Source organism: Convolutriloba macropyga, chromosome 2 (assembly GCF_964194025.1).
Source record: "Convolutriloba macropyga chromosome 2, txConMacr16.3, whole genome shotgun sequence".
In the NCBI taxonomy this organism is placed as follows: Eukaryota; Metazoa; Xenacoelomorpha; order Acoela; family Convolutidae; genus Convolutriloba; species Convolutriloba macropyga.
This window is the reverse complement of record NC_134469.1, coordinates 60,491,708-60,635,886: the sequence shown is the minus strand read 5'-3', so window position 1 is coordinate 60,635,886 and position 144,179 is coordinate 60,491,708. Positions and strand designations below refer to the sequence as shown.

Below are 144,179 nucleotides of genomic sequence, written 5' to 3'. Positions count from 1 at the left end.
CTTAGAAAATTTACAAGAAGAATATATAAATGAAGAGATGGGAGTTTTGAATAGAAAAGGAGGAAAGTTTTTAACCAGACTATATGGAAATAATGAAGAATTTAGAGAAGAGATTATAAATTTTGTTAGAGATAAAAATGAAATTAGACCTTGAATTGATTTTAGATAAGAGATGTAAAACTAATACACTCAATACGTTAGAAAATAAATATATAGCAGAGTGTATCACATCTAAAGATAATACTAAAGATTTAATTGAAATCATATTAAATATTATCTGCGAAGCAGTTTGGTAAACCACGAACGAAGTTCGTTCACTGATCTGCGAAATGATTAGGTAAATATTATAGTTTACCCTATTATAAATGCTTTTAAAATGTTTAGAGTGTAACTTTAAGTATGGAAACATTGCTTGTTTAAAATATCATTATGAATCATGTCATAAAGATAAAACTGATAAATGTATGTGTTGTAATATAATACTAAGTGGTATTTGTGCTAAAAATTTCTCTCCATGGGGTTGTTCTTTAAAAAATGAATCTAGTTCTAGTTCTAGTTCTAGTTCTAGTTCTAGCTCTAGTTCTAGTTCTGGTTATGGTTCTAGTGCTATCTATGACTCTAACTCTAACTCAGACCCTAACCCTAACCCTAACTCCAACCCCAACTTTAATCCTAACCCTAACCCTAACCCTAACCCTAACCCTAACCCTAACCTTAACCTTAACCTTAACTTTAGCCCAGAAGTCTTAATTAGAAGTTGTAATAAATGTAATTATATAAAACCACTAACTGATTTTGATGAGAGTAAGTATACATGTAGAAGTGGTAATTCATCTAAAGTTTATTGTCCATATTGTGCTTCTGTTGTGAGATATGATGGGATAAGGGCTCATATAAAGAAACAACATCCAGATGAAGATATACTTGAAGGGTTTAGTAGAAATTTGAGTGAGAAAACAAGTAATCCTAGTTGCCAAAGCAAGACTGTAAGTCCTTTAGTTATTAGGCAAACTGAGGAAAGTTGTTCGTGTAAATATTATAATTTTGTATCATTTCTTTTTAATAATGGGTTAATTATAGAAAAAGTAAAAGAAAATATAAATTTATTGAAGAGTATAGATAATTTGGAATAAAAGTATAAAAAAAAGTATCAAAAAAAGAGGGAATCATTCTTTAAGAGCGGAAAAGAGTGATCTTTCTACTGGGGGATCACCCCGAATAAGAGTGAATCGATCTTAAAGAGTGAAATGTAAATTTTGCTTTGATTTTTTTGATTTTTTGTTTTATTTTGATTTTAATTGATTTCTGATTGATTTTTGATCGAATATAGAGAGAATGTATAGTAGTGGATAAAACAAGGAAATCAACAAGTAGTAAAATTTGGCCCTATTCGACATGTGCGATTAGCGTTTGGAGAACAGGCCAAATTTTGCTGGTGGTTGATTTCCTTGTTTTATCCACTACTAGCTGCAAGGCCGAAAAGCTTCTTTGTCAGTAGGAGGAATCCACGGATCGGAAGATGTCAAGAAGAAAATAGTGCCGATAGCGTTTTCAGCGCACGGGAAGTCTCGACTATTGACGACAGTGCAATTCTATGTTCACAAGAAACTGAAGTTGGGTGACCAGATTGTAGATATGCAGGGGTTGAAAGATCGCTACCCGAATCTGAAGAACTTGCCAAATCAGAGCTACAATCTAAATGAAGTTCAAGTAATTATTGGACAAGACTGCTACGAGATCCATCACCCATTAGAATTCAAGAAGTCAGAAGACAAAGCTTTACCATGGGCATTGAAATCAAAGATTGGCTGGGCCGTAAATGGTCCGCTACCAGCGAAACAGGCAGCAAATCTTGCTACAACAGCAACCTCAGTATCAGAGGACAAGTTAGCAAAACAGTTGAGTAAAATGTGGGACATCGAATCCTACGCCTCAAACTGTGATGTCACCGGTCATCGAATGACGAACAGAGAGCAATCAAAACATTGGAGCAAACAACTCGATTCACCGGTGAAAGATACGAAGTTGGACTTCTAAGGCGAGAAGAGGAAGTGAAGTTATCAAATAACTTCTACTGTGCTATGGGGCAACTCAAGACCCTAGAATGAAGCCTACAGAAAATGATATGTTGCAAAAGCGTTAGCAGGAAACCATTGACACTGACGTCAAAGCTGGTTATGTCCGCAAAGTCCAACAAGTTGAACTGAACGAAACCAGAGACAAGCGTCAATGGTACCTGCCACATCATCCTGTCATCAACCCTCACAAACCCGAGAAGTTCAGAAGAATTTGCAACGTGGCAGCAAAGTAACATTACCATGGTGTAGTTCTAAATGACAAACTTCTATCTGGACCAGACCTGTTGCAGAGTCCGATCGGAAATATTTTTCGCTTCCGAGAACACTAAATAGCACTTTCAGCCGACATAGAACTGATACTTCTTCAAGTTGCTTTCCCAAGCGATGACAGCCGATGCTTATGATTTCTCTGGCGAGAAGATCCAGAGGATTGAAATCGACGATTATACACGACACATTTTTGGGGCAAAGAGCTGGCCGAGTTGTGCAAATTAGGCTTTGCATTAAGTGGCGAAAGATGACGCGAAAGATGAGGAAAATCTTGTCAAAGCTGTCCAGCGAAACTTCTACATGAACGACTTCCTCAAGTCAGTCGGAACAACCTAAGAAGCGATTGAAATCTACCAGAAAGTCAGAGAAATCCTAAGCAAAGGTGGATTCAATTTGACGAAATGGATAGCAAGTGACGAAGAAGTCAAATCACAAATCCCAAAGGCAGACAGCTCAACGAAAGTTGTGAAAACTTTTGCGGTCGAAACACAATCATCATCAATCTTTGAACTGAACTGAAAGGTAGACACAGATAGTCTCAGAGTCTGTCGTGGAAATGAGCAAGAAGTTCCAGCAAAAATAACTCTTTTGGGCAGCAATGGGACAAGCATGGGACGAAGAGTTGTCAGCAGAACACTCAAAACTATTCAGTGATTGGTGCTCTGAGTTGAGAGAAATAATGACGATGTCAATAAACCGAATTTACTTCGAAAATGAATGTCTAAGCTTTAGACTCCACATTTTTACAGACGCGTCCGAAGAAGCAATGTGAATTGTGGCATATCTGCAAGACGAGGCAACGTTGAAACTCACCTATGTGATAGGAAAATGCCGCGTGGCACCTATCAGACAGACGCCGATTCCGAAGGTAGAATTTCAAGCCGCAGTCTACGGAGTTCATTTCACGAGGCAGATTTTGAGGGAACATGATGTCAGAACTGACGAAATTTATCATTGGACCGATTCAGTGGTTACAGTCAGCTCAAAAGAAACAGCAAGTGTTTGTTGCCAACAGGGCAGCAGAAATAATGGAAACTCGTCCATGGATCAATGGAGACATTTCAAATGCATCGAAAACCCTGCAGATATTGGCACAAGAGGGATGTCCATCGAAGGTCTCAAGGATTCCGGGTTGTTAAAGGGGCCGGCATGGCTCCAGACGGATGAAGAAAAGTGGCCAAACTCGTGGTGCTAGACTGAAACTGAAGTAGACGAACTATACTGGAGACGATACATTACCTTCAACAGAATTGGAAACTTCATTGCCTAATGCATGAGGTTCAAGACGAAGCAGAAGGGACCACCAAAGAAGACGAAATTCATCAAGCAGAACAAATACTGTTTCGATTTGTTCAAACCGAAAGCTTCCCGATTGTTTCAAAGTCGATAGCAAAGAGTAAAGAAATCTCTAAAACATTAAAAATTGCCAAACTGTCACCCTTCATAGAGCAAGATGGAACAATTAGAGTGAAAGGCCGACTGAAGCATTCAAACCTTGATTACAATGCAAAACACGCAATATTAGTGACAGCAAAACATCAAGCCGTACAAATTCTGTTGGAGAAAGCACACGTGACAACCTACATGAGGGCACAGAATATGTGAGAAAAATGCTCCAACAGGAGTACTGGACCATTGGATTGAGAAATGCTTTAAGGAAAATCAAGTCGAGATGTATCAAATGCCGACACAGAAACGCGAACCCAATCCAACCACCGGTGGCAGACCTACCCCGAGAACGACTTGATGAACGTTGTGTTCCCATTATTTCATACCGATGTAGACTACTTCGGATCTCTTGAAGTGAAGTTCCTACGACGTACCTTGAAAAGGCTGTGCTGCCTCTTTACTTGCCTGACAACGAGAGCAGTACACATCGAAGTCGCACAGTCATGTGACACCGAGTCATGTCTAACTGCTGAGACAAGATTCATTGCAAGACGTGGCTACCCAAGTACCATCATCAGTGACAACGGAACGAACTTCGTTGGAGCAGCCAACGAGCTGAAAGCTTTCATGAACGAGTGGGACAAAGCTAAGATAGAAAGTGACTTAGCACAGAAAAAGATTGTTTGGAAATTCAATCATCCCGGAGCTCTTCACTTTGGTGGAATCTGGGAAAGACTGGTTCAAAAATGCAAAAAGGTCATGATTGCAATCTAGGACAACCGAAGCCGCACCGACAAGGTACTCAGCACCACAGTGTGTCTTGTGGAACAAACACTCAACGCAACACCCCTGACATTAGTAAGTGACGACCCTGAAGATTTGACAGCACCCACACATAATCATTCTTTGCTAGGACAAGAGAACGCGAGTGCACCATTCGTGCCATCCAATGAACGAACGCTACATTGACTTGACAAAATCATTCAAAACGGCTCAAGCGTATGCCGAAATGATCTGGTAAAGATGGACTCGCGAATACCTTACACAATGGAACCAAAGATCGAAGTGGTCAAAAGAACATGTGCGAAACCTGAAAGAAGGCGAGTTAGTGTGGCTAGAAGATGACTCTGTAAAACGCTGTGAGCACAAATTGGGACAAATAATTGAGATCTTCACTGGAAACGACCGTGTTGCGAGATCAGCGAGAGTCAAAATGGCACATGCAGAGCCAAACCGGCCAGTCGTGAAGTTAGCGCCAGTATTCTACGATGGTGTTTCCGAGATTGAAAACAGGGCCAGCGATGTTGGCGACACTTGAAATCAGCTACAAAAGCCATTAGACAGCAGGAAAAACCTTTGGAGCTAATAAAACTTGAAATTCGTCAAGACTAAAACTGAAAACTTTGAAAAGTTGGGACCGAAATTTTGTACAACCCCCCGATTTTTGGAAGGGAAAACCCGAGCCCTCCGAGGTTATTGCAAACGGTTAGGGTTACCTCTAAGCTACTCATGGACCCAACGAACGTTATCGCACCAGACCCACAAGTGTGGCTATTAGCACTTATAATGTGCAAATATGGCATTTTTCGATATTTTTCGTATTTTTTTTAAATCTCTCAAATTGTTTAATTTATGATATTTTAGGTGATCATTAAAGATCACATACCGTATTTTCGAGGCATTTAGAACTACGTAATAAGTTGGCTCTCAGATCGACTAAAATTTGATTCTTTAACAGCTTTAGTCTTTTTGCTAAGTTTTGCGAGATCTTAAGATCTTGCGAGTTTTAAGTTAGTTGAGCTTACTTGACGAGAAGGTAGCAACATCACTAACACTGGCTGAAGGCTTACAAACTTCAGCACGAGATTGAACACAGACTATCACTAAGGATTTTCTTAACTTCAATCAACTAATTATTTCGACGAGATCGTTAGTCAATCGAACCCTGGTCAATCGAAGAACAAGGCCAGCGTAAAACTCGAGAACCAGACTGTGATATATCGGTTCCGCTGAGATTCTTGAGCAGCCGCAACAGAAACTATCTATCATTTCAGGAAAAACTTTTTTGATATTTGGAAGCTAACATTGCACTTAAATAGTTGTTATTTCCAGCTAAAAACTAAGCAGTGTTCAACCATATCCAATTTGCTCAAATTTTGTGGCTAACTCTTATTAAGGCTCGATTAAAGAAACTTTATTGTAGCGGAAATTACATTTCCGGAGCATAAATCCTAATTGATTAAAATACAATTGAGTGCAACTGTGAAAATTTGCTCCTGAAGTAAGCCATCAGAACAAGAGAAGACAGCGTATGTGATTTACCTGCTACTACGTTATCGGGCAACCAGAAAAACTAGGAAATCCATTCTTATATCAAAAACAACGGTGGCTGGAAAAGTCAAACAATTCTTGAAACTTTTTCGATACAAACGAGGGAAGCATAGGTTGCTGTTCTTTCTAAGGCCGAAATAAGAACGTTGGTTATACTTTTTATCAACGATTTAGACGAGGTGGGGTTTAAAGAGGAAGAAAAGGATAAAGTTACTAAAACTAAAGAAGAAAAAGAGAGAAGAGGTTGTTGTCGTTTGCTGATGTCCTTTGAATGCATTTTTTGGGTACAATTTTTTGTTTTAAGATTTGATTTAAACAAAGCAGCGATAACTTTGTCGCGTTGGATTGCAGAAGAAAAAGTTGTTGAAAAATCAAGTATCAAAAATTACCCTATCGTGATATTTGCGCCATTTATGGAGCTTGGTGAAACATGATTTATTTGGCGAAGCATTCGGGCGATTAAATGATAAGTTTTGTTTAAAAAAGGGGAAACTCACTGCTACCAAAAATATCAGAGAAAGAAACTACTTCAGACAATTTCGGGCAATAATGGAAAGAACTATTTAAAAATGATGGAGGTTGCAGAAGGAAAAATAAAAGAACTAGGTTCCTGTACACTTTTAGCAAACTAAAACATAAAATAGCGTCTGGATTTTAGAAGAATATAATGAATATCTATAATTGTTTTTATAAATAGTCGTATAACAGTTTTGTTCCTTTTGTTTAACATTTCTTTTTTCTCCATGACGATGATTCATCAACCCTTAGGAGCAGACGACAAAGAATGCGGAAAAATCCTGCTCAGTGTGACTGGTGCTGGTCTCTGATCTACTCCTGAAGCTGCCTTGATGTCAAAAATTTTGGCTGTGTTGTTAGAACCTCTGTGAGGTCTTACAATTTTTCTGAGAAGCCGGTTGCTTCATGGATTAAAAACCTTCAGCGCCCACACATTGTCGTCTTGAGCCAGCTTATATTTTGAGCGATGCCATTTCCGTGTTTTAGAGAGGCCTGGGAGTTTTTAGCAGTCGGCAGCAGTAGTGCAGAATCAGTTTGAAGTCTTTGGTGGAGAACCGCTGATGTGCGCTTAAAGTTAGCTTTCGACAAGCATTCAATTTTCTTGAGTGCCATCAAGGTGACGTAATGAGACCGGCTCTTCATCTGACTACACGTGCATTAAAAGCCTGTAATTGAGGATCAACTCCGTCTCGGGAGAGTAGTGTCTGGAAATGTGATGACGTGAGTTTTCACTTCCTGAGCACAATCAGAAAGCTTATCATTGCTGTCTACAGAAAGCCACCACAGAATCCTCCAATCTGTGGTGCGAAGTTCAAGCTAAAAAATTAAGTTTTGTTTGTGAGCCCAAAATAATCCAATTTCTCACTGTACATTTTTGCATCGTTTTCAATGACTTGATAACATAGTTTTGGCTGAGAAGGGCTGAATTGAAGTTGAAAAAATAATTTTCAGTTTTCCAGCCAAAAATAGTACAATTTTTATTTGGTTCAGTTTTTGCGTTGCGTGTTTTCTTCTACTTGATAAAATAGATTAGGAGACGTATTTAATTTCTTTTATTTCTAGTTTATTAGCAATTCATTATTGAAACGCAATTTTGAATACGGAAATTGATACTGATTTTGACAATTTGTTTCCATTTTTTTTGTTTTTTCCAGCTGTTGACCTACTGAGGCAATTGATTTTTAGGAACTAAATAATGAATACCCGTTGGCTTCTAGAGGGAACGAAACGGTCTCAAAGATATTACCAACAAAAATCTTCTCAGTTTTCGTGACTCTATTCACAATTTCGGTTTTTTCTATTGTCAGGGGCCAGAAAAGCTCAGGTGTTTGATAACAATTTACTGTATCTTCATAGCTGCAATGGGATGGTTTTCAAGATATTAGCATTACGAGATTTAGCCACTTCTGAATAAAATTTGCAGGTTTTTTTGTCTTTTGTAAAATTTTGGTAATTGTTTTGGGTTTCTCGAACTTTAGGGGCCCGTAAAATTTTTAGAGGTTCCACGATAGAATACTGGTTGGTTTTTAAGATGAACAAAACGGTTCTTAAGATAACGAAATTCAGAAATTAGCACAACTTTTGCATGTAAAAAGAACATTTTTCGAAGTTTTTCGAGAGGTTTTTTTTGAAAGCTTGCGTTTGGATTGATGCCTAAATAATGGTGGCATACTGTGATACATATGATTACCTATATATATATATATATATATATATATATATATATATATATATATATATATATATATATATATATATATATCGAAATTTGTATGTGTACTTAATTATCAATCTATCCTTTATCTTATATAAAAATCATAAATATATCATAACTAAGGTTATGACTTTTTATTATTCACGTATAAATATATTCCCGCTAGTCTACTAAATTATTTCAGAATTTGTTCATAGAATTTTATTATAAGTAATCATAATCTCGTTTATCATTCTGAATTCAAGTTGCTCTACAAACGCTTCTACTTTACGCTCGTCAAAGTCTAGCTTGGATTTGCTCCGCAATTCCACTAAGTAAATTTAGTCAAGCTCACTAATTTTCGTATTCGCTTTGCAATTCCAATATAATTTTGAGATCACTAACGCCACACTATTACCATTCTATCCGCTAAACTAACTTATAACATGGCGCAGTCAGCACTAAAAGACAGTGGCAAATCTCCACTCGGAATACAGCCTTTCTGGGAAAAGGCAACCCTTGAGCCTCCACTTCGATGGGAACATTGGAGGACACAGCTCAAACTTGCAATCCTTGCTCGTGAAGGAATTGAAGTGGATCTACTATCAGCTGATCCCCCCGAAAACGTAATTCTACCTCTTGACCCAGCCTATGAGGACGCAGCACAATCGGAGCGAGATCGACGCACCCGTAATGAACAGGCAAAAACAGCATGGAAAAATAATTGTCAACGCATTATAGCGGTAGGCATATTATGCGGAGACAAACCGTGGAAACTCTGCGATCGAAAAGCATCGTCGTTGATGTACTTGAGCCTGGGAACAGAAGGGCGGAGAATATTCAATTCAAAAAACTCGACTGTTGATCTGGATGAAATTTCGACAAGAAATCTCTGGGATGTTTTGAACACAACTTTCATTCGAATTCACAACATCACCTTCGATCGATATCTCTTTCTTACACGAAAACAGCAAAAGGGAGAGCCAATTGAGAAATTTTATGGTCATCTCAAAGAACTTTCGGAAAATTGCGATTTAGGAGAAAAAGGAGATACGATCATCAGAGATGTTTTTATCGCAAACATGCAGAATGAAGATATCCAAAAGGAACTTCTTAAAGAAACGGTAGAACCTGACAAAGCATTGGCAATAGCAATTAACATCGAAATGGATACCCTCAACCAGCTCAAAATGAATGCAAATAAGAATGAACTCAACTCAACCGTCAATCAAGTGCAGCGGATGCGCATCGCAAATGCTACTCCCTTTTCTACCATGAACACTACGGCACGGAAAAAGCCCACAACCTGTCATTTCTGTGGAATGAATTGGACTCCTGAGCATCGTAATAGATGTCCCGCTCGAGGAAAGAAATGCAATAATTGCGGTATTGATAATAATTTCGCAAAAGTCTGTCGGAAACCAAAAAACCCTAATTCGTACCCAAAACCCAGGCCACGGGTTAATAATGTCGAAAAAGATGATCAAGCTGAAGCCGTCAATCAAATTTCGATTGATTTTGATCCTGATTTGGAATCGAATTATTCATCAGATGAAGATAATTGCGTGGCTACAGTATCTTCGACGGAATTCACAACTTCAGTGGAAGCAATCAATCTCCCCGTAACAATCGGAAAAACAGCAACGAATGTTTTGGTGGATTCGGGCAGCGTGTGCACAATAGTAAACGAATCATTGGCAACTTCAATTGTTTCTCAAGACCCAAATTCAAAATGGATACGCGAGGCGAATACCAAACAATTGAAAACTTTCTCTAACGAACCAATTCATACGCTAGGCACTCTTCAAACTTCAATTAAAAGTAACAATTGGTACGCGAATCCAATAGAAATTCAAGTCGTGACGGATGGCCACCGCCCACTGTTAGGTAGAGATTTGCTTCCTGTACTCGGACTCTCAATCCAACAATCAGATAAACAAACGACAATTAATCAGGTAGAACAAGAATACTGTCCAATCAAGACACAAATTGCAACTGATTTTCCTGATTTAATCTGCAGAATCGGTAAGTCCAAAGTACATATTGTTCGTTCAAAATTTCATAAAAATTACACCCCATTACACCAAAAAGGCCGTCGCGTTCCCATAAATCTGTTGGACAAAGTATCTGACGAATTGAAAAAACTCTCTCATCAAGGACATATTGAAAAGTTACAAGAATGTTCTGATAAAAATTTTATTTCCCCTATCGTAATCACAGTCAGGAAGGACAAATCTGTAAAGTTAGCTCTCGATTCAAAAACTTTAAACAAATCAATACATAAAAATAAATACCAAATGCCAAACATAGACAGTCTTATCGATTCAATTTCACAGCACATTAACGATTCTAATCAGGGCGAAAACGTTTATTTCTCAACGATCGACTTAAAGTACGCATATGGTCAATTAAATTTGCATCCAGATACCGCACGTCATTGTAATTTCAATATCATTTGTGGTGATGCAACAGGTACATATCGTTTTAAAACGGGATTTTATGGTCTTACAGATATGCCAGCGGAGTTTCAAAAGGCGATGGACTACACATTGGTTGGTTTGTCCAACACATATTGTTTTCTTGACGACATAATTGTAGCTAGCAAAGGTAGTAAGGAATCGCACCTCAAATACGTTTACGATTGTTTGAGAAATTTTGAGGCCGATAATCTCAGAATTAACTTAAGCAAATGTCACTTTGCAAAACATCAGATAAATTGGCTTGGTTTCACATTTTCACAAAGCGGTGTTAAACCCATAGAATCTAAAACAGCAGCAATTGCGGAAATCAAAGCTCCAAAAACACTGAAACAATTACGGTCATTTTTGGGTAGTGTCCATCACCTAAGTAAATTTATTCCTAATCTTGCTAAAATACGTCATCCCCTTCGGTCATTATTAAAGAAAAACGAAAAATTTATTTGGAACGAAAATCATCAAACACATTTTGAGCATATAAAAACCGTTATTGCGAATGCTACAGAAAACACTCATTTTAACCCGACAGTGGAAACGCGAATCAAATGCGACGCATCCCGTCAAGGTTTAGGCGCTGCACTTGAGCAATTAGATTGTGAAGGGTGGAAAACGGTAGCTTTTGCGTCCCGATTTCTTAATAGCAATGAAGAACGCTATAGTATAAAAGAACTGGAATTACTTGGGGTGGTTTGGGCTATTGAATATTTCAAATAATATTCTTTTGGGAAGAATTTTACTGTCTTGACAGACCACAGAGCACTTCTTTCAGTCTTAAAATATCTCCGTTCCAATAAATCTTACAATAGTAGATTAACTCGATGGATCGATCGCCTGTCACCTTTCGATTTTAATATTGAACATATTCCTGGCACTAGAATGGGTTTAGGTGATTATGTTTTGCGCCAACCAAATCAAAAAGCAAAAAGTGTCACTCAATATGATGAGGAATTTATGGTAGCAACAATTTCCCGTACTCGCGACGCAATTACATGTTTATTTAGTCACTCAAATAAAATTCTTTTCCATAGGTGGCACATAAACAATAAATACAAATCACAAGTACAAAAGACTCGCGTCCACTCTTGCAAACCTTCTAAATGTAGCACGCATAATTCAAATGCCTCAAATAATTCATTCACTACTCAAGCTCAAGTAAATAATTACAATCGAAAATTCAGTTCTAGCTTTAATTGCCACGCAAATCACTTGCTCAACTGTTGACTGCTCACTGAGACTACACTCGCATCGCGAATCCAGTCGCAAAAATTCTAATTGCCATTTAATAGCTAATCCCACACAGCAAATACTCCATATCAAAATGTCAGCAAAAGAGGCATCACAAAGTAATCCACCCATTTCACCACAAACCCCGAGAGTGACGTTCCGCACCCAATCTACCCCCATTTCATCTACAAGAGCCAGACCCAGTAACGTTCAAGCATCATCATCACCCGAGGAATACGACATCGAGCTATCCCGGGAGGAGATCTTTGAGAATAACCTCAACCAGCTCTTCACTAAATCTTCCCTGGCGATCCTCACTAGTAAGGACGCGGTGTTAAAAGAGATCCGCGACTGTGTCTTACAGGATGATGAGGCCCGTTGCAAAGAAGTGGGCACGTACATTCACTCCTTCTGGAAGGATCTACACGTAAAATCTGGGTGTCTGTGTGTAGATCAACGCGTGGCCATCCCGAATTCTATTAAGGAGGCGGTGCTCGAATCCATCCACATGAAGCACCCTGGTAGGGGGATGATCTCTCTCTCCCAATATGCATGGTGGCCCTATATGCATAGGGAAATTTTAGCAAAAACATCAGATTGCGTCCCATGTACAGATATTGGTAAGAAATTAAAACCTATCATACCAAAATCTATATGGCATCCACACAAAGCTTGTCAAGAACCAAACGAAGAAATACAGATTGATTTTGGGGGTCCGATAATTAACGATAAAGATAAAGATTTTTATTTCTTAACATGTATTGATCGCTATTCTAATTATTCGACAGTTAGAATATTCGACAATGCTAATGGGGTAAATGTATTTGCTTTGCAATTCCAATATAATTTTGAGATAGTGTTTACGCCACACTATTACCATTCTATCCGCTAAACTAACTTATAACATGGCGCAGTCAGCACTAAAGGACAGTGGCAAATCTCCACTCGGAATACAGCCTTTCTGGGAAAAGGCAACCCTTGAGCCTCCACTTCGATGGGAATATTGGAGGACACAGCTCAAACTTGCAATCCTTGCTCGTGAAGGAATTGAAGTGGATCTACTATTAGCTGATCCCCCTGAAAACGTAATTCTACCTCTTGAACCAGCCTATGAGGACGCAGTTGAAAATCCGACAGCACAATCGGAGCGAGATCGACGCACCCGTAATGAACAGGCAAAAACAGCATGGAAAAATAATTGTCAACGCATTAAAGCGGTAGGCATATTATGCGGAGACAAACCGTGGAAACTCTGCGATCGAAAAGCATCGTCGTTGATGTACCTGAGTCTGGGAACAGAAGGGCGGAGAATATTCAGTTCAAAAAACTCGACTGTTGATCTGGATGAAATTTCGACAAGAAACCTCTGGGATGTTTTGAACACAACTTTCATTCGAATTCACAACATCACCTTCGATTGATATCTCTTTCTTACACGAAAACAGCAAAAAGGAGAGCCAATTGAGAAATTTTATGGTCATCTCAAAGAACTTTCGGAAAATTGCGATTTAGGAGAAAAAGGAGATACGATCATCAGAGATGTTTTTATCGCAAACATGCAGAATGAAGATATCCGAAAGGAACTCCTTAAAGAAACGGTAGAACCTGACAAAGCATTGGCAATAGCAATTAACATCGAAATGGATACCCTCAACCAGCTCAAAATGATTGCAAATAAGAATGAACTCAACTCAACCGTCAATCAAGTGCAGCGGATGCGCATCGCAAATGCTACTCCCTTTTCTACCATGAACACTACGGCACGGAAAAAGCCCACAACCTGTCATTTCTGTGGAATGAATTGGACTCCTGAGCATCGTAATAGATGTCCCGCTCGAGGAAAGAAATGCAATAATTGCGGTATTGATAATAATTTCGCAAAAGTCTGTCGGAAACCAAAAAACCCTAATTCGTACCCAAAACCCAGGCCACGGGTTAATAATGTCGAAAAAGATGATCAAGCTGAAGACGTCAATCAAATTTCGATTGATTTTGATCCTGATTTGGAATCGAATTATTCATCAGATGAAGATAATTGCGTGGCTACAGTATCTTCGACGGAATTCACAACATCAGTGAAAGCAATCAATCTCCCCGTAACGATCGGAAATACAGCAACGAATGTTTTGATGGATTCGGGCAGCGTGTGCACAATAGTAAACGAATCAATGGCAACTTCAATTGTTTCTCAAGACCCAAATTCAAAGTGGATACGCGAGGCGAATACCAAACAATTGAAAACTTTCTCTAACGAACCAATTCATACGCTAGGCACTCTTCAAACTTCAATTAAAAGTAACAATTGGTACGCGAATCCAATAGAAATTCAAGTCGTGACGGATGGCCACCGCCCACTGTTAGGTAGAGAATTGCTTCCTGTACTCGGACTCTCAATCCAACAATCAGATAAACAAACGACAATTAATCAGGTAGAACAAGAATACTGTCCAATCAAGACACAAATTGCAACTGATTTTCCTGATTTAATCTCCAGAATCGGTAAGTCCAAAGTACATATTGTTCGTTCAAAATTTCATAAAAATTACACCCCATTACACCATAAAGGCCGTCGCGTTCCCATAAATCTGTTGGACAAAGTATCTGACGAATTGAAAAAACTCTCTCAACAAGGACATATTGAAAAGTTACAAGAATGTTCTGATAAAAATTTTATTTCCCCTATCGTAATCACAGTCAAGAAGGACAAATCTGTAAAGTTAGCTCTCGATTCAAAAATTTTAAACAAATCAATACATAAAAATAAATACCAAATGCCAAACATAGACAGTCTTATCGATTCAATTTCACAGCACATTAACGATTCTAATCAGGGCGAAAACGTTTATTTCTCAACGATCGACTTAAAATACGCATATGGTCAATTAAACTTGCATCCAGATACCGCACGTCATTGCAATTTCAATATCATTTGTGGTGATGCAACAGGTACATATCGTTTTAAAACGGGATTTTATGGTCTTACAGATATGCCAGCGGAGTTTCAAAAGGCGATGGACTACACATTGGTTGGTTTGTCCAACACATATTGTTTTCTTGACGACATAATTGTAGTTAGCAAAGGTAGTAAGGAATCGCACCTCAAATACGTTTACGATTGTTTGAGAAAACTTGAGGCCGATAATCTCAGAATTAACTTAAGCAAATGTCACTTTGCAAAACAGCAAAACATCAGATAAATTGGCTTGGTTTCACATTTTCACAAAGCGGTGTTAAACCCATAGAATCTAAAACAGCAGCAATTGCGGAAATCAAAGCTCCAAAAACACTGAAACAATTACGGTCATTTTTGGGTAGTGTCCATCACCTAAGTAAATTTATTCCTAATCTTGCTAAAATATGTCATCCCCTTCGGCCATTATTAAAAAAAACGAAAAATTTATTTGGAACGAAAATCATCAAACACATTTTGAGCATATAAAAACCGTTATTGCGAATGCTACAGAAAACACTTATTTTAACCCGACACTGGAAACGCGAATCAAATGCGACGCATCCCGTCAAGGTTTAGGCGCTGCACTTGAGCAATTAGATTGTGAAGGGTGGAAAACGGTAGCTTTTGCGTCCCGATTTCTTAATAGCAATGAAGAACGCTATAGTATAAATGAACTGGAATTACTTGGGGTGGTTTGGGCTATTGAATATTTCAAATAATATTCTTTTGGGAAGAATTTTACTGTCTTGACAGACCACAGAGCACTTCTTTCAGTCTTAAAATCTCTCCGTTCCAATAAATCTTACAATAGTAGATTAACCCGATGGATCGATCGCCTGTTACCTTTCGATTTTAATATTGAACATATTCCTGGCACTAGAATGGGTTTAGGTGATTATATTTCGCGCCAACCAAATCAAAAAGCAAAAAGTGTCACTCAATATGATGAGGAATTTATGGTAGCAACAATTTCCCGTACTCGCGACGCAATTACATCTTTATTTAGTCACTCAAATAAAATTCCTTTCCATAGGTGGCACATAAACAATAAATACAAATCACAAGTACAAAAGACGCGCGTCCACTCTTGCAAACCTTCTAAATGTAGCACGCATAATTCAAATGCCTCAAATAGTTCATTCACTACTCAAGCTCAAGTAAATAATTACAATCGAAAATTCATTTCTAGCTTTAATTGCCACGCAAATCACTTGCTCAAATCTGACACTACACTCGCATCGCGAATCCAGTCGCAAAAATTCTAATTGCCATTTAATAGCTAATCCTACACAGCAAATACTCCATATCAAAATGTCAGCAAAAGAGGCATCACAAAGTAATCCACCCATTTCACCACAAACCCCGAGAGTGACATTCCGCACCCAATCAACCCCCATTTCATCTACAAGAGCCAGACCCAGTAACGTTCAAGCATCATCATCACCCGAGGAATACGACATCGAGCTATCCCGGGAGGAGATCTTTGAGAATAACCTCAACCAGCTCTTCACTAAATCTTCCCTGGCGGTCCTCACTAGTAAGGACGCGGTGTTAAAAGAGATCCGCGACTGTGTCTTACAGGATGATGAGGCCCGTTGCAAAAAAGTGGGCACGTACATTCACTCCTTCTGGAAGGATCTACATGTAAAATCTGGGTGTCTGTGTGTAGATCAACGCGTGGCCATCCCGAATTCTATTAAGGAGGCGGTGCTCAAATCCATCCACATGACGCACCCTGGTAGGGGGATGATCTCTCTCTCCCAATATGCATGGTGGCCCTATATGCATAGGGAAATTTTAGCAAAAATATCAGATTGCGTCCCATGTACAGATATTGGTAAGAAATTAAAACCTATCATACCAAAATCTATATGGCATCCACACAAAGCTTGTCAAGAACCAAACGAAGAAATACAGATTGATTTTGGGGGTCCGATAATTAACGATAAAGATAAAGATTTTTATTTCTTAACATGTATTGATCGCTATTCTAATTATTCGACAGTCAGAATATTCGACAATGCTAATGGGGTAAATGTAGTGAAATTTCTTTGTGATTATGCATATACTCATGGAATCCCGCAAACGATACGTTTAGACCGAGCAACTTGTCTTGTAGGTAAACAAGTTACAAACTACTGTAACCAAAATAATATGAACATTCTCGACGCTCCGGTCGGTGATCATAGAGCTATTGGATTGGTGGCGCGAATGATCCAAACAATTAAAAGACGTTTATCCTGTATGAAAGCTGAAAATAAAGATACGTTTTCAACATCTAAAGCGATTAAACAAATAATTTCTGATTTACGACTAACGAAACAGAAAACAACAAAGATAACGCCTTTTGAAGCTCATTTCGGCCGCCCTGCAAAAACTCCTTTAAGGAATATTAGCACACTTCCATCAAGTTTAAATCTAACTTATGAAAAAATCGTTAATCACTATTTAGATGCTGAAACGGTTCCTGCGGAAGACTTTCTGGATGAAGCTGGGTGGATCAGTGCTAACAGAAGCGATATCGAAATTGAACAGATGTGCCAGGCCTCTTTAGATGCAGGTCAACGCTACCGGGAATCGGTCAACAAAGTGTCTCGCTTCATAACGCACCCGCAAATTACGGATCCCATACCGAGAACGGAACAGTCTCTTAAAGTCAAGCTGGCACGAAAACTCCCAAACAAAAAACGAGCAAAAAGACAGTTGGCAGGTCTGTATGAAGTCCTTAAGCCTGGATCTTTTGTTACGAAGTCGTCACCCACGACAACGATCATCAACGAGCCTGGCAGATCCCCAGTGAAGGTTCGAGATAGTGATCTAGCCAAATTTAAGACAAAAGCTGAAAGATCCACAAATTTGTGGGTATATGCCCAACGACGCCCTGCTCCTTACGAGAAAACAAAGGAATTTAAAATTGCAAAACACACTAATGACCTTAAAAAACAAAAGAGGGGCGAGATAAAAATCAGACACCGTCAACGAGATACTACATCGGTAGTTTTGTCCATAAACTCAAATGTATCGCGTGCACTGATGGTACGAAAACCGACAAAGCCATAGCTCAAAAGACGTCATAATACTATCTCTGATGAGTTTCATGAAAATGTGCCAGCTCCAGATCAACCAATGGTTTTGATTGTACCGGCTCTACCTGTACCCGCTTCACAAGTCCCACAATCATCACTTATACCCCCCGAACAGGACGATCAAACAAAAAGCCGCAAGCGCAACCGACCTCAATTTTATTGATTCACGGATGCGGACATATCCCCAACAAGTTCTTTGGCTTCATCAAGTTCAGCTAAACCAAAGAAGCGAAAAAATAAAAAAGACAAGAAAGCCTCAAAACCAGAAAATTCGGTAGTAGCCCTTATTCAAAACGCCGAACAGTCAAGAATCCCGTCACCACCTCGACCTGATCTACAATTGGGGCAAGTTTCACCATCGGACCCCGGAATTAGATATTTTGAGTATGAGCAAGAACGGGAAATGTCGGTGTGGGAAGCAGAGAATGAAATATAATAAAAAAAATTCAAACTTTGAAAACTAAAACAAACTACAATTTCGTTATTCAATTATGTATTTGCTCTGTATTCCCAATTTTCAATTTAATTTATTCAATTTGTTGTTCTATTCCAATTTAATTCAATTCATGTACTCGCCCTTCGAATCCACTCATATTCGTATGTGTAATTTATTCGAATTTTCCAATTCAATGTGCTGTAATGGTCATTCTTATTTCTCATTTCAATAAATCTTTACATATGCTTTGCATATACACAAGTTCACTCTTATTGTCAGTTAAATTGAGCATTTGCGACGTAATTCCAACCTATTTTGAGTTCTGTTCACTTCTTGATCCTTGGTGTTGTCCATTTTAAAATTGTAAATACATTTCAATTTTTGTCACGGGGGAAATGTGATACATATGATTACCTATATATATGTATATATATATATATATATATATATATATATATATATATATATTTATATATATATCGAAATTTGTATGTGTACTTAATTATCAATCTATCCTTTATCTTATATAAAAATCATAAATATATCATAACTAAGGTTATGACTTTTTATTATTCACGTATAAATATATTCCCGCTAGTCTACTAAATTATTTCATAATTTGTTCATAGAATTTTATTATAAGTAATCATAAGCTCGTTTATCATTCTGAATTCAAGTTGCTCTACAAACGCTTCTACTTTACGCTCGTCAAAGTCTAGCTTGGATTTGCTCCGCAATTCCACTAAGTAAATTTAGTCACGCTCACTAATTTTCGTATTCGCTTTGCGATTCCAATATAATTTTGAGATAGTGTTTTCGCCACACTATTACCATTCTATCCGCTAAACTAACTTATAACACATTCATTGGGTATTGTGAAAAATAGTTTCAAGACCATTTGTGTTCTAGATTACTGTTAAGAAGAAACGCGTTCGAGACAAAACTGTGCAGAATTGAACAGATTCAATAAAATCCTTTTTAAATGTTTCCGATATTTTTGAATTTTTTGTACATTGTCCTGAGCTGGTCGTAAATAAATCCTTTTGTAAAATCTTTGCTGAATTAAATCAAAATTTTGAACAGTTTAGTTCTGATTATGACGCTATCTTTGTTCTTTTGCCAATATCTAGTACTTTTATTCTATTTGCTGTTTGGTCTGTCTCTGATAGAGAGCTCGTTTTTTGTACCTGTCGTCAAATCGTCTGTTGTATTTTTATATTTGTTGACGATGATCCTAAAATTTAGCACGCTGATCCTAAAAAGTATTTTTCTTATGAATTCCTTTTGTTCAACATTTCTCTCAGCTAAGTGTGTTCCTCTGTTTGGCTGGCATTGTTCAATTGGTCTGCTGATCAAGAACCGTAGTGTTATGTTTCTCAGTTTTTTTGAATTTATTTCAGGACTTGTACTGCTTTTTTTAAGCTCTGTTTGTACGCTTTCCTAACTTCTGAAGTTGTATTGTAATAGTGATTTTGTTCACGCCGAACAGCAAGTGGAGCGGAAAACTGATTGGTTTTCCGCGCGAAATTTTGAGTTTTTGTCACTCAAATTTAAAGCGAAGTAAGAAAATGGTTCTGGTCAAAACTGCAGTTTAGTTTCCATTAATAGTCCAGTCTAAAGTGATTTTTTGTTTAGCCAATGAAAACCTATGAATTGCATGTCAGGACTTATTTTGCTATGCGTTTTTTGAGAGCATCTTGTTTTGAGAGCAATGAAGATTATTGCTGCTCATAATATAGTTAGCTTATTCGGAAGTTCAGCGAATAATGGGTTTATCAAGCTGTACTTTATATCAATTTCTCACAAAAACTTAAATTAAGTTATCTGCACCATGAAAACTGATCAGAGTTTTAATGTCGCAATTTGTTTAAAGTCAGCTTCAAAAGTAAGTTGCTCCTCAGTCTCCCGGAAATAAAAGTCACGGAATCTATTTCGCCATGTCCAAGCATAATATGCGGCCCTTAATACGAGCTCCGTCTTATTGTATCGTAATAATTTTATATAAATTATAATCAAAATTTTTGTCGCAAACATTATGGGTGGTTCCCTTTATCTGTAACCTATTATACCCAGGTTGAGGTACCAGATTCGAGTTTTTTATGTTCAGACAGCCCCAAACGGAGATTGCCTATGTCCAGACACTCCCAGACTGGAAGTAGGTATGTCCAGACTATAGTACGTTCAAAATTTTGTGGCTTTCAGACAATCCTAGACCAAAAGCGTATATGTCCAGACTTTCTTGTGTTCTTGTCAAGACCTTTGTAAGCTTCAGAACAAATTCGTGCATTCCAACACCAAAGTGTTAGTTTGTTCATGTCCAGTCTGTCGTTTGTTCATGTCCAGACTTTCATGCGTTCACCAAACCCAAAAAACAAATATAGTTATGTTCAAAGTGCCTATATCCAACCTGTCAAGAATTTGCGAGAACCAAGTAAAACTAGTACTTAAAGCCATAGAATTTAGGTTATTTCAAAGAGATCGAGAAAATTAGTTCAGGCGTGTCCAGAAATAAGTTCGAATTTTTTAAATTGGCTGATTTATATTTTTCTGCAAAAATAACTTTTCCAATCAATTGTTCAATAAGGAGTTGTTCAAAATACAAAAATGAGTGTTTCTCCAGTCATGTAGGTTCTTAAATAAATGTGATGTTAGATCTGGTTTGTGTAGAAGAAAGTTTAAATTTTTCGACCTTCTTTCACGCTTATAGTCGAATTGTATATTCGGCAAAAATGTTTCTCAATCGCATCAAGAAGTTTCTCAAATCAAAATAACATTGGACGCACCATTATATCCCCTGTGAACTATAGCTACTGATTTCATTTTTTTCAAACAATACTGTTGCACATGCTTTCAAACACTATTGTGGCGTTTCGTATAATTCCACCACAACAATGAGGCCGAATGACGATATGTTATGGTTTCGTAGTTAAGCTTATTGTTTAATAATTTTTAAACCTTGCCACTAATTTTTCTTATTTCTCTGAATTATTGTCGTAGTCTCAGAATAAACATGTGGAAATTCTTTTCTTGTGAGTAAAAATTTATTGTCTGGAACGGTTTTGTTTTTAACTAATGGATTCTTGGTTTTCATACTACGAGTTTTCAATTTTTTTTTATTTTTGAGTTTTTATAATTTCATTCTGTTTCCTTGTCAAATTATCACATTATTCACAGTCCACAGGAAGGAAAGCATAATCGGGAAAATGCACAGCCTTGAAAAGGGTATATCATAATACGTTTATTGTTTTTTTTAATAGTTTGTGCTTTTGGGCTGAGACACAGTTCTCTCTCAAAATTTATTGGATCGTTTTTTTGCACATGTTTGTCCTTCTTTTTGTTGTTGAAAGACATAAAGCTGAAACCGATAGGTCTAAATTACTTCCCCGAGAAGTATAAGTACCTATTTAAAGATTTTTGTTCACAGCTATTTGTTTTAATGACCTTCAAATTAACTTTTTAAAAACAAAAAGATTCTGTATATAAAAGTTTGTGTAGTAGAAAGTTTAAATTTTTCTACCTTCTTTCACGCTTATAGTCGATTTGTATATTTGGCAAAAAATGTTTCTCAATCGGATCAAGGAGTTTCTCAAATCAAAATAACATTGGACGCACCCTTATATCCCCTGTGAACTATAGCTACTGATCTCATTTTTTCTCAAATAGTATTGTTGCACATGCATTCAAACAGTATTGTGGCATTACGTGTAATTCCACCACAACAATGGCCTTAGAGCACACACACTACTTGCGGTGAATTTTGATACAGTCCTACTGGACAAAAGTGCGCGCATTTAAAATTTCACCATCATTTCAATGCCAAGATGGAAGTCAAAATATAAGGAATGGCCTCATGATCTATTGTGATTCCAAATTAATGATAATATCATAGCTCCACAAATACTCATTTAATATAACCATAATCTAATTTTCACTTATTTTTCTAGAATTTTACACTTAACAGACAGTAGTTACGAGTTGTGTTATATTAATCGGGAGACTATTAAGAGAAAGACCTCTGGACCTCTGGTTTTATTTTTGCATAAAATTGTAACTCTGTGTTCCTACACAGTAAGTTGTTATCATAATATCAATAACAAGCTTACTATGTAATAATGTGTATTTGTAAAACTGTGTTTCAGATCTCACTAGCTTTGCATTAAATAAATCTTAGAAGAAACTTCTGTTATATGTTTGAGTTTTCCGAGATTTCCACAAGTTCATCGAGTGAAGCATGTTCTCTCTCCTTTGGTCGGATGTTTTTGTTCACATCATTAGACATAACAAGTGCAGCTGCCAGTCCGATCAGCAGCACTGCCATGGTCAATGACGTCACATAATTCTGAGAATGCTTAGCAAGTGTGGTGGTCAATAAGGCGTACAGAGCCAGTGGTGCAGTTCGCATAGAGTTACTCACCCCAATTATTGTTCCCCTAACATCAGAAGGAATCATCAATTCCACTAACGCATGGACTGCTGCAAGCGTTGATATCTGAGCGCATATTCGCACAACAGACAGCAAAACAAAAGCAGCCGCTGAATTCGGGCACAAATACAACCCAGAAACTAAAGGGATGCTAAGTGCGAAGCAAGAAAGAGCTCTGATCTTTGCGCTGATTCCAGCTCGCATAATAGGGTAGGCTATCAAGAAGGTTACGACGCTCACAAGCTGGGCTAATAGCAAGGCAGTGTAGTCTGATTTTGTAAGGTAGTATGTCTTCGTTTCTGACCCCTTGCAGTAGTAACCACTTTCACCCTTTGCGTACAACAGTTCTGCTAAGGTGAAGTTCATGCCATCGTTCAAGGAGCGACTCATGCCAGCTATCAAAACAATACATATCCAGTTTTTTGTAAAATGAAGATGGCTGTAAACATCTCTTATTTTTCTCAAGTGAATAGCGTTAAATGTGGATGTTTGATTGAGTTTGGGAGCCAAGAGTTTGATGTTATCGGGAATCTGTTTGCCATTTTGGGCAGCCCATTTTTGCAGAACTTTCTTAGCTTTGGTTTCGTTTCCTTTGGCTAAATAAAACTGAGGCGTTTCTTCCAGAAAGAACAGAGCCAGAATCAAGAATAGAACCATAGGGGTAGACATTGCGATAAGGTAGAATTGCCAGCTGTAGGCATTGTCGGCCAAGAGGAAGTACCCGACCAAAACTACCAGTCCATCTCCAAGGGTGCTCCCGGCGACCAGACTCCCAATCAATGGCCCCATATAAAGATACTTTGCAGGCAAAATCTCGGCGTAGTAAAGAGACCCGACCGTCACTGAGCCTGTAACATAAAATATAACCGTATTTATTGTTTTTAATAATAGACTGCAAATGTTGAACGCAACTGACAATGAGAGGAATTTCGACACCAATTGCTTTAAAAAATCTAATCTGTTTTGTGTAGGCACTCAATTTGAATGGGTCCCCCCCCCCCCCCCCAGTTACAGAGCACGTGCCATTACATAGTTAATCATTATGTAAAACAATGGCACGTGCGACTGGAGGGTGCAAATAATATGCGCCCACTAAGCTGGGGGGGGGGGGGCACAAACGGAAAAGATCCGTTTCTCCTCATGGGAATTGGATTCAACTGCTTGGGTCAAAATTGCTACTGTTCAATTTTCTTTGAAATTGTTTGCATAACTTTAATGCTTTCTTAAAAACAGTTTTGTTTTTGAACATATTAATTAAATTTAGGTCTTAAATCCAAGACTGTTACTTCATGGATTTTTATCTAACCCATTTCTTTTATCTAACCCATCTCCAGCCCATATCTAACCCAATGATAGATTATTACTCGTCTAATATTTTCACTTTATTGTGATAAAAACTAGATAAGCCAAACAGCCCGGTATAACAAAATGAAAAAGTTTTTGTCTTTGGAGTCGGAAATCATGAATCTTTTTGAAAATATTTTAAAATAGATTCTACTTTCTTTCTCTGATTATACCAGTGAATGTTTTGGTCATTAAGATACAGCAGAAATTAATCAGTAATTGGTTCAATTTAAATTCATATTTTTCAGTCATTTACGGAGTATTCCATCTATGACTTGTGCTTAACATTCTGTCGTTCATTTTTGTTATCTTAAAAAGAAGCAGTTGCGTTCTCATTTTGTGCCTATCAATTACCTCTTCTCCCCGTTGTTATGATATTGACGTTCCGATGTACACTTGAAGTTGACTTCTAAGCTGAACTGTCTAGCTAATTGTTTTCATTATATTTGGGGAACATTACTTTTTAAATGACTTCTGCCAATGATAAGAGGGTATGTAGTTGTTTCAGGCAAACAATTTGAAAAAAAAACGTCAAAATTACCGGCCGGAGCATTTATCGACATTAACCCACTTCCTCTACTTCAGATCATTAAAAATTTGACAGAGCAAGCCATATCCCAACCCTAAGATCTGATTTTATCCTTCAGTAACATAAGGAAACAAGCAGGAGCAAATTTTCAACAGATTTAAATGCAGTACATGAAACATTTTCTTTTTTAATTCAATAATGTCATAATAATTGTTCAAAAAAGCCAAATCGACTTTTCGTTTGACCTGTTTTCTTTGCTTTTCAAATCAAAACAGAGGCAAACAAACGAACCCCAAAAAAGCATTGGAACAAAATTTTATAGGAACTGTTTGGTTTAATTGTCGTTAAGAAGAGGCACAAATTTGCAACAACTTTAACAAATTAACAAAAATTACAAAAATTCTGAAAAAAATTGAATTAAAGCCCCAATAAGCCCCAATTGAAGCATGTTCGCTCAGAGAATCACAGACTATTGGAACTATAAAACTATTAAAGAAGAACGCAGGTTCTGTTAACCATTCGGAACAATGGAAGGATACAAAAGCAGAAAAAATTGTAGGAGAAATACAAACTAAACGATTCATGCAAAGTTTAGTGAAAAACAAAAGATTTGTTTTTGGTTTTAACTTTGTAGAACTAGCAATACATTTGAATTAATGACTCGTAACTGAAATTTGTATTAAAAGTTTCGAAATTTCTCTGATTTGCTTGGGTGGAAAACCAAGATTCGCATTAAAAAATTCACACTTATGGAGAACTTTATGAACAACGAAAAGATAGTGTTACCCAGATTTGAATTAATTATTTGCATTTAGAAGATTGAGGTTAAACCAAAACTTCTACTGGTTTGTCGAATGCCAGAATTTTTGAATCAGATGAGGTCAGTTTTTTTCTTATAGCAAACTAAGAATCTGTTGTCCAAACGAATCGGTCTTTAAATTGTTTCCAATAACTTGAAATTGCAGTAAAATTGATCAAACTTGCTGTTAGGCATTTTCTCCACAAGACAACTAATAACCGTAATTGGCAAATAAATCCAAAGAGACCAATTATATCGAAGAGTGTCAAAAACGTCAAGACCTTGTGTGAAATTGCCAAAAATGTGGTTGTACCTCTGAAATCAGCTAATATAAAACTAAAGAAAATTTGATCCGATTAGTAAAATCAAAACATCCATCTTGCCATAACAGGGACGCATCAGTTAGTCGGTACAAAAATATGAAAACTGATTAAAACTATTTGCCGGAATTGTGCATCAAGAGAAATTACGGATCTTTTCCGCTAGTACCCCCCCCCCCCAGTAAATTAGGCACCCCCATTTTTTTAGGTTTAAACATTGTATGCATTTGAGTATATTACGTTTGTATTTCGAATGAATAGGCATTTAGAAAATACTATTAGAGCGAAAGTTTGAAAATAATATGTGCATAGCAATGAGTCACTGCAAATAATGTAAACATCAACCAAAAACCTGTTCTTGTTGCATTTATAGTAGTTACGAGTTTTGTAAAGGGGTGTAATGCTATAATTTCTTTTGAAAATTGTTACATATATGGTTGTTGATGTATTATACCAGGAACGATATTAAAAAAACAAATAACCTTTTCAGAAGGAGCAAAACATTCATTTTTGGGGGTGCTTTAATTTCGGCTATATAGTACTGGGGGGCGCTAGCGGAAAAGATCCGAAATTATTTTTTTGTTATAACCATATTTTATTGTCAAAATTCGATTTGAAGCCAAAAAATTTGTTTATGATTCGGATATGATTATCAGGAGTGATTAATTGTTCTCTCAATGAAATTACAATTCAGTTTTTATGAAGAAAAAGCATCATTGTTGTGATTTTCAAAAATAAAACCCGGACGGACTTTTTCTATTGCGAAGTTCAATGCTAAATAAAATAATATAAGACTGCATTATAAGACTGCATTATTGATTTCATCTGAAGGCAGATTACACCTATAAAAGTTGATTTATGAGAAACAAATAAAAGTTTTGTTGGCATATAACATCAAAATAACGTTACAAACAAGTTTAAAATCCAAACTTATTTTTTTAACGCGCGTAAAGAGTCAAGCAGTAGACTGCATATATAATGATATATTTAAAGCAAGTTCTCTTGGACTATATTATACGCGAGTTTGTGACGCAAGCAATGTTTTATGTGTCTTATATGACATTCTACGATTGCCATGAAATTCAACTTCTCAAAAAGAGAAAACTATACAACTTTTTTTGTATGATTGCTGTATGATTTCCAGGAATTCATACACAATCTTTGCTTGGCAACAGGGAAACCATACAAAACATATATGATCTGATATGATGACTGAATATCATATATGACCTTTTTGTTGAATTCAAGGGAAGTTGTTTGATGGGTGACCCGGAAAGTTAAATTAAGATCTTCTGGAAAATTCTTCGACAGGGAAGTTTACACTATTGCTCTAAAAGTATGAACTAACAAACTTTAGATGAGAAAACATCCTCTGATAGCTCAGATATCATTAGTAACATGTTATTCTTTGTTATAAACAATCTTTTTGACCCTCTGAAGACAACGCCAAAATGATGATTCTTATTGAAAAGGTTTGAACATGAGGCTGAGCTAGATGGTTACAAAGTTTCTATCTATCATGATCCCCTCTCCCTCATTATTTTTTATTACCCCCACTTACAAACTATGTTTTGTTGTATAGCAGGTTGCTCTGTAAAAAAATTAGCACTTTCGCCTAGTGGTGTAAAAGTTATTTGCCGACAAAGCTGAGAAGGGGGCAGATAAGATCCCAGGTTGAGGTCCCAGACGGAAAGTCGATATGTCCAGACCCAGATGAACGGACGACGGGGGTGTCATGCGTTCTGGAAACAAGAAAAAACGCACGAAAGTCTTGACATGAACGCATGAAAGGTCTGGTGAACGCACGAAAGTCTGATCATGAACGCACGAAAGTCTGGTGAACGCAAGAAAGTCTGGACATGAACGCACGAAAGGTCTGATGAACGCACGAAAGTCTCATCATGAACGCACGAATAGTCTGGTGAACGCACGACTGGACATAGGCACTTTCCATCTGGGACGGTCTGGACATACCGACTTTCCATCTGGGACGGTCTGGACATACCAACTTTCCGCCTGGGACTTCAACCTGGGATTCTAAATATTTGGACCCTTGTATTTTTGCCCTCTTGCCTTCAGGCACCCATTCATTTATTTCGTACAATTTTAGGCAGACAGGTGCATTTTTACATGGTAACGTATCATTACATAATTGTAAAACATAGTATAAAAAGCACTGAAGTGATGTGAAATAATTCTTTGCCAACGAGTCTTATTTGGCTGAAACTTTGAACTTACCGATGTAAGTTTTACAGCGGTATGATTATGTTACTGTTCGTGCAACTTTCCTGTGCTCAAGAATTGTATGCAGAAACGGACCCGGGTTCTCTTAGAACGGAACAAGATTATAGGTTACAGGCTTAGATAATGATATCTACTGATAAAATCATGATAAATACTGATTACTATTCGAATATCTTCAAATAAATGTCCCAAAACCGATACTATTTTTGGCAAATAGACATACCGCTTGAAACAGAAGTGCTTTGATCTAATTCACAATCTAAAATATTGTTTCTATTGGAGTACTCTGTACCATTTTAGCTATATTTGACTGGATGATCGAATAATGTACAAAGTTGAATTTTTCAATTTGATTTTAGGTTCATGGCAGTTAAATTTAGCAACCGGCGTCAATCTTAATAAATTCTCAATCCAAATAGCTGCACAAATTCAGAATTCAGAAATTCAAAAAAAAACAGCGAAAATATGAGTTCTAGAAAACTGAAAGCCACGCTAGAACTCTGTTCTGGTTTCGGTAAAAACACACTAATGAAAATTTGTATTTTTAAGTTATAACACGAAGTTCAAAATCGAGCTCTGTTTTCAAGGGTCATGGAGCTCACTCAAAATCGTGTAACTGTTATCTAGAAAGATTCAAGAGTTCATGATTTTCGTACCAGCGCTTGATAGAGAGCGCACGTCAATGGAGCCAATTAGGGCCCAATAATTTTAATTGCTTTAATTTTAATTCTATACTTTTTAATAATTTTTAACACTTTTTTGAACTTAAGATAACTTTTTCTAAAAATTGGCTTACCTCGTGAAAGTCCGACCAAAGTTCTGCATACAGTAATCCAGATATAGTGTTGATGAGCACACGTCAATAGATTAAACAGCAGCAGTAAAAAAGAACTCAGCATTAAAGCATTCCTCCTGCCAAACTTATCACTAATATAGCCTAAGCACGTGACGCCAAAAATACTCGAGCAAATAGGCAAGAAATTCATCAAAGATTGTTGATATTTTGTCAGCTCCAGTTTCACGTACAAGTTAACTCCAAGAAAGGGTTGCAAGTCAATTGTGCTGAAAGCGAAGAGGAACGATAGTGCAACAATGGGAAAAGCGATTAACTGGGCTTTCCCAAATCCCATTTCGTCGATAATTTCGGAAGGTTCGTATGCTCTATCAGGTTGCAGAATAATTTGCAGCGATCCTTCATTTTTGGTTCGGCTTGAACGCCTACCCGGGGACTCATCAAGCAATTGCTCTCGTTCTGTTTGCATCAGTTCTCTTTGACACTACTCGAAGTCTCGAGGTAAAATTTCGGATGATGATGATGATGCTAAATATCGTTAAATGGAGCCATTTTTCAAATAAAAATCAATTTTCCAAAAATTTGAAGAAGACCTAAAAAATGCATTCTTTAAAAGTATCGTCATATCAATCAACCAAACCATAGATCACAAAACATAACCGACTGGTGTCGGGGAAAATTATTCTCAAACAACCAGCTACAGGTTTGCTTTGCTAGTAGCCAGTTTGCGTTTAGGGGAGGCTATCAGCAGCCGGCAATGGGGTTTAAGCTTTGTCGGGTGTGTGCGTGTGTGTGTGTGTGTGTGGGGGGGGGGGGGGGAGGTGGAGAGGGAGTAGGGGAGTGAGGTAAGCTGATAAAAACACTATGATTTTATGTCTTCTCAATATCATAGATGGATCTAACACTTAGAGACTAACAGAAATCAAATGTACCTCCTCGTATATGGTGGAACAAATAGTATCCCGAGTGCTAGGCCCGAGGTGGAGTTGGATTTACGTTTTAACGTTCTTAGAGATTCAAAGTGTACAAATTTGAAAATTTTCTCTCAACTCTTGAGAAAAGGCCGAAAGTGAGATTTTACTAGTGCTAAAGGGTCACTATGTCAGGCATTTTAGCAAGGCAAGGAAAAATAGATTCAAAAGGGCAACTAAGCGGCAAAATTTGACAAATTCGCAGTAAAAAAGGATTTATAGTGCTGATGTTTCTTCCATGTGCATTTCTTAGATTTCATTTGAAGCCAAATTATTCAGTTGAGTCACAGGGCACGAAGTGGAGTTGGAGCTACGGTTGAACATTTCAGAAAATCGAATTGTAAAAATTAGCAAGTTTTTTCTCAATGGGTGAGAAAAAGCCAAAAACGATATTTAACTGGTGCTAGAGGGTAATTATGTCCAAAAAACTAGCACGGCAAAATAGATTCAAGAGTGCAACTAAGTGGCAAAAAATTGTTACATTTGCAGTAAAAACGGATTTGTAGTCTTCCATGTGCATTTCTTAGATTCCGTTTGAGATCAAACTACTCAGTTGACTTGCATGGAATGTTTAGCGCCCGTCTATTTTTAAACACTGAACCATCAAATACCATCCAGCCTTTTCTTGTTTCTTGTGTTTTTGAGGAAGACAAGTTTAACACGTCATTAAAAAGTCTGTCAATCAAAAGATCGGATTGAAAAGAGGCCAGAGGAGGTCTAACATAATTGCTACGAATATCGCTTGAAAGCAATTAAATAAATTTTTACAGCTTGTTGCAGAAAAGGGCTGTGGAAACGAAGCGAAATAACTCGCTATTAAAGTGGAGAGACATATGAGTATAGAAAACTAGAATTATGGCTTCGTTGACGGCATCGGTTGCATATCCTCTATTGCAAATTGTTTCCAGTAGCAGTGGTACACAGTTTTATATGTCTTGTTTCGGGGTTACACTAAGGTAATAAAGAGATGCCTACAGCTCTATTTTTAAATAGATGTCAAAACAATTAAAAAGAACTCTATTTAGAGTTGAGTTAATTCCTGAAAAGCGCGACTCTAAACGTTCCTTCAACCTGATATTTTCTAATCCACTTTTCTTATAGATCATATGCCTTGTGTTCAGAAAAGATTCTATGGACATCCCATACAGATGATTAACAAAATGTCATCAGTCCTTCTTCCAAATATTTGCAAAACATAGATGTTAATACTGTGTAATTCATAGTCAGCAGCATTATCTTAATGAATTTGAAGTACTGGAAGCCAAATTTTTGTACGCATTCTTGGGTTTTTCCGTATTTTTACTGCGATAATAAAATTTATAATGCAAAGGGAATAAAAGACCATAAATGTTTCATACCAAATCAATAGTTCTTTTTCTCCACTTAGTTCCTTAGTTCAGTTAAATTGCAAACATTCATTCTCTGAAGCGTTTGCATGCATGCTGTTTCAAGAAATCCTAAATTTTGACACTCTATTTAAATTAGCCAACCTTTAAAAAGAACGCAGTTGTTTGCAAATTTTATTTTCAAAAGAAGAGATTTTTTTTCATTTTGAGTTCCCCACTTTTCTTCATTCCTGAATTCAATAGATATATAGAGAGCACTTATTATTTCTTTTTACCCAGCTTTTATTGTAATGAACTGCATTTTTCAACAGATTTTACCTTGCATTTTGAAAGAAAAAAGCTTCTTAGCGTCAGAAGAATAACATTTTCCAATCAAAGTTGAAGTCCTTCTCATAACGTATAATACAGGATATATGCAGTAAACTTACTGTCAGCATGATTTTACAAATTCATTTGATGTTAATGCTTATTTAGTCAATGGCTAAATAATGAACCTAAGTTCTCAAAAAGTTCTTGCCAAAATCAGTCTCTTGAAATACAGATTAGAAACTTCATTGACAAACCGCAAGTCCTTGCAATGCAATATATTGCAGCCAATTTTTCTATACATATTTTTCTGTCTCATCAAAGACACCTGTGTGTGGGGGAGTTCGAGAAAAAGCGCGCAGCGTGGTCTAGGCCAACAAAAATACTACGATTTCAAGTTTTCTCAATATCTTAGAAGGATCTAAAAAATTGAGACTAACAGAAATCAAATATTCTTCCTCTTATATTTTAGTATTTTAGCTTTTTTGAGTGCTAGTTGCAGGAAACGAATTGGCGTTGGAGTTACGGTTGAACGTTTCAGAAAATCGAATTGTAAAAATTAGCAAGTTTTTTTCTCATTGGCTGAGAAAAAGCCAAAAACGAAATTTAACTGGTGCTAGAGTGTGATTATGTCCAGAAAACTAACACGGCAAAATAGATTCAAGAAGGCAACTAATTGGCAAAAAATTGTTACATTTGCAGTAAAAACGGATTTGTAGTCTTCCATGTGCATTTCTTAGATTCGGTTTGAGATCAAACTACTCAGCTGACTTGCATGGAATGTTTAGCGCCCGTCTGTTTTTAAACACTGAACCATTTAATGTCGTCCAGTTTTTTCTTGTTGATTGTGTTTTCGTGGAAGACAAGTTTAAGGCGCCAAAAAAAATTGTCAAGCAAATGATCGGATTGAAAACGGACCAAGGGATTTATATGACTGAGACAAATATTCTAAGATGCAAATGGTCGGATTAAAAGACGACATCGGGTTAAATATTACGGCTCTAAAGTTCGTTTGAGACAAGCAAAATACTTTTTAACGGCTTTTTGTGGAAAAAGATCTATGAAGAAAGAAAACAAAATACCTCGCTAAGGAAGTGTAGAGACTTCTTTTTATATAAAAATATAATTATGGCTCACTTGACACAATTGGTTGTTTTTTGTCTATCGTAAATTGTTCCAGTAGCAGTGTTACACAATTTTATTTTGCTTTGTTTTAGGGTTAGACACAGTTTTGTTTTAGGGTTAGAGTGTGATAATAAACAGATGCGTGCAGCTATAATTCTTAAAAAAAACGTTGAAACAATCAAATAGAACTTTATAAGGAGATGAAGTAAATTCTCTTAGAGCTGCCCTGTGAACCTTCATTTATCGTGATACTTTTTATCCGTTCTTCTCATAGTTCGTCTGCATTGTAATCATGAAAAAATTATAAGGACATCCCCGGGCAGATGAGCTTCAAACTTTCAACAGTTCATCATACAAATATTTCAAATACGATTTTTTTGTTTCAGAATTGCGTTGCTGCATATAATCGCCGCTTTTTAAATCGCAAGAGATGCCCACTTTAACAGCTGTCATATCTATTCTCGTGAATACTTGTTAATACTGTGTAGGTTATAGTCGGTAGCCTTATCTTATTGAAAATTGATGATTATTGAAAATTATTGAAATCCTAATGAAGTACTGAAAACAAGATTTTTGTACGCATTCTTTCAGGTTTTTTTACTGTTATTATCCTTGTTTTTACTGTGATAGTAAAGTATGTATTGTAATGGGAATATAAGGCCAATACTTTTTAGTGATGGGCGTTCTCTTGAGATTTTCTGATCTATCATAACAAATCTTTTGTTCCTTCTCTCCGCTTGATTGTTTTGACTTGAAAAAGTTCTTTCTCGGAATGGTTTGCATACGTTTCTCAGAAAATCTTAAAAACTGCTGCTATTTTTAGATTGGCTAATTTTCAAAAAGATTACGTTTTTTTCAGCCATTTTTTCAAAAAAAGAAAAATAAAAAATATTTGCCGTTTTGGATTTCCCCACTTTTCTTATTCCCTGAACTCAATAGATAATTAAAAAGCAGTTTTATTGCCGCCTAGTTTTCTTTGCAACACAATCAGTTCTTGGACAGGTTTTGCTTTTTGTTTTAAAAGAAAAGTGTGTTTAGCGTCAGTTGAATAAGTTTTTGCACTCTAAGTTGAAGTGCTTCTCATAACCTTTAGTACGAGCTATATGCAGCACCTTTACTGTTAGTCCTAAATTGAAATTTCTATTGACCAGTGGCGATTTAACGCACCGTAGTTCTCAAAAAGTTCTCGCAAAAATCAGCCACCTGAGAAAAGAATTGAGAAACTTTAGTTTAATGAGGAACCGCATTTGTTTGCATTACGATATAAAGCAGCGAACTTTTTGCATACAAATTTTTGTCTCACCAAAGACCCCTTCTGCGTGTTTGGGGTTAGTTGGAGAAGGAGTAGGTAGTGGAGTCTAAGCCCATAAAAAACACTGTGATTTTAAGTTTTCTCAATGTCTTAGAACAAACTAAAACATATCTCAATATCTCAATATCTCATAGTCTCAATATCTCAATAAGTTTTCTCAAGATCTAGAACAATCTAAAGCAAAGAAAAAATTATTTTCTCGAGTGCTAAGCAAAGGGCACGTAGTGGAAATGGGTTTAATTTAACATTTCAAAAAAAATCAAAGTTTAAAAATTAGCAATCTTTCCCTCAATGGTTGAAAAAAAGCTAGAAATGAGATTTTGCTATCGCTAGAGGGCTAGTGTCCATCAATATAGCAAGGCGAACATTTTGAGAAGGCAACTAAGTGGCGAAACTTGACAAATACGCAATAAAAACGATTTTATATTGCTGACGTGTCTTCCACGTGCGTTTCTTAGATTTCAACATGAATGTCATACGGCAATGGATACCCGTCATGTATCCATTTCCGTATTTTATTTAATTTAGTTGTTGTAAATTCCATTTGAAGGGCAAATGCCATTTAAGTTCAGCTGATGTACACTTCCTCCCACTTTAGCAGTTTTTGTCTGTTCACTCTGTCTGTAAAGGAAATACCTTCGTTCACGATATAAACAAATCCAAGAGTTGCTTCTGTTATGAGTGATTAAACTTTGAATAAACTTTCTTTCTTAAATTGTATAATTCTTATTCTTCAATCTCCAATTTGCAGCGCTAACGCTCAGTTTAATTTAATTCTGGCAAACGCTTCTCATTTGAGCTCAGTAGTTTCGACTAGAGTCAATCGCACCGCGATTGCCCATTCCAGAAAACAACCATTCGAACGTAACGACTAAACTTGCCATTCGCGGCGCAAGTGCCTATCTCAACTTGTACGAGAGCATTTGCAATTCAATTGACTATACTCATTGTGTATGAGTATAACATGGCGCAGTCAGCAGCGGACTCAAAGAAAACACCACTGCACATAGAAGCATTTTGGGAGAAACCAACAGCAACACCTCCTCTGACGTGGGACAAATGGACGCACCAATGGAAACTGGCTCTACTTGCTAAGGAAGGGATACAATTAGACACCCTGTTAAATGATCCCCCTGCAACGGTGACTTACCCGCCTGAACCTACCTACGAAGAACCGGTAGAAAACCACACACAGGCAACGGAAAGAGATCGTAAAGTTCGAAATCAGCAATTGAAAGTAAACTGGCAAAACCGTTGTAAAAATGTTGAAGAAATTGGGATTCTCTGTGGAGACGAACCGTGGGGAATTTGTGAGCAGAAGACGATATCGTTGCTATATCTGAGCATTGGTACAGAGGGACGGCGGATTTTCAAGAGTAAATATCCTCATTTTCAGATAGAGAAACAACCTTTTAAAGACTAGTGGCAGGCAATGGAGGACTCATTCACAAAGGTTCGTAATATAACTTACGATCGCTTCGTTTTCTACTCGTGTAAGCAGCAAAAAGGAGAGTCGATGGAAAGTTTCTATGGTCGTCTCATAGAATTGGCGGAAAATTGCACTCTGGGTAGTGAAGAGACTACATTGATCCGTGATGCATTCATATTGAATATGCTTGATCACGAGACACAGAAGGAATTGTTGAAGGAAACAGTAGAACCACCAAAAGCATTGGAGATAGCCATACAAATGGAAATGGGAGCGCAGAATCAGCAGAAAATAAACCAAAACTTGATGTCAGGTACTACTTCTGTGAATTTCATTAATAGTAACCCAGTATGCAATCGCAACGCGAATGGATTTTCAACAAAACGAGACTTCACACGCTACCCAACAGTCCCTCAAAATTATCAATATACAAGTGTTTGTATGAATTGTGGTCTCCGTTGGAGTCACAATCATAATAAAATTTGTCCCGCGAATGGTATGAAATGCAATAATTGTGGTATTATGGGTCATTTCGCCAGAAAATGCCGCAAATCGAAAAAGTCTCAGAATCCGATACAGAAAACTCAAAAATCAAATGTAAACCAAATCGATCAATCGCCGGAAAATAGTGATGATGAAGAATCCGTCAACTATATAACAAGCTATCAACAATTGTATGAACAGGTGTATGATTCAAACTATGATAGTGATTTAGATGACTATGTAGCGGCGATTTCTTCTGATTCAGTTCATCAATTGGAACCACTGAATGTGGAAGTGCAAATGGGGGAAATAAGAACATCTGCTATGATTGACTCTGGAAGTGCCGTCAGCATCACAACAAAAAGTTTAGCGAACAAAATCATCCGATCCACAAAATCAGCCAAATGGACAGATACAACAGAAAAAAGGAATTTGAAAACTTTCTCAAACGAACCAATCAAAGTCATTAGGCACTTGGAAACCACAGTAATCTACAATCAATGGAAAGACACATCAGCAATGCTGACTGTGGTAGACGATGGGCACAAAAATATCATCGGAAGAGATCTGTTCACTACATTGGGACTTGCAGTTGTTCAACAACAACCAGAAACTGGTAAATGTGTTATAACATCAATAATTCTACATGTAAAATTAAAGAGACAATCGCGACGCAAATTCCACATCTAGTTTCAAGATTTGGCTTATCTAAAACACATGTAGCGAAATCAAAGTTTCATCAAAAGTTTACGGCAAAACATCAAAAAGGTCGACGTGTTCCGATAAATCTCCAACCTAGAGTGTCAGAAGAATTAGAAAGGTTACAGACTGAAGGTCATATCGAAAAACTATCTAGTTGCTCTGACGAACATTTTATCTCCCCGATCGTAATCACAGTGATGAAAGATCAGTCGATAAAGCTAGCATTAGCAATACATAAAAGCAATACATAAAAATAAATACCAAATGCCTAATATCGAAATGTTAATTAATACCATCTCTCAACACCATACAAATACACAAAACGGCCAACAAGCATATTTCACCAAATTAGACTTAAAGTATGGATATAGTCAACTAAAATTGCATCATGACACAGCAAAACACTGTAATTTTAACATCATATGTGGCGAATCTACTGGTACTTATAGATTCAAAACTGGTTTTTATGGACTTACAGATATGCCGGCAGAATTCCAAAAAGCTATGGATTACACACTCATAGGCTTGCAAAACACATACTGTTTCTTGGACGATATCATAATTGTTAGTACCGGCACTGAAGCAGAACATTTAGCATACGTTTACAAGTGTCTCAAAAAATTAGATGACGATAACTTAAGAATTAACCTCCAGAAATGTCACTTTGCTAAATCGGAAATAAAATGGCTAGGTTATAAATTTACACAGACTGGAATATCACCTTTAGAAAGCAAAACAGCAGCAATTTTAACAATACCACCACCAACAACACTAAAACGACATTTCCAGAGTCATTACACTACATCGGCAAATTTATACCACATTTAGCACAATTATGTCACCCTCTTAGACCACTTATAAAGAAATCTGTAAAATTCATCTGCACAGATGAACACACGAAACATTTTAATCTGATTGAAGAAAAAATCGCAAACAGTACAGAAAATAGCCATTACAATCCAAAATTGGATGTCCGCGTAAAATTTGATGCTTCGCGTTCAGGATTGGGGGCAGCATTAGAAAAAAACACACCAGATGGTTGGAAGCCAATAGCATTCGCGTCACGATTTCTCAATTCAACGGAAGAACGCTACAAGGTCAATGAATTGGAACTGTTGGGGATAGTTTGGTCAATTGACTATTTTAAATACTATTTGTACGGAAAAAATTTTACGGTAGTGACGGATCATAGAGACCTATTGTCCATACTTAAAGAAGAGCGATCTAACAAATCATACAATAGTCGACTATCTCGATGGATCGATAGATTACTTCCGTACAATTGCACAATTGAACATATGCCAGATGCAAAGACGGGCCTCGTTGACTACATTTCCAGGAACCCATTTGCCAGAGCTAATAAGATATCTACATACGACGAACATTTTGTTGTCGCAACAATTTCAAAAATCCGTGATTCAATGAAACATTTAATAATAAATAAACAGACAGCAACTAAAAAATTTAAAAGCATTTTAAAGTCAAATTTGCCTTTGCAAAAAGTAAAACGACCATTCGCACCGCGATTACCCACATCACTAAGTGTTAATTCACCTAATTGTAAGGAAGCATTTGCATCACGATTAACTACTTCACCATTGAAAACACCATTCGTACCGCAATTAACACTCCCCAATTCTAAAATTAATTCACATTCTGAACACCTATTTGCGTCGCAAATGCCACTTAAAGTTACAAAATTACAATTTGCACTAAATCATCGTAAAGTCATTAATTCACATTCTATTAACAAATTTGCTGCAAAAGAGGTGCAAATGTCAGACAGTAAAGAATGCGAACAAACTGAACAATAATCCCCAATACAGGCCATTAATGGAATTAAATCAAGTAATCCACCTAATAACACTGAATTGAGCGCGAAAGCACAAATTCCTAAGTATAAGTACCACTTACACAAAAATCACTCGCTTTTTGCCCAAATTCAGCCTACAAAACACTACTTTGTGAATAAACACAATAAATCTCTCTTATCAAACAATTCAATAAACAGTATAAAAACAATGTCAAAGGCCAAAGCAACCCGCTCTAAATCAACCCCTACAAAGGCGAGAGTAACCTTCTCAGACACGACTCCTTCAACACCTGGATCCAATACAACATCACACACAGAAACCCCACCTGGTTGTATGATAGAGGAGGCCGACGACATTATGTTTACTGAGACACTCAATAAAGTGTTCAGTAAGAAGTTCTTGGCCATACTGACAGGAAAGGATGCGATACTAAAAGAAGTGAGGGACTGTGTGATCGGAAACGACGCGGATTGATTACAAGAGATAAGCCCTTATCTCTACTCATATTGGAGAGATTTAAGCGTCAAACATGGGTGTGTCTGCCTCGACGAAAGAATTGCCATACCCAAATCAATCAGGGACGCGGTGCTGGAATATATCCACTCCACACACCCAGGAAGTTTCGCCATGCTCTCCCTAGCCCAAAATATCTGGTGACCCTATATCCACAGAGATATACTGGCAAAAGCCAGTGAGTGCAAAGCTTGCACGGAAATTGGTAAGAACCTCAAATCAGTGATTCCGCACCCGCAAATGGACACCTCTACCTAAATGTAGTGAACCAAACGACGAAATACAATTAGACTTTGGTGGACCAATTTTAAATGAGAAAGGCATAGAGCAATATTTTATTACAAGTATAGACAGATATTCTAAATACCCTACAGCAGAAACAGTAAATAATCCATCAGGCCCAAATGTGATCAAATTCTTAAATAAATATATATATCAACACGGAGTACCTAGAACTATTAGATTAGATCAAGCTAGATGTTTCACAGGAAAAAAGTTTGAGATATTTTGTACTGAAATAAATATTACACCTATATATGCACCAGCGAATGATCATAGAGCAATCGGATTAGTAGAACGTGTTATTCAAACAATTAAACGACAATTATCTGGCATGAAATCACAATTAAATAAAAAATTTAATTTAGAAACTTCACTAAAAGCAATAATACAACGATTAAGAATATCAAAGCCAAAAAACAATAAATATCACACCATTTGAAGCACACTTTGGTAGAAAATGTAACACACCTATATCAAATATCACAACTAAATCTGATAGTAAAAATCTCAATTATAATGCAATAATTAATTATTGTTCAGACGAAGATACAATTCCGGGCCGCTCCTACCTGACAGAAGAACAGTGGGCGGATACGGCTCTATGTTCTGACACGGAGATTGAGCGTGTCATTTGCGCCGCAAGTACCCTTGCAAGAACTGAGCAAGAGAAATGAAACGACGGAGAAGAACGTTTCATTAGTTCAGACGCTGTTTGCCGCCCAATCCCTTGCTCGGAACGTAGCGTGCAGGTGAAGTTGGCTCGCAAGCTACACGATAACCAACGTCAAAAGAAGAACCTGGATGGCCTATATGAGGTGCTAGCACCAGGAAGCACTGTGTGCAAAGTAAGCCCCACGACGAGTGTGATAAAAGAACCACACAAACAAGAAGTACGGGTTAGGAACTCGGATATCGCTAAATTTGGGACACGGGCTGAAAGAGAAACGGAACTCACACAATATATAGAGCGACGTCCGAAAAAGATCAAAAGATCAACGAAAAAACCCTCGAACAAAAAATCCAGAAACACGAGCAAGATTTTATTCGGAAAAACACTGGTGACAAAAAGATTAAACGTAATAAGAGACAAACGGAAGGTGTGAGTGTTGTTTCATCAGGACGGTCATGTATCTCTACAGCCAGTAATATTGCAAGATCGTTAAAAATGAGAATTCCCAAGAGAAATCCGAAACACGACGAAGCATTCCTGAATAGACCCGATTTAACGCAAATACTTAGATTTAGCCCAATCGCACCGCAATTGGCTACATCAAATACGGCAGGACCATCTGGGGCGCAAATAGCCTCATCAGTGCAAACAAAGCCTACACTCATTTTGCGAAAAACTTCAAAACGCCAACTCACAATTAGCGACACATCTGATTCCGATACTTCTTCAATTCGAAAAAGCAAGCGAACCTTGAAGAAAAAGAACCAGAAGTCACAAACGATTATTGAAAAAGTTCGAAGCACAGAAGGCTACACCGATAATCAGGACATTGGAGTTGCGAGAGATTCTAATGAATGGGTTGAGGAACCCCAAAATCTACCACGGGAGATGACTGTTCTCCAGGCAGAAAATGCAGAAAACAGTGATAGTGAATAAACTTGAATAAAACAAAATTTTCATAAACTTTTATTTTATCTATTATTTAATATTTTATTACTTAGTAACCGGTGAATATTTATTAATTTTCTGATTTTAATTAGTAATTTTTTTTCTCTCCAAGAGGGGGAAATGTCATACGGCAATGGATACCCTTCATGTATCCATATCCGTATTTTATTTTATTTAGTTGTTGTAAATTCCATTTGAAGGCAAATGCCATTTAAGTTCAGTTGATGTACACTTCTAAGGATATCCCAACAGATGATCTCCAAAACTTTCAACAGTTCAACTTCCAATTATTTGCAAAACAATTTTTCGTTTTTGAAATTGCTTTGCTGCTTACAATTGCCATTTTTCCAAACCTCAAGTGAATGCCACTTTAATAGCTATTATTTGCATTCTCTCGGATACAAGTTAATACTGCGTAATTTATTGTCAGTAGCCTTAACTTAAGGAAAATTGAAGTATTGAAAAACGGATTTTTTGTACGCATTCTCTCGGATTTCTTCCAAACTTTTACTGTGCTAGTAAAATGTATAATGGGAAAAGAGTTTTGGATCAAAATTTATTAGTGAGGCAGGTTCTTTTGTGGTTTTCGAATCTTTCTTACCAAATCAATTATTCCATTTTTCCACTTGGTTCATTGGACTTGTAAAAATTCATTCTCAGAATCGTTTGCATGCATGCTGTATCAAAAAATCCTAAACCCTGCCGCTGTATTTACCTTGGCAAACTTTTTAAAAAACAACGGTTGTTCAGCCATTTTTTCTCTTTAGAAGAAGAGAAAGAGAAAGATATTTTTGCCATTTTGGTTTCCGCCTCCTTTCTTCATTCCTGAACTCAATAGATGCTAACAGAACACTTTCAATCACTTCCTAGTCTAGTTTGTTTTGTAACGAAAAACATTCTCGAACAGGTTTGCTTTGTATTTTGAAAGAAAGCAAATGGCTGGCGTCAGTAGAATAACATTTTCCAATCAAAGTTGAAATCCTTCTCATAACCTATAGTACGGGTTATATGCAGTAAGGTTACTCTCAGACCAAATTTGCAAAATCGGTTGACGATAATGCGAGGTGGGGCAGTGGCTACTTAACGCACCTAAGTTCACAAAGTTCTTGTCAAAATCAGCCTCTTGAATTTTTTTTTCAAATTTAGTTTATTGAGCATCAGTAATTCTTTGCATTAAGATATATTGTAGCCAGCATTTCGAAAAGGAGAACTTCTGGCTCACCATAGACCCGTGGGACTCCATCTGTTCTGACAGCAACCAACGTTTGAGCCCCCAATAAGATAGGATGACTAAGTCGACAAGTTCAGCCTTAGCCAAATAACACATCGTTTAGGACGATTTCACAATTCACAGGACACATGCTGCAACTCGAAGAGCAGCTCCGCGTATGGACGTGAACAGGAGAAATCTCTTCTATGGGAAACAAAGGACAAGATATATATGGACTTGGTTGGCTGCATCTGGTAGTTGGCAGTCAACGCTGGCCAACGCTTCACATAAAATGAAGCTAGTTTTCAAAAAAGCCAATTTTTTGTTTAAGAATTTTTCCACAAAGTGGTTATAAGTTTTTCGACGCCTCATGTGGATTTGCCTCAAAGTGATTCTCAAGTGATTTAGGAAACTCAAGAGAGAATCCCCTGGAAACAAATACGGAACTGATTGTGTGAACAAAGGAAATTCCCTAGGCAGAAGAGCACTAGGAACAAAGCTGAAGATGTGTAACCCTCTTGAGTATACTTCCTTTGTGAGGGAAATGTTACCCAGGGTCTTTCCAAAAAAATGCGTGACAAAATTAGCACAAAATAAATTTAACAAAACTGGGACAAAAGGGTTAGAGCATGTAAACTTATCCGACAGACGTAATTTCAGCGCAATCCACATTGACGTTGAAAGTAAGATTAATCTGAATGTCACAAATTGTGACTAGCAGTTGACAAACGATGAGCATGTTTTAATGCATAACCGTGGAGATTTTTTTCTGTTTGAACCCTTTACAGAAAGTGTGTCATAGGAAAATGCATGACGTGGATCAGTTCAGGCCCATCAATAATAACCTGGGTTCCGTTTAACCGGACCAATAGCAGTCTATTGGTTCAACTCACAAATTTTGTGGAAACAAGGAACAAATAAATTAAACTTCTTTTGAAAGTCCTGTCGGAGGCAACGAGCACTTGATAGAGAAATATTTATCAGTTTTGGATAAAAGCAGAAAACTGCACAACAATTTTTGGTAGGGTTGTCCTGAAGGATCCAGGAGTTCAATTAGTGGTGAGATTCTGGCGCACAATCAGACAAGATATATCTTGTAGACGTTTTAATCAACGAGAGCAACTCACGATCCGAAGTTGAAAACTGTAGTAAGTGCTTTCTCTCCAGTAAGACATGTGGACTTTTTTCACCAATATAGATATATATGTAACTTTAAAATGAAGGCAAATTTCATGAAACCACAAGAAGCAGCACGGCAAAACAAGATTCAGTAATTAATTTTTTAGGGGAATGTTGGAAAAATACAAAATTGCACTGATTGCAACATCATATGCTCAATTTTTATAAGTTTCTAAAAAGAGGCTTCGTAAGCTTAACTAGATTCAAAATAAATCAACAAACGAATCCGAGCAGATGAACACCAGATGTCGAACATAAGAGAATATTCTTTAGATATCAGCTCGACTTTAAAAGGCCACTAACCCTGTATATGTTTTGGTTTTCCAACATTATTTTAAAATATGCAGACCGGAATGAAGCCGGCGGGCAATACAATTTTGCTGTTAATGCAGGCCGAGCCATAGTAACGTAATAATTTAAAATAGGATTCCACACGAACGATGAATATGCCCGTGTAGATCCAAATTTCTAATGATTTCCTCATCGCAGATTTTTTTGTTCCGACACACTTTAGTGGGGGAGGAACTATATACTCAAATGGGTTTTTTGTGTTCAGACAATTTTGGCCGATCGATATAATTATCGTAGAGAGTTGTGAGTGGTATCATTAGAAAGCCCGTCCAGCGTAGAATATGGAATTAAAAAGATTTTTTCAATTTTTGCTTTTCATACGGAGTTATTGAGCTTTGAAGTTTTGTGAATAATAGTCGTACTTCAACTGTTTTTATTCACATTTTAGGTGTTTTTGACCAAATTTTTGTCAACTTTGCTAAAATATGATAAAATTGTTAACTGTAGTGTTATTCATTTTATCTCTAAAGATAGAGGAGGGTGGATGATTTAATCGATTCGAGTTTGTTTGGCTAGCATCTATGCAAAATTGTTCAAAATTCAGACTTTTTTCGTAAAAAAAACAAGTTTGCTTTTTTTAGCCCTTTGCTTCAAATTAGCTGTTAGTAGTCTCCTTATAACAGCAAACATATTCTTCTTCAGCTTTAACAAGAGCTAGTTGTACTCCTGCTGGCTTTAAGAGTCTTCTGCAATTATAAATTTTCCAATTTTCTTTACAAATTTAATCTCTATAATTAAACAAAATGCATTTTTTATTTTTGACAAAACAAAAAAATTTGCTTAAAAATGATATCATTTGCAACCATTTGTGCAATTGAGTGTTTTTTTAGACGCGCAGCAATATCTGGGTTGATTCATTTCCGCTTTGTAATTGTTTTTATGTAATTTACTGACAAGAGCTTCAAATTAGGGATCAATTATAATCAATTATTTTATTTTCAATAAAGAAAGCCTAAGGAGATCATGTTATGGTTTAAGAGTTAAGCTCATTGTTTTTATGGCTCTGACAAATTGTTTTTGTAAAAATTGTTTGGACTCCTCGAGGTTTGCGTTCATTTGTTATATTTTTGTAGCTCAATGACTTAGCGTCTCCAATCAAAGATCTAGTTAGTTTTAGAGGACGTTTAAATGAATCGAAACAGTTTTTTCAGTAGCTTCGTCATTTTTCAAATAGATTTTGGTCGATTTGTAGCTCCGTCTCTGTAAACATATGTCACAACCCCTTCGCAGTGAGCCATAGTTTAATCTTTATAACAGTTTTGTGTTCAATTTTTTGTTTCTCGGCTTTTTACTTCTGTTACTATAGTGCCTTGAAGAGTGTGATGTCGCAAAAAAGTTTGAAATTTTGGATTCTTTATGTATTTGTTGTTTTTTGTGGTGTCCTGACTTAATCTCGTTATCAACAGGGCCAATTGACTTCCTGAAGTTTTGCAGCTTAATCTATAGGTTTTTATTGCTAATGCTAAGTCTGTTATGACTTTTGAAAGTATTTTGTTTTTAAAAATATTTGGGTTGTTGAGCTTCGTCATTTATTTTAAATAGTTTTTCCGTCGATTTGCTTCTCAGTTTCCGTAAAACAGGTCACAAACGGTTTCCAGTGAAATATAATTCAGTGGTTACAACGATTTTAGCTTCATACATTTGTTTCTCGGCGGCTTTTTTTCTGATACTACGAGATTTCATAAAATGTTTGAGATTTTTATCTATCTGTTCATTTTAAAGGACTTTTTTTTCTTTCAAATTTATAACAATAATCGTAAGTCCCAGTGGCTATGTAATTTTGCGCAATTGAAAATTGGACAGTGACATGTCTCAATTGCTTCCTAAGAAGATATAAAAAATATTTTGTGTTTTCAATTGATATCTAATGACATTAACAACTGTGAAACTAATTGTTTTCAAAATAGAAATGTATTTTTGAACTTCCCACCTCTTTGCTCTTTTTTCGACCTGTTGACAAGTCGCATTGAGGACTGGTCCCATATCTTTTCTGAAGAAGCGTAGGTTAAATCATTTTATTTGGGTTTTATCTGATGCGAGTTTGATTTCGTTGTGATTTGTTTTTAATTATAGACATCGAGTTTTAGTCGTGAAAAGTGTTTGTTATTTCACTTCTATTATTGTTCTCTCTAGTAGTCGTATTGTCAACAATTTTCATCGGTCCTCCAGCGTGGCATGATTGTATTCCCTTGGTTGTGAATTGAACGATATGTATGCGTTTGAACTTTTTCTATCTCTTCGTCATTTGGTAGCCAATTAATTCAAGAATGTAGATGAGCGGGGTCGGAACTTTATGTGCGTACTTACATTACCGAACCTCCTGGTTTATGCTCACGCCTTTAATGACAATATACTCATAGTGACATGAAAAACGGAATAAGATAATGTTAATGCTTTGAGACACATACTCTGTAAAAACTTCATAAGAAAGTATTTCACTATTTGATTAACACTAAAAAGCCGCTTTTGGGACATCTTTTGAGATAATTAATTTCCAAATTGAAACTAAGCAAAGCAAAACACGGTTAGCCATTTTAATTGAAGCCGCAATGACACAAAAAGAACTGAAATCAAATGGGGTCCATTAAATGAACGGTTAATTCACCGCAATTTTAGCAATCGCAACATTGCCAGTTCAAGAATCAAAAAGTCCGAAAACATCCGGAGGGGGAAGCCAATAGCAGAGATTCATAAAGCTAAAACAGTTTATTAAAAAAAAGCGTTACCGAGCTGACACATTTTAAACATAACTTATCCGTACAATCCTCAAGAGATGAGAGCAGTTTCAGGAAGTTAACCAGCAAGCGCCAGAAGTATACCCCGTTCCGAAAAAGATTACAAGGGCAACAAAAACTTTAAAACTCTCGATCATTTCTCAATCAAAAATCCCTCTAAGGGAAACTTTAATTTAAGGAAGTTTTTGTACTAGCATAACTTGTTATGAAATAAAATAACGACGGTGCTAAATTTTGGAGCTAACCAAAAGAAAAGAAAGCTCTCCAATGTGCGCCTAACGACAAAACAAATAAGCGCAAACACGAACATTCCCGGTCTATTACCTAGCACGACCAGCACGGGAAGCTCCAGCACAACACGAAAGAATGCCCATATCTCTTATCCCAGGAAATGTGCAACTTTTTTCCTCGCCGCTGGAAAAACAAATTTAATGGGTTCTTACGGCATCTTCCAAATTCTTGGAGACTGGCATAGCTACACCAATAGTTATAAACAGGGAATTGCCAACCAAAACTCCTCACCACAGCCGGGACATTTATGTTGTACCGTTCTACTTGGCCTCCAGAGCCGAAAAACTGATCCAACCGAAAACAAAAAGTGAGGGTAAATGAAGAGCAGTTTTGATCCAAAGTTGGATTGTGCGGAAACTGTTGATGGACACCAAAAGACACACGACGAAGCTATATGCAGCGAGGGAGCAAAAACATGTTCAGTGCACACAACCTCGCCAAACAAGTGAAATTGCACTCAAAATTAGTTTAAAAATTCGCATCAACAGAACTCATATAATTTAGTTGTCTAGAAAAAACTGTTGTTTTTCATATGATAGCATATTAATTTTATGCCCATCAACGCCACCTTATGTATTGCTTTCAGTTGTTCTCAGTTGCCAATCACTGACTGCCTTCATCTCTAACCAAGGTTTATCGTCTTCATGCGCAAGGGCACGTGGAATGGGTTTATGCAAAGTAAAGTTACTATCTGTCGTCATATACCTGCCCGACCGTGATTAATGTTATAATGTAGGATGTTGGTCATTTGTCACTTGCCCTAACTAAAGGTCTTAAAAATAAGTAACTCTCGTCCTAATGGCCTTTAGCAGTGTTAGTCTATTGACTGACTGCGGTTCTGTAATGCATTAAAGTTCATTTGTAGAGAACTGCCGAACACACAAATAGCATAAAAACTGTTTTTCTAAGGATGAAGCTTTGCGTCTTCATTAGATAACTGTCAAGCACTTCGCAGATCAAACAAATGAATGAAAAGTAAAGTGAAAAGTAAAGAAATGACGTTTATTGCTACTAATTTTTTCCACTTCACGTAAATCATCGAAACAAGTTTTAAATGTTTCTTAATGAAATAAATGACTGCAGTCCAGCGAAAAATACTCTTTGAAATAAGTAACGGTTGAAAAACCATGTTACTGTTACTATATTTTTTTCATGTTCAATTTTTTGACGTAAAGCATGTGAAAGTCTATCTGTGTTTACCTGAATTGCTTAAATAATACTAATCTTAAGACTAACACAGTGCTCTCTCGTTTACTTTTCTATGAGAAGGTTTCAGAAGGAACGAGAGATTGTTTGATGAAAAATCTTTGCTAAAAATACTTTTGAAAGTTTGACAGAACATACCTGGACAATTACACGGCAGTAACAATCAGTACAACAATTACATTTTTATTAAGCTCTCAAGAAATAAACTTACGAATGAAATGATTGAGCGAAGTAGCGAGATAGAAATCTCGATGATCACTCAGAACTGAAGACCAACGATTATTGATTACTTCGGTAAATTTCATCATGTAAGTTTAAATAATTAGTTTTCAAAGTAAAAGTAAGTTTGTCTTGATATGCAAAATCTGTTCGTCATCTTGAAACACTCTATCGAATTGAAAGCTTTCATTCTTTCCTTTTAAGAAGTATTTAGTTTACGTATAACTTGTTCTCAAGCCTCTTCTTTGGAAAAGATGTGACTGATGATAAATTGGATTTCAAACGCACCGCTATGAAAGACAGAAAAGTAAAAGTAGCATGTTGATTATCAATGATCAGTGAAATAAATTATTGCATCTTTTAAGTTATCTAAGATGATACACCAGAGAAACAAAGACAATGCCAAAATTTCGCAATCCTACACAACGGAGATCTCTAAGAATGACTAATTTACAGCAAAAATAACCAGGATGCTCGTTAAGGTGCGTTTGCACATGATGTTCCGAACCGAATTCATCTACATTTTTGAATTTTTGACTTAATTGTCAACCGAATGAAGATATAATCAAATATAGATGTTTGAATGAAATAAATTTGTCACACAGCGAAACTACTAATTGGATTATATGATGCCATGCCTCATTACCGCGCTCACGAGAGCTAGCATCTAAAGGACTACAAAGGACTAAAGGACTAAAAAGAAGCAACAAATTAAGCAAAAACAAAAATTTCACGGCGAAAACTCAATAACTAAGTTTAAAAGCAGCTAGTGACAACGTCAAAATGCAATTGGATTAAACCTTAACTACACAAAATTAATTTTTCCTAACTACACAGCAGATGAGAATTTTCATTTATGAGACCATGTAACAAGTCAACAAAAATGAGCAACAATGATGCGAAACTCAAAAATCAATCGACATTTTTTAAACCCTCAAAATTTAAATGTCCTAGAATTCATTAGTTTTCAAGAAAACAATTTTGGATAGATTTTCTAGAGAATGAATCCAAAAACAATAGTAAGAGTCTTTGGTTAGACTAAACAATAAAAATGAACAAAAGATGCAGAAAAAAATTTAAAAAATTACAAACAGTTTGCGAAAACACATTTTTGACCACAAGCTTTTCCATTAATATCATGAGCTATTATCTGAATATTATGTTTTTTTTAATCCAATTGTTATTTATGCTAATTCAGCTAAAATTATGATCACCAACTAATAAGTTCACGTGAGCCACATTTGAAAATTACTGGGATCTATTATGCTATTGTTCTGAAAGCCGAATGTGCTAAAAGAAGTGAGAAAGAAACAATAATTTTGATTGGTCAAAAAATATTTATGAAAACGAATGTTGTCCAACAAACAAAACATCAATTAAGACATAGTATCAATAGATACGTCAATATTTGATTTGCATTGAAATAATGGGACCTCTCAATGGTGAGAGTAAATTACTATTTGCTATAAAATGACTGCATTGTGTAACACGTTTCATTCAGTCCTCAATTAGAAGCTTATGAGACCGGCTGGCATTTTATGGCTACAAAATGATAAAAACAATCAGGCAAACACAGCAAATTCAAAAACAGCAAAGCAAAAAAAATGTTGAAGCCATAAAAAAATGAATTTATAGGTAAAATTTTTTTAACTTTCAATTGATTTTTTAATACCAATGGGGTTCTTCTTTTCAACAATATGAACTTTAAAAATCAGCAAAAACGAACAAGTAAATTAAATCCACGAAACTTCTGAGATAAGCCGTAGTATCAAGGCCATTAAATGATTTCAACGCGTTCCAACAAATGACAATGAGCTATGTCCTGATGGGGAAACAAGGACAATTTTTATTCACAGGTCATCAATAGGACATCATAATAATTCTCATGACTATGAAAACAAACACAAATACGTGAAATTCTTTAGAAAATTGAGAGAAAAAATTATCGAAGCCATTTAAACCATAAGCAATTCTCTAAAAACCTTCTTCCATGAATCATTTAGCGTCTTCCCTAAGCCATTGGGAACTTTAATTAAAAACATAATGTGATAAAATTTCAGAATAAACCAAAATTAACAAAAAAAATCCAAAAAAATTAAAACTCGAGGCATCGAAGTAAAAAAAACAGTTATTGGAAATTGAAACCACGATACATATTATATTTGGTTGCAGTGGCATGAAACAAACTCCTGATTTTATCAAGATTAACTCAGAGAACACAGAAATTAGCTTAAGATCGGCTAATGTTGACAAAATTTAAAAAATTGTTTTCAATTTTTTAACAGCCATTAAAAGCAATAGCTTTCAACAGAAGTCAACAAAAACGCTAAATTATCCTTGATGGGAAAACAAGGATGTCTATTATTCATGAGTTATGAATAAAACGTCACAAAAGGTCTTAGGGCTATGAAAACAAGAACAAAAACAGGCGAAAACCAAAAATTTAAAAATAATCAAGAAGAAATTGTCGAAGCCATTTAAACCACAAGTTTTCTGAAAATTCTATTTATGAATCTTTATTGGTTTTTGGTAAGGCAATCTGAACAATTAATATTATATTGATGTTATAAGATTTCAAATGGAAACAAATTTATGAAAAAAAATACCAAAACAAATATTACGAAAAACGCTGGCTCCGAAGTCAGAAAACCAATACTTAGAAAGTAAAACCGCGAACCACTATATTTTGGATTGCATTCGAAGACAGTGGATTTCTGACATTACTGAGACTGACCTGTAAATCACGAAAAAATGTTTAAGATCTGTTAATATTAAAAAAAAAATCGAAAAACTATTTTTCAAAGATTTAACAGTACTCAAAAACCAAAGTTGTCAACGGAAATGAATAAAACGCCAAATTATATCTTGATGAAAAAACAATGATGCTTGTCATTCATAAATTATCAATAAGACATCAAAAAAATCTCATGACTCTGAAAAGAGCAACAAATCCAAGCAAAAACCGAAAAAAAAGATCCTTGGAAGAGTGTTAGAAGAAAGTGTCGCAGCCGCTTAAACCATAAGTTTTTCTCTGAAAACTTCATTTTTGATTCATTAAAATCAGTCTTCTTTTACCCAATAGGAACTATCAAATTCAAGATAAGCTGAAAACTTAAAATAATTACCGAGGGATAAAAAAAAATATGAAAATTCGTGGCATTGAAGTCATAAAAGCAGTTAGCAGACATATCCGCTCCCGAGAATAATTTGGGTTGCAGTCCTTTTCTTCCTGAGACTGGCCTACAGTTCACGAAATTAAGTTGAAGGTCGGTTAAGGCTCAAAAAATTCGAAAAATGATTTTTAAATTTTTAGCAGTCGTTGGCTGTCAACTCAAATAATACATAGTTTCCCATAATGCGCATTAACAAGCTTATTGCGCTTTTAGCCAACGAGTAGATGTTATAGAACTCCAAAAATTTTGACTGTAAATGAGGTTTCTAATTAACAAAACCTTGCTATGAAAAAATACTATTCTCCTAGCGACTAAAAAACATGAAAAGTTTTCTAAAAATACAGCCCTCGAATTGAATTACAATTTTGTTGGTTGTGAACATCGCTATTCAAAACTAGCTTTTTTTTATCGTCTTTCATTCATTGGCAGCACAATTATTTCATTTTTAGCGTGAAATGTAATTTGGAATTATTTTTTTTCTAGGAAAATTCTGTATTTGAACAAAAATTACGCTAAAAGTTAACAAAACCAGGCCAGATATGCCGTGTTCACAGCGATAACCTCAAAAACTGCTCAAAAAATTTTTCAAATTTTGCATTCTACGCTGGACGAGATTTTTAATGATGCCACTTACTTTTTCGCGATAAATAAATCAATTGGCAAAATTTGTCTGAACAAAAAGACCCATTTGAGTATATAGTTCACCAACCCACAAGTGGGTTCGGAACAACAAGGTTTTTTAGACACCTAAACTTCTGTTGATGAGAGATGTCAACTAATTGTGAGCGCAATTTCACTGGTTTCTCAAGGTCGTATCAATTGAGTTTGATTTGGAAGTGGTTGCACCCTCGTTGTATATAGCTTTGTCTCGTGTCTTTTGGTGTCCATCAACAGTTTCTGTACGCTCCATATTTTTGATCGAAATTTGTCTTCATTTACCCTCACTTTTTTTGGTTGGATCATTGTCTTTGGCTCTGGAGCAATATGTTGAGCTGGTTTTTTTGTGAGATTTTTAGATGTATGTGGCGTTGGGTGTTCTTTTTCTACAGGAGGCCAAGTAGAACCGTACAAGAAAAAAGTACCGGCTGTGGTCAGTAGGAGATTTGGTCGGCGATTCATTTTTTAGAATTATTGGTGTAGCTATGCCAGTCTTCAAGAAGCGGAGAGGAAAAAAGGTGCACATTCCCTGGGATAAGAGACATGGGTAAGATAACAGCTTCCCGTGTGTGTTTTAGGTAATAGACCCGGAATGTTTGTGTTTGCCACTATTTCTGTTTTGTCATTAGACGCATATTAGAGAGCTTTCTTTTCTCTTTTTTCGCTCCAAAATTTGGCACCGCTTTTTCAATTTAATAACAAGTCTAGCTATTACAAAGAGTTCCTTAAGTTCAATTTTTCGGTAGAGGGATTTCCGGAGGTGATTATTGCGAGTTTTGGTTGTTTTTGTTGCCCTTATAATCTTTTCGAAACGGGATACACTTTTGACCCTTGTGGGCTAAGTTCTGATCAATAGTTCTGAGCTGAGAATTATTGAAAAAAAATGAAATTTGGTGCCACGGGCTTTGTCCTTGTAACAGTTAAGCAAGAGAGGCTGCCTTGCAAAATCGCCTTAATCATCTTTGCTTCTTGTATCGTACCTCCTAGTCGCAATATTGTCTCTTCGTCTTTTTTGCGTGAGGTCTCATTGAACAGGTTTTCTAAACATGAACAAATAAGATTTTTTTATGGTTGTTTGTTGCCATATATAGTAACGTATTCGTTTTCTTGTTTTCGGCGTTTTCCAAATTGCGATAATTTGAGTAATTGATTCGTAGCATGCGCATTGACGGAGTTGATATCTTAACGTTTTTAACTATTTGTATCGTTTCTAAACCATCGTTTTTTCAGCGAATGATAATACCATTTTCTCAAATGTGTTTGCCTGTAGCCCTCTGGTTGCGGACTGGTGTAACTTTGGCATGAATTGAAAATTTCGTCGGGAATTAACAATGAAATACAGTAAAAGCAAAACATATTGAGAAAAAAGCAGCCGCCCAACAAAGATTCAAAAATTCTGATTGTAAGACTCCTTGATGAGATCAAATCTATACTTTTTTAAATCTCGGCTAAGAAGCCACTCAGTTGTTTTAAATGTTGCAAATTAGATTGATTGCTAAGGGCAATAATTGAAAATTCCAAAAAATATGGATGCTTTTTCTTTAATTAGAGAGTTAAAGTTGCGAAAAACAGCAAAATTTGAATTAAAGAAGATTACTATAGGTCTCCAATTCTCATCTAGCTCTCCTTTGGAGTTTACAGAAATTGTGTCGGCAGTTTCTAGTTCATATCTGTTGACAAACAAAAACAAACAAATTTTTAGCCTATCAGAACTCCAATCAAACAATCAGCGCTGCTCCTCCAACTCTAAACGTAAAAAAGTTTACTCAAATTTAAACATTTTTGAAATATTATAGTAAAATCGAGATAAGTTTAGCAAAAATAAGTGAAAAAGTGAACAGAAACCGTCTAATATTTACTAATCTGGTACCCTCGTTGAGTCCCTCTAGAATAAAAAATAATCTGTAAATTTTGTTAATTCTACATTCTGGAATGCATGTGCTGTCTACTGATACCACTCACACCTATCTACGATGAAGACATCGATCGGTCATATTTGACTGGTCCGAAAAAACACAATTGTGTATTTTGTTCTTAGTTCCCCACTAAACCGATGGTAGCAACAACTATATAATTGCAGTAATTCTCATATTTTAGATGTAACTGGCCAATCGATGTGTTCTCTACGATGATCATATCGATTGGCCAGAATTGTCTGAAGAAAAATCCCATTCGAGTATATAGTTCCCCACCCCACAAATGGGTCAGGAACAACAATGTTTTTTGGACACCTAAATTTCTGCTGATGAGAGTTGTCAACTGATTGCGAGGGCAATTTCACTGGTTTCCCAGGGTCGTATCCCCTGAACTTGACTTTAAAGTGGCTGAACCCTCGGTGTAAAAAGCTTTGCAATGTGCCTTTTGGTGTCCATCAACAGTTTCTGCACGATCCTTATGTTCGATCAAATATGCAATTCATTTACCCTCACTTTTTTGGTTCGATCACTTTTGGCTATGGAGCAGAATGTTGAATTGAATTTTTTACTGAAATTGTCTCATGTGGTTTGGGTGTTTTCTATCTACAGGAGGCCGAAAAGAGCGATTCTAGATAAAAGTCCCGGCTGTGGTCAGTAAGAGATTTGGTCGGCGATTCACTGTGTTTATCTATTGTTATAGCTATGCCAACCTTCAAGATTTTAAAAGATGCCGTAAGAACCCATTAGAGTTTTTTCCAGCAGAGAGGAAACAGGTTGCACATTTGCTGGGATAAGAGATATGGCTTTCATTTCGCATTGTGCTAGAGCTTCGCGTGCTTGTGTTAGGTAACAGACCGGGAATGCTTGTGTTTGAGCATATTTATGTTCCGCCATTATGCGCATATTGGGGAGCTTTCTTTTATCTTGTTTAGCTCCAAAATTTGGCACGGTCATTGTTTTATTTCACAAAAAGTCTCGCTAGTACAAAAGTTCCATAAATTCATGTCTTCCGTAGAGTGATTTTTGATTGAAAGATTTTTGATAGGTTTGAATGTTTTTGTTACCCTAATAATTTTTTCTGAAAGGGGATATATTTTTGGCGCTTGCTTTTGGCGCTTGCTGAAATTGATTTTAAAGTGGCTGAACCCTTGGTGTAAAAAGCTTCGTCATGTGTCTTTTGGTGTCCATCAACAGTTTCTGCACCATCCTTATGTTCGATCAAAAATGCAGTTCATTTAAAATATGCCGTAAGAACCCATTAGTTTTTTTTTCCAGCAGAGAGCAAACAGGTTGCAAATTTGCTGGGATAAGAGATATGGGTTTTGTTTTGCGTTGTGCTAGAGCTTCGCGTGCTTGTGTTAGGTAACCGACCGGGAATGTTTGTGTTTGAGCATATTTATGTTTGGCTATTATGCGCATATTGGGGAGCTTTCTTTTGTCTTGTTTAGCTCCAAAATTTGGCACCGTTTTAAAAAATTTGTAACAAGTCTAGCTTTTACAAAAAGTTCCTTAAGTTCATATTTTCCCTATTTTTGTTGCCCTTATAATCTTTTTTGAAACTGGATACACTTTTGACCCTTGCTGGCTAAGTTCCAAATCAATAGTTCTGAGCTGAGAAGTATTGATCAAAAGTGTAGTCTGGTGCGGCTTTGTCCCTGCTGGGAACAAATAAGCGAGAGAGGCTGCCTTCCAAAATTGCCTTAATCATCTTTGCTTCTTGTATCGTACCGCCTAGTTGCAATATTGTCTCTTCGTCCTTTTTGCTTGAGGTCTCATTGAACAGGTTTTCTAAACATGAACAAATAAGATTTTTTTTAATGGTTGTTTGTTGCCATATATATTAGCGTATTCGTTTTCCTTTTTGGGCGTTTTCCAAATTGCGACAATATGAGTAATTGATTCATAGCATGCGCATTGACGGAGTTGATATTTTAACGTTTTTACCTATTTCTATCGTTTCTAAACTATCGTTTTTTCAGCGAAGGATAATACCATATTCTCAAATGCGTTTGCTTCTAGCCCTCTGGTTGCGGACTTGTGTAACTTTGGCATGAATTGAAAATTTTGCGGGAATTAACAATAAAATACAGTAAATGCAAAACAAATTGAGAAAAAAGCAGCCGCCAAACAAAGATTGAAAAAGTTTGATTGTAAGACTCTTTGATAAGATGAAGTTTATACTTTTTTAAATCTCGGCTAGGAAGCCACTCAGTTGTTTTAAATGTTGCAAATTAGATCGATTGCTAAGGGAAATAATTGAAAAATCAACAAATGTGGAAGCTCTTTCTTTAATTAGTGATTTAAAGTTGCGGTAAACAGCAAAACTTGAATTAAAGAAGACTGTCATAGGGCTCCAATTTTCATATAACTCTCTTTTGGAGTTTACAGAGTTTTGGTTGACAGTTTCTAGTTCATTTCTTTTGACAAATTTAAATAAAGTGGACAAAAAAACACGTTTTCTGCCGTTTTTGGTTAAAGAAACTCTTAAAACATTTATCAAAATTTTTAGCCTATCAAAACTCCAATCAAACAATCAGCGCTGCTCCTGCAACTCTAAATGTAAAAATAATACTCAAATTTCAACATTTTTTGATTATAGCAAAATCGAGATAAGTTTAGCGAAAATTAGTGCAAAAATGAACAAAAACCGTCTAATATTTACTAATCTGGTACCCTCGTTAAGTTCCTCTAGAATAAAAAATATACTGTAAATTTTGTTAATTCTACATACTGGAATGCATGTGCTGTCTACTGATACCACTCACACCTTTCTACGATGAAGATATCGATCGGTCATATTTGACTGGTCCGAAAAAACACATTGTGTATTTTGTTCTTAGTTCCCCACTAAACCGATTGTCGCAACAACTATATAATTGCAGAAATTCTCATATTTTAGATGTAACTGGCCAATCGATGTGTTCTCTACGATGATCATATCGATTGGCCAAAATTGTCTGAAGAAAAATCCCATTTGAGTATATAGTTCCCCACCCCACAAGTGGGGCAGGAACAACAATGTTTTTTGGACACCTAATTTTCTGCTGATGAGAGTTGTCAACTAATTGTGAGTGCAATTTCACTGGTTTCCCAGGGTCGTATTACTGAATTTGACTTTAAAGTGGCAGAAACCTCGTTGTAAAAAGCTTCGTCATGTGTCTTTTGGTGTCCATCAACAGTTTCTGCACGATCCTTATGTTCGATCAAACGCAATTCATTTACCCTCACTTTTGTTGGTTCGATCAGTTTTTTGGCTCTGGAGCAGAATGTTGAATTGAATTTTTTACGTGAAATTAAAAAAAGAATAAAAATACCATTAAAAAAAGAAAAAAAAGCGAAAATAGTTGAAAAGGTAACAATAAGCAGGAGAAAGTAAAAGAAAACTAAAGCACCTAATATCATCCTTGTCGTAAATCGAAAAGAAAATATATATTAAAAACATCAATAAAACAAGGAAAATCTTAGCTCAGCCAGAATCATATTAAAATTAAAAAAGAAATTAGGCGGGACAGTCGTCTATAAGACCGTAAATTAAAACTTCCTTAAAGATAAAGAAAAATAAATAAATAAGTAAAAAAAGAAATACCGTATTGAAATAAGCGTTAGATTTTTATAAACAAAAGTTTTTAAACATAAAAATAAAGAGAGTGCTATGGAAATTCAAAGATAAAAATAGAAAGCACCTTCCACCTTCACGATCTACTTGATGATTATTTTATAGAAACTATTAATTTCAACAACTTAACAAAGTTTTAAAAGGGCACGATACAAGTAGGGGAACAATAAAATGGCAACGGGCTCAACCTCTAGAATGCTATTACCGGAAGGATTTACCGGTTCAAACGACTTGGAAAGTTACGTGACGCATTTTGAGCTATTAGCGGAACTACAAAAGTGGAAAAGAACTGAAGGAGATCCGGCTCGCGAAGTTGATAAACGGCCAAATTACTTTGCACTTAGGCTACAAAAATCTGCCATAGAGTTCTATCGCACTCTACCGCAAGCTACACAAGAAAATTATGATAAATGCGTTAAAGCTTTTCGAGAACACTACAGCGAAAAACCGGTCGTTTTCCGGGGACGGCTAGCTCACCGCGTACAGCAACCAGGAGAAAAGTTGACAGATTTTCTTGGAGATTTAAAGCAGTTGGCTTTGAAAGCTTACCCAACGGAGTCGCAAGACATTAGAGACCATCTCATTCTGACATTTCTAGAAGGAATCAACCATAGTAAGGTGAGGTTAGATCTCAGAAAGCAAATTGGCGACAAGGATATGAAATTTGAAACAGTTTTGGAAAGAGCATTGCATCTGGAAGCTGTAACAAGAATAGAGGAGGAGGAGAAAACACTAAAAGTTGCGGTAATTAGACGAGATGAAACAAAAGATTTAGTGAAGGCCGTCACCAAGCTTGTGAACCAATTGTCAGTAGATGACAAACAGCGAGAAAACCGTCAAAACCAATCTAGGGAGCGAAGCGGTTCCCGGGGACGGTAGGGTGACGACAGACGTGACAGAGGACAGCAACAAGATCGTGGGTTTAACGATTGGCAGCGATTTCCAACGCCAGGACCTATTCACCGAGACAGATCTTTTGGAAGAGAGGAACCGTCTAGGAGGAACGACAGGCATGGTTTCAAGTGCAGAGTCTGTGGACAAGAAGGACACCTTTCGAGGAATTGTCGAAATTGTTTCCTATGTTGAAGTTCCCAACACTTGAAAAGAAACTGCCCTTTTAAAAAGAAAACCACCGAGAACTGCAATGTCATTAGAGTTTGTTCGACAAACACAATTAAATGTCTAAACGCAGAAATCATACTTCATGGGAACAGATGCGTTGGATTAATAGACAGTGGAAGTAGTATATGGCTTTTGAGCTGGTCCACAAACTAAAAACTACAAAAACCGGGAATTGTACAAACATCCACAAAACGAGTGTTAAAAGCCAATAACTCAGCTGTCAAAATAATAGGCAGAGTAACGCTTTTGGTACAGTTGCAACCAAGACTACCGGAGGTTGAACAAGAGTTGTGATAACGGCAGACGAAGGTATAGAATGTCTGCTGGGAATTGATTTCCTGAAAACCAATAAATGTGTATTGAACTTACACGAAGAAAAACTATATAGCAGTCACTTTAAATTTTCAATACCGCTCACCACAGAGAAAACGCAAGGTGTTCAAATTTTTGCAATTGCGGGACAAAACACTTATATACAGAGTAAAAACGAAAGTCTAATGAAAATTAGATTAGCTGATGAAAACGGAGAAGAAATTCCGGGAGTGGATGGATTAGTGGAAGCAATTGAAGATTTTGAATTAAAGACTGGCTTGCTTTTAGCCGCCTTTATGATATCAACGAAAGATGGTTGGAGTTTGAAAAAAGTGTTAAATCTAACGGACGCACCAGTAACCGTGTATAAAAGCACTAAAGTGGGAACTTACTTTGAAAACAAACAGAACTTAGTTGTGAATGGAATTTTCACAAATCAAAATAAACTAAAAACATTGGAAACTTTTCAAATGGGAAAACACGCAAACTTGGAAGGTTCTAAACTAAATGACCAGCAGAAAGAGAAAGTACAGGAATTGTTCACGAGACATCAACAAGTGTTCTCACGAAACTCAAATGACTTAGGATAGTGTGACAAAATTAAACACCAGATTAAACTCAACAAAGATGCACAGCCGTTCAGAAGAAGTTATTGCAGTATGAGCTTCGATAAAAGAAAAGCAATGAAAAAAAATTGTCGAAGATCTAGAGGATGCAAAGTTAATTGAACCAACCCATTCGTATTTGGCAGCACCATCAATATTGGTGAAGAAGAAAGATGGCAGCTACAGACTAGTTGTAGATTACAGAGGTTTGAAAAAACAAATCGAGAAAACCAGTTGGCCGCTACCAAGAATAAATGACGTTATTGATTCTCTAGACGTAAATTGTCACTTTTCCAATATCGATTTGACATCGGGATATTTTCAAATGGCACTCGACGAAGAGTCACAAAACGTGACAACTTTTGTAACTCCAATGGTACCCTACAAATGGAAGAGACTACCCATGGGTTTGGCGTCAGCGCAAGGAGTTTTCCAAAATTTAATGGAATTGATCATGTCGGGACTCTCCTATGAAGTGGCTTTAGTATACCTGGTTGACATAATCATCTTCGGTAGATCCTTTGAAGAGCATCTCAACCGCCTAGATCTCGTACTTGGGCGACTTAAAGAAGCTGGATTGAAAATAAAAGGCTCAAAATGCAGGTTTTTTCAGGAAAAAATTCATTTCCTGGTACACATTGTATCAAATAAAGGCGTAGAAGTGGATCCGGAGAAAGTAGCGGCAGTCAGTAAAATGAAAAGCCCACGAACAATAAAAGAATTGAAAGCCATATTAGGACTAGTAGGCTTTTACAGAAGATTCATACAAGATTTGGGAAAAATAGCAGAGCCGCTTTATAAGCTATTAAACAAAAAAGAACGTTTTACTTGGAGCAAGGAATGTGAATCAGCAGTTGAACAACTAAAACAAGCTTTACAGAAAGCACCAATTTTGGGTTATCCGAATGACACGGAACCCTATACGTTAACCACTGACGCCCCTTTGTTTGGCATTGGCGCAATTATTTCCCAAAGACAACAATGGGGTGAAAGAGTTATTGCATACGCAATTAAAACGCTCAGCAAAAGTTAACGAAACTATTCTGCGACAAAACCAGAACTTTTTGCAATAGTTTATTTTACTCAACACTTCAGAAATTATCTTCTGGGACAAAAATTTTTAATTGTTACTGACCATAGGGCCCTCACGTGGTTATATAGTTTTAAGGAACCAGACGGATTATTGGCCAGATGGATAGAAAAGCTCGAACAGTTTGACTTTGAAATCAAACACGAAGCGGGAAAAAAGATCCCTCTTGCGGATTGTCTGTCGAGAGTTCCACAGACTGAGGACCAAGTCAAAGACTGCGATCACGTGAACAAAATATATACAGAAGAAAAAAATATCTGGTCCATTGGACTAGGGAAATCTGTTGAACAACTAGTTGAACATCAGAAAAATGCAGCCGACCTCATTATACTGAGAAACTGGATTGAGAACGGGAAACGCCCTCAAAGAAAACACATGGCAGGAGCCTCTAGGGCACTGTGGAAACTATGAACTGATTTCAGAAACTTACGGATTGAAAATGATCTAATCAAGAAACAGAAACGTATTGACGAATTTAATAACTTATTACAAATTGTCATTCGAAGATCACTTTTAAAAGAAATTCTGCCTTTCTTTCATGAACATTGCGGACATTTTGGTATAGCCAAGACATTTGATCGGGTTCGAGAACGATTCTACTGGCCCGGGATGAAAAAAGATGTCCACGAGTGGGTAAGTTCTTGCAAAGAGTGCTGTCAAAAGAAATCTCCAAACCAGAAACACATACACAGTCTGACAACGTGGAAACCAAGTCATCCGTTCTGGCAAGTTGCCTTAGACATTATGGGACCTTTACCCGAGTCCAGCGGAAACAAATACATTCTGTTAATTGGAGATCAGTTTACAAAATGGTATGAAGCAATTCCCATGAGCAACAAAGAAGCTTCAACGGTAGCTAAGGCCTTTGTAAACGTCTGGGTTTCAACATTTGGTTGTCCGGCAAATCTTCATAGCAACAAGGGCAGTAATTTTATGTCGAATCTTTTCAAGAACATGTGTAAAGTGCTGGGAATTAACAGGACTTCAACAACAGCTTATCACACTCAAGGAAACGCAATAATAGAGCGCACCAATCGCACAATCGAAGAGAGTCTTGCAAAATATGTGGGTAAACATCACAACACCTGGAGCGACTACTTTTCGCTAGTAATGATGGCGTACAGATCATCAATTCACTCTATTACGAAGTACAGCCCCTTTAGCTCCTTTTTGGATGATCATGCGCGCTGCCAATTGATTGCATGTATCAAACAATACAAACCAAAATCTACCCATTTTTGAGTGATTACGTTGGTTGTTTGAAAGAAGAACTACAAACGTGCCATGAGCTGGTAGGGGAAAGCATGGATGTGGAGCAAGAAAGACAAAAAACCTACTATGACCGTAGCACATTTGGACCACAATATGAAGAGGCCAGACAAAGAAATTTAAATTCTTTTACAGCGGACCGCAGGTAATACGTGAATTAATAAACGATCTGAACTTTGTTATTGAGGATGTGAAAACATAAAAACAACAATAGGTCCACTACGATCGACTCAAACGTTTTAACAGTAGAAGTGCTACCACTGATAAAGAAGAACCTAAGAAGGGAAAGATTGAACCAAGAATAACACAAAACGACCTTACGGAGGACAATGGTTTTGTGGAAATCGAAGTGGTGACCCCAAAATTGAATGACACAGAAAGAAGAGAAGTTCAACCTGAGGAAAATATTAGTCAAATTAATCCTAATACTGAAACTCACAATGAGACAGTCAGAGACGAATCGTTTCAAACACCTATGGGTGGGAGTACAAGAGAATCAAAAAATACTAACAATAAGAGCAGAAGCACAAAGGTACCTGCGCCCAATGTAGCCACACAGCAGAAGCGGGATAGTCTGGTGTCAACATCCGAAAGGATTGAAGGCGAAGAATTTCCAAATAGGAGCGCAGCTTCTACTTCGCAAAATGTTCGCCGAACGACGATATCAGACAAGAAGTGCGTCGGGAATAACAACACCAAGGGAACTGAAAGACTATTTTTTATTCAAGGATAACGATTCAGATGAAAAATTTGATGTATTTTTTTAAAAGGTGATACGTCAAAAAGCAGAGGGCGTGGAACCCACATTGGATCGTTCAGCTGAACTGGAAACTTCTTCAGTTGGTTAGCATATTAGGTTTTTCACAATCCTTGGAGATTGTGGGGTATGATTTCGAGAACATTCTACAGACGCAGAAATTTGCGATGACGGAACCAACAAATTGTGAAACGTCACATATAGATGAACAGGTAAACAAAGGAGGACTGATCTACGCCAAAAGCGGCATGAGTAAACTAAAATACTGCAGGTAGAGGGCTGCATATACGCTAACTGTGCTGAAAAAGAGTAGTTGGTATGACGACGCAACTTACTTAAACAAAAAATTACAAATAATTCCGACGTTTTACCCAATAAAAGAGTCAGTCTGTCAAAATCTATGGCAGTGACACAAAGCGCGGTTACCGGGTCTTGGTGATTTTGAATTCAATGCTCCCAAAGAAGTCCTCAACGAGATGAATGTTGACCGAAGCGACGCTGAATTTGTTCAGAAGATATCAAAAACTTTCATGAAAAGCGGAGATGAGAAAAGAGTGAATTATGTCTACCCCGTGGATTGGATCAATCCAAAAGGTGAAACACAGAAAGGTAACATAATGATAAATGCTGAAATTTTCATGGGGACTTTGTTCACTGAAACTAGGAAAGCAAATGAAGGAACATGGTTATATTTTAAAGACCCTCTGAAACAGGAGCAGACCTTGTTATATCAAGGAGACACATTTGAAATAGATTCAGTACAATATCTGTTCGATCAAGACAAAAAACCAAACATCTTAACGATCGTTAAATTTTCAGTCTTGATAACAGCAAAAATAGTCCGCGCTGGAAACAAAAAGTACTTGACGAGCAAATTAGACAGAAAAAGAAATTTAGTTGTCCAGTTGAAAAAAAAGACAAAACATATAGACAATTTTCTGCTTTTTGAAACAAACCACAGAAACTTGTTTTACACAACGGAAAAATTGACGGTCGCGGAACAAAATTTTTCAACAACCGATATATCCGAGACAGATCTCAGGAACATAAAACTCGACCAACTTTTTGTGTGGGATTTTTGAGGCATGTTTGAAAACCTGAAACAAATAGAGTTATTAACATGTCACATAGAAAAACTGCATAGAGCTATGACTCTAACGACATCAATTAACGGAAATTCACACCAAATTTTCTTAAGTCAACAAAACGCTCTGGGTACATACGCAAAAAGAGCGGGAGGAATACTTTATGTCCATAGGTGCCCTAAAGTAATCGTACATGATGTCGAAAATCAGTTTTGTACGGAGGAAGTACCAATTAGGGTGTATTCTGACAATACTTCAGAAGTAATTAGATACATGGACCCCATTTCTAGAATATTCTATAGAAATTTCACACCGATTAATTGCAACCCCATGTACCCGAACGCTCTTGAATTGCGGAATGGGTCATGGATAACGTATGGTCGAAGAATACAATTGATTGAAAAACCCAATGATATGCCTAATTATAGAGTTAACGTCAATTGGTCAACTTTGGCGCCAATGGAAGGGTTCTTCAATGACAAGGACCTAGATCTCAGCAAAAGGGCCCAAAGATTAAGGCATTCGAGAAAGACAATAACAGAAAGAGAAGTTTTCCTGGGACAAGGAGGTTTATATGAACATGAGATTCAAGAGTATTTCAACACGGACTTAAAGTACAATCATCAGTGGCATGAATTGCTGATTTTTGAGTACTTGGGTAATGAAGTGAAACAAATCTGGCATGTGGCCAGGGAAATAATCATCAATTTGATAACGATTTTTATTGGATCTAAAATCATATTTTGTTTGGTACGCGTGTTTCATTCAATCGATGTCATGCAGTGGCACCAATCCTGTAATTGCACTGCAACCCATTAACCCAATGGGGGAACAAGGTTATTTTCATCATCTAAAACAACGTACAAAGGAACAAAATTTGACAAGAAAAAGGACAGTTGAACGGTGTGATGGTGAAACAAACATCGTATTTATAAAAGCAAAAAAAGCAAAATCTGTACCAGATATGGCAGAAATTGAGATTGATACATTAGACTAATTTACGTGTATGATATGTAGGAATCGCAGAACCAAAAATTGGTGATTATTGCTACTATCTACCCGAGTTGTTCGAGGTCAGGTCGATAGTCAGGCACCAAGTGTATCGGGTTGTTGGAGTAACCTCAAACAAAAGGTACGTGGTGCCACTGCAAAAGGCAGGTGGAAACATTGATGACAGAGTTGGAGGAGGTTACAAATGTAGCCGAAACAAAAACAAGGGAATGTATCGCTCTGGTGGACGAGCGGGAGTGCTTAGCTTGGGAGTTGGAGAATGCCGAGATAGACAATAGTAAGCTAAGGAGTAGAGTAAGAACAGAGCAAACCTCGAAGAAGGTCATACAGAGGAGGCTTGAGGCGATCAACGCGCAGAACCCGTTCAGTCGACCTCCAAACATTTTTTTTATTTTCTATTCCTGCCATAGGGGGCCACAACCAGTACTATCCAGAAACATTTCAAAACGTTGGCAATGCTCTGTCATCCGGACAAGGGTGTTCGTGAGGACATGTTCAAAATCGTTCTTCAAGCAAAGAAAATTATGGAAGACGAGGAGGCCCATAATATTTATGTCAAGTACGGGATTGAAAAAGCACAAAAATATATGAACTCCAAAATGGACATTTGAAGCTCTTGCTGTGTGATTGAGTGGAACACTCACATTTTCTTAGAGGGAGGCAGTATAGTGAACCATAATGTATGACATGCTCATAAATTACATATTAAACGCAAAATTCGAAATTTTCACAAACAAATAATAGAACAAAAGAGATGGTTACTAATAGTAAACCGGATTTTAACAATATGGAGAAAGCATCATAAGAAATGATGGGAATCATCATGGAATTTCATCTTGACGGGACACGTCAAGGAATGTTCATGACGGGATTCGTCAAGCAGGTAAACCTGTTATCTGTTGGTTTAACTAACAGGGACCCGTGCGGTAGAAAATAACTATGAGAAAATCCCAAGGAGATTAACGAAAATGGGTAAAAATAACCTAAGATTAATTACCCATTGATAGGACTGAAACCAAAGAACATATTCAAAACTAAGCCTTACACAATCGAGCTGCCTCTCTTTAATTGCTTTACATCTCTCATCTTCACAAAACTTCAAAAATATTTACAAGCAATGGATCTAACTTTGTATTAAACTGATTGTACATTTACATCTGCTCAATGAAATTCAAGTCTTAAACTTGGAATATTTTCCTCGGTAACTCCGAGGTTTAAAGTGCTCAAGAGTAACACCCAACCCAAACCGTAACCGTAGACAGTGCACGGATATTACAGAAGAGATAAACTTTTCCCAGCCTTTGGGACTCAAAAGACGTACTCTGTCATTCATGTGGGACCGTCTGATGTTGAACTTCAACGAAAGAGTCGTGTGTACCTGGACCATTTTCTGTGATTGCTCCGATTGCAGAAAATAGTGGAATCAAGACCAAAACTTCTATGTGAGCAACCCCCTCGGCTTGATGACGAAAAATCACAACAACAACAACAACAGCTGCAGCTGGAGAGTTGTGCAACTGTGGAAACTGTAACCCCCTTAAAAACTTGTGCTAGATAATAAATGAAAAATAATATTAAAGGGCCGTGTACACCATCCGGCATCGATGGATATAGGTCGAAATATAAGGCACGATGAGTAGCACTTAGTAGCCGGACGCTGCACTCCAAGCTGTTCCCCTCCAGACAGTGTAAAGACGGCCCAGTCACAAAAATAAATAACAAGTGGAGAGGAAAGCACCTATATATATATATATATATATATATATATATATAGCACACATAGGGAACTAGAATGGAAGGATTAAAACAAAAATGGAAAATCAAGGAATAAGCAAATGAATAAAGATAAGCAGCCAAACACTCAGTGCAGCCTTCCCTCCTCCACGACGGCGCTAATCGAAGTCTCACTGAGAACACGAGGCTTGAGGGCAAGACATCCCCTCAAGCAGAGAACACAGCTCCTCAGAAGTGCGAAGCTGATTTTCGTTCGGATGTAGCTCATAGTGTCGGCGTACGGCTCTCCGCGTTTTTCGCTGATCTTGGTTGCGAGTTGTTTCATAACGCGCGATGCTGATGGACCTGGACCACCCGAACAAGCAAAAACCAGTGCATTGAAGCTGCTGTGTTCGGTTTCGCGGATTCGCTCTTCGTACTTATTTCGCTTGATGCTCTCGTGATATTTGTATGCAACTCTTATGGTCTTAGGGCAGCTCTTTGCATGAGGGTTGAAAATATTCACATCGAAGAAAGTGCGATTAAAGCGGGAACCCTACAGACCGTTTGCCTTGATGTCCAGTCGAGCGTCATCATCAGTGGTGGTGGAATTACTCGAGAAAATTTCTCCATCGAGCGACTGAAGTTTTGGCTCTATCTGTACATCGTGGCAAACGTCATCCATCAGGTTTGCAAACACATCTCTATTTTCGTTGTGTCGTAGGTGCGTATAACCGCTTTTGGTGCAATGGAGGGCATGGGTGAGGCTGAATTCTTTCCCGCATGGGCATATGGCTGGCGTGTTCTTCGCTTCCCAGGTGTAGCAAAGTGCTATTTCATCACGGAACTCAGTCTTTGTGAGGTCAAAACCATGTTTTGACAACGGAAGCGCGTTAAGCCAGTTTGATGCTCCTTTCTCCGAGGCCAGCTGGATGGTATACTTCATTTCTGGTAGATTGTTTTCGATTCTGGATTTTTTCCAGATGAGTTCACTTTGATTGTCTGCTTTCTGTCTGAGACTGATCTTGGTTTGTTCTACTTCACATTGTTCAATATTATTGAATGACGCCAATGGTCTTGAGAGTTCAACTGATTGCTCAAAATTTTTGTGAAGATCTTCTGGGAGGGCGATGTTAAGCCCACCCATTCTGAGAGGGAGAGAAAAAAGTTCTCTTTCCTCTTGGATTACTTCTTTGCCGACGATATTCGTTATGACTCGGCGAAGCCGCTCCTCCACCTTGTCCAGAACCCCGTCCATGAAGGAGTAGTACGCGAAAGGAAGCTCAACTTCTGTTGAACCCCTTCGTCAAACATGCATAGGCATTCTGGGGAGAGGTGAGAGCAAATTGACCAAGTCTGTCTAAACTTTTTGTGTATTTAGTTTCTGCATCTTTCAGGAATTTTTTACTGGCCTCAGAGCTTCCGATAACTGATCCCAGGACTCGAGCGCCCTGCGTGATTTCTACATTTGTGCCTGCAAACACAGTTGACGCTTGGCGCTCGCCTCCTGGCTTAATTATCAACTGACACTTCGGAGGATTGACAAGATATCCATACTTGGGACCGAGCTCAGTGAGCTTGTCGAAGAGTGCCCTGATATCTTCTAACTTACCGACGACGCTACCATCATCAGCATACTATTTTCGTGTCAAAGAGTCATTATGAAGTCTTGTTATTAGGGGTAGGATTGCGATTCCATACATTGGGATCGCCTTGTGTCGTACCCTCCTGAGACACTATGGTCGACTTACCGATGTAGAGATGAGACGGTTGGCTACAGGAATTCTGTAGGGCATCATGCAATGATGGGCATAAGGCTTTCACGTTCTCTAAAGCTGTTCGTCTATTGAGCACGTTAAAAGCGTTTTTGGCATCAATTAGAAGAATTGCTTCGTTTTCGGAATCATCAAAACTGTGGCGAAGCGAATGTATGACATGTTCTATGCCACATTTCTGGCCCAGGCACATTTGCATGTTTCCACCGAGGGATGTCAGATCTTGCCTGATGCAGTCGACGATTATGCGTCCGGTGATGCGACGCATTACTTCACCAATACCAATAGGTCTCACACCTGGACATTTATCCAGAGCCACTAGTCGACAACCATTGTATGTAATCAAATCATCCGGTAGTATTATGGACGTGGCCAGCCTCTTAGCAAACTTGGCAACAAGCTTGCACAGGTTCGTGGAGGTTTGCCCGAAAGCAGAAAGTAGTCTACGCCAGTCATCGGCATCGAGACCTGAAGGCCCGGCAATGCCATGAGTCTTAATTGCATGCTTTCGGACGAGCCTGGCACTGATTTTGTCGAAGACAGCGGGGTGGTAAGGAAGCGTGCGTGGATGTAGGCTCTGAATGCAGTTGGGCTCCAAGGGTTGACCTTCAGGATGTTTGTCGCGTAAAATCTCGAGGACCGGTCTACCGTCTACGAGATCGGTAGGTGCGAGCACGCCGCCTTTTTGCTTATCCGAAAGAACGCGAATAGCATTACTGATCTTACCACGAGACATGAAATCGTTGAACATCTTGAGGTCAGAGTGCTGCTGTTTGTTCCTTGAATTCATTCTCATTTGGATTGCCTTCGCTTCACAGAACAGTTCTGAGAAGTTGCAGCTGTACCATGCTTGCAGTCTACGCTTGATGGTCTTATTGTTCGATCCATCGTCCGTGTTCTTTGTTCGACTGAGGGTTAGGTGCGGAAGTATCATACAGAGGGTCAGAGATATATCGGATCTATCCGTGTTTACGGCAATCGGGGAGAGGACACTGTGAAGGGCTTCGGCGAACTGTTCCCCTGTCTTGTTCATACCAAGCGTGAAGAACGGGGGCTTCCAAGTGACGACCTCGCGGTATATTTCGCGCACTGTTACCGCGCGATGAGGCTGGAAGTGGTCCCAAAAATTATTCGATGCTGCGGCGACGGAACGTTCGGGGGCGTGCGATGTTGCAGGATCTATGAGTGCAGTGTCGGGAACGGTCAAAGCGTTGTGTGGTGCCGGCGTTGCGATTGCTGTTTCGGTGGCTGCGGTGATATCAGAGCAGTTTTTGCAGCTGAAGTTTTCGGTCCAATCTTTCGCTGCGGCTAGACCACTGCATTTCACGTGCAAATATTTATAACATATATGACACCAGACGCCTCCCCTACGTAGGGGACCCTTGCAGAGTGGACAATGGGTTTGATCAGCCATCAAGCTGCGGGCTAGGAGTTGGGAAGGCTGCACTGAGGGGGACTAGATTAAGTTAATTACAGGAGAGTACTAACAGCAACGATATTTAAAGTATTGAATGATGTTAAACATAATAATAGTGAAAACATGGTTTCCATGAAAGGAGAAGTGCACGGTGTCTTTACAGAACAGGTTAGGTTGAAGAACATTTCTAAATGAGGGTGAAACAATAAACAACTTTAGGGCACAAGAATCAATATAATTATACAAAGCGTAGTTAAGGGCACTGATTTTCTTATTTATGAGGCGATTACAGCTGGTGGGTATAACTTTGGGAACAATCAAATTATTTGGGCTAAATTTAACAATAATCAGCTGATTGAGGAATTTCCAATGCTCTATGAAAGTTTCAGTACTACTACGGTGATCATTGAAGCCGGCAATTACTACAGCAGTGTTCAGCTTCTGGTCTGGGTATTTATTGATAACATCACAGAGATCTAGCAGTTTAGCACCTCGATAGGAGTGAACACAACCCTTTACTTGACTCTCGTCTATATATTTGGTACGAGAAGTACCCAAGACCAAGTCCGAGCAGCTGGAGGGAAGAGGGTAGGCATCAAAACGTCCCATTCACAGAGCCTGCTAACATTCAAAACACAAAAAAAGATGATAAATGAAAGTGTTAAACACCCAAGGGCGACACCCTAAAGCCTCTCCTATACTACTTCAACTAAATGATTATTTTTTACCAATAGGTTTATTCTGACGATTTGTCGGATGATTGGTCAATATCAATGACACTGCCCAGGTTGAGGCGTAGATATTTGTGCGAAAATTGTCCATGCTACCGTGCGATCATAAACCTAGACCCTACGATGAAGCCCTCCGCCTACGCTCGACAGAAGTTCCCTCCGACGTTTGTCAATTATGTTTATCAGTCGACACATAATGGTCGCAAGTGTAATAGCTTTAATCCAGATCAACCAGACTCATAGAAATCCAGATATAATTTTGTCAATTTTCCGTAAGTAGAAGTTTCAGTGTCACGTAATGTTTTCTTAATTTAGTCAAGCCTAGATTATTTGAAGCAAAATTTTTCATCGTGATATGCATTGTGCGTTTAAGGTTTGTCTATGAGTGCAGTTGTCTTCTGTTTATTGTTTACGTTCATATATCCAATGGTTTTAATTAAGCGCTATTTGCCAGATTCAACAAGTTTTGTGGATTTGGCCAAGACTCTTTTGGTGTCTTTTTGTGGATTTAGCCATGATTATTTGGTGTCTAGAACAACGCCTGAAGTAGGTAAGGTTAGCGGTATTTGACGAAGGAACTGTAGGAAATAGAATTAATACCCTTGCGCGATATATAAACAACGATTAGTTTTAGATCAAAAATGGATCTCGATAAACTATGCTCGCTAGGTTGATAATTGGTCTGTTTTAGTTTCTCGGTGTCTGAATAGGCAGGCAGTGTTTAAACTCTAGGAATCTGAATTCTTTTTCAGATGGGTTCATGACATAGGGTTCATCATTTGTCAATGGATAGTCCTCTTAGGGACAAACTTTTTGTTGGCCGTCAGTGGTTGTTCGAAAGGTTGCTAGATCATCTAGAATGTCAACCGGTTGAAAGCGCCAGACGAAGTTCAACCTCCTCGAACAGCAAGAAACCTGTGTTGTTTCTGATTGGAGGAGCTGGATGCGGCAAAACAGCGCTTTTGACCGAAATTTGTTTCAGCAAGAGCAGTGACCCACAGTGGCAAAGACAGTACCAGCTCAGGAAGCGCACTTTAGCGTACCATTTTTGTTCCTCACAAAATAAGAGATGCTTGTCAGTTGGCGATTTTCTTGATAATGTTTTTGTGCAATTATCAAAAACTCCATTTCTACCTAAACCTGCTCATAGTGATGGGAAGTTTGTCCGCCCGTCAGAGCTTGAACCGAATCAATTAATATACGATCCAGATTTGGTTTTTCGCGAGATGATTTTAAAAAAGATTTGTGAAGTTAATAAGAGTAGTAACAGACATTTATACTTAATCGTTGACGGGCTTGATGAATGCTACGAAAAGCAGCTTGAACTTGGCGAGCGATCATCAGGAAGTCGAACAATCGCTGAGCTTCTTGCTGCGCATGTTGATCAATTTCCACCTTGGTTACACATTCTAACATCTTCGCGACGCTGCAGTAAATCAGTTGTGAAGATGTTTGCAACTAACAAAAAGATCCTCATTGACGACTACCGAAAGGACCAAATTGTCAACGATTTCAAATTATACATGAGAGCTTGCTTGCTAAACGACGTACAAGTAATTGATGAAAGCAGACAGAAGGATTTTCAGATCGTGTTTGAAGTATTGCACGAGAAAAGCTGTGGGTGTTTTCTCTTTTTAGAATTAGTAATTCAGGCACTAGCGCAGTCAATCATCTCGACTAAAGAAATCAGAAACATTCCTCAAACTTTGAATGGGCTCTATTCGTTCCTCTTCCTAAGATATTACCGCAGTCAGTATGTTATACATGCGAACAGTGATGAGCTAGATCTGGTCACAATGAAGCAAATTATGTCCGTTCTAGTTGCATCTCAGGTACCAATGAGTCGTTTCGACATTCTGGATGCTCTCGTTACTCGCGATTGCAGTAAGCCGTACAATCCCAATCACCTAGAGTGGCAAATCAGAAGTTTAGGCTTTTTTCTTTGGAAAGACAAAGGTGTCGGTTTTGACGAACAGTGTATTCAAATCATTCATCAGTCTTTTACCGGTAAGCAGAAATAAAGAATTTGGAAAGGTTCAGCAGCTCAAGTATTGTAAAATCAAGGCGCTTAATTAGCAATGATTTTTGTTTCCTGATCGGTGTAAAAAAGAAGCATCTATTCTGTTTCGACCCATTATGCCCCACTTAGAAATAATGGTTTGTTATATAGCACAAAAATATAGCACGTGCGCCTGTGGACTGAAAAGTTATATGCCCAGTGAGCTGAGGGTAAAAAAAACAACGGATCCAAATAAATGCATTCACATGAAATTGACCCTTTCGCCAGAAATAAGCTATTACTGAGGGTTATAGGAGAAGCTTACAAGACTCGCTATACTGAAGGGGACTAACAAAAAGAAACTTTATTTTACGACCAATACTCATTATCTAGTTTTTTTTACAAACTTACTAACGTCAAAATAGCGTCAGATAAAACCAGACCAAAGTCTAAATAGCATCCGATAACTCATAAGATAAAAAGTATAAATGGCAACAGAGACAAAAATAACTTCTACTTCTTTAGAAAATATATAGAACTGATCCTTAGTCAGACTAGCTAACAAGTCTACAAAAACAAACAAGAGAGCAAAATATTAAAATATGTTTTTTTAAAACTATTGAAGTCAATAAAACAACAGCTATCAACTGAAAATGTTGGATGGTTTTTTGTATTTTGCCATAGGAAGCCATGATGAGGCCTGTCAATATCCAGAATGTGTCTTACGAGTACAAAAGCAACAAATAGGTTACAAAATCAAAAATTCAGTTTTAAGTTGTGGAAGAAAACTGTGTCGAACCCGTTAGAACCAAAAGCTAATCTGTGGAAACATTATATATCTAATTTCTCTTCTTCAAATCCAATGGGAACCATCATGAACCCCTGTATATACTGTGACTGCACTGCAAGTTTACAGAAATGAGACAAGTCATAGCAACCATAGGTTTTCATTAAAAAAATACTAGATAGATTCAAATGTAGGCCGCCAATGGGACCTGCCATCAGAGTGAGACTAAGTCATAAAAGAAATAAGTCAAAACTCAAAAATTTGCAAAAAAACTATTGAAAACTTGAAAATTGTTTTCTATGAATTAAAAAGATTGTGTGTGTTCACTTACAATTCGTTTGACATCAGTGGGACATCTTTTTAGGGAGACTATATGACAAAGACAAGAAAAGACCTACAAATTTTGACCATTATCAAAAAAGGTTTTTATGAAAGCTTTCTAGCGCATCTGTGCTTGCATGATTTCGTCTGCTTGAGGCCCTAAGAAAATTATGTAACTGGCCGGATGATGACGGCGGTAACCCGCAACGTCCACAATAGAGTCACCTTGCAATATCTGCATGCAGATGAAAATTTTGAGTTTGATGTAAGAAACGTTGCTCATGAGGCATACCTCGGGCAATCACGATTAGCGTAAGGCGGACCATGAAGGAGCGACAGTTATCGAAGACCACAACGCGAAGATCAAATATCGGATAAATCTAATTTTGGATGCACAAATTGTTGCAGTCAAAAGGCCTGCCAAATTGCGGCATCTATATATTGGCTGGATGAATTCAGCCGTCACAGAGAGGTATTTTGAAAACTATTTCTGGGTAAGAAAAAAGAGGTTTATTCGAAAGATCTCATTGAAGATTCTGGTTTGAATTTTTTCCACTGTTTCTTTAATTTCGTCCAAGAAATTGTTCAAAAACCTGAATTCTAGCCTGCGCATGTTCTATTCCCTAAGTTTTACTTGGGCTTTACAATGCTAGGGTCAGAGAATGATTCAATTCTCTGAGCGAAAGTCACTGACTATCTGCTGCGTCCTCGCAATGCTTTTTTTGGTAAAATTTCACTTCGAAACGCTCGATCAATCAAGAGAATGAGTCATTTTTTAAGTGAGGATTGAATCATTAGGTTTTCAACCAGTTGTCTTTACAGATCCCTAGATTGAAAGTAATCAACATGATTGTTTCAAAAATCCTGCGGAACAGGCTATTCTGATTTAATCGCTCCGCGAGAATGAAGGATTGGAGGTGGATTGGCGTTTTATGGTTCGTCGCTGGAAATAGTTCTTCGCTGAGCTTCTCGGTTAATGGTGTTTTTGATTATGTCAATTATGTTTTTATTGCTCACCAGGAAACAATAGCTGTTTGTTTGTTGTATGACCACTTTATTATATGATAAGGGCGTACTCTTTGACGAAAGTTTGGTTTTTCATGAGATCAATATATCAATGTTGTCCGGCAACGATGCTGCGCGCAGATGCAGTTTTCTTGAGCTCGGCAAAGTTGCACGTTAATGTTTCTGTATAAATCTGTTGGTATATTGGATCATGTAATTACGAAGGGCATTGAATTAGACCGTCTTGATGACCAGAATATCACGGGATCGGATCATGTTTTTCTCAGATTCTATATTCAAGGCGCCGAACGGATCAAGAAGTTCGATACCAGAGCTGCAAGCAATGATTGGCTCAAAGGAACTTTTGAAGATGAGTTCAACTATGAAAATGAAAGCATACGTATAGGTCAAAAAATATAGCAAGAAAGCAACAAAAAAATGTTTACAGAAAAATTCCAAAAAAAGAGTCCCATTGCGTATTGCGATGCTTTAAGGAAAAAGAGGGCCGAATACATAAAATTTTAGTTTTTGTGCGCATGACAGTGTAAATTTTATGTTCTTTAATCACCTCCCAATGGCGTCGTTCATTGAGCGATCAGGTCACATTTTCATCAACTTTTCTTCCAGGACATCCATAAGCACTTCTCGTAATAATATCATTCCTTGTGAGTTTTTGCTTGCCGAAGCATAACTTGTCCTCTGCCAAAAAATTAATAATTTGGCCGTCGCATCGTCAGGCAATGTTAGGCCACTCTTCAAAAATCTAATATGGACTGAGCTCTTGTCAAACCAACGGCGTTTGACTCACCTGCGTTTTGTTTGCATTTTAAATAAGCTGAGTATTTTTTGGTCATTTTCACTTATTTGTCATCGTTGCGTTAGCATTCTCCGACGAATATCAGTTATCTGTCGAAAATGTTTAATCGCAACTGCAGGGTTGCGCAAAAGTGTTATGTTTACGATTCTGTCACAGGGAAGTTTAGATCTAATTAAGGCCACAAACTTTTTTTAATAGCCGCACAGCGATAGCTGGGGCTATTATTGGCCTTCTCTTGGTTTTTTACAATTCAGAGAATTTGAATTGTATTGGAATGCTGTCTCTTGTTAAGATCTGTTCACAAATTTTCATAATTTTTGGGGTCAAATTGGAGTATTGATTTTGGTCACGCCGAAACAGGAAGTGGAGCGAAAAAGCGAGTGGTTTTGCGGTGTGAAATTTATTCGCTCTAATTTTAAAGTAGAGTGAGAAAACGGTGTTTGAACAAAAATTCGCTTTCTCGCTAGTGGTTTTTTTGTTCACATGCGGCGATTTCACTTTGATTTTAATTTTTTTTCGATTTTGGATCGGGTTTTTTCTAAATGGTTTTTTCAATCCATTCTTAGTTCATTCTAGGCCTAGTTTTTTGTTTGAACCAAATTTCCATTTCTCGTTAGTGGATTTTTGTGCACACGCGGCATTTTGACATTGATTTTCTGTTTTTTTTTTCACTTTTTTATCTGATTTAAGAAATGGTTTTCCAAATTCACTAGTAGTCCATTCTAGGTCTGTTTTTTTGTTTAGTCAATGAAAGTTCTTTGAATTGTACGCCAGGACTTGTCCTTGTCCTGCTATGTTTTTTTATTTCGTCAAGATTTTTGTTACGACCATATGACGTCTTAACCACTTCAAATCTGCTTTCTATTCATTTGTTCATGCAATTTCAACTGACGTGCGTGTGTGACGTCATTTTTCGCTCTTAGTGGAGAGAGTTTTTTTTATTCTTTTGCGTAATTAAGTTTTTGGTCACTTGACTTAACTGACTTACTATGTTCTTTTGCAGCGCCAAATAAATGAAATTGGTCATCGAGTTGCCTGAATAATAATAATAATGCGATTAGTTGGACCTGTCATTAATTAGACTAAGTGAAGAGCTAACAAGAAATATTTGAGGGCGAGCTGAAATTAGTAGTTTTGAAAAAATAATTTCAAAGTTTAATTACAAATAGTTTCAATGCCATTTAAAAGATCAAATATCAACAGAGCATTAACTAGTTTCATCTATACATCCGTAGGTCATCTATAGGTACCTGTTGAGGCGAATGTCAGAATCAGTCAGAATCTCATACGACTACAAAAGGGGCATCAAATGCATGCAAAATTCAAAAAATGAATATTTGCGCGAACATAACTAAACCAATGAATTAAAAGTCATTGTATAGCATTATATATGTTCAATTGGACCTTCTTTAACTGCAATAGGTACTGTGATCACTGTAATATATTGGCTAGGCTAGACATGGAAAAATTCAATTATGGGCAATATACAAAAATTGCAATTTTTAATGAAAGTTTAATATCGCATTAATAAAATAATTTGTTGAAAACATAATGCGTCTATAAAGATAATTTGCTGCTTCACTAGGGAATGGATGGGACGTTTTGTTTTTCAGATTGAGCTTAAAATTGACAGAAGGGAAAGTGGCAAAGTTCAAAAATTCACTTTTTAAAATATTTTTTGAGGTTGAGAGGCATTTGGTATCAACTGAAATCATTAGTTGGTTTCATTTTTTACCTCTTTAGGAAGCATATTGGATATTTGATATGTGAGACTGTCATAAAACTGCAAAAAGAACAAGAATTCTATCAAAAGTCAGCCATTTAATAGAAGTTTTTGAAAAAACGTTGTCAAATGAGCATTTTTCAGAGCATTACAAGTGCTCATTTTGAATTGTTTTTAGATTAATAGCGCACCAATACAGTCCTAATTCGTTTTGTTGAAATACCAAAAGCAGTCTCTCTATCGCTCCACATATGTTAAAAACACTTAATTGTTTCAAAACTAAGCATTATACATATAATTTGGAACAAAGTCTTTATAAATATCGATTGAAATTAGCCGAATTTTCAGAATACTTTCTTTGGAGGCGGAATTAGAAATAGCCCTAATCTGAAGTTACTATGTATGTGTCAGCGGATTTTAGTACTTAAAGCAAATTTGAAGAGTGGGTTAAGGAAGTATATTTGGTGCCGTTTTGATGAAAATTGGTTTGGTTTCATCTTCAAAAATTTTTGCCAAAAAGCACACAGGTCACCAACCGTCTTTTCTTTAGAGGTAAAACCGATAACACTATCGATATTAAATTTAACATATTTTGATGACATTTTGTGCAAAAATTAAGGAAAATGTGAACAAGCTACGGAAATGAGCTGAATGTTCACAACACTTTAAAACCTGGGTAACTCCTCGGAAAAGAATGAAAATGAAAGAGGTTTTTGGGATATTCTAAGCTTGACGGGCAGAATTGACTGAACAAGAAAAAACCAGTTGAGCAAAACCTGTTCCCCACATACACTAAAGTGGATGTGGTCGGAACAATACGCTTTTTTCGGATATTTGTTTCCGATACACGTTCATGTGTGTCAGTTGAGTCTGGTTTCATATCGATGTTTTTGTGCTACAAGTTGTAGAACTCTACTATAATTATCACATAACTATTTTTCAATTAAAGAATACTTCAGCGGCGCGCTGTGTTCAAAAATTGTTTTCTGATTTCATAAATGAGACGTCGTATTTCTTGCAACTGTAGAAATTTCTGATGTTTAGTGTGGATTACTGACCCCAAGTTATGTGGGCGAGAGTTAGCACTTGATGTTGGGGAGGGACACGCGATGCTAGCATTGAGTGCTGCATGCTTCTACGACCTGAATAGGGTGACTTCCAATGACATCAGTGAAATAGTTCATAACCTATCCCGCTCGACCCCAGAGTTTTCTCAACCTGGATTGGACGTGGAGTTGTTAGCACTGTGGCTACTTTGGATTGGACTGGATTCGGAGAAGTTTAATTTCCATACACCTTCTGATCAAGGCACAGTTACGGACAGGATTTTCTCTCTGGCCTGTGAACAAATTTATTCGGTATGTTTTTATTTTGCGTTATACTTGCTACATGCTTTCGCACAATAAGGCGAGACAATAGGGGCAATTTAATGGCCAGCAACAGACTGTTTTAATTCATTTGGAGCTTGTTTAACCGACTGGACTAGGGAAACTATTTCGCTCTCTCTCCCTCTCAGTGCGTTTACGTATTTCCACCGGATGTCACAGTGAAATAGAGTAGGTATTGGTTTCTTAATTTACTTTCTGTTCATCATGTTATATCAATGTAACAGTTACTAGGCTGCTCTCATTTTGTTAAATTCAAAGTTGCCCGTACATATAGCAAACAGGAAATCACAACTTTGCTCCTATTGTGTTTAGGTTATTTTGAAGGCATTTAGCCATGTACTTTGTTTGAAAGGAAGATTGCGTGCTAGAGACAGAGCATGGTATAGTAGAGCATTTGAAGTGTCTTGTGTATAGTGGTATGCTGATATAAGCGACCTATTTTGACACACATAGCTCTGAGAATAGAACCGCATTGCTTTATTCAAAATCAGATTGCTTGAATTATGTTAATAGATTGTTTAATACAACAATGGAACTGCTTCAGCAAATACAAGACTCGGATTCCGTTAACAACGAGCAAGCTGCAATATTCAACTCACGCATCAGTTTGCAAGACGTGGTCGAGGTTGACCACCATGGGCAAACCATGCTAATGCGACACCTGGCGGCCGGCGGTGCTAATACGAAAAAGCTGATCGACATGGGTAGCAACATTAACCACGAGGACATGTCCGGCTGGAGTCCATTAATCGTGGCCAGCAAGTGTGGAAACTATGGACCTGTCGAGGTTCTAATTAAAGCGGGTGCGGAGGTTAATCACAGAGATTACGAGGGCTGGACCGCTCTCAGATCTGCTGTGTGGGAAGGTTTTTACGATATAGTGTGTCTGCTATTAAGTGCGGGTGCACACGTGGATCTTGAGGATAACGATCAAAGAACGCCTTTGAGAGCGGCAGCCTGGCGAGGTTTCGAGGACATTGCGCGGATCCTGGTACAGTACGGTGCTAATGTAAATCAGACTGACAGATTCGGCCAGACTCCTCTAAACGCAGCTGCATACATGGGAAATTGTGCCATTGTAGAGCTGTTGCTGGCCAGTGGGGCTAGAGTTGACCAAACTGACCAAGACGGAAGAACCGCCCTCACAATAGCATGCTTATACGATCAGCATGAAGTGGTGCGTTGCCTTTGTTTGTTCAACTTTGTCATTTTTGAAATGATAATAGCCAAATTCCAATCATCGCATTAGTGTTACAGTAATAAGCGTTTGGTCATGTGCAAGTGCGCATGTTCTGACACATACACACAATTAGAACTTTTCTTACAAACAACGTGGTTTTTTGAGGTTCATCAAAAATTACTTCAGCAGGTCTTTTCGAAGGTCAACTTGTCGATTTATTGTAATTGAGTTACACAGCCAAAATTAAAATCAACCAAAAATATGGGGTATCATTTAATTTTCCAAAAATGGTTTGAATTCAAATAATCGTCAATAGCCACCCTCTTCTTCTTAGCCGGTTATTATACTGGCCCTAATTAGAAATAAAAAAACGTGAATTGTATTGGTGCGCTCTTTTTACGACTCGAAGAACAGTATTGGTGGAGCGTCTTTTTAATTGCTCTCAAACGAAGTTTGTACCGTTTATATTAGTCCTGTTGGTCTTTTTTTATGCAATTTTTCGCTTGAACGATTTTTCGTCTGACGCTTTTGACTTTTCTTCCTCAAAAACGGGATAAACAGGTAGCGCCCAGTGGGCATTAAGTGCTCTTAGAGCCTTTCAGCTCTGTTTCAGCTCGAACTGTTTTGGAGAATACAGCGATAGCCGGGGCTATTATTGACCGTCTCTTGGTTTTTTACAATTCAAAGAATTTGAATTGTATTGGGGCGCTGTCTTTTTTTTAAGACCTGTTCACACATTTTCATGATTTTTGAAGTCAAATTGGAGTAGTGATTTTGGTCACGCCGAAACGGGAAATGGAGCAAGAAAGCCAGTGGTTTTGTGGCGTGAAATTTTTCGCTCTAATTTTAAAGTAGGGTGAGAAAACGGTTTTTGAACAAAAATTCGCTTTCTCGCCCGTGGTTTTTGTTCACATGCGGCAATTTCACTTTGGTTTTTACTACCATATGACGTCGCAACCACTTAAAATCTGCGTTTTATTCATTCGTTCATGCAATTTCTACAGAAGTGCGTGCGTGACGTCATTTTTCTCTCTTAGTGGAGCGAGTTTTTTTTGTTCATTCGCGTGATTAAATTTTTTGGTCACACTTTGACTTACCTCACTCTCAAAAATGACTTACTCACTTTGAAATTGACTTTCATTTACTTTAATTTAAAGATATATGGTCAAATGGGTATGTGTCACTCTAAATGAAGGTTATTAGAGAACAGCTAATAGAGGCAGCAAAAACTTCTACAGATTTTTAATCAAAATATAACATATCTGCCTGCAATGAAAAGACGAATTTTTTGTTCTGTCTTTTTTACTGTCCTTTTTTTGAGATTGCAAATCTTAGAAGCTATTGAGGCTATTGTCTGGCAATTTGCCAGCTATGTTACATATGGTGTGAAGGGCGGTTCTTCGAACAGTGGCTACGTTCGAACAATCGATCGCTAAAAATACGCAATTTTATACTAATTTTCACAATTTTTTTCAAGGTTTTTGAATTTTTTTGTCAGTTTTTGAGTTCTTTCAGCCCTAGTTGTCAAGGAACCTCCTCTAGGGTTTTATAATAGGCTACTGCATAGTTGCTAGTGGTAGTGGAATGGCTTCAGCATTTGAACATCGCGAATTTTAGCATTTTTTTTGATAAAACTACAAATTTTTTCTATTTTTTACTATTTACAATTTTTACAATTTATTTTTCCTTATTCACTTCTTTCCAGATGCAGGGTCCTTAAGGTTTTAATAATAAGTTACTGAAAAAAAATTACTTGCCATGGAATAGCTTCAATTTTTTAATATGACAATTTTTTGCGTTTTTTTGATAAAATTTGCAATTTTTCAAGGCTTTTGAAAGTTTGTCGGTATTTAGGTTTCTCCAGCCTCAAGAGCGAAGAAACTTCCTCTAGGGTTTGACAATAGGTTACTGTATAGTTTCTAAATGTAATGGAATGTTTTTCAAGATTTTAATATGAGCAATTTTTAAAAATATTTTTAATTTCGTGTTTTTGAATCTTTTAATTTTTATTTTTTTCCGGCACCTGGGTCCTAGGGACGTGGGACGTCCTCCAGGGTTTGATGATAAGCTGTCGCATAAATTTAATAGAATGATTATCAATAGTTTAATGACTCCCGCTTAATCAATTTTTTTCGATTTTTCGGAAAATTATTATTCCAATTTTATGGATCTGTGAGCCAGTGAAACTATTTAAAGCTTGAAATAAAGATACTGGATAGTCTTTTGAGACAATAAAAATGGTTTTGAAGGTTTTAATATCTTGAATTTAAGCAAGGTTTTGTTACAATTTGGTATTGTTTTCAATTTTTTTGAATGTCTTTGTCCTTCTCCAACGAAGCTTTTGAAGTCTTGCAGATGGGTTACATGACATGACTCCAGGGACAAAAAACATCTTTGAACATTTTTATTTCAAAATCTGGCAGCTTTTTAAAATTTTTCAATATTTTGCAAAATTTTGAATATCTGTTTTTTGATTTATTTACTAACAAGGCTAGAATACTAAAAGTCGAAGAGTCGAATCTAGCTAAAGCTGGGTTCACTAAACCGTAGCTAGCTACTGACGAAGCCAACAGCCAATTCGCCCGACGTAGTCGGTTATGTTTCATTAGTTGCTCTCAAACGAAGTTTGTAGCAGTTATGTTAGTCCTGTCGGTCTTTTTTAGTTCGTTTTTTGTTTGACCGATTTTTCGTCGGACCCATTTGACTTTTTGTTCTCAAAAACGGGATAAACAGGTAGCGCCTAATGAGCAATAGGTGCTCTTAGGGCCTTTCAGCTCACTAGTCTCCAAGAATGCGATTCACGGAAACTGTTTTGGAGACTTAGACTTATGTTGTGAAGGGCGTTTCTTAGGTTGCCGCCACTCTCCCCCCACAACAATCCCTGCCTGGCTCCCCCGCCAATCCCCAACTCTGTACATTTTCAGGCCGTAAAGGCCCCTTGCAGCCAAAGTGCCCCGTGCCGTCCACGGCTGCCCCCACTGTTTCCACCACTCTTTCGGTGTACCCCCCCCCCCCCCCCCCAGCTGCGCTCACCTTTCGCCCATTCAATTACCTAAAACTAGCCTCACTAAGCCGTGGCTAACTACTGACGAAGCCAACCGCTCGGCAGTCGTTTGAGAGCAGTTCGCTCGACGTTAGTCGGTCATGTTGTAATTTTTGAGTATTTTTGAAACAGGAGTGCAAGTGTTTAGGTCGAATTGCTAAAGAACCCTGAAGAGCAGAGAGAAAAGTGGTCTGTTCATCCCAATTTTTGAGTGAGAGCGAGAAAAGTCGATGAAAAAATTTTCGCCAAGAGTGAAATTTTTTATTACGGGCGTTTTCCAAAGCAGTTTCTTATTTTTAACTGCGAAATTTTTACTCCAGGGCGTTTCTTTCAATAATATTTCTTATATTACTACCTTAAGACGTTTTTTCGACCATTTGAAACAAATATTACTCTGTTACAATCAATTTCCAGTCTTTTAAAAACCATTATGACTTGTTTTAAGCTATTTTTTAGCAGTTTTGCATTCACTAGGGCAGATTCGTGGTTGAAATTATTTGTTTTAGCAATTTTAGTTGTCCAAAATTTCGATTGGTTTTAGTTTTGAGGTGTCTTTGGTAACGAAAGTTGAGTAAAACTTGAGAAATTTTTTTGACGAACTGTTTATTTTGTTTATTATTCGTCTCATTTTCTATTTCATCTAATTTTATGCTTCTCGCTGTTGTTTTTCTTGATCAATACTTTTTACTAGCTTTTATACGTGTTGCTACTATGAGGTGACACTTGAGAGCTAGACATTCCACTGAATTAAACTTGACATGTTTCTATTTTTTTGCCTCGTCTTTACAATTTTTTTTTCAATTTTTCTGATAATTATTGGGTGGGTGACCGATATGGATGATAAAATTTTTCTGCGAATAACGGCCTGGAAATACCTTTGAAGCCATTTGTAGATATTTTTATTAGAATTTTACTGAATTTTTTTGCTTTCATTATCTTCTTTGACGTTTGATCGGTTTCTCTCTTTATGAACCGATTTTGTGAGACTATCGGCATCATGTTGTTGCAAACTACCTGTTTTACATGTTATTTTGTCCAGACTTCGTTTTTGGAGCATACCGAAATTTCGCTTTCTCGCTAATGGTTTTTTACAGTGGACTTATCTGCTGCTAAGAGTGAAAAAGCGAGTGTTTTTTCGCGGCGTGAACTTTTTCATTCTAATTTTTAAGTGGAGTGAGAAAACGGTGTATGAACGAAAATTGGCTTTTTGTGGTTTTTTGTTCACATGCGGCAGTTTTTCTTTCAGTTTTACTGTTTTTTTAGCCCCTGAATCCCGTCTTTGAAAAACAGGAGTATATCTACGGAATGACATCAACATAGTTCGCACTTCAAAGAACTATCTACCGGCAATCTTCCGGGTATAGGCAAACAGTATAATGCAGAATATCTGCGAATAACCTAGAATAAGCATGATTGATTGTGGTACATGGAAGACAAGAAAATTCAGATAAAACCGGCTGTCAATGTCTTCTATGGTAGATACAGTTTTCAGTAAATAATCATGGATTAATTCTGGATCCGACTGTTGTATCTAAAGTCCTACCTTTTGTCGTGACTGTGTCGGCCTAGTTTAGCCTCGAACTCATCTCTGAAAGATATCAGTGGTGTCAATAAAAATTTTAGGAAAAGGAGTGTTTGATTTTCGTTTTGATTGACGTGATATGTTTGAAAGAAATGAGGATTTTTTTCCTGATAAGTGTTATAAAGCTTAACTTAACTGATAACTTAAGCTTCCTTTAAGATTACTTGGGTCGAGCTAATGGTAAAAAAAAATTGCTGAAGTTACGCTCTTCGGAAAATTTATCTACGGATTTTTATCAGTACGTTAAGAATGTATGAAGCAACATTTCAATCAATTAGCTCTAGGGAAGCTGTTTTAACAGCAGCTTTATACGACTAGAAACAGCGGAGTGTTTTCAAGTCTTTGTCGCTAGATTTTTGTCGTGTTATGCGCTGTTTTTGAATAATTAATTCTTCGCGAACGAAGTTTGTAGCAATATTAATACTCCTGTGGGCCTTTTTAATTCAATTTTTTGTGCTTTCCTTTTTGTTTGACTGTTTTTTACTCTGACAACCAACTTTTGTTGAGAAACTAGATAAACTGGTAAAGCCCGAGGGCATTAAGTCATTTAAGTTCTCTAAGGGCCTTATTAGTCTGAAGAGGTTAAATTCATGGTGTGAAAGCAATTCTTGAACTTGTACGCCTCCCTTCTTTGCACCCCATATCTGTATAGTTTCATTTTTAGTGGGTAGTAATCAATTTTCGTAGCCTTAATACAGCTGGGAAGCAGTAAGTTAAGCGTACCTTGGTGTTCGTGGTTTTTTTACGACTCGAAGGCAAGTTCCTTTGAATAAATCATGCATTTGAATAAGGCCTCTTTATAACGTGAGGTTTTTTATACCGACAGGAGGATAGCTATTCATTTTTTGAAGACTGGAATGTAAATAATGAAATGTATTTGTTTTTCTAATCCAGAAGTGGTATGTTTGTTTACGTTTTTGCAATGTGTCAGTATTCACCATATTCTCGCATGTATAGTTCTAGCGTTCTCCTACAATTTTAGTTTTTTCGGTTTTTTTATTATCAGTTGCCTAATGCAGTTAATGATTTTTTAAAAGATTTTTTCATATTTGTTGTTTACAATTGATTTCTTTTATTAAAATGCAAACCTTTTTTGCTTCTGATTATTATTTTGTTTCGTTTGTCTTGTTGTTGATTGATACACTATTGGCAATAGGTTCAAATATCATATCTGCAACAAGAGAATTATATCTTGTTTTTGTTTTTTGCTCTGTTTCAATGGCAATTTTTTAAAAATTTTGTATGGAATTGAGTCGTATAGTGTCTTTTCTTTCGAGAAATCCAGTTTAGTTTCTGTGAAAAATATCTCCCTTATCGTCTCACAGCTCGTCTTTTGGCTTGCACAGTTGATTTCGGAATTCTATCTAGACTAGTTGATGGAATTATACTAGTCGGAATTCTGTTATTTCAGAGCTAGTATCTTGAGTTATTTCATGACGATTTTTAGCCCTGTAAGATTTTGAGCCTATCAGATTTTTTAATAAAACCTTATAGTGTTTTTTTTCTGTCAAGTGTCATATTTTAAGTCTTTGTTTTCTTGTGTTGTTACTGATTGATGTCGTAATTCTATTTTTAATTTGCTCCAATTATGTCGATGCTCAAATCCATCTGGTGGTGACAGCGGTGTAAATGTTAATATTTTTAAAAATCAAATCTGGTGAAGTAACTAGTTAATGTTAAGAGACCAAAGGTAATGGTTTAAGCTGAAATTGCGGTTTTGTTCATAAATTTCCGACGTTTCGAGTCGCTTCCGGAATTCTGCTGGCTATGTTTCTTCGTTTCGCCGTCTGGTGCTCTTTTTTCGTTTTACTTCGTGCACAAAGTGAACTTGAAAGTCAATTTTTCTGAAGTATTTATCCCTTTCTCTCTCAATAACGGAGTTTGCGCGCTTCAGGTCATGTCTCACTCCGTAGCAAAAGTTTTTAGGTCATTTTCGTGATACGTGACTTCCTTCACTCAATAAATGAATTTTCCAATAAAGGAAAATTTAAATTTAATTTGAAGTAGTTAAGATCAAAAGAACTCTTATGTAATAACAGTCCCTAATAAAAATACTTCTGATGAGTGAATTTTGACACGCCTAATTATTTTATCACACAAATTTATACACATTTAAATTGTTTTTACATATATTTTTGAGCTACATCGATAGCCTTTCCAACTTATATCTATCCTTTTTGATCTGCATCATACTGCACGCAAGTCTATTTCAATGGCAATTTTTTTAAAATTTTGTATGGAATTGAGTCGTATAGTATCTTTTCTTTCGAGAAATCCAGTTTAGTTTCTGTGAAAAATATCTCCCTTATCGTCTCACAGCTCGTCTTTTGGCTTGCACAGTTGATTTCGGAATTCTATCTAGACTAGTTGATGGAATTATACTAGTCGGAATTCTGTTATTTCAGAGCTAGTATCTTGAGTTATTTCATGACGATTTTTAGCCCTGTAAGATTTTGAGCCTATCAGATTTTTTAATAAAACCTTATAGTGTTTTTTTTCTGTCAAGTGTCATATTTTAAGTCTTTGTTTTCTTGTGTTGTTACTGATTGATGTCGTAATTCTATTTTTAATTTGCTCCAATTATGTCGATGCTCAAATCCATCTGGTGGTGACAGCGGTGTAAATGTTAATATTTTTTAAAATCAAATCTGGTGAAGTAACTAGTTAATGTTAAGAGACCAAAGGTAATGGTTTAAGCTGAAATTGCGGTTTTGTTCATAAATTTCCGACGTTTCGAGTCGCTTCCGGAATTCTGCTGGCTATGTTTCTTCGTTTCGCCGTCTGGTGCTCTTTTTTCGTTTTACTTCGTGCACAAAGTAAACTTGAAAGTCAATTTTTCTGAAGTATTTATCCCTTTCTCTCTCAATAACGGAGTTTGCTCGCTTCAGGTCATGTCTCACTCCGTAGCAAAAGTTTTTAGGTCATTTTCGTGATACGTGACTTCCTTCACTCAATAAATGAATTTTCCAATAAAGGAAAATTTAAATTTAATTTGAAATAGTTAAGATCAAAAGAACTCTTATGTAATAACAGTCCCTAATAAAAATACTTCTGATGAGTGAATTTTGACACGCCTAATTATTTTATCACACAAATTTATACACATTTAAATTGTTTTTACATATATTTTTGAGCTACATCGATAGCCTTTCCAACTTATATCTATCCTTTTTGATCTGCATCATACTGCACGCAAGTCTATTTCAATGGCAATTTTTTTAAAATTTTGTATGGAATTGAGTCGTATAGTATCTTTTCTTTCGAGAAATCCAGTTTAGTTTCTGTGAAAAATATCTCCCTTATCGTCTCACAGCTCGTCTTTTGGCTTGCACAGTTGATTTCGGAATTCTATCTAGACTAGTTGATGGAATTATACTAGTCGGAATTCTGTTATTTCAGAGCTAGTATCTTGAGTTATTTCATGACGATTTTTAGCCCTGTAAGATTTTGAGCCTATCAGATTTTTTAATAAAACCTTATAGTGTTTTTTTCTGTCAAGTGTCATATTTTAAGTCTTTGTTTTCTTGTGTTGTTACTGATTGATGTCGTAATTCTATTTTTAATTTGCTCCAATTATGTCGATGCTCAAATCCATCTGGTGGTGACAGCGGTGTAAATGTTAATATTTTTAAAAATCAAATCTGGTGAAGTAACTAGTTAATGTTAAGAGACCAAAGGTAATGGTTTAAGCTGAAATTGCGGTTTTGTTCATAAATTTCCGACGTTTCGAGTCGCTTCCGGAATTCTGCTGGCTATGTTTCTTCGTTTCGCCGTCTGGTGCTCTTTTTTCGTTTTACTTCGTGCACAAAGTAAACTTGAAAGTCAATTTTTCTGAAGTATTTATCCCTTTCTCTCTCAATAACGGAGTTTGCGCGCTTCAGGTCATGTCTCACTCCGTAGCAAAAGTTTTTAGGTCATTTTCGTGATACTTGACTTCCTTCACTCAATAAATGAATTTTCCAATAAAGGAAAATTTAAATTTAATTTGAAGTAGTTAAGATCAAAAGAACTCTTATGTAATAACAGTCCCTAATAAAAATACTTCTGATGAGTGAATTTTGACACGCCTAATTATTTTATCACACAAATTTATACATTTAAAATGTTTTTACATATATTTTTGAGCTACATCGATAGCCTTTCCAACTTATATCTATCCTTTTTGATCTGCATCATACTGCACGCAAGTCTATTTCAATGGCAATTTTTTTTTTAAATTTTGTATGGAATTGAGTCGTATAGTATCTTTTCTTTCGAGAAATCCAGTTTAGTTTCTGTGAAAAATATCTCCCTTATCGTCTCACAGCTCGTCTTTTGGCTTGCACAGTTGATTTCGGAATTCTATCTAGACTAGTTGATGGAATTATACTAGTCGGAATTCTGTTATTTCAGAGCTAGTATCTTGAGTTATTTCATGGCGATTTTTAGCCCTGTAAGATTTTGAGCCTATCAGATTTTTTTAATAACAAAACTTTATAGTGTTTTTTTCTGTCAAGTGTCATATTTTAGGTCTTTGTTTTCTTGTGTTGTTACTGATTGATGTAATTCTATTTTTAATTTGCTCCAATTATGTCGATGCTCAAATCCATCTGGTGGTGACAGCGGTGTAAATGTTACTATTTTTTAAAATCAAATCTGGTGAAGTAACTAGTTAATGTTAAGAGACCAAAGGTAATGGTTTAAGCTGAAATTGCGGTTTTGTTCATAAATTTCCGACGTTTCGAGTCGCTTCCGGAATTCTGCTGGCTATGTTTCTTCGTTTCGCCGTCTGGTGCTCTTTTTTCGTTTTACTTCGTGCACAAAGTAAACTTGAAAGTCAATTTTTCTGAAGTATTTATCCCTTTCTCTCTCACTAACGGAGTTTGCGCGCTTCAGGTCATGTCTCACTCCCTAGCAAAAGTTTTTAGGTCATTTTCGTGATACGTGACTTCCTTCACTCAATAAATGAATTTTCCAATAAAGGAAAATTTAAATTTAATTTGAAATAGTTAAGATCAAAAGAACTCTTATGTAATAACAGTCCCTAATAAAAATACTTCTGATGAGTGAATTTTGACACGCCTAATTATTTTATCACACAAATTTATACACATTTAAAATGTTTTTACATATATTTTTGAGCTACATCGATAGCCTTTCCAACTTATATCTATCCTTTTTGATCTGCATCATACTGCACGCAAGTCTGTTTCGCAGCTATTCCGGCAGTCTGTCGGCTATCTTTTTTGAGCAATCTTGAATGTGTGCTCTGGTGTTTACCACAAGTTTTCTTCATTTATTTTTCAAAATTAAAGCACTTAACTGAAGTTGAACTTATTCTTCTGAAATAGGAAGTGTTATTTTAATAGGAAGTGATAGCCGCCGCGAAGCGATAGCGGCTTTTATTGGGGATACCGTGGTTTTTACAATTCAAAGAATCTGAATTGTATTGGGGCGCTATTTTTTTAAAGATGTGTTCATACTTTTCAATGATTTTGATCTTTCAAAACGGGATAAACAGGTAAAGCCCAGCGGGCATTAAGTTTCATTAGAAGCCTAATGTGGGCTTCAATAGTCCTTCAAGTGCTTATAGTGGTGCAGCTGCTGGGATGGTCTTAATTTAAGGTCATTTTTCGGAGTTTTTGGGCTCGAAATTTTGGCAGTTTTTCATGTTTTTTTGTGATTTTTTTTGAGTTTGTTGTTTGATTAGTCTTAGGTTGAAGTTTTTGAAAAATGACGAAGGCCTTTTGCGAGACAAAATGACTTGTTATGACCATTTTGTGTGCTATATGTTTTGGTACTACAAATACAAACACGCAAAATGATACTAATTTTTGCAATTTTTTTCAAGTTTTTTGAAAATTTTTGTCATTTTTCATTTTTGTCATTTTCCAAGCTTCAGCGGCCAGGAAATGTCCTGTTTGGTTTTTTGATAGAGCACTGCATAGTTTCTAGTAATAGTGGATTAGTTTTCATTATTATAATTTCTCGAAATTTGCTTTCTTGGATAAAATCTGCTATTTCCGAAAATTTTTGTCATTTTTTCATGTTTCCCAGCTTCAGCGGCCAGGAAATGTCCTTTTTAGTTTTTTAATAGAGCACTGCATAGTTTCTAGTAATAGTGGATTAGTTTTCAATTTTATAATTTCTCGAAATTTGCATTTTTTGGATAAAATCTGCTATTTTCCGAAAATTTTTGTCATTTTTTCATTTCCCAGCTTCAGCGGCCAGGAATTGTACTTTCTAGTTTTTTAATAGAGCACTGCATAGTGTCTAGTAATAGTGGATTGGTTTTCAACATTTTAATTTCTCGAAATTTGCATGTTTTGGATAAAATCTGCAATTTTTCCGAAAGTTTTTGTAAGTTTTTGATGTTTGTCCTTTCTCAAGTGCCAGAAAGCCTATTCCACGGTCTGATAAAATTTATTGCATGTTTGTTACGTTCAATGGATTTGTTTTCAACAAATCAACTTTTCGAATTTCAGAAATTTTTTCGCTTTTTTCAAGTTTTTTAGCTAACCTCATCCAGGCTTTGATAGTATGTTATAAGATAGTTGCTAGGGGGCAATTGAACTGTTTTCAACTTTTTAATAGAACGAATTTCTATTTTTTGAAATTTGAGATTTCTTAAAATTTTTGACTATCGATCTTTGAGGCAATGATTTTTTCAATGCTTGGAATAGGGTTAATGGATAGCCTCTAGAGACACAGAAATGATTCGGAAGATATTAATATCACGATTTTCAGCAAAATTTCATTAAAGTTTGCAATTGATTTCATTTTAAGTTTTCCGGTCATTTTTGAGTTAATCGATCTTAGGGCCAATTAATTTTTTAAGGTCATGCAGATATAATACTGGACCAATTTCAAAAACAAAAATCGATCTTGAACATATTTTAAAAATTGGTATATTTTAATCGATGAAGTTTTTCCTAAGGGGTAAAAGCTTCAAGAGTTTTAGTATTGAGGATATTTTTGTTTAGTTTGTTTGATTGTTTGTTTCTCAATTTTTTTGAGATGATTTTGTTTGTGTTTTGGCTGACATTGGTTAATTGATCAGCAGGTACAGTACTTCTAAGATTTTCATTCAATTCTTCGAATTGTATTTCAGACTTGTCCTGCTATGTTTTCATTATTTCGTCGTCTACATCGATAATTCTTACAACCTGACTTCTTGGAATTGACTTTTTCAATGTCTTTAGGGACTTCTACTGCTTTGCAGTTAAAATTTGTGTACGTGAAGTCGTATCTGCTTTTAGGCCAATTGCTTGACTTGCCTCACTCAAAAAATTGACTTCTGAACTCACTTATGGAACTTTAAGTTTTATGAACATTTACTAGTAAGTAGTGTGCATCTAAGAAGTGCCTTGCATCTAAGTAGTGCCTAACTTACATGCCCTAATTCCTGATTGTTAGTCTGGAGTTTTTAAATTTGAATATCAGCTTCGAGAACGTTCTTTTAGGGCTTCCTTATAGGCCGTATGTGTCATAAAATTGAGAGTCCGAATATAACCCAAAAATCTATTTTTGAGCTACATCGATAGTCTTTCCACCTTATATCTATCCTTTTTGATCTGCGTCATACTGCACGCAAGTCTATTTGGCAGCTATTCCGGCAGTCTGTCGGCTATCTTTTTTGAGCAATCTTGAATGTGGGCTCTGGTGTTTACCACAAGTTTTCTTCATTTATTATTCAAATTTAAAGCACTTAACTGAAGTTGAACTTATTCTTCCGAAATAGGAAGTGTTATTTTAATAGGAAGTGATAGCCGCGAAGCGATAGTGGCTGTTATTGGGGATACCGTGGTTTTTACAATTCAAAGAATCTGAATTGTATTGGGGCGCTATTTTTTTAAAGATGTGTTCATACTTTTCAATGATTTTGATCTTTGAAAACGGGATAAACAGGTAAAGCCCAATGGGCATTAAGCTTCATTAGAAGCCCAATGTGGGCTTCAGTAGTCCTTCAAGTGCTTAAAGTGGTGCAGCTGCTGGGATGGTCTTAATTTAAGGTCATTTTTCGGAGTTTTTGGGCTCCAAATGTTAGCAGTTTTTCATGTTTTTTGATTTTTTTGTGTTCTTTGATTAGTCTTAGGTTGAGTTTTTTGAAAAATGATGAAGGTCTTTTGCGAGACGAAATGACTTATTATGACCATTTTGTGTGCTATATGTTTTGGTACTACAAATACAAACACGCAAAATGATACTAATTTTTGCAATTTTTTTCAAGTTTTTTGAAAATTTTTGTCATTTTTCATTTTTGTCATTTTCCAAGCTTCAGCGGCCAGGAAATGTCCTGTTTGGTTTTTTGATAGAGCACTGCATAGTTTCTAGTAATAGTGGATTAGTTTTCATTATTATAATTTCTCGAAATTTGCTTTCTTGGATAAAATCTGCTATTTCCGAAAATTTTTGTCATTTTTTCATGTTTCCCAGATTCAGCGGCCAGGAAATAACCTTTTTAGTATTTTAATAGAGCAATGCATAGTTTCTAGTAATAGTGGATTGGTTTTCAACATTTTAATTTCTGGAAATTTGCATTTTTGTCATTTTTTCATGTTTCCCAGCTTCAGCGGCCAGGAAATGTCCTTTTTAGTTTTTTAACAGAGCACTGCATAGTTTCTAGTAAAAGTGAATTGGTTTTCAACATTTTAATTTCTGGAAATTTGCATTTTTCGGATAAAATCTGCAATTTTTCCGAAAGTTTTTGTAAGTTTTTGATGTTTGTCCTTTCTCAAGTGCCAGAAAGCCTATTCCACGGTCTGATAAAATTTACTGCATGGTTGTTATGTTCAATGGATTTGTTTTCAACAATTCAACTTTTCGAATTTTAGAAATTTTTTCGCATTTTTCAAGTTTTTTAGCTAACCTCATCCAGGCTTTGATAGTATGTTATAATATATTTGCTAGGGGGCAATTGAACTGTTTTCAACTTTTTAATAGAACGAATTTCTATTTTTTGAATATTGAGATTTTTAAAAATTATTGCCTATCGATCTTTGACCCAATGAATTTTTTAATGCTTGGAATAGGGTCAATGGATAGCCTCTAGAGACACAGAAATGATTCTAATGATATTAATATCACGATTTTCAGCAGAATTTCATTAAAGTTTGCAATTGATTTCATTTTAAGTTTTCCGGTCATTTTTGAGTTAATCGATCTTCAAAGGGCCAATTAATTTTTTAAGGTCATGCAGATATAACACTAGACCGATTTCAAGAACAAAAATCGATCTTGAACATATTTTTTAAAATTGGTGTATTTTAATAGATGAAGTTTTTCCTAAGGGGTAAAAGCTTCAAGAATTTTAGTATTGAGGATATTTTTGTTTAGTTTGTTTGATTGTTTGTTTCTCAATTTTTTTGAGATGATTTTGTTTGTGTTTTGGCTGACATTGGTTAATTGATCTGCAGGTAGAGTACTTCTAAGTTTTTCATTCAGTTCTTCGAATTGTATTTCAGACCTGTCCTGCTATGTTTTTTTATTTTGTCCTCTCCATCGATAATTCTTACAACCTGACTTCTTGGAATGTACTTTTTCAATGTCTTTTTTGACTTCTACTGCTTTGCAGTTAATATTTGTGTACGTGAATCCATATCTGCTTTTAGGCCAATTGCTTGACTTGCCTCACTCAAAAAATTGACTTCTGAACTCACTTATGGAACTTTAAGTTTTATGGACATTTACCAGTAAGTAGTGTGCATCTAAGAAGTGCCTTGCATCTAAGTAGTGCCTAACTTACATGCCCTAATTCTTGATTATTAGTCTAGAGTTTTTTATTTCGAATATCAGCTTTGAGAACGTTCTTTTAGGGCTTCCTTATAGGCCGTATGTGTCATAAAATTGACAGTCCGAATATAAACCAAAAAGTCTAGTGGTCTATTAAGGGACTGGTGGTCGATCTGTCTATCTTATTTCTTTAGTTGTTTCAATTCATGGAAGGCCACAAGCCTCTATCGCGGCTATTTTCCGGCAATCTGCCGGCTATGTTAAAATGAGTAGAGTTTGAATATTGTGATTGACAAATTGAGAATAGAGTAATCTTCTTTTGTCAGACTGCTACCATGCTTGTCAACAATGAAGAAGTTTTCAAAAGCTTTGCCTTCTATGGCACATCTCAATAGTGGTTTTTTTGTTCACATGCAGTGTTTTGATTTTGATTTTCTGTTTTGTTTTTTTTTAAATAGCCACGTCACCAGTTCCAGGCGTCTATTATTGCGCTCCTAATTTTTTTTTTTACTTCGTCTGAGATTTTTTCGTCTTACCCTGACTTCTTGGATTTGACTTTTTCAATGATTTCAGTCACTTCTACTGCTTTGCAGTTAAAATTTGTATTCTTGACGCCATTTATGCTTTTAGTTCTTTTGCGTGACTTTCATCACTAAAAAAATGACTTCTGTACTCAATTATGGAACTTTAAATTAACTTTTAATAAACATTCAACCAGTTAAAGATCAATTATGTGCATCTAAGTAGTGCCAAACCTATATGCTCTAAATTTTTCCGCTTTTTTAAAGTTTTTTTTAGCTAACCTCATCCAGGCTTTGATAGTATGTTATTAGATAGTTGCTAGGGGGCAATTGAACGGTATTCAACTTTTTAATAGAACGAATTTCTATTTCTTGAATATTGAGATTTTTTTTAATTATTGCCTATCGATCTTTGAGCCAATGAATTCTTTAATGCTTGGAATAGGGTTAATGGATAGCCTCTAGAGACACAGAAATGATTCGGAAGATATTAATATCACGATTTTCAGCAAAATTTCATTAAAGTTTGCAATTGATTTCATTTTTTGTTTTGTTTTTTTTTTTAAAATAGCCGCGTCATTTTCGGTCATTTTTGAGGTAATCGATCTTCAAAGGGCCAATTAATTTTTTCAGGTCATGCAGATATAATACTGGACCGATTTCAAAACAAAAAATTGATCTCGAACATATTTTTAAAATTGGTATATTTTAATAGATGAAGTTTTTCCTAAGGGGTAAAAGCTTCGAGTTTTAGTTTTGAGGATATTTTTGTTTAGTTTGTTTGATTGTTTGTTTCTCAATTTTTTTGATGATTTTGTTTGTGTTTTGGCTGACATTGGTTAATTGATCTGCAGGTAGAGTACTTCTAAGTTTTTCATTCAATTCTTCGAATTGTATTTCAGACCTGTCCTGCTATGTTTTTTTATTTCGTCGTCTCCATCGAAGATTCTTACAACCCGACTTCTTGGAATTGACTTTTTCAATGTCTTTAGTGACTTCTACTGCATTGCAGTTAAAATTTGTGTTCGTGACGGCATTTCTACTTTTAGTTCATTTGCGTCACTTACATCACTAAAAAAATGACTTCTGTACTCACTTATGGAACTTTAAATTAACTTTTAATGAACATGCAACTAGTTAAAGATCAATTGTGTGCATCTAAGTAGTGCCAAACCTATATGCTCTAATTCTTGAGTATTAGGCTTGAGTTTTTGATTTCGAACATCAATTTTGAAAAGGCTCTTTTAGGGCTTTCTGCTTATAGCTGTTTGTGTCATAAAATTGACAATCCTAATCTAACCCAGATAGTCTAGTGGTCTATTAAGGGACTGGTGGTCGATATGTATCTTATTTCTTTTGCTGTTTCATTTCATGGAAGGCCACAAGCGTCTATCGTGGCTATTTTCCGGCAATCTGCTGGCTATGTTTTCTACATTTTTTCCTCCAGACCCATGTTTTAAAAGTTGTCGCTCATTACGTTTATGTGGTTGTCTGTCGCTTGCTTGATGTGATATCCCTATACTTTTGTCAATGATATCTCAAGTCCTGTCCATATCCCCTTTGCACGTTTGTGGTCGTTGTTTAAGAAAATATACATATAATTCTTCCAGTATTGGTCGTCTATGCAGGTGAAGTTTTATAAAGGTAATAGATCTAGAGATTATAAGGCATGTCTGCAATAAATACATTTTCATCGGTTGTTATGTTTAATTGCAATTTTTATGTACAAGTTAAAACCTGTTTTTTTCAGTGGATTGTTTATGTAAAAGTAATTCAGAAGGAGTAAATTATCTTTAATCTGCATAACTGCTAAATAGCAAAATTGCACGTAAAATTTTTTCAAAATCGGTTTTCAGCTTTTTGCGGTCAAATTCGATTGTTTATCACCGCATGAATACTAAAATTGATGCCATCTTTCTGGTTCTTTCAAGAAAAAGGTCGGAGTTGTGCAAAAGCACTGACGCAAGAGCCTCCCTTTATTTCACTGAATTGTCATTTCGTAACTTCAGTTCAAGCTTAGTTGATCAACTTACATAATTACGATATTTGAATCGACTAACCAGATAGTAATGTTGTTGTTGGAATTGATCATGACGAGACGTAGTTGTTGCGTGCTTACTCAAGAGGAGACGTAATTGTTGCGTGCTTACTATCTCGTAGCGGGAAAGCTAGGTATCCTTAACCAGGCATCTATCAAGTACTTACTCATTGATCTCTGAGTAAAGTTTGTACCGAAGAGAAGCTGTCGCTGATGATAAATTCTTCCTATCCCACAGTTTAGTATCAGCGACTTGGTGTTTGTTTCAGGCTAGAAGGTTGTTGGAAACTGGCGCGGATGTGAATCACCAAGACAAAGAACGAATATCGCCATTAACTGCTGCATCGTACAAAGGCAATGTGGAAGTAAGTGTCACTGACCTATTCTAGACTTACTAGTCTGACATTGTTTTTTTTACTCGTGCAAGTAGTTTGGTGCTATTTGTGCAAGTGTTTGGTGCTATTTGTGGAAACAGAATAATGGCTGTTAATTGTCATAGGCGAGGTCTCGACGCCAGCCCACTAATCAACTAATTGAAGTATCGTGTAACAAAAACCAGCTGTTGTATAAGCTCAACAATCGCCGAAATTATAGGGTTATTTAACGGTAGACCGATTCGGCAAATATTTGGTTCGAGACCTCTCAACCATAATAGCTTGTGATTGTTGTTGGCGTTACAACGATGGGTTGTTAAAGTATGCAAAAAAAATCATTTTTTTGTGATGTGTTTGAATGACTTTGGTTTAGACGGTGAAGTTGCTGCTCAGTCACCCCATCAGTCGCGAGTCACAACTGAATGTGGAATTGGTGGATAACGGCGGAAGAACTGCTCTTTTAGCAGCAGCTTCGCAAGGTCACCTTGAGGCAGTAAAGCTCCTTATTGTGGAGGGTGGTGCCGATTGTACAGTCACGGATCCTGGTATGATCGCTAACATCGTCTACAGTTAATTGAAAACATTATTTAATTCTCTCAAACGAAAATATTAGCGTTTGTTAATAGCCGCCCTCATCTTCTCAGCCGGCTATTATTGCGCTCGTATTTTTTTTACAATTCAAAGAATTTGAATTGTATTGGGGCGCTGTCTTTTTACGACTCGAAGAGGAGTATTGGAGAAGTCCTTTTTTTTTTAATCAATTTTATTGGAGTGATTTTTGAGGCGGGAAATGAAACGCGTGAAAAAATTTGGAGTGATTTTGGCGCTGAACAAAAGTGAAGAGCGGAGCGAAAAGAGAGTGGTTTTTGTTCATACCGCTGTTTTTGAGAGAGCGAGAAATTGAGGTGTGAAAAAATTTTCTCTAAGCGAGCGAAATTTTTTTGTTCACGTGCGGCATTTTAAAGCAGTTTTTTTTTCGTTTGTTTTGATTAAGAGGTTTGGTTACGATTTTGTTTTAATTTTAGGCTGGTTTTGGTAGTGGTTTGAAGGTTTCTGGTAGTGGTTTGAAATTAATATGAATTTTATGATAATTAGGAGGTTTTTAATGTATTTTGCTTATTTTCGGGCTAAATTTTGCGTTTTTTTTACGATTATTTTGTTTTACGGGCTCAAATGGGTATTGAGGAAACCCCTTTTACTTGAGCAATTTTATGATAACAATTGGTTACAGTTTTTGTGGGTAAGAATCACTTTTTTGTTGAAAAATATGACCAAAAAAGGCGAAAATTGGAACTGTTTTTCTTAATTTTTTGCAGTTTTTCGTTTTTTTTTCTGTTTTTAGCTAAGTTTCTTTGCCTATTATGACTTGCCTATTGTTTTGCGAGCATCTGGATACCCTATTGGCTGAGGGGATGTTTTCTTTGGATTTATATGTTTTTGAAATATTAAAAAATTTATTAACTTTTTCCAGTTTTTCAGTGAAAGTTGTTTTTAAGAGCTTTTTTTTCATAATTTTAGCCTAAAGTGTTTTTTCAAAATTCCCATAAGTGGTTTTTGTAGGTAATAGTTGTTTTGATGAGGTTATTTTGGCAGAGATAGTTTTTTTGGTATCTCAATTTATAACAAAATTTGATCAGATTTTTTATCATATTTTAACAGATTTGATTTTATTGTTTTTACTTTTTTGTTTCATGACTTTGTTTCTAGATAATCATAAGTTAAGGAAGGCAGGTTTTGTTTGTTGAGTAGTTGGATGGCGTTTAAATGGATTTTCACTTCGAGTCGTTTCCGGAATTCTTCCGGCTATGTTTTTTTTTTAAGATCTGTTCACACATTTTCATGATTTTTGAAGTCAAATTGGAGTAGTGATTTTGGTCACGCCGAAACAGGAAGTGGAGCGAAAAAGCGAGTGGTTTTGCGGCGTGAAATTTTTTCGCTCTAAATTTAAAGTAGAGTGAGAAAACGGGGTTTGAACAAAAATTCGCTTTCTCGCTAGTGGTTTTTTGTTCACATGCGGCAATTTCACTTTGATTTTTACAGTTTTTTCGATTTTTTTGATCGGATTTTTTTTCTAAATGGTTTCCCAATCCATTCATAGTCCGTTCTTGGTCTAGTTTTCTGTTTAGTCAATGAAAATTCTTTGAATTGTACGTCAGGACTTGTCCTGCCATGTTTTTTTACTTCGTCAAACTTTTTTTTTCGCTTTACCATTTTGCCGCTTTTTCGACATTTGGCGTGAAATCTTTTTGACTTCTCTAGGCTAGTTTTTCTCTTCTCTCATTCTGCTTAAAGTGAATTTGAACATCAGTTGCTAAGCAAAGCAATTCAAAATGAACAGAGTCGGTATAAAAAATTGAAGTCAGAAATAGAAACGGGATAAACCCATAAAGCCCAATTTTAGTCTTAGTTAACGTCAAACGTCGTTCCTATAAGTCTTAGTTACCACCTCTAATGCTTATTGGTGTTGATAGTAGCCCCTGTAGCCGCTCTCTAAGAAACAGAAGTATGTTCAACTACGAAATGCCATCAAAATATATCGGACTTAAAAAATATTTTTGTACAAAAATCTTTTTTTCAATATATTCTATTCGTTCAATCCCAATCATGCTTATTGGAATCAACGGCGGCTATTTTCCGGCAATCTGCCGGGTATGTTTATGGTCCTGCTGCTCTTTTCTAACGCTATTTTTCTGACAATCTAATACATTAAATGTAGGTCGTACTTGAACGCAATGGTTAACAACGCTCCTATCTTCAAATGTTTTAACGATGCTTAAGTGCCTGATCTGCAAATGTTTCTTTTTTTTGCTCATTAAGCATACAGTTTAGCAAAAGCAAGCGCGACAAAAAGCCATCGACCAATTTTTTTCGTATGTAGCCATTTCAATAGACAACAGTAACAGGCGTCGGTAGCGCAAGGGATTAGACCTGTGGCGATGAAGAGAGGGGCATGGAATCGATCCCGTGTAGAGGAGGGAAATGATGCACCGTGTACTGGGACAAAAAAATGGGCAGTTGGTTGTCTTTTTCGTCCCGTCTTCATTTGTTGGCTTTTGTTTGTTACTTATATCTTCCTTTCGTTCTTTCGTTATTCCTTCATTTGATCTTTCTTTCCTCCATTTCTTTCTCTCCCTCATCTAATTCATTAAGCGTAAATCGCACTTGAATGCAATGCCTAGCAGCGCTCCTATGTTCACATGTCTTAAAGAGCCTTAAACATGCAGACTACGCAGCCATGCTTAAGCGCCTGATCTGCAAATGTTTTTTTGTTCTCTAAGCATACAACTTAGCGAAAACTAGCGAGCAAAAAAGCCATTGACCAAAATTATGCGTAGGTAGCTACTACTGATAGACAACAGCAACAGGCGTCGGTAGCGCAAGGGATTAGACCTGTAGCAGTGAAGAGAGGGGCATAGGTTCAATCCCGAGTAGGGGAGGAAAAAGATGAATCGTGTACTGGGATAAAAATTGGGGAGTTGGTTGTCTTTTTCTTCCCTTCATTTCTTTGCTCTTATTTTCCACTTTTATCTTCCTTTCGTTTTCTCTTATTCTTCATCTGTTCTTTTCTCCATTTCTTTCTCTCCCTCTCATCTAATATAAATGTAAACCGCATTTGAAGGCAATGTTTAACACCGCTCCTATGTTCACATGTTTAAAAGAACCTTAAACATGCAAATTACACAACCATGCTTAAGTGCCTGATCTGCAAAGGTTTTTTGCTCTTTAAGCATACAGCTTTGCAAAAACTAGCGAGACAAAAAAGGCATGAAACAATATTTTTCCTATGCAGTCAGTTCAATAGACAACAGCAACAGGCGTCTGTAGCGGCGAAGGGGATTAGACCTGTGACTGTGAAGCGAGCCCGAGGCGGGGCCAAAATGGCTTCTGTTTTTGGCTAAAAATGATGAATCTTGTTTTTCATCCTCTACTGTGTTTCCTTCTTGCTCCCTTCTTTATTCCCCTGTTATGTTTATTCTATATCTAATATATTAAAGGTAGGTCGCACTTGAATGTAATGGTTAAAAACGCTCATATCTTCATATGTTTTTACGATCCTTAAACATGCAGCCTGCACGATCATGCTTAAGTGCGTAATATGCAAATGTTTTTTGCTCATTAATCAGCAAACATTTTAGCAAAAGCAATTGAGACAAAGCCATCGACCAATATTTTTCGTTTGTAGCCATTTAAATGCGTGAGCTCTATAATTGGACAAAGTTTTTTGCATGGTTAAGGGGCCTCTCGAAGCGCATGTTCAAGAGCCGCATTGAGCAGAATGGTTAAGCGAGCATATAGAGAGAGGTCAATAACCTAAAAGGCTCAAGGTAGATGGTTGAGAACTGAACCTGGGACAGAATACTGTTAGTCAGATACAGTAACCACGAGGCTAAGAAGGCTTGAAAGTATGCTTGCCCAGAGGAAGGATTTACTGACCTGGGACCTACGTGTTTTTCAATTGCTCCCGAACTAAGTTTGAAGTTCTTATAAAAACGTGTTTTTCTGCGAAGTTTTCGTTGTACAGAATCTGTGCTATTCTAGAACACTTAGCTTTCAACAAAGTTTTCCTCTTTTTATTTTTGCGTGATCTCAAATGCTCTCAATCTGAAATGTGTTTAATGGTACGATAAAAGCGGTTGTGAGAAACGGTGGTATGTAGTTATAGCGCAGTTGGTAAGATGGAGGAATGCTATTCTGAGGGTTGAGGGTTCGAACCCGTGTCGGCTACCCTCCTTTTCGTAGACATGAAAAGTTATATTCAACACCATGCAGCCTGTTATTCAATAGCACTTCTTGCGACGCTGAGTTGTTTATTGTTCCTGTGTGCTTTTGGGTGATGAAAAATGGTAATCCTATATATTAAACGCGTGAGCTCTAAAATGGGACAAAATTTGTGCATGTATAGGGGGCCTCTTCATGCGCATGTTTAAGAACTGCATTGAGCAGCATGGTTAAGCGAACATATCGAGAGTGGTCATTGACCTAAAAGGCACAAAGTAGATGGTTGAGAACCGAACATGGTACAAAAAACTGTTAGTCAGGTGGAGTCACTACGAAGTTATGAGTCCTTGAAAGTATGCTCGCCTAGCTGGAGGTTTTACTGAACTGGGTATTATTTGATTAATTGCTCCCGAACGAAGTTCGAAGTATTTATTGTAAATTGCGTTTTTTTGCAAAGTTTTAGCTTCACAGTTTCTGCGCTAATCTAGAACAATCTTAGTTTTCCACTAAGTTTTTCCACGCTTTTTTAAATGTAATCTCAGATGCTCTCAATCTGATATATGCTTATTGATAGATAAAAGCGGTTGTGTGAAACGGTGGTATGTAGTCATAGCGCAGTTGGTAAGATGGAGGAATGCTATTCTGAGGATCGCTGGTTCGAACCCGTGTTGGCTACCCTCCCTTTTGTAGACATGAAAAGATATAATCAACACCATGCATCCTGATGATCAATAGCACTTCTTGCGACGCTTAGTCGTTTTTTGTTCCTGTGGGCGTTTGGGTGATGAAAATTGGTATTCTATATATTAAACGCGTGAGCTCTAAAATGGAACAAATTATTTGCATGTTTATGGGGCCACTTGATGCACATGTTTAAGAGACGCATTGAGCAGTATGGTTAATCGAACATATCGAGAGTGATCATTGACCTAAAAGGCACAAAGTTGATGGTTGAGAACCGAACCTGGGACAAAAAACTGTTAGTCAGGTGGAGTCACTACGAGGCTATGAGCTCTTGAAAGTATGCTCGCCCAGAGGGAGGATTTACTGAACTGGGTACTATGTGTTTTTAATTGCTCCCGAACTAATTTTGAAGTTTTTATATAAACGTGTGTTTTTCTGCGAAGTTTTCGTTGTACAGAATCTGCTATTCTAGTACACTTAGCTTTCAACAAAGTTTTTTTTTATTTTTGCGTTATCTCAAATGTTCTCAAAGTATGAAGTATTTATTGTAAATGTGTTTTTTTGCAAATTTTTAGCTTTACAGGTTCGCGCTAATCTGGAACACTCTTAGTTTTCAACTAAGTTTTCACGCTTTATTTCTTGTTGTTTGTGTAATCTCAGATGCTCTCATTCTGAAGTATGCTTATTGATACGATAAATGCGGTTTTGAGAAACGGTAGTTATAGTGCAGTTCGTAAGGTTGAGAAGTGCTAATCTGGAGTTTGAATTTTTTTGTTACCATTATCCATAAAATTGCTATGAAACTAAGTTTTGAGCAGTTTTAGTCGTGTTGTCTAATTGTCCTTTTATAGTAAATATCAGTCGCAATTGAGCACAATGGTCAACCGTGCTGCTATCTTTATATGTTCTTAATCATTAAGGGGTCCTTAATGATGCAACTTAGCGTAATAAATGCGTTTAGAGACGCGCTTTACCATACTTTTTAAGCTCCTAATATGGATTATACGCAAACAATAGAGATTGGTGGCTTAAGCGGCAAGCGTAAGCGGTAAAAGTCCTAATTTCATTTAAATCTATTCTGTTAAATGATTTACAAAGTTTTTGCGGGACTGCTATTTTTTGTTAATAATAAATTCCAAAGGCATTAAGTGGAGGAATTAGATAAATCCCACTTGTTTGAAAAAGGACGTTGCTCAGCAATTGCTGAGAAGTCATAAATTCTTGGCCCAAAAAGGCAGCTTGTGGACTAGTGTTCTGCATTTAGTTTTTAAATGTTAGCTGTAAATGAAGAGCGCCCATTTTAAGTAGCCCACAATCTACCTCTGCCTGTAGCTGGAGAGTAGTTTCTCCCTTATTAACCAGTTAATTTCATATTAGAAATGTGAAAAGCAATGTGATCCATTTAATTGCTCTCAAACGTAACAATTACGATTAACAGGGTCCTAATGAGGGTAGTGGTCTTGTGGGTCCTACCAATTTGTAACAATTATGTTGATTCTGGCGTTTTTTAGCCAATTTTCAAGATCCATTGTTTTCATTCAGAACGATTTGACTCTGTCTTCTCTTGTGCTGCGATAACTGATTGAAGCAGTTATTGGCCTTATGTTAAGTCGTTTACCGTTCAAAAAATTTTAATTGTAATGGGGCGCTGTCTTTTATGATCTGTTCACAAATTTCCATTATTTTTGAAGTCAAATTTGAGGTCACTTCGAAGCAAGAAGTCTAGCAAAAATTTGAGAGGTTCTAAGGCGTGAATTTGAACTCAGAAAACGGTGTTTGAACAAAAAATCGTTTGACCAAGAGTAGTTTTTGATCACATGAGGCAAATTTAATTTTTCCTGTTCTTCGAATTTTTTTATTGGCTTTTTTCTAAGTGGTTTTCAGATCTAATCTTGGTCGTTGCTAGTTCGAATAAATTTGTTTAGTAATTGAAATTCATTGAAGTTTTGTTAAGATCTGTTCACACGTTTTCATGTTTTTTGAAGTCAAATTGAAATGATGATTTTGGTCATGCCGAAACAGGAAGTGTAGCGAAAAAATCGAGTGGTTTTGCGGCAAAAATTTTTCTCCAATTTTAATGGAATGAGAAAACAGTCTTTGAAAAGAAATTCATTCATGATTGTACTTTTTTTGTTTACGTGCAGCAATGTATACTTTTGTTCTTAATGTTTTCCAAGATTTATGATCGTTTTTTTCTATATGCTCTTATGAATCAATTCATATTCATTTCTAGGTCAAGTTATTTGTTAAGTCGATGAAAATTCTTTAATTTCTCGTTCAGGACTTGTCCTGTAATGTTTCTTATGATCTGTTCACACTTTTTCATTATGTTTTATCTTGATTTTTTGTTCACGTGTGGCATTTTGACTTCTGCATGCACATTTTTTTATCGGGTTTAAATGAATCTCCGTCAACTCCTGACTCCTAGTTCTGTTTTTTGTTCAGTTGAATTGTTTTTAATTGTTGTTCAGAACTTTTCATATCAAGATTTTTTGTTACAAACATATGACATCAAACTCACTTAAGATCTGCATTTTGTTCATTCATTCATGCAATTCGACTGCATTTATGACGTCCTTTTCCACTCTTATTGGTCTGAGTTTTTAATTCACTTGAATAACTGACTTTCCTCACTTTTGCTAACTTTGATTGATGAGTTTTGTTTTGGTCAACTAAGCATGTCTCACTCTAATGGACGGTTTTGTCATGGCACCTTCAGAAAATAAAATGATTTATATCAATTTCATGCTTCTCTGTTTGTTTTTTCTAAAAAATATTTTCTGTCTCAATTTTTTCATTGGTACTTTGTGACTAAAGGTCTACGACGCTATGGCAGCTATTTTCAGGAAATTTACCTGGTGTATTGATTAATTGCTCTCAAGCAACGTTTGTACCAAATTATTACTGCTGGGTCTTTTAAGGCAATTCTTTTTATCTTTAATTGCTCTCAAACAAAGTTTGTAGCAATTATATAAGTCCTGTCGGTCTTTTTTAATTCGTTTTTTACTTGACTGATTTTTCGTCTGACCCAATTGACTTTTCGTCCTCAAAAACGGTATAAACAGGCAGCGCCCAACGGGCTTTAAGTGCTCTTAGAGCCTTTCAGCTCACTGGTGTCCCAGTATGCGATTCACAGAAACTGTTTTGAGACTTAACTTGTGGTGTGAAGGGTGGTTCTTAGAGGTTGCCCCCCCCCGCCCACACACACACACACACATCAGCCCCCCTCTAACTTCACACCCCCCCCCCCCCCCAATCCCCACCCCGGCACATGTTTCAGGCCGTAAGGGCCCCGTACAGCCAAAAACGGCCCTCCCACCGTTGCCCCATCCCCATCATCCCCCGGTGCACCCCCCGCTGCGCTCACTTCACGCCCCTTCAATTAAGTTAAAGCTAAACCGGTAGTTTGAGAGCAATTCGCCCGACGTTAGTCGTTTATATAATCAACTTTTCGTCTGAACCATTTGAGTTTTTGTCTTCAAAAACGGGATGAACAGGTAGAACACGGGGTGCATTATGTCGCTGAGCAGTTATTTTAGAGCTTTCCGCCTTATTATTCTCTAAATATGCGATTAACCGAAACTGTTGAGGAGACAAATTCATGGTGTGAAGGGCGTTTCTTCGTTTCTTGGATTTTGACCCCCCCCCCCCCCCTCTGACCGCCCCTTGTCTAACCCCCCCCCCCCCACCTCACCTCATTCGATCCGTAACCCCGCACACTCGAACCTCTTGACCCCTCACTCAGAAAACTGCCGACTGTAGGTATGCGATCCAGAGAAACTGTTGAGGAGACATAAGTTCATGGTGTGAATCTATGGATGTTCTTCAGAGTTATCTTTTAGCGGTGGCCGAATTTTGCATCTATTATCTTGTACTATTCGCAGCTTTCCAGTGTGAGTGATGCCTCACATTTTGCGCTACAATTGTGAAACTTTTTCCTCATTTACCTGTATGGTTGACACCAGTCACTATTTCGAATTCTATATGAACAAAATGTTTCCCACTCGCTGTAGAAAGTCGCCGTTGAGTAGTCGGATTTTTTCTGTCGATGAAATTCAAATAGATATTTATTAGCCTACTCTATTACAACGCAATTAGTGTCACGGTTGGCGACGCTCCGACGAGAGTTAATAGTTTGCTCTTGTTTTTTCACGTGGCGAAAAAATTTCACCAGAATGGCTTTCAATGAAAATAATCAGGTCGTGTGATATTAATTTCAGATGTTTCATTTGATATTTGAGCTCCTTTTTATCAAGAAACATTGAGACTGCGATATTAGAAAGATTTCTGAATTTAAAGACCTGTCTGGGCTAATTCGCAGCATTTATGTACCCTATCAATTTAAAGCAGATAATTTTGGTACATGTGGTCAATTTGTGCTCTCAGGGGACTGTTTTTTTCCATCGAGAATTTATTTTATTATAGCTGCGAAGCTGTAAGCTGAGCGAAGCTATATTGCGGTGCTCTTGGTTTTTTACAATTCAAAGAATTTGAATTGTATTGGGGCGCTGTCTTTTTTTTTATAAGATCTGTTCACACATTTTCATGATTTTTGAAGTCAAATTGGAGTAGTGATTTTGGTCACGCCGAAACAGGAAATGGAGCGAAAAAGCGAGTGGTTTTGCGGCGTGAAATTTTTTCGCTCTAATTTTAAAGTAGAGTGAGAAAATGGTGTGTGAACAAAAATTCGCTTTCTCGCTAGTGGTTTTTTGTTCACGTGCGGCAATTTCACTTTGATTTTTACTGTTTTTTCGATTTTTTTGGATCGGGTTTTTTCTAAATGGTTTTCCCAATCAATTAATAGCTCATTCTAGGCCTAGTTTTTTGTGTGAACCAAATTTTCATTTCTCGCTAGTGGTGTTTTGTTCACATGCGGCATTTTGACACCGATTTTTTGTGTTTTTTTTAAATTTTTTTATCTGATTTTTTTAGAAATGATTTTCCCAATTCACTCATAGTCCGTTATAAGTCGTTTATTGTTTAGTCAATGAAAATTCTTTGAATTGTACGTCAGGACTTGTCCTGCTATGTTTTTTTAATCAATTTTTGGAGTGAATTTTGAAGCGGGAAATGAAACGCGTGAAAAAATTTGGAGTGATTTTGGTGGTGCTGAACAAAAGTGAAAAGCGGAGAGAAAAGAGAGCGGTTTTTGTTCATACCGTTGTTTTTGAGAGAGCGAGAAATTGATGTGTGAAAAAATGTTTTCTAAGCGAGCGAAATTTTTTTGTTCACGTGCGTCTTTTAAAAGCAGTTCTTTTGCAACTTTTGATGGTTATGAGGTTTGATTATGATATTGTATTAGTTTTAGGTTTGTTTTGATAGGAATTGAAGGTTTCAAGTAGTACATTGATTTTTAATGCTAATTTGGAGGTTTTTGATCAGTTTTGCTGATTTTTAGACGAAATTTAATGATTTTTTACCTGTTTTTTGTTTTACTGCTTTAAGTGGGATTTGAATAGAAGCTTGTTACTCAAGGAACTGTTAGATACCAATTGACTAAAGTTTTGTTGGTATAAATCATTTTTTTTCTTAGGAAAAATGACCAAAAAATTGAGAAATTTTAAACCATTTTTCTCATTTTTTGCAGTTTTTCTTTTTTCATCTTAGCACAAGTGTCTAACCCACCCTATTATAATTTGCCCATTGTTTTGCGAGTTTTTCATTGCTCTATTTGAAAAGGAACCTTATTTGGCTTTATGTTTCCTTGTACTATTAAAAAAACTCATTTAGTTTTTATAGTTTTTTTTGTTGAATTTGTTTTTGAAAGCCGTTTCTATTCCTTAGTTTTTTAAGGCATTTGTGGAGGCTGAGGCTTCATAATAGTTGTTCTAGTTGTTTAGTAATAAGTATGGGCAATTTCCGATATGAATCATTTTTTTTTTGTTGAGAAATATGACAAAAAATGGCGAACATTGGAACTATTTTAATTTTTTTTCGGGTTTTCTTTCTGTTTTTTGAGACAAATTTCATAGACTATTATGACTTTTTTATTGTTTTGCGAGTATCTGGATTCCCTATTGGCTGAAAAGATTTTTTCTTTGGATTTATATGCTTTTGTAATATTAAGAAATTTACTAACTTTTCCAGTTCTTTAGTGCAAGTTGTTTTTAAGAACTTTTTTTTCATAATTTGGCCTCAAGTATTTTTGAAACATTCAAAGTGGTTTTAGTAAGTACTAGTTGTTTTGATAAAGTAATTTTGGCAGAGATTGTTATTTCGGGATCTCAAGTTATGACAAAATTTGATCAGATTTTTTATCATATTTTAACAGATTTGATTTTTTTGTTTTTACTTTTTTGTTTTATGGTTTGGTTTCGAAAAAATCATAAATTAGTGGAGGCAAGTTTTTTCTGATGAATAGTTGGATGGCGGTTAAATAGATTTTCTTTTCGAGTCGTTTCCGGAATTCTTCCGGCTATGTTTTTTTTTAATCAATTTTATTGGAGTGATTTTTTAATCGGGAAATGAAACGCGTGAAAAAATTTGGAGTGATTTGGTTGCTGAACAAAAGTGAAGAGCGGAGCGAAAAGAGAGTGGTTTTTGTTCATACAGTTGTTTTTGAGAGAGCGAGAAATTGATGTGTGAAAAAAATTTTTCTAAGCGAGCGAAGTTTTTTTGTTCACGTGCGTCTTTTACAACTTTTGATGGTTATGAGGTTTGATTATGATATTGTTTTGGATTTGGGCTCGTTCTGATAGGAATTGAAGGTTTCAAGTAGTTAATTTGAGTTTTATGCAAATTTCGAGGTTTTTGATCAGTTTTGCTGATTTTTCGACGAAGTTTAATGTATTTTGGCCTTTTGCTTTGTTTTACTGCTTTAAGTGCAATTTGCATAGAAGCTCGTTACTCAAGGATCATCAGGGATACAAATTGATTACAATTTTGTTGTTATAAAACATTTTTTCTGAAGAAAAATGACAGAAAAATTAGGAATTTTTTAACCACTTTTTTAAAATTTTTGGGTTTTTTCGTTTTTTATGGTAGACAACTTCTTTAGCTTTTTATGACTTGCGCATTTTTTCGCGAGCATTTCATTGCTCTTTTTGCTCAGAGTAACTTTAATTGGCTTTATTTTTTCTTGTAAAATATAAAAAACACCTTACTTTTTCTCGTTTTTTATTTGTTCAATTTGGTTTTAAATGTCGTTTCTATTCATCCTCAACCTTTGATAGCATTTGGGGAGTTTTCTAGTGGAAGTCATTTGTTGAAGCTCTTTTGGATGTCTCTCAATTTGATTGACATTAGTTTCGAGTTGTTTTTGTTAAAGAAAATCGAGTAAATCAGAGCAAATTTTGGTCTTTTTGTCTTTTTTCTAAGTTTATTGCCTATTTATTCCAATTTAATGTTTTTTGTTGGTAACTTTTTCTCAATAAGGAGCATTTTTGTAGGTGTCGATACTATGAATTTGCACTTGAAGGCTTAGCAGGGCAGTTTTCATTTAAACAAATTATACAAATATCTTATTCGTTAAAGAGTTTTTCGTAGTCTTTTTTTTTAGTTTGTTGTTTAACGTTTCTCTGCAAGTACTAGGTGGGCGATTGATCTAGCCAAATATATAACTAATTGATTTCTATGAGTTGTTAATAGGTAGCTGCATGTTATCTTTTTGTAGAGAATTTTGTTTGGATTTTTAGAGAATATTATTTTTTTGATTTGGTCCTTTGTCAAGTTTCCAGTTCTCCAGTCCTTTCTTTGTGAATTGGTTACACTGTCTGTCGATTGTTAATGTGCTGGTGATGCATGTGATTAGTGCGAATAGTCAGATTTCTACTTCGAGTCGTTTCCGGAATTCTTCCGGCTATGTTTTTTTTTCATCAATTTTATTGGAGTGAATTTTGAAGAGAGAGCGAGAGAGCGAGAAATTGATGTGTGAAAAAAATTTCTATGAGTGAGCGAAATTTTTTTGTTCACGTGCGTCAGATTTCTACGTCGAGTCGTTTCCGGAATTCTTCCGGCTATTTTTTTTAAGATCTGTTTACACATTTTCATGATTTTTTAAGTCAAATTGGAGTAGTGATTTTGGTCACGCCGAAACAGGAAATGGAGCGAAAAGGCGAGTGGTTTTGCGGCGTGAATTTTTTTCGCTCTAATTTTAAAGTAGAGTCCGAAAATGGTGTTTGCACAAAAATTCGGTTTCTCGGTAATGGTTTTTTGTTCACATGCGGCAATTTCACTCTGATTTTTACAGTTTTTTCAATTTTGATCGGTTTTTTTTTCTAAATGGTTTTCCTAATCCATTCACAGCTCATTCTAGGCCTAGTTTTTTGTTTGAATTAAATTTTCATTTCTCGCTAGTGGTTTTTTTGTTCACATGCAGCATTTTGACATTGATTTGTTTTTTTCTTATTTTTTGATCTGATTTTTTAAAAATGGTTTTCTCAGTTCACTCATAGTCCATTCTAGGTCTAATTTTTCTGTTTACTCAATGAAAATTCTTTGAATTGTACGTCAGGACTTATCCTGCTATGTTTTTTTGTTTCGTCGTCTGACGCTCTTTTTTCGTTTTACATTTGTTCACACAGCAAAGCTGAAAATGTCAAATTTTCTGAATGACTTCTTCCTCTCACTGACGGCATTTGCGCGCGTGACGTCATTTCTCACTCGCTCTAGCAGAAGTTTTTAGGTTATTTGCGTGATTAGATTTTGATCATACGTGACTTACCTCACTCAATAAAATGACTTTTGCACTTTAAAACTTAAGTTTAATTTGAATTTGTTTAAGGTCAAATGAACTCATTTGTGCAGTTAAGGTCCCTAATAAGAGGCTTCTGCTGAATGAAATTTAACAAGCTTTATTAATTTATCGCTGAATGTTTTTTACCTAGTTTTTTTTGAGCGGCGTCGATTTTTTTTTCAATTTAGATCAGTATCTGTTTCTATCTCGATTATATGGCACGCAGGTCTATTCTTTCGCAGCTATTCCGGCAATCTGCCGGCTATGTTTCGTATTTAAGTTAAATGTTAATTTAATTTAGATTTTCATTCGTATTATGAATTGCTCTTAAACGAAGTATCAAGTATGTATCAATTATATTAGTCCTGTGGTCTTTTTTATGCAATTTTTTGCTCCACCAATTTTTCGTGAACATTAACTTTTCGTCCTCAAAAATGGGAAAAAAAGGTAAAGCCGGGAGGGAATTAAGGGCTCATAGAGAATTGCGGCTGACTTGACTCTATGTATTCCGTTCACCGAAGTTCGCAATAAAAGTTATTGGCTCGAAAGTTATGAAATCAGTTATGCTGGAAATAAATATTTGGACTCAGAATGTTAAAGAATGTGTAATTGCTCTCAAACGAAGTTTGTGGAAATTATATCATTCTTGTTAGTCTCTTATACAATTTTTCAGCCGATATTTCGTCATATTTATCATTTTTTGTTTGACAGTTGACTTTGCGTCCTTGGGAGAAAGTATTCGTCCTTCATAGAAAGTATTGCTTAAAATATGTCCTTTAAGAATATCTGTTTCAATTTTGTTGTCGATTTTTTGTTTTCTGAGTTCTTTTGCTCCTAATTGTCTAAAGCAAGATGGGATGGGTTTTTGATTTGTCAATTATTTAGTTGATGTTAAAGATGCCAAAAGAATAATCTTGAGTTAAGAGTTTGTTATCTATCGTCAATTTTCTATGAACGTTTGTTTGTCATCTTGTGAGTGAACCAAGAAGATTTTTTATACTTATAATTTGTATATTTGGCTGTGTAGATATTAACATTTAAGTAATTGGAAAAATTTTCTTTAGAACTTGGAAACGTTCTTTTGTTTTGTCCTGCTTTCTTTTTCTTTCAATTTTTGGGTAAGTTTTTGGGTAGATCCAAAATTGGGTCGCCGTTTTGTATTTCAGGTGTATCGGTTTGTTTTATTGTCTGCCGCTCTTTTAAATTTTACATTTGTTCGCAAAGATCAGCTGAGTCCAATTTAATAATCTATTTTTCAAAAGCGGTGTTTGCGGGCATAAAGTCGGTTCTCACTTTCTCTTAATTTTAGGTTTAAGATTTTTTTGTCATACATGACTTGCCTCACGCAACATGAGTTCTGTAGTTTGATGCTCGAGGTAAGTTAAATCTTTTGAGTTGAAATTCTATTCTGTAATAAAGGTCACTAGTGATAAGGCCGCCATGGTTGTAGATGACGCTCAACTGTCAATGTATTTCGTAAAATATTTAATAAAAGTTTTCTCAGCGGCATTGATAACTATCAGTGTTTTCTGACTTTCAAATCAAAATTTCCAACATTTTAAAGCATTTAGTGGTGTACTTTCACGCTCTTAGAGTTGGTTTATTTATATATGTATAGCAATTAGAAGAGAAGGGTTATTTTTGGTTATTAGCCCCGTCTTGGCTGGATATTACTGTGCTTCTTTTCTTACTACCTCAAACAAAAATTTCTTTGGCTTAACCTATTATTAAAACTTTTTTTGCGCGAAATAGTTTAGACTTTTCCAGAATTTTTTTCATTCTGTTCTAATTGCTTCTCGTCAAGACAGCAGCTTCTCGTCAAGCTAATCTGGTATGAACAGAGTCTGAAAATGAGATAAAAAATAAAAACTGTAGAGGCAAAAAATAAAAACTGTAGAAGCCAGTTTTAGATGACCGGAATTAAATCTTACTTCATTGTATATATAATGAAATTAAATTTTTCATTGGATTGCTTTTTAAAAATTTCTAGTTTTTTTGGATAAAAATATCTAACTTATGGCCTATGTTTGAAGTTTTCTCCTTATTTCTCTTGTTTTTTTGATTTGTTGACTACTTTCATGGGTTCAATGATCTCGAGGTTTTCTTTGAGATACATTACTACAGACGATTAGAAAGTCCAATTTTAACTGAATTAATTTAGGAAATTGTTTTTTTAATTGGTTTTCGCTTTTGGGGGGGGGGAGGGTGTTAAGTGGGTGTGGTGTCATTCATTGAACACAAGAGGTATTAAAAATTTTCCCTGAAATATGGGATCTCACTACTTGTAAGTGTTTTGTGCAAAAAATATTATATTCAGATTTTGTTTTTTTTTCATTCCTTTTCCAAGTTCATAAGCGAGTATATCTCAATTTTTTTCTACCTTGCCGCGAGTTATCATGTATACAAAAACTATAATAGAAGATCTGGTGAGAATAAGCGATTTGGAGTTTTAATTTGTCAAGATATTTCGGGAAAAATTTGTCAGATTGTGCTTTTCTTTTTTATTTTTCTCGGTTTTTCTTAAATTGATTGGTAAAAAGAACGGTAAAGTTCAGAAAAACTGTTCATTATGTTTAGTGAGTAACGTTTTGTTGAAGCCTAATTGATTCGTGATTTCTAGACGATTCCGGAGTCTTTCGGTTGTTTATTTTTTGTTTCACTTTACCTTAGATAGCTTGCTCAACAATTTGCGTAAAATCTTTTTGACTTTTGTAGCCGTTTTATTTTTCGCTTCGCTCATTCGGCTCAAAGTACTTTCAAACAGCAGATGCTCAGCAAAGCATTCTAAAATGAACGGAGTCGTAAAAACGAAATCAGAAATAGAACGGGATAAACCCATAAAGCCTAATTTTGGCTGACCGCGACTTGAAGTTTGTTATTAGTTGCCATCTCCAGTGCTTAATGGTTTTGTTACTAGCCCTTGTATCCCATCATTAGGAAACCGAATATCTAACTACGGAATGACATCAAAATTATCATTGTCATAGTTTTCATTTTCAGTTCTTTCAATCCCAATCGGGGTTATGGGTATCATGAGAGACACTTTTCGGGCAATCTGCCGGGTATGTTTGTTAAATCATTTCCAAAACGGTGTGAATTGTAGCAGATTTTTTGTGCAGCAAAACGTTTTTTTTTCGCTGAAACTTGACGTGCAAGTGTACATTAGCGAACTTCGATATGTTTTGTATCTACAAAAAAATTAAACTTTTTTGCTTTCTGTCATTAAAAAATTTGATCTTTTATCACTTATTGCAGTCTCAAATATACTGACAGCACTCAAACTCAATTGAAAAAGATGATGCATAAAATTAGACTTGCTCTTGTATTAATTTATTTCATGCGGTTTCATTTCTATTTTCCGGCAACAGTCTAGCTATGTTAATTATTGATGACCCATCATATCACATGTTCTCTCTCTCATACATTATTTTTTGACCATTTGGATCCATGCTTAAACACTTTTTTCGCTGTATCTTTTTCCGATTTTTCTGCTATTTTTGTTTCTGCTAATATTAATCTGAATTTTAATTTATGTGGAAGCATATATTAAGCATTTTTATAAATGACTCTTTGCCAAGAGTTTACAGTGATTGCGAACCTGATAACAATGAATTAAGAAGAAAAAGAACCGTTAGTCTGTTGTGCTGGCAAAAGTATGGAAAAATGTGAAAAATATGCTTCCATTTTGCATATTTTTTGCATTTTATGACCTTCATGCCCGAGGAGATTGGTTGTTTTCTATTTTTATGTGAGCTGCGTTTGCAGACTAAGTTGATTTTATATCCATCCATGTAAGCGCCATCACGCAAAGGATGTCCGCTAGATAGAAAGTCGCTTTTCCAGGAAACAGTCTTCTTGATGAGCGCACGCAGGAGATAAGCGGAAGGGACTGGTAGGAATTCTAGGCAGTCTTTTGTGTGCGGGGCCAAATGAAAGGCAAATTGAATTGGGTAGAAATATTGGATGGCCTATTCACATTTCACCGTGTGCTTTGCCAGCACGATGGTGGACTGAGCTTAGGGGCAACTTGGGCTTAATCAAGTCCCCTAAGATTTCCCTTCCCTTGTGTTTTCTCACCAAATCGATATTCGTAGAACAATGCGAGGCTTGATGATTGTTTTACAAAAAGCCTAGCCTCTTTCGCATTGTCGCGTGTTCAGTAGAGTTGCATATTGTTTTGAAGAAAATTATCTGCTTTGGAGGTGCGTTTCATTGTACAATTAAATGGCTTATAGCAGCACGTTTTGTCAACTTTGCTGGCCAATAATTTATAAAAAATTGAATGTTTATTGAAATTATAATTCGATTATCAAAGTATTGAAGTCATACAATCGCCATTCTAGCCTTTCATTGTTACAGCTGTGTTTAAGTTGTTGAGACTTTATTTACTACACCAAAAACTTATTTGTTTTGCTGTGAACATATTTAGTTGAAGTATGTTTTTGATCAAACCGTTTCTGTGATTGTGTGTACTGAATGCGCACATTAAACTAAGGTAGCGCTAATTGGTCGCGTCAAACAAGTCGATATTTTTGTTTCAAAAGAGGATTGCTCCAATGTTCGATATTCCGGGTTGAAGTAAGTATTTTTGTCGCACTAGTTCTATACAACAAAACGCTACACTTACGACTGTGCGCAACAGCAGTTGGTCAACCGTGACAAGTTGGAAAAACAAGCAGAGAATTTGGAATGGATTTGTTTAGAGTTTGGGCCACTGTGTTTCGGGCCTAATCTGCCAGATGATTACCGCCATAAAACAGTGTAGTTTACACTTGGAGACATAATACCAACGTAATATATTAGCGAGGCGGAAAATAATTTGGGATATTTTTGCAACGTCCACATTCGCACTTAAGCCACCTCAATGTCATTCAATTTTATCAACTTTACCTTATTTCCTGTGCCTATAATACATATGAGCTTGTTAGCTGCCCATCGACTACCCAACCTTACTAATCCTTGCACGTTGTAAAGTGGGTGGTGGTTTTCATGCCCTTGTTCAATAAAATAAATCAGAAATCGATCTGGGTCCTCCTCTGCTCCTGTCCAAGGTGACACACGCTACCCTCTGCACAATCCTATTGAATTAAAGTATTACCAGACCCACAAATAATGCTGTAATAACCCAATTCTAACGGGGGTTTATTTGATTGGGTTCGTGTTAAGGGCTAATACTTTATAGATTATGATATGTACTATTTTGTTTCATTTAGGCGTTTGGTTAACTTTGCCAATAAATCAGCGTTATGATGAACTAAATTCGTTTTTGGAAAATTGTTAATTATTATGCCTAATCGCAAGCAAAATGCTTGTTGAAGAAAACGTGTTCACCGCCAGTTACGGATTATTTGTGTTGCAACTGATGCTTCTCATCCGTAATAAATAAACTATTTTTATATACTTATTCCTTTGACAATATGAATTTATCAATGCCTTGTATATCGCATGAAGATACAAATAATCGAATTGCGTCATTACTGGAGTCCAATAGTTTACATGATAGTGTTGGGTTAAATTTGGGTCACAGTTACAATTCTGCTATTCATAATGGCAGACCTGATGATAACGTTTTTGACTGTTCTGCCGCTGAGGGTGTTGGTGGCTTCGGGGGTTGTGAGATGCCAGTGTCGTTTGCAGATGGTCGCAGTCTGCTGTCCGTGTCCTGTGTCCAGGGCAGTCTCGATCTGGTGCAGTGGGTTCTCAACAGTGAGTATGACGAAGGATCCAGGGACTTCTGTGGCTGGACTCCTATGCACGTTGCTGGTCAGTGATTTTTTTCTTATCTATTTTCTAGCCGTAAGTCGAGCGTAGCTATATTGCAATATTCCTGTTTTTTGTTTCAATTCAAATATTTTGAATTGTATTGGGGCGCTGCCGTTTTACTGTTCTAAGAGAAGTCATGGTGATCTGTTTTTTGTAATAGCTGCCGTCAGCCTCTCAGTGGCTATTATTTAGGCGCTATCCATTTTTCTTAATGCGCTTTACCTTTGATCACGTATTACATAAGTCCCGATTTTCACGTTTGACTCTTGACGTACCTCACTCACTTTTTCAACTGAATGGAATTTAAATTCCGCGCATTGAATTACGCGTTGTTGCGAATACGGTCAGTGTCAAAAGAGCAAAATCAAAAATAAAACGGATAGACCGATATAGCCCGGCCAGCCGATATTAGTATAAAGCTTATTAGCTTTCAGTTAAGAAGCTGCACACCGAAATAGAACAGTTTTTGAAACTTAGGAAAAAAATTCTGTCGATTTCCATCTCTCCATTTTCATTTTTCTGTTTCAATCTTGAGGTTAAGAGTTTTAGGTTAACTTTGTCTGGTTTTGACTAGTAATAGTATGTTTGGAAGAGTTTTTGGTCATCTGAGGTAAATATTATTCTTTTAGATAATTTTTCTAGCTGTTTTTGTCCTTTTGTTGTGTTGTGAAAAAGAAGAGTAAATTTGATCAAAACTTGTTTGATTTTCGTCTGTTTTTTCAACGAATTGACCTGTTTATTCTAAATTTTCGATTTACGAATTAGGTTTTTGTGTTTAAAAGAATAGGTTGCTAAGAAGTTAACACTTCAAGGTGATATAGTGCATTTTATAGTGAGCAATGAACTTTATAAATTTACAATTTTTCAGATTTTTTGAATTTTTGCTTTTTGTTGTTTAGGATGCTCTAACAAGCATTGGGCGGGTAATTGATGGAGAAACAGAATTAACAGGGTTGTTTCGAAATAGATTTTGGGAAGCAGTATTTAGCATTTTTAGATAATTTTGTAAACAAAAAATTATTTCGTTTTCTCCGTGTATCGTCTGTTTTTTCTTTAAATTGATAATCTTTTTTGAATGACAACTATTTTGATTGCAAGTCTTTTGCCAATTATTGATGCGGTGTGGCAACTTTGACAATTTTTAATTAAAATTTTTTGATCAAAATTCAACAGATATGGTTCAACAAATTTTTTGATTTTTTTTAATCGGATGTTTGTTTCTCTATGGTTTTCCAAATCTATTCATAGTCAATTCTGGGTCCAGTTTATTTAATAGCCGACGTGAGCTTCTCAACAGCTATTTTTTAGGCGTCCCCCTTACTTGCCCTTACCTTTTATTCACTTTTCTTTGTTTTACGATTTTCACGTTTAACTTCTGACTTATCTCCTTAACTTTTTCAACTGAATGGATTTTCAATTCTTTCACGCATTGAATTCATGCAATCGATTGAATACGGTCAAACTCAAAAGAGCAAAAGCAAAAGAAACGGGATAGACATGTAAAACCTGGTCATTAAGTTATCTTGCAATAGGTTCTCAAAGCGATTGCTAGCTGACATTAGTATTATGCTTAATAGCTTTCAGTTTAGAAGCTGCATTAAGTGTAATTTTAGAATCTAACCGATTTTGCAGAGTTTGCACACAAAATAAGAACACTTTGACACTTAGAATAGTTCTGTCAATTTCTATCGCAATTTTATGTCAATTTTTTCCTTGTTTCAATCCCAATGTGCGTAAAGCAAATCAACAGCGGCTATTTTCCGGAAATTTCTTGGCTATATTTGTTAAGTCAATGACAATTCTTTGAATTGTATGTCAGGGTTAGTCCTGCTATCTTTTTTTTCGTCTCGCGCTTTTTTCGTTTTGTGTTTCCGTAATGAATTCTTCCTCTCACTGACGGCATTTGAGCGCGTGTGGTCACTTCTCATTCTCTCTTTTTAGGTCATTTGCGTGACCAGATTTGGATCATAAGTGACTTACTCACTCATTGAGTTGACTTATTCGCTTTGAAACTTGATTTTAATTTTAATTAATTAGTTTAAGGTCAAAGAAACTTGTATGTGTAATCAAGGTCCCCTTTAAAGAGCTTCGGTGGAGTGAATTTTCACAAGCTTCTTTTACTGCTTTTTACAATGATTTTTACAAAATTTTTGAGCCGCCTAAATAACTTTTCTAGGTATATCTATCTGTTAAACCGCACGTAATTATTTCGCAGCTATTCTGGAAATTTGCCGGCTATGTTTGTTAAATGCTGTTAGTTATTATACATTTTTAGTTCTTTTGTGTTTACAAGATCACAGAAACACACAAGCACCACCTGCTTGCTCTCTTACCCAGTGATGCTGGCGAATTTTATGCAAACAAATTTTTGATTGAATTATTAATAGCTGCCGTCAGTCTCTCTCCACAGCGATTATTTCGGCGCTCTCCTTTTTTGAATTCGCATGACCTTTTCATCACATTTTTCGTTTTACCCAAGTCACGATTTTCACGTTTGACTTCTGACTTACTTCACTCACTGTTTCAACTGAATGGATTTTAATTATCAAAAGAGATAAACTGATAAATCCCGGTCATTGTCACTGAGAATTAGGTTTTCAAAGTACATTTGACTGTTTGCTAGCTGACATTGGTATTAAGCTTATTAGCTTCCGGTTTAGAAGCTGAATTAAGTATATTTTTTGAATCCAACTGAAACTACACCGAAAATTAGAACACTTTTTGACACTAAAAAACACAGAAAAAAAATTGGTAAATTCATCTCGCAATCTGCCGGCTATGTAATGATATCATGAACTCTGAGAACGTATATCTATGGGTTTAAAAATAGGGAATCCAGAATTTGCCCCCTAAGGGGACATATTACCTTAATACATGGGAGACGTATTGCCTATCATCGTAAGTTGCTGCACTGTCACGTAATATAATTAAATGGTGACCTTGAAGAGTTGGAATAGCTATAACCAATCTACATGGTCACCCCGGCACTTCCGTCCCTATATATACCACTTAAATGCTTGCTGATTTTCATAAAGTTGACTGAGGTGATACGTAGGTGAGCTATGGTGTAATGCTAGCATACTAAACAGGGGTTCAGAGATGTTTTGAGTTTTTATCTGGCCAAATAACCTGTATAATTGACATGTTTTGTATTTCATGTTTTGTGATTGTCCGAGATTTTTGTTCGAGAGACAAGTTAATAAGACCGTGGTGATACAAAGTACTAAACATTGGTATAATTACCAACGCATAATTGACCTTCTAGCGGCGCGTGGAATTTTTTTAGGAATGATTAAGGGATGACGAGGCTGCATCTGCGCTAGGTTTTTTTCGTAATTTGTTTAAAATAGAATTTTTGGGGAGAACCTTTTAAAGTTTTTTGAAAAGCGTTTTTTTACGTTCTCAAAACCGTTTTGTGTTTTGTGTAAATGTTTTGTTAAAAAATGATCCATGAGCTCAAAAGAACATGGACGAAGTGACCAAGTTCGATGTTTTTGGAATTTGATCTTGCGATGTTTCACGATTTTTTAATTCATTTCAATTCTTTTTAAAGATCAAGTATTTCAGATCAATTTTCAGATCATTTTTTAGCATTTGAGGGTAGACTGGAGGTGTGCAGAGCTCTGCTGAGGGCAGGACTCTCAGTGAACGATACCGATGACGAGGGGCGCTCTCCTCTTATCTGTGCTGCTCAAGAGGGGCACTTGGATATTGTAAAATTCCTAATGGGTAGTGGCGCCTCCATCGATCACATAGCAGCCAATAGTGGACAAAATGCGCTGAGGGTGGCTGCGCTAGAGGCTCACTCCGTTGTGGTTGCTTATCTCCTTGAATCAGGTCATTTTAATGCCAGAGAAGTAATTTTAAGTACTGTATGGGGTGTATCTGAAAATTTATGTATTCGTTAATGCTAGTTTCTACAATCGCACCTATATTTTTGTAAACTAGAAACGTTTACTAATTCTTACATAGAATAAATTAATGAAATTAAAATCACTATGTGTTTCGTACATTTTAGGTTCGAATATCAATTTGCGGGACAAAGACGGAAGGACGACCCTATATGTGTTGGCTCAAGAAGATAAACTGGAGATGGGCCAACTATTTATGGAGTGGAGGGCTGATGTGCACCTGAAAGACTTCGATGGTCGCTCGCCACTGATGGTTGCCGCATGGCAAGGCCATTTTGAAATGTGTCAGTTCCTGATTCAGCACGGAGCTGACATCAATTGCGTAGACATTGAGTCTAGAAGTGTGCTGCAGATGGCAGCATGGCAGGGTCACACCTCAATTATACGGTTATTATGTGAATGTGGAGTAGACATCAACTCTATGTGCAGTCAAGGAGCAACAGCCTTGACCATAGCTGCCCAGGAAGGACATACGGATGTCATTGAATGTCTACTACAGTTTGGTGCTGATCCTCTGATACAGGTAATGGATAGTTGATAGTAGTACTCGGTGCATGTTCAATAACAGCTATTGCCATTCATTATCGATTATCAGATGAATGGCATTTAGATTACTGTTGACTCCAATTGAGCGTCCTTTTTGATCGATAATTTTTTAGAGCGTGTTTGATTCGGGATATAAGTCAATGAAGTTCTTGAAAACTAATTGCTCTATTCGGTTTACTGGACAAAAGTAAGTAGAGAGAAAAAAGAGTGAGTTTGGGATTTTCCGCATTTTTAGAACGAGAAAAACTACTATTCAAAATTTCGTTAAGCGGGAAGATTTTTTATTCTTTGTAGGAGTTTTTTAAGCAGTTGTTTATTTTCAAAGAAAACTTTTCGAATCAAACGGTTTTTTGTTAATAGCCGCACAGCGATAGCTGGGGCTATTAGTGGTTTTCTTTTGGTTTTTTACGACTCGAAGATGAGTATTGGTTTTCTTAAAGTTTTTTTTTACCGGAAGTACTATTTGTTCAGACGCTGTTTTGACGTAAAAACAAAAGTGAGAAAGATTGCCATGTGAACTAATCTTTTCTGAGCGATAGAAGTTTTTTGATCATGCGCTGCGTTTAGTGGATGACTTTTTGACTTTGAAAACTAGTTTTTGACTGAATGGCACATATAGATAACCGTTTTTAACCGTTTTCTTGTCTAAGTGGCCCAGTTTTTTGCTTGTAATTTGGTTTCCTATAGAAATAAATTTGTTTCGATGCTATATCGAAATGAAATTTCGGAAATGCGTTTGAAAATCAAAATTGGCACGTAAATTTTGATTTTTTTAGTTAATTTTTGGCTCTTTTCTTGCAATTTCTTCTTTTTTGGATCTTTCAGCCCTCTTTTTGTCAAAAATCAGTTAATATATCAACTTCCCTTTGATAATTCATCTACTCAACGCCTCTTTCTACCTCGATGTAATTTTGTTTTGTAAAAATTTTACATATGCTAATCCGATTTTGGAAGTTTTTTTCCGGTGTTTCTCAGTTTTTTGTTTGTATTGTTTTTAATTTCTAGAAATATTCATTGTGCGCAACATGAGGGACTTCAATTTCCTTTCAATAAAAAATACCTTCATTTTTAGCATTAAGTTTTTGAAAAACAGTTCAAATATTCTTAATAGCCGCGTCCTCAATTCCAGGCTGCTATTATAGCGCTCCTATTTTTTTTTACTTCGTCTAACAGATTTTTGTTTCGTCTTACCCTGACTTCATGGAATTGAGTTTTTCAATGATTTACCTCACTCAAAAAAATGACTTCTGAACTCACTTATGGAACTTTTATGAACGTTTACTTGTTAAAGGTCAATAGTGTGCATCTAAGTAGTGCCAAACATATATGCCCTACTTCTTGATTATTAGAGTCTTGAGGTTTTGATTTCGAATATTAATTTTGGGATCTTTCCTGTTTGTGCCCCAATACCTTATGCGCCCACCAGTTACAGAGCACGTTCCATTGCATAGTAAGTCATTATGTAAAAAATATTGCACTTGCATCTGAGGGGTGCAAATAATATGCGCCCACTAAGCTGAGGTGGCACAAACGGAAAGGATCCTAATTTTAAAAAGCCCTATTAGGGCTTTCTCCTTATAGAGCTTTTGTGTCTCATAAAAATGACAGTCCAAAGCTAACCCAAACAGTCCAGTGGTCTATTAAAGGACTGGTGGTTGATCTGTCTATCTAATCTCTTCATTTGTTTCAATTCACGGAAGGCCCCCGGCGTCTATCGCGGCTATTTTGCGGCAATTTTCCGGCTATATTAAAATGAGTAGACTTGTAATATTGTGATTGAGAATAGAGTAATCTTAGTTTTTTTGACTGCTACCATGCTTGTCAACAATGAAGAAGCTTTCAAAAGCTTTGCCTTCTATGGCACATCTCGCTAGTGGTTTTTTGTTCACATGTAGTGTTTTGATATTGATTTTCTGTTTTGGTTTTTTTTAAATAGCAGCTTCAGTAATTCCAGGCGTCTATTGTTTCGCTTCTAATTTTTCTTACTTCGTCTAACAGATTTTTGTTTCGTCTTACCCTGACTTCATGGAATTGACTTTTTCAATGACTTACCTCACTCAAAAAAATGACTTCTGAACTCACTTATGGAACTTCAAATTTTATGAACATTTACTTGTTAAAGGTCAATAGTGTGCATCTAAGTAGTGCCAAACATATGTGCACTAATTCTTGATTATTAGAGTCTTGAGGTTTTGATTTCGAATATTAATTTTGGGATCTTCTCCGTTTGTGCCCCAGTACGTTATGCGCCCCCCAGTTACAGAGCACGTTCCATTGCATAGTAAGTCATTATGTAGAAAATATTGCACGTGCATCTGAGGGGTGCGAGTAATATGCGCCCACTAAGCTGAGGTGGCACAAACGGAAAGGATCCTAATTTTAAAAAGCCATATTAGGGCTTTCTCCTTATAGAGCTTATGTGTCTCATAAAAATGACAGTCCAAAGCTAACCCAAAAGTCTAGTGGTGTATTAAAGGACTGGTGGCCGATCTGTCTATCTAATCTCTTCATTTGTTTCAATTCATGGAAGACCCCAGGCGTCTATCGCGGCTATTTTCCGGCAATTTAAGGCTATGTTAAAATGAGTAGAGTTTGAATATTGTGATTAACAAATTGAGAATAGATTAATCTTACTTTTTCAGACTGCTACCATACTTGTCAACAATGAAGAAGTTTTCAAAAGGTTTGCCTTCTATGGCACATCTCGCTAGTGGATTTTTGTTCACATGTAGTGTTTTGATATTGATTTTCTGTTTTCTTTTTTTAAATAGCCCCGTCAGTAATTCCAGGCGTCTATTGTTACTTTGTCTGACAGATTTTTGTTTTGTCTTAACCTGACTTCTTGGATTTAACTTTTTCAAGGACTCCAGAGACTTCTACTGCTTTGCAGTTAAAATTGGTTTTCGTGACCTCATTTCTGCTTTTAGGTCAATTGCGTGGCTTTCTCACTGAAAAATGACTTCTGAACTCACTTATGGAACTTTAAATTTTATGAACATTTGCTAATTAAAGGTCAATAGTGTGCATCTAAGTAGTACCATACGTATATGCCCTTATTCTTGAGTAATAGAATCTTGAGTTTTAATATCGAATGTTAGTTTTGAAAAAAGATCCATTAGGGCTTTTTCCTAGTAGAGCAAAAGTGTCATAAAAATGACAGTCCGAATCTTACCCAAAAAGTATAGTGGTCTATTAAAAATGCTGGTGGTCGATCTGCCAATCTTATTTCTTTAGTTGTTTCAATTCATGGTAGGCCACAAGCGGCTTTTTTCTGGCAATATGCCGGCTTTGCTAAGTTTCTCTTCTATTATCTCCCGTTTGCTTTCGCGATGTTTTTGAGAGTAGAATGACATATTATTTGAGGGCAAATGATAGCCTTGATAGCTTTTTCAGCCTATCAGTATTCTGGCCATCCTAATTTTATCGGATTTTTTTTAACGTTACCAAACGTTTTCAATAATTAAATTTTGCTGCATTTTGTTTCTCTTGGTAACAGAAGTTTAAATTTCACCAATTTTCAGATCAGACCTGGGTAGGTAATGAGTTAATGGTTTAAAACAAAAGGTAATGGCTTCAGCTTCTACTACGTTTTTTTTGAAGTTTTGACGCTTTAAGTTGCTTCTGGAATTCTTCCGGCTATTTTTTTTATTTCCCCGTCAATATTTTTGTTACGACCATATGACGTCACAACCACTTCAGATCTGCTTTTTGTTCATTCTTTCAGGCAATTTCAACTGAATTGCGTGCGTGACGTCATTTTTTGCTCTTATTGAAGCGAGTTTTTCTTCATTCGCGTGATTAAATTTTTGGTCACACTTGATTTACCTCTCTCAAAAATGTCTTACTCACTTTAAATTGACTTTTATTTGCTTTAATTCAAAGAGATAAGGTCACATGGGTGTGTGTCACTCTAATTGAAGGTTTGAGAGCAACTTATAGAGGCAGCAAAAACTATACAGATTTTTAATCAAGATATGACTTATCAGCTTTCAATGAAAAGACGAATTCTTTTGGTCTGTCTTTACTGTTTCTTTAGACTGCAGACCTACGAAGCAATTGCGGCTGTTTTCTGGCAACCTGCCAGCTATGTTTCATGTTGGAGAGCACTTTTGGACCGTCTAATAATTTATAAGACTTCGGGTGCATTTTTTGGCCTGTTCATACGCTTTTTAACTGCTTTTGTTCTATTTTTCATTCTGCAATTTTTTACTGTTATTGGTTGCAGTTAATCTCTTGCGTAGTTTCGTTTACCTTATTTTGGGCCTCTTGTCAGCTATGTTTTCAATTACTCAATTGCGGAGTTTGTAGCAATTGTATTAGTCTGCTGGTCTTTGTTTGTTAATAGCCGCGAAGCGATTGCGGCTTTTATAGGGTGCATCACTCTTTTTTTTTAATTCGTCGAGTCCATGGATAATTTTTGCGACCTAAATGCTTGGAATTGACTCTTGTCAGTTTCAGTGGTTTCCGCTGCTTTGCAGTTTAAATTTGTTTGCATGACGTCATTTGTTCTGCTTTTAGGTCAATTGCGTGACTTACCTCACTCAAAAAATGACTTCTGAGCTTGCTTAATGAACTTCAAGTTTTATGCACTTACTAGTTTAAGGTCAATAGTGTGCATCTAGGAAATGCCAAACGTATAATCCCTTATTCTTGAGTATTAGAGTCTTTAGTTTTTGATTTTGAATATTAATTTTGAAAAAGCTCCGTTGGGGCTTTTTCCTTATAGAGCTTATGTGTCATAAAAATGAGTCCGAATCTTACCAAAAAGTCTAGTGGTCTATTAAAAGACTGGTGTTCAATCTATCTATCTTATTTCTTTAGTTGTTTAAGTTCTTGGAAGGCCACACGCGTTTAGCGCGGCTATTTTCCGGCAATCTGACGCCTATGTTTCAATTTTTAGTTGCTCTCAAACAAATGTTTTAGCAACTATATCAGTCAACTATATCAGTGTTCTTTTTAATGAGATTTGTTAATTGGCCAATTTTGCTGCTTGACCCTTTTTATTTTTCGTCCTCAAAAACTTGATAAACAGGTAGAGCCCGGTCGGTATTAAATGGCTGAGCCGCTCTTAACGTCGTACGCCTTACTAGTCTCCGAATATGCAATTCATCGAAAAGGTTTTGAGGAGGCAATTTCTTGGTGTGAAGGCCGATTCTTAATCGTTAATGTAGTTGGCATTAGGTGCTTTTATAGCCTTACGGTTCACTAGTCTAAATATGCGATTCAACGAAACTGACAGATTTTTGTTTTGTCTTACCCTGACTTCTTGGATTTAACTTTTTCAATTTCTCCAGTGACTTCTACTGCTTTGCAGTTAAAATTGGTGTTCTTGACGTCATTTCTGCTTTTATGTCAAGTGCGTGGCTTTCTCACTGACGTCATTTTTCGCTCTTAGTGAAGCGAGTTTTTCTTCATTTGCGTGATTAAATTTTTGGTCACACTTGACTTACCTCTCTCTAAAATGTCTTCCTCACTTTAAATTGACTTTTTTTGACTTTAATTCAAAGAGATAAGGTCAAATGGGTGTGTGTCATTCTAAATGAAGGTTTGAGAGCAACTAATAGAGGCAGCAAAAACTATACAGATTTTTAATCAAGATATGACATATCAGCTTTCAATGAAAAGACGAATTTTTTTGGTCTGTCTTTACTGTTTCTTTAACTGCTGACCTACGAAGCAATTGCGGCTGTTGTCTGGCAACCTGCCAGCTATGTTTCATGTTGGAGAGCACTTTTGGACCATCTAATCATTTAAAAGACTTCGGGTGCATGTTTTTGCCTGTTCATACGCTTTTTAACTGCTTTTGTTCTATTTTTCATTCTGCAATATTTTACTGTTATTGGTTGCAGTTTATCTCTTGCGTAGTTTCGTTTACCTTTTATTGGGCCTCTTTTCAGCTACGTTTTCAATTACTCAAATACGGAGTTTGTAGCAATTGTATTAGTCTGCTGGTCTTTGTTTATTAATAGCCGCGAAGCGATTGCGGCTTTTATAGGGGGCATCACTGTTTTTTTTAATTCGTCGAGTCCATCGATAATTTTTGCGACCTAAATGCTTGGAATTGACTCTTGTCAATTTCAGTGGTTTCCTCTGCTTTGCAGTTTAAATTTGTTTGCATGACGTCATTTGTTCTGCTTTTAGGTCAATTGCGTGACTTACCTCACTCAAAAAATGACTTCTGAGCTTGCTTAATGAACTTCAAGTTTTATGCACTTACTAGTTTAAGGTCAATAGTGTGCATCTAGGAAATGCCAAACGTATAATCCCTTATTCTTGAGTATTAGAGTCTTTAGTTTTTGATTTTGAATATTAATTTTGAAAAAGCTCCGTTGGGGTTTTTTCCTTATAGAGCTTATGTGTCATAAAAATGAGTCCGAATCTTACCAAAAAGTCTAGTGGTCTATTAAAAGACTGGTGGTCAATCTATCTATCTTATTTCTTTAGTTGTTTAAGTTCTTGAAAGGCCACACGCGTCTAGCGCGGCTATTTTCCGGCAATCTGCCGCCTATGTTTCAATTTTTAGTTGCTCTCAAACAAATTTTTTAGCAACTATATCAGTCAACTATATCAGTGTTCTTTTTAATGAGATTTTTTAATTGGCAGATTTTGTTGCTTGACCCTTTTTACTTTTCGTCCTCAAAAACTTGATAAACAGGTAGAGCCCGGACGGCATTAAATGGCTGAGCCGCTCTTAGCGTCGCACGCCTTACTAGTCTCCGAATATGCAATTCACCGAAAAGGTTTTGAGGAGGCAATTTCTTGGTGTGAAGGCCAATTCTTAATCGTTAAAGTAGTTGGCATTAAGTGCTTTTATAGCCTTACGGTTCACTAGTCTAAATATGCGATTCAACGAAACTGTTTGAGAGACATATATTCATGGCGCGGGGCGATTCTTGGAGTTTAACCCCCCCCCCCCTCACTTACCTCCGCTAACCGCTGCCTCTTCCTCTCCCAACCCCCCCCCCCCCAGCCACCCATTTCGTCATTCACCAGCATGCTTGCTCCACCCACGTTCACTACCCACCGTCCAATTTCAATTAGGCTAAGGATGGCCCCCATAAACCCTTGATAGCTACTGACGAAGACAACTGCTCGCCATAAGCTTGAAAGCAATTCACCGGACTTATGTTTTCTTGAGAAATTTGAACAAATTGAGTCAAAGTTTGGATCTTTTTTCTTTTTGCAAGTGGTTTCTCTTCTTAATGTCGTTTTTTAAATAAGTTTCTTTGGTAAAATCGTTAGTTTTTATCTAGAAATGTTTTCTCTGCCCTTACTAAGGAGAGATTTTGTAGTTTACTTCACAGAAAGGGTATTTTAACACTGATTTTGGATTTCTCGTTCTTCCTTGTTTGGTTCATTACTTAGTGCGTTATGCATATCAATTTGCTGTTGATTGTGAAAAAAACGGTATATCACGTTGAGTTGCGAATTATTGTTTTGGAGTTCAGAATGTACAAAAAAGAGGTGATTTTCCTTCTGTTTGGGCGTTCTATTTTCGTGTTCTATAGTATAATGTAAATGGTTTCCTAATTTTGCCGCGATTCTGAACGACAGTCTCCCGGTTTTTGTATTTTTTTCAACCGGAAATGGGACGAAAAATTGAGGGATTTTGCGGTGGGCATAAAATTGTATCTCTTGGTTATTGCTAAGATAGCTGATTGGAGTGATACTATTACAAGTCCTCTCTGTTTTGTTAAGTAATTTTTAATAGCCACCCTCAGCCTCTCAGCGGCTATTATTTAGGCGCTATTTTTTAATTCGCTTTACCTTTTGATTACGTTACGTTTTTCATTTTACATAAGTCACGATTTTCACGCTTGACTTCCGTTTAACCTGAATCACTGTTTCAGCTGAAAGGATTTTACTCTTTTTCATGCATTGATTTACGTAATGAGATGAAAACGGTCAAAGTCAAAAGAGCAAAATCAAAAGAAGCCGGAGAAACATATAAAGACCGGTCATTAAGTCATAGTGCATTAGGTTATCAAATTTCAGTAATGAGATTGCTGTCTGTAATTAGTATTATGCATAATATCGTTTAGTTTAGAAGCTGATTTAAGTCTCATTTTAGAATTTAACCGAATATGCAGAATTTACTCACCAAATGAGAAACACTTTGACACTTAGAAAAATTCTCGCTCTTTTTCTTTTTCTGTTTCAATACCAATCTGCGTCAAGTGGGTCAATGATGGCTCTTTTCCGGCTATATTTTTCTTTTGTTAGAAATAATGAGAATCAGAAGCAGTTTAATCGAGGAGGCTGGGGAATTTAATTCCTTTTTTTTTGTTTGTTTCAGGCCATTTCGATTGTTTCCCTGAGCATCTGATTTTCCTCTATTTTGAATTAGTTGATGTATTCATTGATTTGAATAGATTCAAGAAATAATAGAATGGTTGTTCACGTTTCTTTACTTGGAAAAATTTTGATTCGGAGTGCGCAAACTTCTTAAATTGGTTTCTTTTGTGGAGATAATCTAATATGAGGTCTTGATGTTTTTCTTCCAGCTCTTCTCTGTCATTATTTTCAGAAAGCACCTGAAAATAGTATTGGTACGCGATAAACATTTAAAGCCCAGTCATTAAGTCATAGTGCATTAGATTAACAAAGTTCATTAAAGCGATTGCTAGTTGGCATTAGTATTATGCTTAATAACTTCTAATTTAGAAGCTGAATTAATTGTAATTTTAGAATCTATCTGAAACTGCACACCGAACTTTGGAAAAATTTTGTCTATTTCTATCTCTTCTTTATCTGTTTCAATCCTTTTAGTTCATTTGCGTGTGAGTTTTTTGTTCACACTAACATCGCTCTCAAAATGACTTTTTCTCTCCACATTTGGATTTTTAAAGCTTTAACTTGAGGACCTCAGTTGAGGACCTTATAATCTAAATGAAGGTTATTTGAGGGCAGCCTCGCAGTACTTAAATCTAAATCATATGCAGAAGCATAAAAACAACGAAACAATTTGTATAAAATCTTTTTATGTCTCAATTTTTTTCATTCTGTGACTACTTGTCTATGAAGTTGTCGCATTTTATGACGTTTTTGCAATCTTTTGGCAATCTGTCAGCTCTGTTTTCAGAATCCATTGAAAAAAATAAATTTTTCATTTGCAGCAATTTTTGTTTGTTCCTAGTCATTATAAGGTCGTTTGTTGTTTGGTCAGTATTTTCTTTAAATTTTTTTCGACCAAATAACTTACTAGACCCTACATAGCTAAGAACTGACCGGAAAACATTGGCGCACATGATCAATAAATAGAAATTCTGTTCATTTTCTCGCTGCATTTTGAAAACAGAGCTGGCATATTGAAATAGCTGCGATAGCTTAATAGATATGTGGTCGCAAAATACAAAAAGATTGGGATCTAAGAGTTTGAATCCTTTTAAAAAGTTCAAAAGAGATTGGGACCTAAAGAGTTTGAATCCTTTTGAAGGGTTCATTTTAAGTGAATTATAGCGCGCAGCATTTAAATTAGCGTGTTGTCGTTTTTTACTCTTTTGCTTCAGCTTTGTCTTTTGTGAAAAGTTCTAGACTTTACTCACTCAAGAATTACTTTTGCTCTAACGAAGTTTTAAATTTTAGTAGTTGAATCAACGCAAAGTTAATACATTACAACTAAATCGAATTTCAAGCTTTAGTACTCTTATTCTTTGCACCTGTGAGACCCTACATAGCTAAGAACTGACCGGAAAACATTGGCGCACATGATCAATAAATAGAAATTCTGTTCATTTTCTCGCTGCATTTTGAAAACAGAGCTGGCATATTGAAATAGCTGCGATAGCTTAATAGATATGTGGTCGCAAAATACAAAAAGATTGGGACCTAAGAGTTTGAATCCTTTTAAAAAGTTCAAAAGAGATTGGGACCTAAAGAGTTTGAATCCTTTTGAAGGGTTCATTTTAAGTGAATTATAGCGCGCAGCATTTAAATTAGCGTGTTGTCGTTTTTTACTCTTTTGCTTCAGGTTTGTCTTTTTTTGTGAAAAGTTCTAGACTTTACTCACTCAAGAATTACTTTTGCTCTAACGAAGTTTTAAATTTTAGTAGTTGAATCAACGCAAAGTTAATACATTACAACTAAATCGAATTTCAAGCTTTAGTACTCTTATTCTTTGCACCTGTGAACATCTATATTTTACAGGGCTTTTTTCTTTGAGTGCTTTTATACAATTTGAACATAATCTTAGTTTTAAGAAATTGACAGGTTGTAAATATACCTTCTATTTTGTTTACTTTTTTCGAATTAAACGAGGAGGTCTATTGTGTCTATTTTCCAGTAAACTGCAGGTTTTGTGTTCAACAGGTATCAGTGTGCTGCGTAATGTTCATTCAAATAGTTATATTTCCGTAATAGAAATGAATTTTTGTTCGTAACATTTCGTGTTCATTTTATATCCTCGCTGTTTGTCAGAGGTTTTTTGACACTGGAAAGAGTGTTCTTATCGCATAATACTTGCCTTAAATTTGGCTTGCGCTCTCAATCTAACTGAATGAGAATAGACTCCGCCTCACTTAATGCTCTGTTGTGTTATAGGATTCTATGAATTTCAACTGAATATTCTTACGAATATGGAATACAGAAAATCGGTGTTCAGTTCCGCTTTCTGCAGCCATCCTAGAAGCTGAGCTTGTGTGCGTTACGTCATTTTGCATAATAATTTGAGCTATTTTTATGCTCCTTCGCGTGAACAAATAAGTAGTCGCTACTGATTTACCAAAATCTCAAAATGGCTTTTCCTCTCTCGAATTGAGTTATCTTACTTTAATAAATTTGAAGGTCCACTAACCGTAACTGACACTCAATTTTATGATTTTTTTTTGTTCTTTTGGTGTTTTGATTTTAACGGGTTCTGGATAAATTTTTGTGTTTTCTGATCATGTGCTTAACAATAATGCTTGTAGTCAGCTGAATGTTGTAGTTTTTTGCATGCTCTTAGCTTAAAATCTAAAGTTTTAAAAAACTACATCCCTTAATGTGATTTCTTCTATTTTGGCCATTTTTTAAAGAAAATTCTCAGTTGAATTTACATGGTATCTGTGGAGAAAGTAATGCGTAATTAAATATTTAAAAACATAGAGCAAAGTAACCATTCAGAAAGTTGGTTGGTGATTCAATTTTATCCTTTTTGTGCGTTTAATTTCAATATCTTCAGTGATTAATTCCCTTCGAAGGGTGTTTGAAGCATTTGTCTTTATTATGCAAAATTTCCGTTTTGATTTTTCAAGGATTTTTACGTCACTGACTTTTTGCGTGAGCTGTTTTCTCTCTCATCCATAATTTTAAGCAGCTAAACTCAATTGGCGGCAGTATACTACTAAATGTCAAATCAAAAGTAAGATGCCGAAGTTGGCACCATTTTTTGAAATTTTTTAATCTTAATAGTGGTTCATTATAATGCCATAATTCGAAGCCCCTTAGTGAACTTCTTAGACCACCGCCACTCCCTGCCGCCCCCACTTCGAATGAAGCAGGCTGCAGTAGATTAGCGCTCCCACTAATCGTTTGAGAGCAATTCGTTCGAAATTGGATGGTTGTATTAAAATTTTCTCATTCTTCCATTTCAAGCAAATTTCTGATAGGAAAGACAATTGAATCACCAGGTCAAATAATTGTTTTCTTGATTGTTTTTCCGAGGACATTCAAGCTACCTTTTTACTCTTGACTTCTAATTCAGAAATTGAGCCGCTCACATAATTGGCGGTAGTTTTGTACAGAGGCGAATGAAAACGCCGAAAGTGGTGCTTCATTCTTTGAATTGCTCTTAACCCCATTTGAACTCGTTAAGAAAAAATATTGAGGGTACTGCTCCCTCCGGCGAATAATGTTGAGAGCCGTTCGTGGATTTGTAACCGCTTTTTAGTTTTGTAGATTTCCTTAATTTTTTGTTTTTACTTCCTTTTTTTCTCAATGGATTATTCATTTTGTTTTATTTTTTAGGTAATATATCTGATAAGAGTGGATTGTCGAGGCCCGATGTTTAGTTTACCCTGTCCGAAAACTACTGTGTATCTGATAATCGGTTTATGTTTTTAGAATTACCTTCTGGGCAGTCAGATCTCTGTTTCTCAGGCTTCCTGTTAAATTTTCTGTCTATTTAGGGTTAATTGACAGCTTTTTTAGGGATAATTGACAGTTTTTGCTCCAGTAATATTTAGTTAAAGTTAGCGTTGTCATGGTTTTTAATTTCTTCTGACTTCATTTTAGCTTGTCGTCTGCTTGTAATGGATTTTTCTTGAAACCATTTGTTCATGCCTTAAAGGCTCAAAAGACGCTCAGTTAATGATTTGCATGCGCTGAAGATAATATCTTCGCTGAAGTTTTGAGTTATTATGTTCATTTTGGAGGTTTCTTCTGTCATGCATGGCGTACCTCACTCAACGTAGTTCTGCAATTAAATGCTAGATTTAGTAAAAAAAATTGAGGTGAAAGACTATCTATTGTTTAAGAAATGCCGATAGTGATGAGGCTTCTGTGGACTTTGATGACATTTAACTGGCAATGTCAGTAGTTCGCAAAAAAATGTTTATTGCAGTCTGCTAAGGGGCCGGCTATTATAGGGTGTCTGTGTTTTTACGTGGTCGAATATTTATTTTTTGCGCTTTACCTTAGTTCACTTCTTGCTCAACATTTTGCTTGAAATCTTTTCAATTTCTCTAGGCTAGTTTCACTCTTCTCATTAGCTCTCTTAGCAGAGCAATCGTAAACGAACAGAGTCAATATCGAGAAACGAAAGCCCAATTTTAGATGCCCGCTTCTTGAACGTTGTTTTTATAAGTCTTAGCAACTATCTCTAATGTCTTTTGGTATTGTTACCAGCCCCTGTATCCTCGCATTATGAAAGTATGTCTAATTTTGACTGTCTAATTTAGAAATTTTGACTGTCAGCTGGCTATATTTAAGTGTGTATGTGCGTGTGTTTCAGTTTGGTTAAGCTTAAACTAATTAGCTGTTCTTCCGTTAGCATTTTTCAATCTTTTTTATCATGAAAATTTCGAAAATGAGTTTTTATTAACAATCAACAGTAAAAGTTCACTTTCTAAGCGTTGTATTTATTGATACATGTATCCCTGAGCGAACAGCTTTTATTTTTTTTATAGCAATTAGAAGATAAGGGTTGTTTTGGTTAAAAGCCGCCGTTTTCTTCGACTGATATTATAGCGCTTTTATTTTTACTACGTGAAACAAAATTTGTTTCCCTTAACCTATTATTGCAGCTTTTGTCACATTCTGTACCAAATCGTTTCGATTTCTCTAGGAATTTTCTCCTGCCTGTTTTGAGTGCTTTAAAACAACAGTTGCTCAGCAAGACCATTTGAAATGAACAGAGTCGATATCGAAAAATGGGATAAAAAAATAGAAACCGTAGAAGCCAATAAAGCTAGTTTAAGATGACCAGAGTTAGATCTTTATTCTAGTTACGTAGTTTCTAATATGCCTTAATACAAAATCCGGTCAAAGTAAAACGCACTTTTTACATTTTTGGTAAAACAGTAAATTTTTTTCCGATCACAACCAGGTCGTGGGAATCAACGACGCCTATTTTCCGAAAATCTGCTCTCGGCTTCTGTTGCCGTGTTTGAATCTATCGTGGAAAAATAATTGTATTATTGTGCTGTTTTCCTGCAGGATAAACACGGAAGGAGTGCGTACAAAATGGCTATGCTAAGCCGCAACAGTGAAGTGAAAGACTTAATGGAACGTGCTGTAGAGGTTAACAACGGCTCAAGAGTCACTATTGAAAACAACAATAATAACAACAACAATTTGAACAAAATCAGCAAAAGCATGCGAAGTGATACTCCTCCCAACATCAATGAGAGAGATAGTGCAATGTCTCCTCAATTGACGCGAATTAACTCTTTTCTGTCCCAGAAACCAAGTGCAGTTGAGTTCAGCTCTGCTTTAAGACTCAGTAGCAAAAGTCAAAACTCGCCCAGTCCTCCCGCCATCCCTAGGCGAGAAGCACCACTGCCTCCTCCAACAGAAAATGGCCATTCCGACCATGCTATCCATGGCGTTGGGGCCTCACCAGACCTCGACCTTGTTCACTCACGCAGTGCTGAAATGAGCAATATCAGGCAAGTTGTCGTCAGCAGTAACAGCCATCACCAAATTGGCACAATTGATGGGAACCGAAGCGATCACAGCAAAGTCACTGCGAGCCTCTCTTCAGAGAGCCCGTTCTCGTCGTTAGATAATAGCACAGGAGAAAAAGATACAATGAAAGAGAAATTTGAGCAGTTAAGAGTCACTTCAGAAGCAAAATCAACTCAGCTGCTTAGCAGAAGCTTAGAAACTGGCAATCTATTCAGTATAATGGGGTTAGGTGGACATTGTGGGGCGATGAATGATGCTGAAGGGAGACAGTCTGTCGAGATTGGCACCCCTATTACTAACACTAGTCACAACATTCTTCATCATCATCAACAACAACAACAGCCTCTGCAACACGACTACCCAAACCTGGCGTCGTTTTCTTCCACCTCTTTATCACAAATTCCAAATCATCAACCAGCATTCCACCAATTAACACAAAATAACAACAGCCAACAACTGTCCAATTATCAGCCGGCGCTCCTTCAGCAACCTTCAACGCCACTCCACGGCCATCACCGCCACCTCCATCATACTCAGTTGCAGCCCAGACCAGAGAGTGTACCTATCAATATGATAGCCACGTCTCACTCTCATTATGTCAACAATTCACCTCAATTGTCAGATACGCGTGTCTCTAACGAGGCAACGCCAGCAGTGCCCAAAGGTCAATCAGTAGGGACCAAAAAGCCAGATAACCCAATGTACATTGATGTGAGGCAACTGCAGAAAAGCATTCTGATGCAGGCTAGGAAACAAGAGCTTGAAGACCGCGAGAGGAAAAACAAAAAGCGACGGAAGAGAAACTTATTCGCTAAAATCCACGGACTTCTTAGCTTTAGTAAATCATCTAGCAAGACTAGCGAAGAAGCCGATAAAGCGGGTACAAAGACAAATGGAGCATCTGTTCTCTCAGATGATGAGTTCTCGGTTTCCGCTTTTGCAAACAGTAATTGCAATACTCCTCGTGCAGACCAGTTTACAAATGTCAACCAGTTCTCTTTCGCGTCTCCAAATGTTTCACGTAAGAGTGACTCAAAGATTGGTGACTTCACTAGAAGCAACCAGAAGCGTCCCGTGTCAACTGATAACACCATATCGGACAAAAAGTCTGCAGATTACAGACGTCTTGTGGATCTGAGCCACATGAAGAACGTTGACCCTTTGACCTCGCGATCTTTCCGTAATTATGACAGGCTAGGTGCTATCAAGGCAGCACGTGCAAAGCAGCAACAATCAGCTGGAGCGCATCGAAATTACGTACCTCTAACATTCCAGAGTGGCAATCAACCCAATTTCCACAATATAAAACCCAGTATGTTGCCTGGAAATCAAGCAATGGCTCTGAGTAATGTCAGGGCTACAAACCAACCGATACTTCCAGCGTCTAATTCAAAGAAAAGTTATTACATCTCGCTGGCAGAGATCAAAAAGGCACCATCCAGAAAACCACCGGAGGTCCCAGAGGACGCGTCAAAGTGGTTCCAACCGCGAAGCAGCAAACCTCCTGAGGTACCCTTGAGGAATCCGAGACAATTAGCAAATGTATTCGAGCATGTGAATGGAATGTCAAAAGTGGTAGCGCAAGCCCAATTGCCGGGTCAGTTTGTGCCGAACTTCTCCGATTTACAAGGGGGACCCTACATTCAGTCGTCTAAAGGCATACCCGGATCCAACTTACAACAGCAGATGAGAACTACTTCAAATTCGGGCGTGGGTGCTTTGAGAAACTACGTCAACCAGCACGAGATGGCCCACAGATTTCAAAGCCGTTTACTGAATACAAGGATGCTGGAAACAATAGAAGAGCCCACAGGTCTAACTCTGGAGAGCAAAGATAGCCTGGAGTCTTGAAGGGAACTCACTCATTTATCCAAGATGGAGAAATTTGATCGAAATATTCACTCATCTAAGCAGTTTAAGCTGATATTGATCAGCCGTCCATTAGATTAACTTTTATATTTAATTTAATTTTTGTAAGTATATTCAGTCAGACCTATGATCACTATTCAAATGTCTTTCGTACCTGTATCACTTTGTGAAACGATTTGCTTTTAGTAAACAGTTAATTTAAGCTGATCAAATTGCTTTCTTCTATTTTTAATTTTTATAGTCTACAAAATTTAAGCTTTCTATTTGCCGTCTTTTGACTTGTCGAGTTGAGCTACCATAGTATTGAACTGAGGCCCAAAGTTGGTAGCTCAATAGATGGATTGCGCTTTCGTTCATTTCTATTTATTTAAGAACTGGGAAGTATTATATAAATGAATTGAAATAAATGAAAATTTTTAATTGCTCTCAAACGAAGTTTTTAACAATTATAGTAGTCCTGTGGTCTTTTATGCGACTTTTTGTTTGACCGATTTTTCTTCTGACCTTTTTAATTGCTCTCGAGAAGCAATAGAGAAGCAATTATTTTGAAGAATTTTTTTTGAAACGTGTCTTTTTATGAGAAGCAATTATTTTAAACTTGTCGTTTTATGCATTTTTTTTTGCTTGACCGTTTTGCGCTTTTCTTCTAGAATAATCTTTGACTTCTCAAGTGTTTTTTCACGCACTTCTTGATTTTTGAGGGGTTTCAATTGCTCCCACTCGGAAATAAACTTTGTTGTTTAACAAAACCGAGAGTAGATGAGAAGGCCCTGATAGAGGAGTGGCTAATACCTCCGTCGAGGTGACGGAATCGGACTTAGGAGGTCGGGGTTCAAGTCCTACCTCCGCCTGAAGCTTTTTGCACCCATAAAGAAAAATGTATCTAGGCTACACCACCTGAAATAAATTGCGCCGCCTGCCATTCGACAGCAATTTTTCCGATGTTAGTCGGTTTCTGTTCAACTTTTCGTCCTCAGAAACGATATAAACAGGTAAAGCATGGAGGGCATTAAGTGGCGAGCAGCTCTTTTAGAGCCTTACGCTTTACTAATCTCGTAAGTATGCGATTGACCGAAACTGTTTTGAGGACACGGTTTCAGGGTGTGACGGACGGTTTTTAATCTTCAAAGTTTGACCCCCTCCGCTCATTCATCCCCCCCAATGCCTGATCTCCCATCCACTCCGCTCACCCCGTACCTTTGGGTGCTAGGATCCGTGCGCACTAGCTGGCTACTACCGACCGAAGCCAACCGCTCGCCGGTTATTTAAGAGAAATTTGCCTGAAGTTAGTGGGTTATGTTTGAAGTTATTTGATTCAATTTATACTTTACTGATTTTTTGTTTGATTGGGTTTTAGTAGAGTTTTCTTATTGTTTATTTGAATGTTTTGTGTCTGAGCTCTTGGTTTCTGATGAGCGCTGAAACTTGGTTTCCGATTCCTGGAATGATTATTTGATGTTTACTCACTTTCTAAATGAGAGAACCTCTTTTGCTAATGCTTAGTTCTGAATTTTGTTTTGGTCAACTCAATTATAGCCGATCGATACCTTTTCCAGAGATACAAAGAAACATACATTGGAGACCGGGTTATCATCGAAAAGGTCGTCAAAAGAGTTTTATTTCAAAAATGAGCGCGAAGACAAATGGAACATCCGTTGTCTCAGATGATGAGTTAAAGACCTGTTTACACTTTTTTCATTACTTTTGAAGTCAAATTGAAGTAATGAATTTGTTACGACGAAACAGGAAGTGTAAAGAAAGTGTAGAAAATGTAAGTCGTGCGGTGGGAAATTTTTTCGCTCTAATTTTAAAGTAGAGTAAAAAACTTATTTTAAACAAAAATTCGCTTTCTCAATTGTATATCATGTATGGCAATTTCAATTTGACTTCAGTTTTAACAGTTTGTTTTTGCGTTTTGTCGGTTTTTTCTAAAAGCTTCTCTGAATCAATTCCTAGTTGTTTTTAGTTCTAGCCTTTTGTTTAGTCAATGAAATTTTTGAATTGTAGCTCAGGACTTGCTCTGCTTTGTTTTGTACAATCCAACGAATTTGGATTGTATTGATGCTCCGTCGTTTTTGTAAGATGTTTTCAAACTTTTTTCCATGACTGCACTTTCAAAACGGGATAAACAATTAAAGCTCTGCGGGCATCTAGTTTCTTTAGAGGCCCTCAGCTGCCTTTAGTAGTCCTTCAACTGCTTGGAGTGGTGAAGTTGCTGCGAAGGCTGTCGTTCACTGTTAAAAGGTCGTTTTTAGGAGTATTGTGCGATTTTCACGTTTTTCACCATTTAAGCAGTTTTATTAATTGTATATCAGTTGTTTTAATCCGTGTACTTTTTTTTTGCTGCCATTGTTCTATTGATCTGTTTGCCCTATGCAGTTGTTCTAAGCTTTTCGAACGTTGTATTTTTTGATACATGCATCACAGCTAACAGTTCTTTTTTTATAGCAATTAGAAGATAAGGGTTGTTTTTTTGTAGCCACCGTTTTTCTTCGCCTGCTATTATTGCGCTTCTATTTTGTATATTAGGTCTTGTCCTGCTAAAATTGTTTACTCACTTCGTCAAAACCTTTTTTGTTTTGCTATACCTTAGTTCACAACTTGTCCAATATTTTGCGTGAAATCCCATTGTCGGCTTTAGGCTAGTTTAATTGATCGAAAATGAACAGTCAGTATCAAAAACAAACGGGATAAACTAATAATGTCCAGTAGAGGTGCTCGCTACTTGAACTTTGTTCTAGTAAGCCATAGTTACGGTCTCTAGTGCTTGTTGTTATTAATAGCCGCCCTCATCTTCTCAGCCGGCTATTATAGCGCTCCTTTTTTTTTTTTTTACTTCGTCGAATAAAAAAATGTTTCGCTTTACCTCATTTTGCCGCCTTTTCAGCATTTTGCGTGAAATCTTTTTGACTTCTCTAGGCTAGTTTCTCTCTTCTCTCATTCTGCTAAAAGTGAATTTGAACATCAGCTGCTCAGCAAAGCAATTCAAAATGAACAGAGTGAGAATAAATTGAGGTCAGAAATAGAAACGGGATAAACCCATAAAGCCCAATTTTAGATGCCCGCTATTTGAACGTCGTTCCTATAAGTATTAGTTACCTCTCTCTAATGCTTATTGTTATTGATAGTAGCCCCTGTAGCCTCTCTCTAAGAAACAGAAGTATGTTCAACTACGAAATGCCATCAAAATAAATCGGACTTAAAAAAATGTTTTTGTACAAAAATCTTTTTTTTTCAATATCTTCTGTTATTTCAATCCCAATCATGCTTATTGGAATCAACGGCGGCTATTTTCCGGCAATCTGCCGGGTATGTTTGATAATAGCCCCGCTAATCTTTCCTTAAGAAACAGGAGTTTTTTCCAAATACAGACTCTAAAATAGCTCGAATTTTGAAAAATAAAAATATGTACATTAATCTGTTTTCTTTTTTCTGTAACTTTTATCCAAATTGGGGTAATGGGAATCAATGCAGGCAATGTGCCGGTGTTTTTAGAAGTATGCTTGGATATTGTTCTTGGTTGTGAAGAAAATAAACATTCGAATTGAGAAGTTTTATCAGAATAAAACTGAAAAGACGTCCTGCTAATAAATTTTTGGAAAGTTTGTGTATTGGTATTCTACCGTTTCCTTAAGCTGAGCGAAGTTTTTTCACGACATGAAATCTGATTTCTTTCTTTTCAAACATTGACTTCTGATTTAGAAGGTGATGTCATTTCTCCCTCTTCAGTGAAGGATAATAGGTCATTTTCGTGAGTAGATTTAAATCACACGTGAGTTAACTCGCTCAAAAAATGGCTTGCGTTTTGCAACTTAAATTTAATTTGAAGAATTTTCATTATTTTCCGTATCTGTTCGCATATTTTTTCTACGGCAGGCAAATCTTCTTTAGCTATTCTCCAATCTGTTGGCTATGTTTAAGTAATAGACACCTTTTTGTCAGCAGGCTATTAAAGCGGACCTAATCGACTCAAAGAGGAATACTGGAGAAGTGTCTTCGTTTAATCAATTTTATAGGTGTAAGTTGGTGTAAGTGGGGAAATTGTGGAGTGGTTTGGGTGCTGAAAAAAATAAAATTTAGAGCGAAAAGAAAATGTATTCTTGTTCATAACGCTGTTTTCGAGAGCGAGAATTGTGGCGTGAGAAAATTTCTGCATGCGAGCAAAAATTTTTGTTAACTTTAAAAAAGTTTATTGAGTTTTTTAAGAACTTTTTTTGTTTAGCGGTTTGATTATGGTATTGCATCATTTTTAGGTTTTGTTTTAATAGTGGTTTGAAGATTTTTTGTAATTAATGTCAGTTTTATTCTAATTTGGAGGTTTTTAAGCTATTTATCTCTTTTTAGGCAAACTTTTGCCAGTTTTTGCGTATTGTTTCGTTTTGCTGTCGTAAGTAGTATTTGTAAAGACACCTATTACTTACGGAGTTTCTAGATTGCGAGTGATTACGGTCTTTTTGCAATATCATTCTTTTTGTTAAGAAAAATTACAAAAAGTCTAGAAATTTTGAACTATTTTTCTTGAGTTTTGGAGTATGTTTAAATTAGCCTATTACTTGCTGATTGCTGTGCAAGACATTTAAATCTCTTATGGCCTAATTGACTTTTTCAAACTGTGTGCCCTTGTAATATAGGAAAATTTGTTACTTCTTACTAGGTTTTTGACGAAGTTGTTTTTAAGAACCTATTTTTTCACGAATTGACTTCAAATATAAATTTGAAATTTTGATGTGTGACTTCTCTAAGCTATTCTCACTCTTCTCCCATTTTGCTCTGAGTAATTTAAACAGTAGTTGCTCAGCAGAGCAATCTAAATTTAACTGTTGAAGCCGAAAACCAATAATGTCCAATTGTAGATGACCGCTATCTAAACTGTGTTTTTTATATATAAATCTTAGTTAACATCTATGCCGTTTTTATTGATAGTGGCTGCATATTTTCCCTTATAAAGAAACAGTATGTCTAATTAGGGATTGATATAAAAATATTAAGCTTTTCAATAATATTGTGCAAAAATCATTTTTTCCCTTTTTTTTCTTTTTCAATGGCGGCTATTTTCGGCAATCTGCCGGGTATGTTTAACTTTTGTTGATTACAATATGTATCAATTCAAAAAATCTGATCAATTCAAACAATGAGAAATAAAGGGAACTTCTGCTGGACTTATCTAAGGTGACCGAAACCCCAGATTAATCTCCAATACTTCACGCTGTCGTTTGCAATTAAAGAACTTGGCAGAACTTCAGGGTGACTAAAACGAACTAGATTCTCACAAGTGATTTTGCTCTTCTGAAAAAGTTAACAAATCTGGTTGGTAACTCTAATGCAGAAATCCAGCTCGTCAATCATATTCATGACAGCGTTATTATTTAACATCGATACCTGAGTTGCTTTCTCAAAATTGTTTGCCTCAACAAAAAGAATATAAATTGTTTCAGCTCAATTTTTTTATGTTGTAGGGTTTCTTGGTGTTAAATCTAACTCAGGAGTGGAAGTCAAAATTTACTGGTGATCACAATTATCTTACTATTTTATAGTCGTGAAAGGTGCAATTGAAAAAAAATCGAAAAACATTTGATTGTTCTCTTCAATGAACTTGGAACAAAGATAAACCAAACCAAAATAAACATTAGCCTTGACAGTGTTGGTTTCCTCTTTTTCCGGGAAAGTGTTATCACTTCAGTTTTGAAATTTTCTAGTCTAATGTTTGAACTATTCAAATATTTGATCGCTTTTTCGTTTTAAGATCGACTTTGACGCGAGATTTTCTCTAAAGCCTTTTGAGCATGTTAATTTTAGTAATTTTATAACATAAGCAGTGTCCCTAGTTGTTTGTGTAGAGAAACCAAATTATATTGAAATATACTTTTTTAATAAATTGTTTACTAAATATTTGAAATTGAAATATTCGTTATCTAATATTAATTGAATTCCCGATCAGAGCAGAATTTGATTACTGAGCTGCATTAATCAGTTGAACAAATAGAAACCTTTGGACTCGAATTAAACTTTGACCTCACAATATTGTACATTCGTTTTTTTTCTAGTTAAGCCGTGATGACAATTCTCCGATGCATAAACAACCCTTTTTACATTTATGCCGTCATGCAGTCCTTCCAGTCAAATTTCGGTAGCTAATATAGATTTAATAATAAAAGGGGACCTGAAACTGTTCTCTAAAGCCGCGGAACTCCTCGGCCGATTTCTGTCATCTCTTATTTAACATTATTGTTTATCACTCTTGTGTGTTTTGTTTTAGTTTTTGAGCCGATATCGAAAATCCAAGAACGGATACATTTTGGACCATCAGTTCATGATTGATTGTCAAAAGCTTTTGATGGATCTCAAAACTCAAGTGTAGTAATTTTTTCTGTAAAAATGACAGGCTAAGAATGCTCGAAGGACCCAATGGTTTAAGTTTTCCAAGAGCAAGAAGCCCTTTAAGACATTCATACCTAATTACAAACCTAAAAGAAAATGTGATTTTGTGCCGCACTTTGGGGACGTCCATATTATGATTTCTGGTTTCCCGTAATTTGCCTGCTTTCACACAATTTTCCTAGTTTAGTAACCTTAAATTTAAGTAAATTAACTTTTTTAGGTTTGACTGTAACAATTTCATTGAAACAACACTAATAATAATTAAACAACACTGCATACTTCAGCTCTCAGTTTGAAAATATACGAGTGATTCTGGAATGAGATTTTGCCTACAGTTATCCGTTGACTAATTGGCGGAAAGCTATTTTTTACTTGAAAGATTTTATCCGTATGACTACAGCACTTCTGAATTAAATTGTCCCTCTTTTCGTTTAAGAGCCATTGTTCGACATTAGTTGGATTATTTTTGTCGATAACAGAGGATGTTCGTGCGAAGTGGTTTTACATCAAGTTTTAATTCATTCTCCGAGAATCCATAACGCAACTATTTCCAATTTGTATACTTTGTGATCTACGCACGATCTGACAGAATTTATGGCAAAGATATTCGGATAACGAAAAGATAATTCACAGGAATAGGTTTAAAAGAATTTGAAGCTTCTGTTTCACAGCAATTCGGGCTCGGAACAGAAACAATCAAACAAATAGATAGATAGGCTGAAGGAAAAAACATCACCCAGAAAGATGAACAATTAAAGAAAGACAGACAGGATTTCATGAAAAACGACGGTTACCCA

The 144,179-nt window shown here is 36.5% G+C and overlaps 2 protein-coding genes across 2 annotated transcripts; one reads left to right on the top strand and one right to left on the bottom strand.

The window, feature by feature from the left end:
* Positions 1-22,636: 22,636 nt before the first annotated feature.
* On the bottom strand, positions 22,637-48,031 carry LOC142334951 (synaptic vesicle 2-related protein-like). Its single transcript, XM_075383280.1, has 3 exons — positions 47,917-48,031; positions 28,909-29,498; positions 22,637-23,724 (listed from the first exon to the last, which is right to left on the bottom strand). The coding sequence occupies exons 2-3, from the start codon at positions 29,372-29,374 to the stop codon at positions 22,637-22,639; spliced, it is 1,554 nt and encodes a 517-aa protein (XP_075239395.1). The 5' UTR covers positions 29,375-29,498; positions 47,917-48,031.
* Positions 48,032-71,002: 22,971 nt separating this feature from the next.
* On the top strand, positions 71,003-137,272 carry LOC142334570 (uncharacterized). The gene is made up of 9 exons (XM_075382701.1): positions 71,003-72,253; positions 77,943-78,256; positions 78,831-79,463; positions 96,631-96,726; positions 97,109-97,280; positions 116,450-116,575; positions 120,167-120,412; positions 120,594-121,009; positions 134,665-137,272. The coding sequence occupies exons 1-9, from the start codon at positions 71,032-71,034 to the stop codon at positions 136,984-136,986; spliced, it is 5,547 nt and encodes a 1,848-aa protein (XP_075238816.1). The 5' UTR covers positions 71,003-71,031; the 3' UTR covers positions 136,987-137,272.
* The last annotated feature ends 6,907 nt before the right edge of the window (positions 137,273-144,179 follow it).

Bases quoted from the DNA above. Each gene is read 5' to 3' on its own strand.
- LOC142334570 (XM_075382701.1), top strand. From the start codon at position 71,032: ATGGATAGTCCTCTTAGGGACAAACTTTTTGTTGGCCGTCAGTGGTTG. The intron at 79,464-96,630 runs GTGCGTTGCCTT...TGTTTGTTTCAG, and splicing joins TATACGATCAGCATGAAGTG to GCTAGAAGGTTGTTGGAAAC. The intron at 97,281-116,449 runs GTATGATCGCTA...TGTCGTTTGCAG, and splicing joins TTGTACAGTCACGGATCCTG to ATGGTCGCAGTCTGCTGTCC.
- LOC142334951 (XM_075383280.1), bottom strand. From the start codon at position 29,374: ATGCAAACAGAACGAGAGCAATTGCTTGATGAGTCCCCGGGTAGGCGT. The intron at 23,725-28,908 runs GTAAGCCAATTT...TTTATGTTACAG, and splicing joins TTTGGTCGGACTTTCACGAG to GCTCAGTGACGGTCGGGTCT.